Genomic DNA, 144,179 nt, shown 5'->3' on the forward strand with positions numbered 1-144,179 from the left:
GGGCGGGCCGGGCCCGACCACTCTGCAAACCGCAGGGGGGAGCCGCCTGGGGCCGAGCTATTTTCGCCCACTTCTTTGTTCCTTCGCACCAGCGTCTCTCTGCATCTGGCTGTCACTGATGGGCAAAAGCCAACTTGGGGATCCGTCGTCTTCTGAAGTTCCGCGTCCGCGTCACACACCTCAGGCCGGTGCTGCGTTGTCCCCCCTCCCTCGGCGAGCAGTTGGTCTCGCCCCAGTGCTAGCGGGCGCCGAGCGGGAGCCGCGCGGGAGCAGCGCAGCGACGGCGGCGGCAGCGGCGGCGGCGGTTGCGATTCGGAGCCGTTGAGACGCCTCTGCGGCAGCTGGTGGCGCAGGTGGCTTGCGTGGACGCGGGCAGAGGCGGCCGGCCCGCCACCGCAGCCTCAGCGCCCGCGGCCCCGGCAGGTGAGCGGGCGGCGGGGACTCGCCCCGCCCCCCCTCAGTGGCCTCGCTCCTGGCTGTAGCGGGGAAGTGGCTGCGGCCCGCCCTGGAGCCCAGGGGCAGCCCCGGGGCTGCGGCCGTCGGGGAGCAGGTCGGGGGGAGAGGTCCTGTGTGCACGAGAGGGGAACGTTCCCCTTCCCTTTGCCATCTTTTTTCCCTCTCCCCAGACCCCCTCCCTCTCGGCGCTTAAGCCCGGAGGAAAAAAGCCAGAGGAAAGATGGGGCGGGAGAAAGGGGAATCGGGGGCTGAGAAGCATCTCTGTCTCAGGTGGTGGCGTCTCTTCGGGCGTCGAGCGGTGGACCTGCCGAAGCCTAGAGGGGTAGCTCCTGGGCTGCGGAGGCCGCGCACTCGCGGGGGAGGAGCGGGAGGCGGCTCTCCCCTCACTCTCCCACCCCCACCCCTCCCCGGGCCTCCCCTCCCCCTCCCCTTCCCCCGGGCCTCCCCGTGCGGCCCCTCCCTTCGGGTTTCTTAGCATTAACCGCCCTCCGTGCTCTTCCTCGCAGGCGCGTCGGGACGCCCGGAGGCATCTTCCCCCCTCCCGCCGCCCCGGGAGCCTGGGCTCCCGTCCGCCCTCCCGCATCCCCTCGCTGTGCGCACCGCCGCGCCTCCTCCCCGGGCTTCAGACCCCCGGCCTCGCCCCCGAAACATGACTCGCGATTTCAAACCTGGAGACCTCATCTTCGCCAAGATGAAAGGTTATCCTCATTGGCCAGCTCGAGTAAGTGATTTTTTAGCCTTCGATTCAGCGGTGCTACCTTCCCCAGGGGCCTACCTTCTACCCTTCCTCTTAATTTTGTTCTCCGGGTCCTTTCTCCCCCTCGCTTTCCTTCGGGCTCATTTGCAACCTTTCGTTTTAGCTTTTTGCCCGGGAATCGCCCATGGAATTGCAAAAATCCAGGTGTTTCTACTTAAGCATTTCCCTATGGTTTGTTTTTGACAGACTTTGGCAGGTTTTCTTGATAGGAAATATTGAAACGGGATGCCAGTTAATGTTCCATTGTAGGGGAAAATAATCACGTGTGGGGTTTGATGTTTACAAATTAATGAAACATGGAGGGTTTTGAAATTTTGAGTGAAATGTAGAGAATCCGTGGAGTTTATGCAGCCTCTTAGATGTCAGAGAGGTGATTAAATTGGATTCACAGGGTTTTTAAAAACGTTTTGTAGTTGATGAGGCCTCTGGATTTGCTTGTTTCATACAGAGATGTAGGACTGGATATTCTTGAAAATTTTACAATAAGATGTAAATGTATTTTCACATTTTTATTGGTGAAGTTTGCCTTATGACCTTGAAAAAGTTGTTTTTCCTCTTTGTTTCCCATAGGCAAAAGAGCAATAGACTCCGATTCCTAGGCTCACATCTAGTGGTACAGAGAGGTAATTAAGGCCTAGGGTTTTTTGGTGACATTTAAGAATTGAGACTGTTTAATATCTAAGCGCCATTTTCGGAAAAAGAGGTCTTTTTGTTAGCTTATGGTAGGACTCAGGTTCTGAGATCATGATAGAACCAAAAGAGTGTTGAGATCCATTAGAATGTTCAAGAACCTTTTTAAATATAAACTTGATATTCTAAAGTTGTAATTTCCACCAACTTGCTCTTCTTTGAGGAGTGTGTTTCTTAAAGACATTTAAATCCTGTAGTTTTAATTATGTCAGCTGGGAGAAAACATACCCATAGAGAATCCTGCAGCGTGTTTGCTGACTGCTGTCCAAGTGTAAGGTGTTCACTGTTCACTGTTTCTTGATTTTTCCCATCCATTTCTTGTTTACAGGTTTCCTTCCTAAACCTGGACAGATTTTTTTCCCCCTAGTCTATCAAGTCTGCTCTTTGGTTGGAGCCTTATCTTGAATGATCCTTAACTCAAAATTCTTACCTATATATTTGACACTCTATTTCCTTTGTGATAACATTTTAACTCTTACGTGCATGCTTTGACTTCCAAATAGATTGAAAACTTCTTGAGGGCAGTAGACATAAATTGAATGTCTTCATGCCCCCGCCCCCCCCCCCCCCCCCCCCGTCCTTAGTATGTAATCATGTATTTATATAAAACACTGTTCCATGTTTGACTAGAGCAGAGGGAAATTGGGCAGGTTTAAGACACCTCCAAGGCACTTTGTTTTCATGGCTTTTACATCCTAATTTATTTTGAGGCGTTCTAAAATCTGAGATTACAGGATATATCTGTAGTCACATTTCGATGCTACGGTGCAGTTAAAAGCCAAGTGAAAATGTTTAAAAAGTTACCTCCTTTGATTGAGTTAGTACTGCTGAAAGCAAAATAAAGTAACCTTAGGAAGGCAAGAGTATTTTTCTTCTTTGTTTAATAAGTTCTGTATTCAACAAGTTCATTTGGATTGGAATGGGAAATTTTTCTTTTTCTTAGAAGCTGCTGATTCTGGTTTGATATTATCTGTGTGCAAAATGTATATTCATTTTTCCATCTTCTCCAATCTTAAATTATGTCTTTGCTTAAGAGAGATTATGTCTCATCTGTGACTGTGACAATTGTTCCTAATTTGATTTTAATATTTTCTGTCTCCACATTCCAAACTTCCTTACTTTTTAAGTTTTGCATGTTCTCGTAATCCTGTATCAATAATAATTGTTTTTACAGTCAACTTAAAGTTGCCAAACCTTTATTACACTCTGTAGGTACTGCACATTTAAAACTGTTTGCTAGCAGAAAGAACATATGAACTGGGTTAACAGAAAAATATCCCTTATCGTAAGGGCTCTAAGCATTTTCACAATTTTGGGGGCCTTGTCACAAAGTTGAAATGACCAGTACAATGATGGTATATGTGAGGAAATTAAAGTCTCTAAGAGTGTTAGGTGATAATGATTCTATGGATTTCTGCAACCTCAGACTGCCAAACAGTCTAATCACCCTCACGGTCTTTTCTTCAACATGATAATGCATAAAGAGTGCAGGGTAGGTCCTGGAGTGGTCTGCTCTCTTCTTAACAAAGCTAACTGATTTTTTTTTAATGTCTTTCAATTTGTGAAGGTTATGACACAAGTGTTATTATGAAGTCTAAATAAGTGATGGAAAAATAGGTTAAATCCTGGCTTGATAGTACTGCCTGATGGCTTTACCTCTCAGGTCTGCTTTCCCTTGTTGATAAGGGAAAGTAACAGGTATTACTGATGTTAGACTTAACAGCACCTAATACTTTTTTCCTTAATTAGAAAGACTGAAAGAGAAATGAAAAAAGGAACAGAACCTCCTGTGATTCAACTATGTGGGTGCAAGATCTTTCCAGAATGTGTGTCTCAAACTTTTAGAAATACTGCTTGGAACTTTCATTAATGTCTTTTACATGACTCCAATATTTGTATAGCCTTCGTGCGGAAGTATCATTTATGATTTTTGAACAGGTTCAGACTCCCTTATCTGAAATGCTTAGGGTCAGATATGTTTAACAATTCAGTGTTGGAGGATTTTAGAAAGGTAACAGTGGTACATGTGGCATGTATTTTGCTCCTGGTTAGGGCCTTCTGGAATGGCACGTGGTAATCTAACAGAGTATCTTCGCAGAGAAGCATCAGAAACACTAGGTGGATAAAAGATACGACGAAACTGCTTCAGTGTCAGTCCGGGTTTTGCCACCAAATGAGTTCTGAGAAATATTTTGGGTTTTTGAGCTTCTTGGGTTTCAGAATTGGGATAGGGATTATGACCTGTAGAACTGGTCTACTTTTATCAGATCCTTTTTGGATGGCTTGTTTTCACTTTATTCTGGTGTGTTGAGGTGTGTATGATTTAAAAGATTTTAATTTTTCTGATCTTTCTTTTAGGTAGATGAAGTTCCTGATGGAGCTGTAAAACCACCCACAAACAAACTACCCATATTCTTTTTTGGAACTCATGAGACGTAAGTCCTTTTAGCTCTAAAGGCAAATCAGAGTTAATTTAGTGGGGTCATTGAGCATAAAATGAAAAACAAGTAGAGATTAGTTCAAAGAGAAAGCAGTAGAGTAATAATAGGAAACTTTAAAATAATCTTTGAACTTTGGAAAAAGTCTTCAAGTCTCCCTTTTAAAACTTATTTTTAGGGCAGAAAAATTAGATACTGCAGGTTTAACTTTTATTGAAGTAGATGTTTACTTAATAAAAGGGGGATGTGTATGGAATCTTTTAGCGACCAGAAGATTGATAGGCAACAGTATGTAAGGAAAGTTTTAACAGAGCATTTGGTATTGGTACAGTTATGGGTACAATAAATGCTTTTCATAAGGACAACCTGACACCCTATTTTAGGCTTTGTGATATTAGCCACGCAAATGGTTTGTTATGGGAAAACCAAGAAGAAATCTGGGAAATTCTCTAGTTATGGGGTCCTGAGAGCCACTGTGACTATATACATGGGCAGAGGACTGATTTGGTAGAGCACATCAAGTTTTCAAAGATTGCAATTGAATATTCTTGAACTGTTACTTTTAGGTGCATAGGGCTACTCCAGGTGCTATTTCATTGATTTTTGATGATTTTGCTCTTGAAGTTTAAAATTTGCAATAATTTTAGTAAAGTAGGCTTGTTTACCTTGGACGGGAGAAACAAAGTTGTTGATTCTAATTAGGATTATACATTTCTGAGTGTCTACAGTGGCAACATTTGGTGTAATGTTGCTTAGCCACTGTATGAACTTTCACATAATTTCTTTTAACAGCTTTACTGAGGTGAAATTTATGTCCTGAAGTGTCACTTGTTGAAAGTATTTAACAGTAGATTTTAGTACATTAATTTTCATACCCGTTAGCAGTTATTCCTCATTCCCTTCTGAGAATTAGAAAACCACTAATTTACTGTTTGTAGATTTATCAGTCCTGGATAGTTCATATTAATGGTATCATACAATGCCACATAATTTTTTTTTTAATAAAGGTTTGAGTCTAGAATTGGTTTGGCCTTCAAAATAACTTTGAGCTGGGTTTAGGGTATATCCCATATATAAAAACTTAGTTTTGTAAGAAATGATGAATTTCTGATTCAGTAGAGTAATCTACCATTTAAAAAGCTTCCATAAATTTAATAGGAGAAGGAAGGTATCTTTTGATGAGAAATTTGTGTACATACTGGAGTGGCAGTCTACTTAGTGTGGTGCTAGGTCAAGCTGTACCAGTATCACATGGGAATTTTAGTATGCAAAAATTCTTGGACCCCCACCTCATAATTACTGTACCAGAAACGGGTGTGGGACCCAGCAATCTGCTTTAACAAGCCTTCCAGGTGATTCTGATGAAGTTTGGAAACACTAGTGAGTAGACATTCCTTAGAATTTTCCAGTTTTGTAGGTTTAGAATTCTAGGGGCACCCCAGGTGCCCCTAGGTGGCTCAGTAAGTCAAGCATCTGGCTTCAGCTTAGATCATGATCTCACAGTTTGTGAGTTCGAGCCCCTCATGGGGCTCTATGCTGACAGCTCAGTGCCTGGAGCCTGCTTCGGATTCTGTGTCTTCCTCTCTCTCTCTCTCTGCACCCCCCCCCCAACCCAGTTCGCACTGTCTCCCTCCCCCTCTCTCCCTCTCAAAAATAAATGTAAATTGAGCTAATATTAAATTTTCTTTTCAAAATGCATTTGTCGGGACGCCCAGGTGACTTGGTTAAGCATCTGACTTTGGCTTAGGTCATGATCTCCCGTTTTGTGGGTTTGAGCCCTGCATCGGGCTCTGTGCTGACAGCTCAGAGCCTGGAGCCTGCTTTGGATTCTGTCTCCCTCTCTCTCTGCCCCTCCCCCGCTTGCGCGTGCTCTCTCTCTGTCAAAAATAAATAAATGTTAAAAAAATCAAAATGCACTTGTGATGTTTTGTGCCTTCGTGCTTTCATAAGTATACCCTTCATCTTTGGAAAGGCGGCATTGCTAGATCTCTTTTGGTCTGGTGACTTTTTTTGTATTTAAGGTTTTCAGAAACTGGGTCTCTGATGATTTGCCTTGCCCCGCCCCCACATTGGGATGTGGTTATTTGAGCCTTTCGGTTTGGATTTTGCATATATGAGAGTTTATTCTAACAGCCTGTAATTAGGGATATGGGAAAGGAAGAACATGGGAGAAGAAACGACAATTTGGAGAACTACTTATTTGTAACTGATTTATAGATAAGATTTTTTAAAAGATATTTTTAAAATGTGAATTAATTTAGTGCAGAATCCTTTTGTAGCTTCATTTTTGCTCTGACCTAGAAACATTGGTTTTTCTTAGCATTTTATGACATTCACAGTAAATTCATCCAGCAATCAAGTTTGAATATTAGACAACAATGAGCCCTTATGTATACCAACTGTGACCATCTGCTAGGTGTCTTAAAACATATTCAAGACAGATTCTTCGTAAACGAGACTGACAAGGACCTAGTGTTTTTCCTGGAGCCAAGTCTTGGTGTTATCTTTGATTAGGTATTAAAGTCTTCCCCTTCCCCTCCACGTTTAGTCAGCTAGCAAGTCCTCTTGTAAAGTGCATGCTGATCTGTCCATTTTTGTCTGTCCCTTCTACAGCTCACTTATAAATAGTGTCCTAGTGATATCTTGGTGTGTTTGTACTTTGCATATCCCAGTCAGATTATGTCATTTCCCTGTTCAGAGATCTTCAGTGGCTTCCTTATTAACATTGCCAACAAACAGAACCCCCAACTTTTATCTGTAAGTGCTGTTGTAAGAACTTATATGAATTAGCCTGTGCTTAACTCTCTAGCCTCATCACATTTTTCCACTGTTACATAAATCTTTCTCTTGTCTCAGATCCTTGCTTGTTTTTTCTTTGATGGGAAGCGCCTTCAGATTTTCAGTCATTTAGATATATTAGCTCAGATCCTCTTATGTTGATATTTTTCCTTGCTATGATGATTGAATTTTTTTTTTTCTTTTTCCTTCACCTACAAGTGAGGAGCTTGGAGAGCAGGGACACCTGGTCTATCTTGTTTATCATCATTTACTTAAGTGCTGGTGCATAGTAGCTATTAAATAAATACTTGGTGATATTGAAAGTTGCTTTAGATGAAATCATATGTTGATTATGAATTTACTGTCCATTAACCAACATTTATATAGTGTTTAAAACAACTAGGTCAGAAGGCTGTGAATTCTGACTTCTTTTACCTGCTACATGACCTTAGGCAGGTTGCCTAGCCTTGTGTCTTCTTTTTCCTCATTTGTAAAATGAGAATAATATACTTTATCTCAGAATTTTGGGTTGCAAACAAGATACTACATGAAAAATGCTTAGAAGAGCGCTTTGCATGTATTAAACAAATGTCAGCTACCAAAGATAATGTTGCATATTATTTTTTGAAGACTTGTGTTAAACTGTTTGAAATGCAGTTTGAGTTTTGCTGACTGCTTGCTATTGTTTACGGAGGAAATACTCTCATAGTTCTATCTCTAAAGTCTAGGAAATTTAAATGAAGATGGTATTTTTGTTGAGTGTATCTCCTTACTGATCTTAATACAAAGAGATTGCTCTTCGTATTAACTGAGATGCTCAATTCTAGGAACTTCAAGAAATACCTATCGTGGGCTGTTCTAAAACCTGCCAGATACCTAGTTTTAGGAGTGAAGGTGAATGGGTTGTGTATAACCCATTCAGTCAGGGTTGTGTATAACCTGTCCACAGGAAAGGAATAAAGGAATGAAATCATAGTGTAGGATTTTATTTTCATCTACACTTGTTCTTATATACAGCTTCTGTACTCTAGCCATAACTGTGTGTGTTGCTATGGAACTTGTGTAGATTGTTATAAGCCTTGTACCAAGTAGTGAGGAGAGGAACTGTTTACTCATCTCTATACCAGCAGGTTTGTGGCACATAATAAATATATATTCAGTTGTCTTTTGAGTCATTTGCTATTATAAAGAATGCGTGCTGTTATAAAACTAGTTATAAAACAGTATATTTCATATTTTGTGATTTAATAATGAGAAATGAAGCAGCAAGTTAGAATCGGTGTTTTAAGAAATAACACTTTCTGTTTATTACTTGGCAACAATTAAATGAGTTTTGAGCTTTGTATTTTCAGCTCTGATAAGCTTTCCCATTTTTTTTTTTTCAACGTTTATTTTTTTTTATTTTTTATTTTTTTTTTATTTTTGGGACAGAGAGAGACAGAGCATGAACGGGGGAGGGGCAGAGAGAGAGGGAGACACAGAATTGGAAACAGGCTCCAGGCTCTGAGCCATCAGCCCAGAGCCTGACACGGGGCTCGAACTCACGGACCGCGAGATCGTGACCTGGCTGAAGTCGGACGCTTAACCAACTGCGCCACCCAGGCACCCCGAGCTTTCCCATTTTTTATGTGCAACTTCTGGTTTGCTTTAAAGGTAGAGTGCTCCAGGTGTGTGATAATTGAGCTTTATAACATACTACCTACAAAATGTGTGTTGACTGACTGACTGTTACTGGTAAGGCTTCCAGTTTAACAGTAGGCTGTTAGCAGTTAAGTTTGGGGGAGTCAAAGTTACTTGCGGATTTCTGAATGTATGGGAAGGTCAGCATCCCCAACCCCCCCCCCCCAATGTTGTTCAAGGGCCAACGGTTAATGATTTCCTGTATTTAGGACGTTTTACATTAATCCTGATTCTTATGGGCTATGACTTTGGTATTTAAAGTCAGGAGTTCATGTATATAGGGGTACAGTATCAGTATTTTAGTAGATGTTTCAAAGACTGTATTACACTGGATAAAAGAAACCCTGGAACCCTGTTAAGGAATTCTGTACAAAGTTGAGGCTCTACTGTTTAATAGCTAGATGGCCTTGCTTGAATGAGTTAATGCTTCTGACCCTCAGTTTTCTAATCCTTAAAATGAAGATTTTGGTGGTACTTAAGTTTCCTTTCACCTCTGGAATTTGGTGTGTAACTTTGAATTAATGTATATCTTTTCATTGTTAAAACTAAAAAAAAAAAAACCAAAAAACCCACAGTTTTCTAAAAAGGAAACAAATTATTTTTACTCCTGTTTTTTAGAAATGACCCTAAAATGTGTTAATGTTTTGATGTATTTGAGATTTGTAGGTCATTTTATTTTATTTTTACATTTTTAGTTTTTATTTTTATTATTATTTTTTGGTACATCATTTTAAAGTGCAATGCTTTGAAGAATGAATCAGGGCCACAGCCACATCAAGTTGTGCCCTTGGGGACTAGCGATGGCTGTCTAAAAACTAATCTGGGGGCACCTGGGTGGCTCAGTCGGGTAAGTGTCCGAATCCAGCTCAGTTCATGATCTTGTGGTTCATGAGTCTGAGCCCCACATCAGGCTGTATGCTGACAGCTCAAAGCATGTAGCCTGCTTTGAATTCTGTATCTCCCTCTCTCACTGCCCCACCCCTATTTGTCCTCTCTTAAAAAATAAACATTAAGAAAAACAAAAAAAATGCTAATCTGGACCCTCTATCAAACCTGTGGGATTGCATCCCACAGAGAAGCGTGTGTGTATGTGTGGTGGAGGGGGTGCTCGTGCTCTTATTTTATTAAAATATAACCGACCTATAATATTGTATAAATTTAAGGTGTACCTTTTGATTTGATACATTTATATATTGCAATACGACAACCACCAGGATTTGATACACCTATATATCTCAGTATGATTGCCACTATAGCGACAGCTAAAACCTCCCGTCATGTTCCATAATTATCATTTCTTATTTATGATGAGAACGTGGGAGGATTTCTTTTCTTCCTCCATGGTTTTTTTTGACTCCCCTTAAGGGGTTCCTTAGTCTTGAGCATATTCCATGACCCAGCAGTACTACTGAGGATATATTATGAAGATAGGTTCAAAGATTGAGCAATGTTATATTCATTGTGGCTGTGTTATTTTATGGTAGAAAATGTGTTACAGAAAATAGTCCCAACAATAGGCCGGTCAATTTTGATATAGTCATTCAGTGCAATAATAGGTAGCTGTTAGTAATTATTGCCACGAAGAGATGTTCATTTTAATTTGAAGAAGTATGCAAGAGTGTGTAGCATATACATCAAATTAATATTTACATGTATATATACAGCTAAAAACCAGGCTGAAACAGTGGCTATTGATGGTAAAATTTTGGATCATTTTTGCTTTCTTTGGTAGGATGTGGTATTCACTGAAGAATATTTCAATAGCTTTGAGATATAATTCATATGTTAATTCATTGAAAGTGTACAGTTCAGAAAAAATAAAGCAAGTTTATCGTAGACAAAGTGTACAGTTCATCTTAGTATATCCAGAGAGAAGTGCAGCTGTTAGCACAATTTTAAAACGTTTTTATCCAGAACGTTTAATGCCAGAAAGAAACTCTGTACCCGTTAGCAGATACTTCCCATGTCTCCCCATTGTGTCTTCCTGTTTTCCCATAGGCAGTCCCTAACCTATTTCCCTGTCCTGAGCGTTTCATATAAGTGGAACTGTACAGTATGTGGTCTTTAATGACTGACCTTTTCCATGTACCATGTTTTCAAGGTTCATGTGTATTGTAGCATGTGGTAGTGTTTCATTACTTTTTATTGCCAATTATTCCATTGTATTAATCTGTCCGATTTTATTTATCCATTCATCAGTGTGTAGATATATGGATTGTTTCACTTTTGACTATTGTGAATAATGCCAGATTTGTGTGTATCAGTTTTTGCATGGACATGTTTTTACTTTTGTGGGAGTGGAATTCCTGGGTCAAATGATAACTTAGGTTTAATCCTTTTAGGAGTTGGCCAGACTGTTGTCAAGTCAGCCATGCATCATTTAAACATTCCTACCAGCAATATATGAGGATTTTAATTTCTCTGTATCTTTGCCAAAATGTGTTCTCTTTTTTATTTGACCTATCCTAGTGGGTGTGAAAGTAGTATCTTGTGGTTTTGATTTACATTTTACTGGTGACTAATGATTTGAGCATCTTTTCATGTGTAAATGTTCTAAGCTTCTGTGCATAACATAAATTATTTAGATTTATAAAGTTTTTCTCATTTAGAAAGGCATAGTTACTTAAATTTGGTATATGGATTAAAGATGCAGATTGAAGTATGACTTCTATAGTTGACTGTTGGACAAGATAGGGGTTAGAGGCACTGACCATGCAGTTGAAAACCTGAAAATAACTTTGGCTCAAAAACTTGACTGCTAATTGCCTACTGTTAACTAGAAGTCTTATGAATAATTTAGTCAATTAGCAAATATTTTGTATGTTATATGTATTATATGCTGTATTCCTACAATAAAGTAAGCTAGAGAAAAGAAAATGTAGTTAAAATTATGAGGAAAAGAAAATACATTTAACAATGCTGTTTAAAAAAAAAAAAAATCCATAAGTGTGCCTGCACAGTTCAAGCCCATTTTGTTCAAGGGTCAGCTATAATGTGAGCATCATGAATAGTAAAATAATAGAAAGTAGAGCTTGAAATCTGAGTCTGGAGGAGGATCAGGGGAGAATTTTTTAAAACCTATTCAGCAAAAGTAAGAATAACAGTTATACAAGGATAATCAAAAGGTATGTATGCAAAGAAGGTGGTGTGAATTAGAACAAATATAAATTATTACATGGTATGAATAGAATTCCATTAAGACTTTCAGATTGGATTAATTAATGATCTTAGCTATGTCTTATTTTGTGAGACAAGGCTTAAACAAGACATGACCAAATAAACAATACAATGTCACAGGGAGCAAGAATGGCAGTGTATATACTGTCTACTATAAGTAGAATTTTAAAGTCAGAGCATGAGGAGGAGAGAAGCATATAAGCCCAGTACACATGAATTTTGGCTACCATGATTTAAATAACACCAGTTCCCCCAGCAACATTGTTCAGACTTCACATACCCTAGAATATTAACTAATTGCATAAACTACAAACTTTGCCGCTAGCTCTTCAGTCCACAAGTCAAAATGTAAATGACAAATGCATAGCATGTCCCTTTTTTCAAAAGACTCTTGGTGATTGGTCACTGTGCATCTGTTTTTCAATTCACGCGTAGATGGCACAGTGTTTAGTGGTGGGGTTGCCTCTGTCTCTCAGTGATATACTTGCCCAGGTTACAGTTAAAGAACCAAATCGGGAATTAGCCAACATAGATGAAAGTGCAGCAGAGAAACAGTAACACTAGAAGTGAAATTTGAACTGAATGTAAATCGAGTTAACAGCAGAAATCGCTAACCTTCGAATGTAGACATGCTGCATTTGGAGAGACTGGATATGCAGCCAGAGGAATTTGTGAAGGCAAGCTTATCAACATAAATGAGGAAAGTGGTTGTAATAAAAGGGATAAAGATGTCTCAGAGGAAATGATGCCAACAAAAAACATTAAAGATATTTCACAACATTGAAAGTGCAAAGGATAAAATGTTGGAAGCTGATCAGGCTTAGAAAGGAGTATGACAGTTCGCCAAGGCATAGAAAATATGCTCACTCTACACATAAGTTATGTGATCAGAAGAAGGCAAGAACCATTCAAATTATTTTAGCTTAGTTTTTTCTTCTAATGTTTTCAATTACAATGTACCCTAAGTACTAGTTTTACTATTTTTTTTTTCTATTTCATGTCTTCTCACTGTCAGAAGTAGTGTTTAATGTTTTGACAATTTTTAAAAGTTATGGAACAATCATAATTTTTCCCATTGCATGGTCATTTTTTAAGTCTTATGTTGTCATGCAAAGTGAGGACTGCCTGTTTTGAGAAAAGAAAAATAATCCAGGTAAATTTAATTGTCAAACCTTTATATGGTAAGTAATATCATGGTAGAATCTGTCTTTTGAATAGCTTTTAGGTTTAGAGTCATCTTAAAATACCCCATGTTTGAAGTTCTAAAACATTTTTCTATAATTTTATTAAGTATTTAAGGTCCCTACCACTTTTGGAAGTTCCTGATGCCAGTTTTGAGCCCGTTGGGCATTTTGAACTGTAACGGATGATGCTGACTCTGTACATTGCTACTTAGTATCCAGCCTTTTCAGTTGTCTTTCCATCTTCTACTCTGATGGTATTATCTTTCTTGTCGCCTTTGGCCTTATGGGTTGTTTTTGTAAGGTTTTAGGAGAGATAATTTGTGTTGCATTGCTTTGGTCTAAATAGAAGTATATTTGTGATGGAGATTTAACTCAAGTTATTTACTTGGAATTTGAAACATGTAGGAAGAATTGTTTTACTATTTTAACTAAATGTGTTCTTCTAATTTGAGAAGATAGGTAGGAATGCATGATTCCTAGTAAAAGGCTGAATTTCTGGATCAAATGAGATAATGATTAAATGTGCTTTAATCAGTGTGTAGTTAAAAATTCATGTATACAGGGATATTCCTAAATTACAGAATTTAAATTATAAAGCTGACTGTTGTATGCACTGGCTTTACTTAAATAGAGCTCCATGTCTCTTTTTAATTAAAATATCATCCTAAAGCCTTTTATTTTTTTATTTTTTTATTTAAAAAATATTTTTTTCAACGTTTATTTATTTTTTGGGACAGAGAGAGACAGAGCATGAACGGGGGAGGGGCAGAGAGAGAGGGAGACACAGAATCGGAAACAGGCTCCAGGCTCTGAGCCATCAGCCCAGAGCCCGACGCGGGGCTCGAACTCACGGACCGCGAGATCGTGACCTGGCTGAAGTCGGACGCTTAACCGACTGTGCCACCCAGGCGCCCCCTAAAGCCTTTTAAAATACTCTAACTGGAGTGATACCTGTAGTCATTAGGTCCCTAATTCTTAAAGAATTTCACCAGGTAAGTAATTTGACATGTACGTAATAATTTATATCTTAAATTGTAGCACATTTTAGAGGAAATGAATAGTATCTGGTTTTCCTCTTCCTTTGGAGAATACATACACATCAAATAGCATAACAAAAAAACTCCCACATACTGGTGCATCTTCCTTTATGGAACTGACAGACTTCTGTGGGACTGACTGAGGGAGATACAAAGGGTCTGTTCTGGAGACCATCTCCAGTGCGTGCACACACAGTTTATTCTCATCATCCACAGACTCCATATTTGTGAATTTGCCTGCTCACTGAAAATATATTTGTAATCCCACATCAGTCAGTACTCATGGTGCCTTCATGTGCAAGCAGAACGGCAAAAAATTTGAGTAGTTTGATGCACACATTCCTAGCTGAGGCTGACCATGGCAGTACTTTGCCGCCTTCTTGTTTTCACTCTCTTACTGTAAACAAGTGTCCTTTTTGCAGTTTTCTGTAGTGCTATAATTTTTGCATTGTTGTGCTTTTTTTGTTGGTCATTATGCAGTTTGGAATAGCCCCCAGATATGGTGCCGGGGTGCTATTTAGCGTTCCTAAGTGCAAGAAGGCTGTTTTGTGCCATATGGAGAAAATCTGTGGTGTAGAAGTTGAAGCTATGAGTTCATTATTAGTGAGTCACTAATACATATTAAGAGATCTTTAAACAGAAACATGTGAAAAACCAGGTTATGTATTGCTTGGTGACAAGGTGACCAGAGGCTGACAGGAACCCTACCCTGTGTTTTCCCTTGGGCAGTGGTGTGCATTATTCATTAATTCAGTGTGTGGTGACTTTGTAGAACACACTACCACAAATAAAAGAGTGACTTTAATGAGTATATGAATGAACAAATTAACCAGCTATAACCTCTGATTTCCTTCACTGAATAAAGTAAAATTCTTACCGTATTTTATTCCAAAAGCCTGCGTGTACACACAACACACACACACACACACACACACACACACACACACACACAAATGTACCTCATTGACAGTATTTTGAATTGTGCCTTGTACCAGATTACATTGAAATTAGTATTTGGGTGATAATGCAATTTTATCACAGTTCTTTTCATTTTGGGGCTTTTTAAAATTATAAATTATACATAAAATTTACCGTTGTAACCATTTTTAAGTGTATCGTTCAGTGGCATTAAGTACATTCACATCGTGCAACTTGAGTGTTTTTTTAATATGGGACTGTGGATCCTAGGAGCTTATGATTGAATTTAACAAAAGTATTTGAACTTAAATCTAATGAATCATTTGTGTCTGCCCTTTAATTTATGTAAGATTTTTACTGCATTTTGGGTTAAGAATTGTCTAGAATTGCATCCTAGGGTAGTACTGTTTAATAACTTACATATTTGAGAATGCTTTGCACTCACATTTTTCTCCCTCTCCTTTTTTAGTGCTTTTTTAGGCCCAAAGGATATATTTCCTTACTCAGAAAATAAGGAAAAGTACGGCAAACCAAATAAACGAAAAGGCTTTAATGAAGGTTTATGGGAGATAGATAATAATCCGAAAGTGAAATTTTCAAGTCAACAGGTGCGTCATATTACATAAAATTTAGTTTAGTATCATTTATTCAGTCTTGGGGGATAATCGCTATTCTAGCTTTAGGAAAATCAATATTAAAAGCCTTGTAAATTTCAGATTAAATTGTGCTTATTTGTGAGGTTGAATCTTGACCTTTCATATCTAGATAAACTGATGAAAATGTTACCTTCATGGGTAAACAGTATACTGGAAAATAGTCAATTATTTAAGTCCTTCTGATTGATTATTTAATGTGTCATCAAATTTAAAGCCATATGTACTGTTCTCTGAAACTTAGGTAGTATAACTTGAAGAGTGTATTTTTTTCTTACTCATTTTTTTTAAAGTTTATTTTTATTTATTTTGAGAGAAGGGGAGAGAGAAGGAGAGACAGAATCCCAAGCAGGCTCTGTGCTCGGAGCACAGAGCACAATGCAGGGTTTGATCTCACGAACCATGAGATCATGACCTGAGCTGAAATCAAGAGTCGGGTACTTAACCAACTGAGCCACCCAGGAGCCCCTTTTTCTTACTCATTTTAATTCCTAAATCCATAAAATTGTATTAGACTACAAACCTCATATGGGTTAAATTAAATATGTGACAGAAGTACTGATAGCACTGTGCAAAGTATACTTCATGTTTTTGGTGTTTAGAAGAGCAGCCTTAAACTTTCTTTTTAATCTGTTTTTCGTGTATCCAGAGGTTTTATTCATTTAAATTAGATTGAGAAAGGGGCATCTGGCTGGTAGTCAGTAGAGCATGCGACTTTTGATCTTGCGGTCACGAGTTTAAACCCCACATTGTATGTAGAGCTTACTTAAAAAAATAAATAATAAGACTGAGGTAGTAAGAACTAAAAGATATAGTAGCAAAAAGTAGCATGTGCCATGCTGCTTCTTACCTTTAGAGAACTTTTCAGGTGCTATTCTGTCTGGAAGGTTTTAAATCTTACAATGGTGCTCCAAGAGTGCGTTAGATGATCCTGAGTACCTTCATTATCACCCAAATTTATTTGTTAATCATACCATACTATGTTTGCTTTTGTACTTAACTGCCACGGGTTATTAGCTCCATGAACAAAGAAGTTGTCCTATGTGCCTGGCGTTGTCATATGCATGGCAAGAATAAGTATTCGCTAAATACTGTTCCATGAATGTAAGACTGGATGGTTTCCCATCATTGTTGCCTCAGCTGTATAATGGGAGTCCAAAGACACTGAATTGATTATTTCCTGAAACTAACGGTTTGTAACTTCACTTGGATCATGTGTCCTGTGATTGTGATTGTACCTTCAAGGACTTTTTCATCCTCCAGATAGCCCAGCATGGTCACCCTATCCTATGTTCCTATGTACCTACTTAATCTCCGGGTGGTTTTCACCATCTATATTTGGGATTTTCCATTTCACAATGAAATTTTTGGTGGTTTGTGTGCATGAAACCTAGCAATGTACTGTCCTTAACAAAAGTATGAATGATTGTGCTGATGTGGTATACTCTGTGTTTCTGGCCCAGATAGGTCCCCAGTGGCACATACCTAGGATATGGAGAAAGCAGTGAACCTCAAACATAACAAAACATAATAGAAAAGTTGGCCATCATGATTTACAAAAATTTGTAGTGCTAGAAGTAATTTGGGGGGATGCTTTTGTATTTCTTGTTGTAACTTTATAATTTTGTGGGTTATCAGCATTGCCTTTTTTATAAAAGAGGCAAAAGTTTAGGCTTGAAAAGGAAACCATTAGAAAGGGGCACAGTTTAGACTGCAGTGCTGTCGTCGTATAGACCTGTGCTTACCCTCACCTCCCAGTGTGTACTGTGTTTATCTCTGTTACTCATCTTTTTAGGCCGCTAGTAGATCTTCTGTGTAAGTATCTTGTCATCTGGGGGTATGTTCTCACCGCTGCCCCGAGCCCAGAGGAATCGCTGGCCTGATTGAATTATGGTTCATGAATTTGAAAAAAAAAAAAAAAAAAAAATGATGATTGGACTCCTATTAAATCAGAATCCCATCTCAAGAGTCTGAATTTTGAATAAACTAAATATGAGATATAGATCAAAGTCTTTCAAGAAAGCTCTTGTATGTCCTTTGCAAAGGCTCTAAGATAAGTTTCTCTTTAGAATATGCCAGTAGTTGAATACAGTATAGGTCTGTGCTATTCTAAATCACGTTACATTGTATCTTGTTGGATATTTATTGGTTAGAACACTAGAATGGTCTTCTTTGTAATGTTGCTTCCATTTCTGCCTCACTGTTTTATCCTTTACACTCAGTTATAGGAATACAGCCCCTTATAATACTTTTCTAAAGGAATAATAGAATTTAAAGCTTTTTAAAAAATTGTATATGTTAAAAGCATTTTGTGGAACAGAAATGAAGATACTTTTATAACTTGTAAATAGGCTTTTGAATTTTTTCATGGGTAGAAAATTTTGAAATGGGGTAAAATCGTACTTTGTGAAGTTAATAGACCTGGTCGTTTATAGGCATCAACTAAGCAATCGAATGCATCATCTGATGTTGAAGTTGAAGAAAAAGAAACAAGTGTTTCAAAGGAAGATACTGACCATGAAGAAAAAGCCAGCAATGAGGTATGTTTAATTTCTCTTACATTCTAAACCCATTTTGTTGCAGGGAAGAAATTGGAAAATGGGTTGATCATTTGATCTCATAATAGAAAGTAATCTTTAAAGTATTTGAGTACTGAATGAGAAAGTGTTTAAAACTTATTTCCTTGTGTGAATATTAAACACTGTATTGTAAAATAATTTTTGCATCTTTATGGTGCATGGCTGGGGCCATGGTTGGGGCACCTGGCTGGCTCAGTCGGTAGAGCATGCAACTCTTGATCTTGAGGTAATGAGTTCAGGAGCAGAGATTACTTCCAAAAAAAAGGGAAAAAAAAAAGATGGCACGGATATATTTATTTGAAGTTGTTTCGCTGTGCAAAATATGAGGTCCACCCATAAGAGAGTGGGTTACTGTTTATTAGGAATCTTTTTCAAGATATTGTGGGATTGGGGGGGGGATACTAGAAAAGGCATTGAACTGAATTTTGTTGAATCTAGGTTTACTTCCATCTCTATTTGATTATCTTTGAGGGGAGATGCTCACCTGAGCCTTTTCAGGTCTCGTGGGTTGTTAGATGATCTCCAGAGTCTCAGCCATTTAAAATTTACAACCCTAAAATGTAGAAAAAAGTCGTTTTGTAAATTTAAAAAGACAAACTTCCATGTGTACTAGCAAGCATGACCTCTATTTTGTTTGACAGAGGAAAGTGTTTTTTTTGTTTTTTGGTTTTTTTTAAAGACACTGGCTATTACTTTCACTTTTATGATCTTGCTTTCAAATTTCAGAGAAACAAAACAAGTTTCCCTAGTGCCTTTAGTGAAATATGCTGTTATTTTTAGTTTAAGAAATTTTCTTTAAGTCTTGATATAATTTATTCAGTTTCATCTGTATATATATTTTTTCAATTTTAGGATGTGACTAAAGCAATTGACATAACCACTCCAAAAGCTGCCAGAAGAGGGAGAAAGAGAAAGGTAATGTTATTGCTTAACCACAGGAATCTTTTTTTTTCCCATCAAATTTATTTATTTTGAGAGAATGCAAGTGAAGGAGGTGCCGAGGGAAAGAGAAAGAATCCCAAGCAGGCTCCACAACACCAGCACAGAGACTGATGTAGGGCTCGAACTGTTGAATCAGCAGATCCTGACCTGAGCTGAAGTTTGGTGTGTAACCTACTGAGCTGCCCAGGTGCCCCTTAACCACAGGGATCTTAAAATAATTTTTATTTTAGTTGAATTGAGGAAGGTAGAGATAATGAAACCTTACTTTTTTTTAAGTTTAGAGTTGGCCCTTTTTTCCAAATCCTTCATTTTATTAAAGGGTAGGTTATACTGTTCAGTTACGAAAACTAGCTGTTTCTTTTTAGTGACAGCACCCTTAAGATGAATAGTAAAGGAAACAAAATGCGTCTGTTTTCATTGCTTTTAATGACACTTCAACTCTTCTTTGTAAAATAGATAATAATGTATACTCGAAGTTTTTGAGAGGATTAAGTGAATTAACATGTTACATATCCATAATAAATCCTGATACACAGTAATATCTGTGTAAGTATTGTTCATTCTAGTATTAGCAACATTGTTGCATAAAATGAGACTGTGTGACACTTGAGTGGGAGGTACAGTCTGTGCTTTTAATTAATGTAGTAAGTGGGGCGCCTGGGTGGCTCAGTAGGTTGGGCGTCCTACTTCAGCTCAGGTCATGATCTCGCGGTTTGTGAGTTCGAGTCCCACGTTGGGATCTGTACTGACAGCTCAGAGCCTGGAGCCAGCTTCTGATTCTGTGTCTCTCTCTCTGCCCCTCCACTGCTCAAGCTCTGTCTCTCTTTCAAAAATCAACATTAAAAAAATAATAAAAAATAAGTTCTTCCCTATATGAAGTTTTGTTCTTCACCTTTTTCTAACGTATTTATTGTCTCAGACTATCATATACCAAAGATTCAAGGAAAACTAAGGCTTCGGTATCTTGTGAGGAAGTAAAATATGAAAACAAATAATTGTGGCTTTTTTATTTCCTGTGGAAGGGGCTATGATAACTTTAACAAGATTTTAAACATAGGCTGAGTCTTGTCAGGCAGATGGAGGCGGGAGGAGGGGAACAATATTTCACATGCATCCTCTTTTAAAGCAGTGTGAATGATGGAGACTGGATTGGGATGGTGAGACAAATTCACGGATTAATTCATTCAGAATTTTAGTACTGACCTCACAGGTGTAGGCAGAGAATGGAGTGTATTGAATAAAGGAGATAAGGTCTTTGTTTTCATTGAACTTACATTTTTGTTGAGACACAATAAATACATAAAGTAAGAGTTAAAATGGGGTGTTACGGTAGTGGCTTGGTAATAACTAAGTCATGAAAGGCTTTTCTAAGGAGTTAGCATGAGGTTGGAAGGAAGAGGGACCTTCTAGCAGGTTGTTTGGTAGTGTAGAATGAGAAACGGGATTTAAGAGCACTTCAGGAGGTAAAGTTGATGGTTGATTGGAAGTGAGTGGGAAGGAGGAATCTAGGAGACTCCACGGTTGGCTTGGTTTTGGGAGCAGAGGCGTGGGGAGGAGGAAATGAAACATCTAGGGGAATTGGACTGAAGATACATTGTTTTGATATCAAAAGGGGAAAAGGTAGAAGTTAAAGATGTAGTCACTGATAGAAAGACAGGAAATAGATGAGGTAGTCAAGGGAGAAAGTTTACTAGGAAGAATGCAGAAACCAGAACCCTGAGGGAACATAATGGAGATGAGAAGTTGCTTTGTAAAGTTAAGGCTGAGAGGGGTGCCTGGGTGGCTCAGTTGGTTAAGCGTCTGACCTCAACTCAACTATGATCTCAAGGTTCATGGGTTCGAGCCCTGCATCAGGCTCTGTGCTGACAGCTCAGAGCCTGGAGCCTGCTTTGGATTCGGTGTCTCCCTCTTTATCTGTGCACTTCCCTGCTTGCACTGTCTCTCAAAAAACAAACATTTAAAAAAATTAAAAAAAAAAAAAAGGCTGAGAATGAACTATCAAAAAAAGGAGGATGTCAAGCTAAGCAAGGGAGGAATTTTTTTTTAATTTTTTAATGTTTGTATTTGTGAGAGAGAGAGGGTGTGGGGGGTGGGCATGGGTGTGCGAGGCAGGGGGGCGGGGGAAGGGCAGAAAGAGACAGAATCTGAAGCTCTGAGCTTTCAGCACAAAGCCCGATGTGGGGCTTGAACTCACATGCTGAGCCTCGAAATCATGACCTGAGCTGAAATCATGACCTGAGCCGAAGTCAGAGGCTTAACCGACTGAGCCACCCCGGTGCCCTGGGAGGAGAGAATTTTTTTAAAAAGGGGAGTGGTCAGTTATGTCTTGGTAATGGAGAGGATACTGGAAGATGTTTGACAGGCTTCCCCAGGATACTTTTTTTGTTTTAAGTTTGCTTATTTTTGAGAGGGCACAAGTGGGGAGGAGCAGAGAGGAGGGGGATGGGGGGAGACACAGAAACCAAAGGCTCCAGGCTTTGAGCTGTCAGCACACAGCCTGATGTGGGGTTCGAACTGACTAATGGTGAGGTCAGGACATGAGCCAAAGTCATAGGCTTAACCCGCTGACTCAGCCAGGCACCCCTGCCCCAGGATACTTAAAGTCAGATGGTAAGGGCAGATGAAGGAGGTTGGAGAGTAAAATATTTAATGGTAGAGTTACGCTGTTTTTGAAATTTTTGAAGGGAAGTAGAGAGAATGCAGCATCAGGGATTTGCATGGTTAAAGTGAAAAGATATGGTGAAAGATTTAACAAGTTGTTTGCAAAGCTAGGAAAGATTAAAGGTATGGAACAAGTATGAATTGTTGTAGTAAAGAGATGTTGGATGAGAGAAGGAAGAGATACATTTGAAGGAAGAAACATAACAGGGAGAAGGAGATGGACATCTCATCCTTTTTAACATTAAAGGGAAATATGGAAAAGGTTATTTAAAAATTCTAGGCAGGGGCGCCTGGGTGGCCTAGGCGGTTAAGCATCTCACTGTTGATTCCAGCTCAGTTCATGATCTCCTGGTTTATGAATTTGAGCCCCAAGTTGTGCTGTGTGCTGTGACAGCGTGAGGCCTGCTTGGCCTCTCTCTCTCTCTCTCTCTCTCTCTCTCTCTCTCTCACTCTCACTCTCACTCTCTGCTTCCCCTACTCGCTCTCAAAAATAAATTTAAAAAAAAATTCTAGGGAGACTAGGGAATTAACGGAATTCCTTCCTGCTGGCCTCAATCTCTTCTACACTGCACAATTCAAGGGAGGACTACATGTATAAGGCAGGAAGGAAGGATAGAAAGTTCATGCTGGTGAGGGGAGAAGAGGGCCTACATAACAGGGTAAAGATATTAATGGATGGCTTGGAGATTTCCAACCGAGAGGCATTAAATGAATGCATGTTTGTATAAGGTTTTTTTTTTTTTTTTTTTTTTTTCCAGCAGATCTCAGCATCAGGGAATAATAGAGCAGAAAAGGTAGAGTTTTACAGTAATTCTCTGCTGGAGATTTGTAGGACAGGTGCAGTAAAACAAGAATGCAGAGGACTTGAGGATGCATATGAATAGTATAATCTCATGGGGTGTTTTGTGGGAGGGAGTGCTTTAGGTAAGATGATGAAGGGAGTAGCTACAGAGTGGGGTGATAAATGAGTGCAGGTGTCAAAGGGTTAGAGGTCTCTGTGAATCAAGTAAAATATAGAAGAAATTAATTTGCAGTGTATTTACATTTAAGATTTGGATATTTGTATATTTGAAATAACTTAGTCTTTTTTTTTTTTTTGAGCTAAACAGTTGATTTTATTTTCATAAGGAAAGCTTTTGAGTTGCCTAATTTTTCTAACAGTGAAGAATACATCTTCATGATAGGGCTGGTTTTTTTTTATTCAGTATTAATGTTAATATCTTTTTATGTATGATACTAATTATTTATGAATTTGTTACCTCTTATTGGTATCTCCTCCAAAAGATCCATTCTACCTTTAATTCTTGTATGATGTCTTGATTTATTTTCAAAAATAGAAAGTGTAAATAAAGAGAGGTGTGTGTTTTTTGGTTTTGTTTTTTTGTTTTTTGCACTGAAAAGCTCGTCAGTTTGAACTGAATTTTAGAAGATTTTGCCCTCTTAACACCTCACTAGGAAGAGTTGTCATACAGTCTTGGGTTCTCAACCTTAGGTACATAGGGAGCTTGGTAATGGTAAACAAAGAAAAAACAGGTGCCTGGTTCCCCACCAGGGGCGCTATTGAATCAAGATGGGGGGGTGGTATTTAAATTATTAAAATTCTAGAAATACAACCTTAGCTAATGTTTAAGGGAGCAATTTTTGTAATGTTCCTTGAGAACAGTTCAGGGGTGAACGTAGCTGAGTTAATTGACTTCTGATAATGCTCTGAATATGCATTGTTGTTTTCAAAGTATAAAAACAAAAATAATGTTTAAAATAAAAAAGATTCTTAGAAGTGGGATTACTGGGGTGCCTGGCTGGCTCAGTCAGAAGAGCCTGACTTTTCATATCTAGGGGTTGTAAATTTAAGCACCACCTGGGGTATAGAGATTACATAGATAATTAAAACTTAAAAAAGTAGGATAAATCAGAAATTTGCCTGTTTATTGCTGATGTAAAGATATTCTTTCAGAAAGCTGTTGCCTGTTTATTGATCATTAGTAATCAGTATATGATTCTTCATTTCCTTACTAATACTGGGCATTATCTCTTAAATGTTTGTGAATCAGATTGTTAATTAAAAGATTTTTAAGTTGTTTTGTCAATAAGATTGGATTGTGCATGTCTTTTCATGCTTTATTGCCTTTTTTTGTTAATTTAGTTAATGCTGAATTTTAAATAATGGGTCATGGGGAAGCAGCTCCTAGGGCCCCTCCCATCCTTGTCTTTTTTTTCTTCACTGTCTCTTTCCTCCCATTTCCATCATGATCAAGTTGTTTGCATTTCCTTTCTAATTGGTGGTTTTAACCTTTGTTCTACTCTACTGCTTGACTCCATTAAACTGACTCATTTTGGGCTCTTGTCTCTTCAGGCATCATAGTTTGCAAAGGGGCACTGCAATTGATTACTGTAGTAAATCACTCTTTACAGAAAATAGTAACTCCTAGAGAAACACAGCAGATCTCAGTCTTAATTCAAAAGTAAAACATGTATATATTAACAAAGTTAAAGAATAAGAAATATCAGCAACTTAATTTCTTCCCTTTACCAATATTAGAATATTAACTTAAGTTCCCTCATAAGTACACAATATAAAGTGTTAGGATTTTAAGATACTCGATGAAAGTACATTTATAAGCATGTGTGGGTTAAGCATATTATACTTAGGTCATCATTTTGCATCGAGTGTTAGCTGTATTTTTACAAATTGGTGTTTTTTAGCCTGAGAACATCTAAAAAGTGATGTTTTTTGTTTTGGTTTTGTTAATGTTTATTTTTGAGAGAGAGACAGCGTGAGCGGGGGAGGGGCAGAGAGAGGGAGACACAGAATCTGACACAGGCTCCAGGCTCCAGGCTCTGAGCTGTCAGCACAGAGCCCAGTGCAGGGCTTGAACTCATGAACCGCGAGATCATGACCTGAGCTGAAGTCAGATGCTTAACTGACTGAGCCACCCAGGTGCCCCTGATGTTTTTTGTTTCTTAGAATTGTTCACTAGAGTCTGCTAGTTGTGGTGTTTGGGGATGTCACTCTGATGAGTTCACTACTGAAAAATAACAATCATGTACAAGTTACAGTTACATGTAAACTTTGTATCGTAAAGTGGGATATCTTTGCTGTTGAATTAAATTTGAAATGCCTACTGTTTGCTAAGTAAGTTAATTAAATCTTTGTGATTCAGGCAGAAAAACAAGTAGAAACTGAGGAGGCAGGAGTAGTGACAACAGCAGCAGCATCTGTTAATCTGAAAGTGAGTCCTAAAAGAGGGCGACCTGCAGGTAGGATTATTAATGTTTAAATCTCTGGCTTGTGATTAATATTTCAAACCATTACAGCGTTGTACCTCAGATACCTTCGAATAGGTGGATAGGTAATTGGTTATGGGTAATATATACATTTCAAAGGAGATAAACATGGTTTCTGCTTTATGATAAAGTATTTAGATTTAAAATAATTGCTTGGGACTGTTTTCATTTTCTGTTTTACCTAAATGTCTCCTAATAGCTGCAAATGAGGCTGTGGTGAGATGAAATTCCATGAATGATGGATCTATTTTACCTCTCACTGTAGAAAGCATAAGCTTCACTGTAGTTTGGAAGGATATGTCTCTAATAGTAAGGCAAAGTAAAACAAAGAAAATTAACAAAATAGAGCCCATTTTTTTCTACTGCATAATAGGATTCTTTGAAAAGGGAAAATCCATAATACCCAGAAAAATCCTGAGATTTGTTTCCATAATTTTTATTTTGGAATTTAATATTTTAATGGATCAAATTAGTGGTGTTAGAAAATTCAGTGAATTATACAGATTTTCAGAGATGTAAATGTACCATATATATACAGTATTGTAATATGTATATGGAGATTGACTATAAGTGGTATTGTTATAAAGTTGAATTTTGTGATATTCTTGTTAAAACAATGCGGGATGTTCTTTGAAGTCCTCTCAGACATACTAAGGACAGATTGAAAATTACTCTGTTGATTGACCCCTTTTAAATATTCTGTTGTTGCTCATTTGAATCATTGGGGGATATTATCTTTAAAACTTAATAAATAAGATAGTATCTGTAATAAACCACTAACCAATATTCTTATAGTACATACCATTTGTAATCTTTATATGTGAGAATTGCATCTTAAAAGGAAAAGTGGGTAGTTACTGACTTTGTTTTTCCTTGTGAATGTTAGCTACAGAAGTCAAGATTCCGAAACCAAGAGGCAGACCCAAAATGGTAAAACAGCCCTGCCCTTCAGAGAGTGACATGTGAGTTTATTTTTAATGTAGGATATTTGCTGTTACTTTTTAGTAATTCTAAAAATTATGGGAAAAAACTATCGAAAAGTTTTTCATTGTGTAAAAAGTAAAAATTGATGGGGAATCCAGAAAAATCTGATGTGATTATCCTTTCATTAAAGACATTTTCTTGGTATATCAAGGTTATAAAGATACTTAGATAATACAGGGTAAATCTATAAAAGAGAAGTTAGGCAATATAGTTTTTTTAAGCAAACTATTTTTTAAAGTTTATTTTGAAAGAGAGACACATGGGGTGGGGGTGGGGGGGCACAGAAAGAATTTCAAGCAGACTGTGCATTGTCAGCAAAGAGCCGAATGTAGGGCTTGAACTCATGAACCGTGAGATCACGACCTGGGCTGAGACCAAGAGCTGGATGCTTAACCAACTGAGCCACCCAGGTGCCCCAAGGAATTTTTAGACAAAGTATTTTTGGAGCAATTTCCACAAATCTTTTCTAGTTCCTTTAGAATAACTTTTAAAAATATTACTAAGGGGCTCCTTAGTAATGGCTGGCTCAGTCAGTAGAGCATGTGACCCTTGATCTCCAGGTCATGAGTTCAGGCTCCACGCTGGGTATAGAGATTACTTTAAAAAAAAAAAAAAAAAAAACCCTACTAAAATTACTTTTGCAATGTGAATTTAAAGTATTTTGATATGCTAACTACTTAGTTATCAACAAAAAAAATTTTTTTTCTTGCCACCTTTCTTTTCTGCATATGGGTATTGTTATATGACTTGTGGGTGGAAACTTCACGAGAGAGAGTATATATTTAGACAAAGGGCAAAAGTCTTTTTTAGCTCTTATGTTTAAAGATTTTTATAGACAAGGCTCAAGCGTGTTGGTCATTTAAGAGGGGCTTTTACAGTGTTTTATATGAAACATTTTTATAGGACATTTTAGTTACAGAACATGGAAGTTTGTACTTTTTGATTAAAATGTGTTTAAGAGTTTTACTGCCAAGCTAGCTATTAAACTATCCTCAAAAATACTGGCACAATATTACAACGTGGTTTTAACTGCTGTAGTGAAGAAATTAGGTACATGCAGATGAGTTTTTCTTTTTAAACATGCCAAATCTTATTCATTCCCTTCCTAATCTAATCGTGGCATTAGGTATAAAGTCTAGGATTTCATAATTGATACAAGGTCTTGATCTGGAGACTTAGGAACTGAAAACACAAGGTATCTGCTCCCCTCTCCCTTTTATCACACACCTAGATCTGGGATAGGGAACCATAATAAATACGCCTGTTTGGAAAGGAGAAGATTAAGAGGCATAGAGTAGTCATTGTTCCCTAGGAAATCTAGAATTCTGGGAAAATAGTGTGAGATCTCCTGATTTTAGGTATAAGGAAGGTTCCCTTGATTAGGCCCCAGTTTTTGCCTGAGAGTCTCTTGCCAGACCATATCTCTCCGTGGCTTTTAGCTAATCCTGTGACAGTTTACTTTTTCAGTATCGTCCTTAGATGTGTCTGAAAAGGTCATTGGAAAATATTACCTTCATCAGCTGGGTAGGATTCCGTCTGCTTTCAGGCTGTAGGGAGTTGGAGGGACCCAAGGTTCCTTTTTAGATCTCCATTAATTTCTCTTGATGCAGGCTGTATTACATTTGCTAATAATACTTTATTGTGAGTGTGTGTGTTTTATTTGAGCCAGCTTCATGCCTAGTGGTCTTTTATTTAAGTTTATTTATTTATTTTAGGGAGAGCGAAGGGGACAGAGGATCTGAAGTGGGCTCCTCTCTGATACCAGAGAGCCCAATGCAGGGCTTGAACTCACGAACTGTGAGATCATGACCTGAGCCAAAGTTGGCCACTTAATCAACTGAGCCATGCAGGTGGTCTTTTTACAGGATTTTCTCAATCCTTTTTCTCAATCTTTTTCTCAGTTTTTTTTGCTTAACAAATTGTATTCCCACTGCCCCCCTGCCCCCACATGCTTATCTTATTATACTTAATTTGCACTCACTTTGAGTTTACAGATTTTCCTGAGAACCCCTTGGTCTCTTTCCTAGAAACTATTTGTTTATCTGAAGGACCACGGTAGCCCAATTTGAATACTTAAGGAGAGGCTGGCAGCTCATACCCTTGATTGGATCTTTGACCCTAGTCGTTTTCTGAATTTGAAATTTTTACAAGATGGAGGTGACTTTAAACACAGAAATGCGTGGAATTTTTAGGTTTTCCTTTTGTCATTTTGTTATTTTTTTAAACTCCTTTCTTGAAGTACCCTATCAAATCTATCCTGGTAACAACCAACTTAAGATGCTAGCATTCGGTCTTGAAAACTTGTCACTCAAAGCCACACATTCACTGAATTTTCTTTCACGTTATCACAAATGACAGTTTTACCTATTGTATAATAATATATTAGGATTTTCAATTTCTCAGCCCCAGAGTCAGTGTCACATTGTGTTACATAAATTTCTGTATCCATGAGCTTTTTGCAAAGGCAATTTATGGACAGCCTCACATAGTAGTAACTTAATGACACTTCACATTATGTGTAGGCTGGGTATCGGTTATAGCTATTCTCAGCTGTGTATCTGAGCACAAACTCGGTGTGGAGTGCAGTTAAACTATGTAAGCTTTTCTTATACTTTTGCTCTCCCATCATGAGAACAGAATGTATGTGTTAGTGGTAGCTTTTTTGCCGTGAGTCCTGAAATGACAGTGGTATAGAACCCAGAAGAGCTGAAACCATCTTATAATTCTCACGTAAAGTAAGAAATATTTGTTATAAGCGACTGAGATAATTGGGGTTGTATTTGCAGTAGTTTTTGCTTACGTTAACATGTTTTTTTAACTATTTACAAATAGTTTCCTACTGTGCCTTGACCTAGTAAAAAGGGAAATTGTTGCTATGGAGAAGTGTTTTTCATGAAAGGCGGTATGGAGGCCCATTCGGAAAATACTTGTTTATAGCAAGCTCTGATGGTTAATTTTGTGGCAATCTGCTTTGATACTGTTCAAAAACCCTTGAAATAATAATCCCATCTCTTATGACCTTATTGTACACTTCTTAATCTGTTTTAAAAAAAAAAGCCAAATGGTATTCCACTGTATGTATCACTCTTAAGATATAAAGTTTATATAAACTTAAAATTTTAAATGATTTTACTCGCATGCCTTTTCTTCCATCGGTTAGAAATTGATGAGGAAACCCATATGACATTTGAAAATAAGCATAGCCAATAATGGTTGTTAATAAGACAAATTTCTAAAGAGGTTAAAAAGTGAATTTTTTCTCTTCCAGTTTAATAATCTCCTAAGAGTTCAAGGAAGCAGTGTCTGATAGGTGGTCAGTAGATTTGGAACTGAGATATTGGACCAATTATATGATCTGAAGTCTCTTCCACCTCTCAGACCCATTGATATAATTGTGTAATTTTTGAAAATCTCACTGAAATTCCTAGAACAGTAAAAAAGATCAATCTTAATTTTATTTTTTTATTTTTAAAAGTTTATTTTGAGAGCAAGTGAGCATGGGCAGGGAAAGGGCAGAGAGAAGGGGAGGGAGAGAATCTCTAGCAGGCTCTGTGCTGACAGCACAGAGTCCGACGTGGGGCTTGATCTCACAAACTGAGAGATCATGACCTGAGCCCAAATCAAGAGTCAGACACTTAATCAATTGAGCCACCCAGGTGCCCCCCCAAAAAGATTTTTTAAACAGCTGTTAAAACTTGTTGTCATTTTTTATGGGGTTGCTTTCATTGAACGTATATACCGTAGAAGTAATTATGTGGTTAGCACTGGCATCATTTTTTTTTTTTTTAATGTTATCTATTTTTGAGAAAAAGAGAGAGACCATGAACAGGGGAGGGGCAGAGAGAGAGAGAGGGAGACACAGAACTCGAAGTGGGCTCCAGGCTCCGTGCTGTCAGTGCAGAGCCCAACACGGGGCTCAAACTCAAACTGGGAAATCATGACCTGAGCTGACGTCAGATGCTCAACCAACTGAGCCACCCAAGGGCCCCTGCACTGGCATCCTTTGATTCTGCTAGAGCCTAACATCGTATCATAAATACTAAATATTCATATTTATTTCTGCTGTATTCATTAGCATAGATGTCATCCAATGATAATGTTACGCTTACTGGACAGTTTTGGTAGTTTTGACTTAGTTTTAATGAGGTCTGTAAATCCACTGGTGATGGGAATGCTTATTGCTAGTGAATTTAGCACCGTTAGACATTATGCTTAGTGGCCATATATTTTACCATTATGTGCGTAATTTGGGAGCCTTTTACCTTGTGGAGTATTTCTTTGAATTCTAAAATGGCCATATTTGATAATAACCAGTTCACTTCTACAATTGTACTTTTCCCAGTCTACTCTTTTTAAAACCTGTCATTCTTATAATGATGTAGAATAGAAGGTCTGGCTCTTTCACCCATCTAATATACTGCTGTGGCCCCACAGTGAAGAGTAGTATCTTGGCACAGAAGGTCCTACTCCGTATTCTTTTTTTCAGTGAATGAGTAACATGACAAAAAACTGGGAAAACAAAGGGAAAATCACTTTATTACCTTAATGCCACTATGATTTTTGTGTCTTCTAATTTATATGAAAAGGATGTTCTTTTCTTTCTATTACTGGATGGTAAAGATACTCATATTTTACTGGAAGATATGTTAAATTTGTCTAAGTAAATTATTGCTCATTTTTAGCCAAAATACTTCTTTGATTGGGAGAGTATGGCTAAAAGACAATGAATAATGATACCTAAAAATTCATTTTCCATTGCTGTATTTTCAAAAATAGGGTAACTGAAGAAGACAAAAGTAAGAAAAAGGGGCAAGAAGAAAAACAACCTAAAAAGCAGCTTAAAAAGGATGAAGAGGGCCAGAAAGAAGAAGATAAGCCAAGAAAAGAGCCAGACAAAAAAGAGGGGAAGAAAGAAGTTGAATCCAAAAGAAAAAATTCAGCTAAAACAGGGGTTACATCAACCTCTGATTCTGAAGAGGAAGGGGATGATCAAGAAAGTGAAAAGGTACTATCAAGTAAAATACTTATTCTATTTTTGGATTCCTGTGTAGTTCTTTTTCTCTCGTAAGCTTTCAGTATCTGTGAAAGTATGAATGTGATTAAAAGTAAAACTGAATTTCCCTGCCTTTCTGAGTAAACTTGAATTAGCTGTGTTAAAAACCATACTTGAAACTTTATTATAATTCTAAGTTTATCTCACCCTTCACAATTATGATACGGAAATCAAATGTTTACTCCAGTAACCCACCTATCTAGAAAAGGTAGAAAAGTAGAAATTAAGCTAGATGAGCTGCGACAAGAGAAGACCTAAAAGCGATGCATTTATACGGGGATTTTTATTATTTCCTACAGTGAAATTCTTAACTACTCTTCAGGCCTATTTAGTGTACGTTTTATCAGTGGTATTTGAATGCCACAGTTGTTTAGGAATAAGTACTGTATGTAGCCTTGGAGATCTACAGACCTGGTTTGTGTGAATCTTTTTTTTCTTTTTCTTTTTTTTTCCTGATTTCCAAATACTTGAGAAGCCAAGCAATGTACCTGTCAGTAAACAGTACTGAAATCAGAACCATAGTGTGGAGCCCAACAGCCTGACATACTTTGAGCCAAAGGCCATCGCTTAGTATATTACAGCAGTGCAGGAAATAGATTTTAATTCCCCGAATCAGCATGGGAAAGTTCAGTTTAGACAGCAACATGTATAATTCTGAGATTTTTAAAAATCAGTCATTTAAGTATTTGTCCCTTAAGAAAACCAGTTGCTTTTTTTTCCTCCCAAGATTATAATTATAGTCACTGACTTGGTAGTTAACTAAATTCATCCTAATCCTCAAAACAGAAGAGAAAAGGTGGAAGAAACTTTCAGACTGCTCATAGAAGGAATATGTTGAAAGGCCAACATGAGAAAGAAGCAGCAGATAGAAAACGCAAGCAAGAGGAACAGATGGAAACGGAGCAGTAAGTATTTTTTTATTCTAAATTTTGATTTTTTAAGCTAGCATGAAATTTTTAAACGATAGAATCTCATTTTTCAGACCTTGATGAAGCCTTTAAGAGAAGTGACTTCTCCCCTGTGTTAGAAAACAGTCTTCAATATATGATGATAATCATGTTTCAGGCTTCATTCTTTGCTGAGTAAGAGGAGGAAATTCAGAGGTAATCACTTGTGAATATTTTTAATTTAAACTGAAAGTGCAGATAGGATTTAACTGTTAGTGGCTTTGCTGAAAATGTCCTCATCCTCTACTGTTTACTTGTTTAGTATTAAATACAGAAAGTGGTGATAATATGTTGGTGGAGGAAGAAGGAAACATCCTTGTCATACCACCAGCAGACCTCTTCCCAAAAGAACAGCAACAATAAGAGGAGCACAGTTGGAAACCCGAGAAGCCAGTAAAAGTAAATCTAGAGGCTGACAGGGTTTGAGTTGGATGTGTGCGATACAAAAGCTCCAAGCTGACTTAAGTTTTGATACTTGGAGACAATACGCACTTACCGTGGGGAATTTCTTTCCCCTTTAATTTTATTCTATAACATAATTTTATTAGGAAAATAGCACTGGTGATGATTACACTCCATGTGCTTATTACATTTGTTTTCCTAGTTATCTTTAGACTGTCACTTCTGAGTTTTCTTTGAAAAGCATTTTGTTGCGAAGCGTCTTGCATTATTCTGACTAAACTTGGTTTCTTGTTAATGGAAGTGATTTTGAAAACATGCTGTAGGTCACTAAGACACATTTAACGATAAGTAATGAATTCTTTAATTAATTTGTACTTTCTCTTTATAAGATAGAGTTGTGAGCCAAAGTCTCTTCACAAGTATAGCGTTTGACTATCTGCTTTCTTAGTTGTTTGGAGGATAATACATAAGCAGTTTCAGCTGCTTGAGTGGAGTGACATCAAAGATCTAAAGCTCAGAAATGTTACTCCCTCTAGTCTGTTAGACTTGACCATTTCTGTAAATATGTTAAAGTTACTTTTTATTGCCTATCCTTTTCTATCCTTTCACTGAAGAGTTGTTGGACTGTTTGTTACTTTTGACTTTATTGTGCTCCCCAAACTAAGATAGAAAATTAGTGGTTGCTTAGTAAATCTAGCCCGGCCCTTCTTCAGTATCTCAAAGTTATCTTTATGTGTTTCAGTTTCTTTTTGAATGTCCTCCGAATGTAACTTTCTCAAATTCTAATATTTGTGTTTTCTTTCCTTCTCCTGTTATTACAAAACTTTGTACTTGGACAGTTTTGCTCTGTAAAGCATTTCAGATGCAGCTTGTGTGAAATGCATTATGCAAAATAAAGTTTATTGTATTGTATTCCCAGCCAAACAACATGTAATCTACAGTAATAAAAAATATATCTCATTTTGGGCTCAAAGCATTAATCCAGTTACTGAAAAGAGAATACAAGTGGAGCAAACAAGAGATGAAGATCTCGAGACAGACTCATTGGACTGAATTCCCCCCTCCCCCCCCTTGATGGAAGAATGTTGCAGATTCTAAATTGAGGACTTCATTAATGGCATTACTGTGTTATGATTGTTAAAAAAAAACAAAAAACAAAAACCTGTAAGGTACACACTACATACTAAGGTCGGCCATCATTCCTGTTAAGTTTTTTTTTTTTGTTGTTTTGTTTTTTTTTTTCCAAGCTTAAGGTGAAGCTTTGTGTTTGAAAGTTAGAAGATGGTGGTTGTACATTATTTCATTTAGAAAATATAAAAATTCATTTTGTTTTGAAGCTAGGTGTTAAACTGGAATAGCTCTTATACCCCAGAGAATGGGGGCAGTTGTGCCCTTCCCTTGACATTCCTTTGTTGTTTAATTCTTTAGAATCTTAATAATTGTTTTTTTAATCCTGAGAGATTAAACAGTAGACTTGTTAAGAAAACAAAAATGAAACTGTAACCAAAATTTTAAAATAAAGTCTTTTTTAAAAAAAACCTGATTTTTAGATACTGTTTTGTTCTTGTCTATTTCAATTGGTTTACAATAGGGCCCGAACTCAAAGCCAAGACACTAGAAATTAGGAGTTGTTTTAAAGGGTTATTTACAGTAAAATGGTACTTTTTCTTTTGTATAATGGTATGTAAAAGTCAGTGAATGTCATTTAAGTTTGATGTATTGGCCAAACCCCCGTTTTAATACTATTGTCTTTGAACAGTCTGTTTAACCTTGAAACTTAACAACTCCTTCAACTGTCTGCCCTCTTGGAGATGTGGGAAAAGTTAGTCTGTTTTGACATACTACTTTTAAAAATAATTATGTAGAATTCATGAAATGTTTATAAGCATTCTTTTCCCACTATGGTATGTTTGTCCACTGACCCTGAAATTGGGTCTTTAAGCAACACACTATTTACTATTGGAAAAAAGTTTCACCATGACTAGCATCAAAATTATTTGTGATGCCACTGAAACACTAGATTTTAGCATGTTTTTACATGTGGTTTTTGTTTATAGTTAATGCTGTGGCATTCTAAAGTTGTATGCATTACAAGTCAATTCCTTGTGATCTAGGCTATTTTCTACCTTAAAAATTTTTTTAGCTTTTACATAAGGGATTGTGGGCATTTGGTAATCAGTCACAAAGTTCCAACGTTTTGAAATATTTGTGTTAACATTTGATAGGCAGAATAAAGATGAAGGAAAGAAGCCAGAAGTTAAGAAAGTGGAGAAGAAGCGAGGTTAGTTATTTCCCTTCCTAAGATGTATAAAAATTATACATAGAAAGGAAGTTATATATTTAATTTTTCATGTGTAGGTTTTTAAGACATTTCGTAAGAGTTCTCAAATCCCCTATAATTGTGCTTTTTCAGATCCCTAACGGATTCTATAGTCCTTGTATTTTAAGCATAATCAGGTGAACTTGCTAATAAGGAGTCATGCTTGCGGTTTTATTGCTCATTTGATGATCATGTTTTTGTAACATTGCCAAAAGTTAGATGTTTTCCCATTTTTGACAGATCTCATTGTTTCAGATTCTCTATTTGGTTAAATGTGTAAGGTGAAACAGCTGTCTAAGGATTGGCATAAAGGGGTTAATTACTGGATGCAGACAGCTTATTTTAGACACCTATGCAGCTAGAAGGTGATTTTTTTTTTCTTTAAATGATGAACGCTGCTTTCCTAAACACTAAAATGTGCCAAATAACTTCTTAGTGATCTGGGCAGATTACTAAGAACATTTTTAAAAATTCACCAGGTCTTGTCACTGTGCTTTGCTTAGTAGATTTATACAGAAATACGGGTTTTGGAAAAACTATTCACTGTGTTTCACATTTCAATTTATAGAAACATCAATGGATTCTCGACTTCAGAGGATACATGCTGAAATTAAAAATTCACTCAAAATTGATAATCTTGTAAGTGTTTCATACCTCACTTAAAAATCTAGTACTGCCTTTATAGCTTCATGTTCTCTCATGATGTTATAAGTATGGATAATTTAAGAAGTGGGACTATTATGGTTATTTTGTATTGCCTTGTTTGAGATTTTTAAAGTATTCTTTAGGAATAGATTATCCAGGCTGTGGTAATTAACAGTTATGACGTTACTGTTTTGTCATGAAGGACGTGAACAGATGTATTGAGGCCTTGGATGAACTTGCGTCACTTCAGGTCACGATGCAACAAGCTCAGAAACACACAGAGATGATCACCACGCTGAAAAAAGTGAGTGATCGTGAATCGTGCAGATTTTAAAAATTTTCTCATTACCACTTGGTTAAGAAATAAGGTTTTAAAAATCAGTGAAGAAAACAATTGTGAGTGTACATTTTGTTTTCTCAGATACGGCGATTCAAAGTTAGTCAGATTATCATGGAAAAGTCCACAATGTTGTATAACAAGTTTAAGAATATGTTTTTGGTTGGTGAAGGAGATTCTGTGATCACACAAGTGCTGAATAAATCTCTTGCCGAACAAAGACAGCATGAGGAAGCAAATAAAACCAAAGATCAAGGGAAGAAAGGGCCAAACAAAAAGCTAGAAAAGGAACAAACAGGTATGTGATAATAAGTTGTTTGCTGCTGGGACTGCTTTTTAAAAATGGCTTTGATATGTAATTTCATTAATATCTTCTCTGCATTAAATGATGAAGAGGTCTCATAAAGCACTTAGAAAAAGAGAAGCTAAGGTTAAACACTTAGGTTTTTCTTTTTCATTCAGTTTAAATCATTTTCATCAAGCTTAATGTAGTAGTAAATACTAGTATTTAGTAATAATACTGTGAACAGTTACTATTCTCTTTTCACTTCAATTAGGAAAAATTTCTGACCGCACAGTAGACAAGAAAAGGAAGTTCCAGGTCCCCATCACCTAGCTTCTGCGATTATTGCTCTGTTTTACTCTCATCAGGCTTCTCTGTGACCTCCCTGAAGATAATTTGGGAGCCAATTCCAGATACGCAATTTCCACCACAGATATTTTAGGGTACCTCTGTGACAGACTCCTAGAACCACAGTATTATTATCATTTCCCCCAATTCCATGTTATTAAATGTCTTAGGAGCTGCTTAATGTAGAAAAAATATTCAAAAGGAGTTGGATTGTTTTTACTCATTTATTAGGGAATGATGATTCAGGTCTCCTTAGAGATTTGTTAGAAAGTGCCCTCATCATTTAATTAGTAATAGGACATAAAATCGTGTCAATTAGTAAATAGTACATTTGACACTTTTTGTTCTAAAATACAAATGAGAGGGGCGCCTGGTTGGCACAGTCGGTTGGGCGACGGACTTCCCTCAGGTCAGGATCTCACAGTTCGTGGGTTCGAGCCCCCCGTCGGGCTCTGTGCTGACAGTTCAGAGCCTGGAGCCTGTTTTCGATTCTGTGTCTCCCTCTCTCTCTGCCCCTCCCAGCCCATGTACTGTCTGTCTCCTTCAAAAATAAACACTAAAAAAATTTTTTTTAATAAAATACCAATAAGAAATACAAAATTTTTGCTGTGATTCACATTTTTTTAAAAATTTTTTTTTTAACGTTTATTTTTGAGACAGAGAGAGACACAGCATGAACGGGGGAGGGACAGAGAGAGAGGGAAACACAGAATCGGAAGCAGGCTCCAGGCTCTGAGCCATCAGCCCAGAGCCCGGCGAGGGGCTCGAACTCGCGTACCGCGAGATCGTGACCTGAGCTGAAGTCAGACGCTTAACCAACTGAGCCACCCAGGTGCCCCTGATTCACATTTTTATAAGAAATAGAATAATCAGATGAAAAATGCTCTTTCTGGGGTGCTTGGGTGGCTCAGTCAGTTAAGCATCCGACTCTTGATTTTAGTTCAGGTCACGATCTCACCATTCCTGAGACTGAACCTCGTGTCAGGCTCTGTGCTGACGGTGCAGAGCCAGCTTGGGATTCTCTCTCTGCCCCTCTCCTGCTTGTGCTTTTGCTCTGGCTCTCTCTCAAAATAAAGAACTTAAAAAAGAAAAAAAAAAATCCCCGTTCTTGTACGGATAGAGGTATGTAGAGTAACCCTGCTTCTTACTGTGCCTCAGTTATACCCAAAAGATTACAGTGTAGTTTCAGATGAGGTACATTAAGTACTAGAGACCTCAGGGCCAGGTTTTATTTTTTATTTTGACTCTTTAGAGGATATCTTAAAAGCATTAGAAGCTCTAACGGTTTTTCCTTTGGAACCCTTCTAAAGGTTCAAAGACTCTGAATGGAGGATCCGATGCTCCAGACAGTAACCAAGCACAGCACAATGGAGACAGCAGTGAAGAAAGCAAAGACAAGCATGAGGCCAGCAGTAAGAAAAAGTGAGGACAGGTTTTAATGGGTCATCATGTAGATTTTTAATTCTTAAGTCACATTGCTGTTCCGAGGTTATTTGTAGAAGAATTCTATTTTGATCACTCAGTTCCTGAATTCAGGAAGCAAGACGGAAATCAAAAAGGCAAAAACAAAAAAATACAATTTACAGTTAATTTGCCTGTATGCAAAGGATTAGAGCTAGATGGTAGGATTCCAGTTTAAATAAGTATTCTTTGGATTTCTTTCACTGATGCAGCTCTAATAGTGACTTACATTTATACTTTCTTGAATTGTGACAGAATAATACAAAAATCAGACTAAAATCACAGGCTGTTCTCTGCTGCACCCACTCTAAATAACTAGTTAACTGAACTGGGGTTCTCCAAGTCTTGGCTTTGTTCTGCTACACATTTGAAGGGCTTGGAATCAGGCATCCCTTCTAATTCTGAAAGTCAGGGAAATCTTGTCATCTGTGTCTGTCACCCCTTCTCTTTATTAACGTTTATAATGTGTTGGTATCACAGATCTAACCTTTTCATGTTTTTCAAAGAGAATTCATTTTAAAGCTGGAAATGATGGAAAGGGCCTGGGCCATGATGCTTACCTGAGTTATTTTGTGTTTGATCCCAGTATTACTTTAGGAAGAAGACACAACATGGTCAAATAAAATTTTGAACAAAAGGAAGTCAAGATTATTATTTCTTTAATCTTTTGGTGGCCTTAAAAACATAATGCACAGATTTAATGTGTTTTTCCCCCTCCCCCTGAAGGAAAAGAGCCCCTAATCCCAGTTGACACACCTTTCTTTCCTTTCTTTAGGCCATCCAATGAAGAGAGAGAGACTGAAATATCTCTGAAGGATTCTACACTAGATAATTAGGTTGACATACCTGGAATATAAAGAACATTTGAGAAGTTTGTAATGGTTTTCATTTGAAATATTTAGAATGCTGAAAATTTTAAATTTTTATAAGCATAGGTTTTGATGTTGAAAACTTGTTTGGAGGGAGAAAAATCCCTTTATATTTGTTTAAAAGTAATTAAACATTATTGCTAATTGTACTTGTGCAGTATTAACAGCTACATTATTCACTAAGTGTGAGGGAAAACTCATTTAGGAAATGTTAAACTGCTTTTCCAGACATTGGTTGTAGCATAATTTCAATTAGTGTGTGTATGTTAACGTGTAATTGATAGTAGAAAAAAAGTTACATTTTTAAAACTGCTACTTGTATAAACCTTTCCTCTTTCCCAAATACTGTGGGTTTTGTGCATAGTTTTTACAAATATTGGATTTACCAGAGTTGTCTTTTCACTGTTTGTGGGTTTTGTAGAAGTTATGCATTTTTATGGTAGATAAAATGTTACTTCTATACAAGTACTCACTTCTTTTATCAAAAGTTAATTTTAATCTCACAGTCTACATTGTGCTACATTATTATCCTGCTGCTTTGTAACAATTTGTGGTCTGTATGCCTTTTTGTATGACAACTAGATACCCAACTGACGTTGAACTGACAATTCTACGAGGTACAAAACTCATGTTAACTTTCGAAGGTAATTTAGGTTTTATGGCTGGGAATTCAGTGAAGTCACATGACTTCCCTGCAGAAAGCAGAATAGGTATATATAGGAATGAATCTGGCTTTAGGGTTCTACCATCTAAGATCCTTTACAGACACTAGTAGCTGAAACTAAAAGTAAATGATAAAAGTTTATTTTTGAGAACTGTCTCAAGTTTCTGAATTTTTAAAAAGTCACACTCATTTAAGGAAGTCACTAAGTATTTTTTTAATTGGAAAAAAAATCCATGATTCTTACGCAGTAAATAGTAAATACTATATAAGAAAACTAACCTATTTGAAAACAAGGCTATATCAGAAGGGGATTATTATTTAGAGATCCTGCATGTGACAGAATTGTAAGGAGTTAGAAATACATGTTGCTCTGAGGCAGTAAGACAAAGTAAAGGAGTATTTCGATGGTCTGTATATTCATATATACGGACTTAAGTCAGGGTAAGCCAACGTTAACAAAACTTAAGGGTAATTTAGCAGATAGAATTTCTAAGATATTTTGAATATTAGGTCAGTTGGTGGTTTTCAGTAGCTAAGACACTTCTCATGTTTCAAAACTATGAATATGGGGAAAAGGCTTAATACTAATACCAGTGTTTGCATGTGACATGCATTGTATGTTTTTGACCTCTCAGGTAATTGCTTTCATCTATAGATGAAAAGTGTGAATTATTTCAACAGTTGGAGTTTTGCTTTTTGAGAGGTCTTACAATGGAACCAGGACCCACTGTTTTGAGGGAACTATTGATATTACACTATATCTGGTCCTTAATACAACTTAAATTTGAACAGATTTATTCTAGTTAAGCCATAAGTGTCAACATTGTAAACTTGTTTTGATTAAAGGATTTTTCTATCAAACTCTACTAGTAAATTCTTTGCTACTTAAAAATGTTTTTGGAATTCTGGATTTGCTTCTAGCGGAGTTAATTTCTTAACTTGGTATATAGGTTGTGTTGCCTGGGGAGATAGGGTAACAACTAAATCTATAGGAAGCTAAAAATGTTATTTTTTGTTCACCCTCCCCTTTTCTTCTGTGACCCAGCAGATTGATAACAGTTTTACTGAGAAACCACAGAATATTCAACTTCAGGAGATCTATATAATAGCTTTCTGATAACTTATATCTGCGTGTTTGGGCTGGCCTTGCTCTAAACCATTGACTTACATAGTGTTAAACGTAACTGGCCTTCTATTTTCGGTTTGTCATAGGCTGATTCACAGGTAACTACCACTGTGAGAACGCCTAAAAAGTCATAAATACCAATAACTTTCAGGAGCATTTTCTCAATTTAAATTGTGTATTTGGTCAAAACTCCAGTGCTGAACAAGTCAAGTCACCAAGATAATTTAAATGAGGTAGCTAACAAAAGTGGGGAAAAATTTTTTCTTTTGGTAGGTATAAACCACCTACTTCATGTCTTTTCAACCACTGGATAACATGTAAAAGAGTGGGTGTCTGGGTGGCTCAGTCGGTTGGGCATCTGACTTAAGCTCGGGTCATCATCTCACAGTTTGTGAGTTTGAGCTCCATGTGGGCTCTGTGCTGATAGCTTGGAGCCTGCTTTGGATTATGTCTCCCTCTCTCTCAAAAATCAATGTTAAAGTTTTCTGGAAAAAGAGAGTACATTGTGGCCCTATAGAACGAATTGTCTAAAGTTTTCTTAGCTGCTTTGGAGAAATTTCACAGGTACCATCTGAATTGGAGAAACAATGTATAAACAACTTGACTATCTCAAGCCTTCTGCTGTTTTATCCTGTAATTTCAAACAGTAGGAAGATATTTTACCCGCTTTTGGCTGATACCCGCTTTTGGCTGATAACACTGATTATAGTGTACCCACACACACTTACCTGGTTGAAGAGGTCGGGTCAAGATGAGGTCTGCCAACTAATCCTACATAAGAGCAAAGGCTTTTACAAGGCTGTGAGGGCTTCACTAACACCTTATTTTGTCCCACTGGTCAGAGAAAGGATGATCTATTGGAAATAGCAAACCCATAATTACAAACCTTAAGAAATGAACCGCTACGTAGGTAGAAATGTTTTTATCTTTAATTTAGTTCTCTAACCTTAGAGATGATAAAGATATTGTGACTGGATTGGGAGAAGGTAAAACTATCCTTACAAGATACCAGGGGTTGAAAGAAATATCCAACAATACGCTGGCAAATTCTGGGAGTAACAAGGTTAGCCTTTCTTCCTCTAGATTTCACAAGGAAATGATAAAAAGATATCAGAGCCTTTGTAATTTTGATGGGAAAGTTTAACCTTAAGAGCCAGCAGGACAATATTAATGATAAAGTAAGAATTTTACTAGCAGTAATATTTTAACTGACAGTCTTCTTCGTCCACTAAAATGAATTGATGGGCACCACATATGGATTAATGCTTCCACTAGGACAATGCACTTTTTGGAATTTTCTGTTTTGAGACTAGGAAAGGAAAATGAATAGAAGTAAACAGACCCTTGCATTAAGAACTATAAGGAATGCAGTTTAAAAATAAAGGACGCAGAAATTCATTTTTACCCCCTGGAACTTCTAGGAATTGGTTAAATCAATAGGTTTGTAGCAGAATTTTCAATCTGTTGAATTTATTAGCATCATTGGAAACATGAAAGTAAACATTTAGGCAGCAACTGAAGCCAGGCAAGGGAGGGAGGGATCTCTTAGTTCTTTATACTGATCCTCTGGTGGTGTATTCACTGAATGACTGAAAGAGACGGTCACTACACATACCAGAAACAGGTGCGTGTCCTCTGTACAGCAGTGGACTTAATTGGGTATGTGGTACTTAAGTCCACAAAACATTTCACTGCCAATCTTTTAAACATACAGGCTTAAAGGATTCATCAGTTTTGACTTGTAAATGTCTGCTCTTAACCATCCAGGGAATGTGGAACTCAATTGACTTTAAATGAATAACCTAGAAGAGAGAGCAGAATTTATGACACATTTAAAAGGAACAATTTTACAGCATTCTTAGAAGTCTTAAACTTTCCACCAAAATTTCCAGGAAACATTTCAATATAGACAACTAGATAACTACAATTTTCTCTAATGACCTAGATCTTGGAATTCATCAAAGGTGTCCTCTGGACCAGAATGAAAGAGAATAAGTAGGATTATCCGAGTGGGGGGGGGGGGGCAGAAAAATGAAAGAGCTGGGCCAGAAAACCCCTGGTCCAACTGATTCTGATAGAATATTGGGTATTCTTGCCCAAGAATGAGTGATCCTAGCAATCCACAGGATCTTGACTTCCCATGCCCCACCCATGTCCCAGTGGTCCTAGTACATAAAATCCGCTATTCTTAAGATTTTATTTTTAAGTAACCTCTATACCCAACGTGGGGCTTGAACTTCTAACCTGAGATCAGGAGTTGCACGCTGTACCGGCTGAGCCAGCCAGGTGCCTCAAAATCTGCTATTTTCTTTTAATAACATTAAACTGAAAAAATTCTTGCCCAAGAAATCAATCTTCAATTTAAAGGTTACTTTTGTGAAGGTAGGAGTATATACTCAGGATCCTTTTACCTTCATTATTCACGCAGTGAGTCTCATTAAAATGTTTAGTGTGCCTACTAGTTTCTAACAAAACAAAACACTATAAACAAACCCACTGTGAGAACAGATTACACAATAGCTATTCTTAATGCTGTTATTTGTTAAATCTACTTTTATTCTTGTTCCTCATTTTTATTACAGATAATTGATGTTTACCTTGGAAGCCTCACGGTACAAGGTGTAGCTCTGTACAAGGTGTAGCTCTTGCACTCTTCAAAGAATTTTCAAAATACTCCCACCACTTGATGTATCATTAACTGAATTTTTCTAATTACAGATTAGCAAAAACCACTCTGGACACAGAATGAATAGACAAGCCACAGACTGGGCAAAAATCAGAACACTTGAATCTGACAAAGGATTTGTATTCAAAATATATAAAGTACTCCTACAACTTAAACACACTTAATGGGCAGAGGCACTAAATAATCACCATATTTTGGAATAAATACTAAACTAATGTATTTCTAAACACAAGTTACTTTGTAAGGAAACCTGTGATCTGAACTTGTGCAGGGGGGTGGGTAACTGGCTGATTGTTTCGGGTGGATCCTGTTCCTCGGTGACATGTTGTGGAAATAAAGTAACCATCCACAGGGTAGTTACTTCACAAGGGTGTACTTTTGTTATTAATTAAAGGTTCCAGGATCAACATAAGGATAAGCAAGGAATTCTCCCAGTTTGTTGCCTTCTGAATCATAGTGGAGCATCCGAAAGCAAACATCACAAAAGAAACATGGGTCCTCTGGTGCAAAACTGTCATTGTTCGTCACCCATCTGTAATTTAAAAAAAAAAAAAAAAAAAAAAAAAGATGTACATCATTACAATGGACTTTCTTTAACATGCTGTAAGTTATAACTCGTGGTAATGTGTAAATATAACATTCCCACTATTGCCTTATCATTCTATCTTAACAATACTTTATAATCCTTTATATTATTTTATGTACGTATGTGTATATGTGTGTGTATATAGATAGATAAATACAGATGTATATTATTACCAATACTCTGCAAGGCAAAAGGGCAACTTAACAGAAACCCTGTAGAATGCTGTTTCTCTGAAAGATTTCTTAAAGGTAAGTAGAGAAAACTACAAATTCGTATGTGAATGTGTCATACACTTCAGCCACGACTCACTTATCCTCCAAGTAACTTAAAATTTACACCATTTTGAAAAACCCACAATATATTAGATGCTACAGACCTGATAAACTTTTGTGTAAACCAGTAAATTAGTACTGGTTAATTTGCAAACTCCAGCTGTTTTACCTAGAATTCAGGTTAAAATGTTACAGTGTGTATACAAATGGGAATATGGGTAATATTCAACTGATACTTTGTTTTTTGGCCTGAAATGTTACTGGTCACAGTGAGATGAAAAGACTTTTTCAGTCTATTTGAATTCTGCATCTCCTGATATGTTTTTACATTCCCTGATTGCCAGTTTGGTAACCGATATATCTCATGTTTTCTTATTGATCATTTAGAAAAGCATATTTCAGTGGGGGCAGGGAGCCCAAAAGAAATCTACGATAAGCAGTTACTCTCTTTTCTTCTGAATGCTTCTTTCCAACTATGATCCAGTTAAAAAGCAAACTCAATGTGAAGTACCACAGAGTAAAAATTTTACGAAACCGTATTTTAACCTCATTATATACATGAGACGCTGTGTTATTTTTTCACGGAGGAGAAGCTGTGGATGAAGCTTCTTTTGTAAATTTCAGACACAAGACACAGCGTGGCTCCCTGATGACACAGAATTGATTCATCCAAAGTCTGACCCACCCCTGGACTTTCATTACATATTATTTGTTTCCTTACTGTTTAAAAATGTTGTAACCTACTTTGCAGCACTTAACCTACCAGATAAAACCATTTCTATTTATACCTCCAAAGTAGAAGTCCCTAGATTCAAATTCAAAATAGGGAAAATTGAAATACTAGAAACGGAAAGTACTTGACTACTGAAAACCAGGAATTCCCAAATAATTATGAACTTACCTGGCTGTGTACATTTTACAAACAAAACATTTTCTGGTCCATAACCAATGCTTCTTGATAAGAAGGGGATAAAGCGTCCTATCCAAGCAGTCATCACGATGCACAAGCCTTGTGTACATGAGAAGTAAATGAAGATATTAAAATGCAAATTGGTGTGATCTGTAAAGAATTAAATGTATCTGTACCTCAACATTAACATAGTAGGTATATTTTTCTTTTTTTTTTTTTCTAAAAGATTTAGGTATAAACTCGTTTCACTAGGTCTGACCAAACCGTTCCACAAAAACATTCTCCGAAAGATCATTTTGGATTAAACAATGTTTTCTTTCCTGTGAAACTTCCCAAAGCTCTTTATGGGGATATGCTTGAACTAAGAGGGAGTATATCTTAAAGATATTCCATCAGAGAGCCCCTGCTTTACTCAATACCTTTTTATGAAACATAGTTTGGGCACCTGTTTTACCCACTTGGTTCTGTGGTACATGGCTCTGTTTACTGTCCTCTTTATTAAAATCTAAATCTGACTCCTGGTATAATGTGAGCTGACAGGACTTCAGTTTTAGGTGTCAGAATCAAGTAAACTGAAAACGGAAGGCACTCTCAACTACACCATTGATCGGATGACTGGGTTTGAATAAGTCCCTGAACCATGCTGGACCTCAGATTCTCCACCCCCAAAATGAAGGGACTGCACAAGAGTATTCTGAATGTCCCTGACAATTCTAAAATGTAATGATTTTCTTTTAGTAAGAAAGGGTAGCAATATATCAACTTTACCATCAGCAAATGGTTAATACACTTGTAACCGTTTACCAAGTCTTAGATTTTAATCCACCTAGAAGGTAAAAATGATTTGTAGCCTAAAACTACACTTAGAAGTTCCGTAAAAGGGGCACCTGGCTGCTCTGTCGGCAGAGCAAATGACTCTTGGCCTCGGGTGTGTGGGTTCAGGCCCCATGTTGGGTGTAGGGATTACTTAAAAATACAACCTTGGGGGACCTGGGGGACTTAGTCTGTCGCGCATCCAAATTTGGTTATCAGCTCAGTTCCTGATCTCGCAGTTATTGAGACTGAGCCCCGCATCGGGCTCCACGTTGGGCACGGAGCCTGCTTGGGATTCTCTCTCCCTCTGCTTCTATCTTTCTCCCCTGCTTGTGCTCACTCGCTCTCAAAATAAATTTAAAGAGAGAAAAGATTCTCCTCCTGCCCCTCTCACCTACTTGTGCACATGTTCTCTCTCTCTAAAATAAAAAATAAAATCTTTTAAAAGACAGTTAAAAAACTTTAAATCTTAAAAAAAATTGTTTTTAGCTCCTTAGAAAAGTCCCATGCTGTAGATGCTTAGTAAGTGTCAACTGTTTCCCCACGTTGCCTCGAGTGTAAGGACTGATAACGCTCGCTGTTCAGTAAGAAATGTAAAATGCGGGGCCTGGGCGGCTCAGTCAGCTGAGCGTCTGATTCCCGATTTCGGCTCAAGTCGCGATCTTGCAGTCAATGGGTTCGAGCCCCGCATCGGCTCCGCGCTGACAGTGTGGGGCCTGCTTGGAGTTCTCTCTCTCCCTCTCTGCCCTTCCCTGCTTGTGCTCTCTCTCAAAATAAATAAACTTAAAAACACCCATAAAACTAAAATCATAAAAAACTGGATTGCCTCCCATCTTATGCTAATTCTCAGGCACATTCCCCTTCATTTGAGTGACAGCTTCTGTAAAATTTAACACATTATCAAAGAAACGTACATCATTTCAAGGCCTATAAAGCTCTCCTGGCTCTGGCTTGAGCAATTCTTTTTCCCTCAGGGCAACTGTTTTTGCATTCTTAACGGTTTCTTTTAAATTTAGGTCCTCGACATTCCTCTAAGGAACCAGACTAATTCTGGTAAAATAATTGCATGCTCACATGCTGCCAAACTAATGCTTACACCTAAACCACACAACTGACCGTAGGCGCCTTTTATGGCGTAACACGTGGCTTTCTAGCTGCTAATCCCCTCGTGTTTGCATTTGCTTAATGAGGTTTCGATGCACCTGTCGCTAATTCAGTTCTGTATTTCCTGACAGAAGGACAGACGTGCTCTCCACGTGTGCTGTGCGTCAGCGGGAGGTCTGGCACTACTAGACGTGCTTCCCGAGCTCTCGGCCGTGCCCCAGTCTTGGGACTAAGCTGCTCGAGAGCTCGGCTACGTGGCCATCGTGCTGGGATTTCCCTTTCCTGGGAGTCCCTGGGAGTCCTCCTCATGTCTCCCCCTATTCCAAGGTTTACTCTTTGTGTCAAGTACTTCCTCTGGGAGCTCCCTGAGAATGAGTGCACGGGAGGTCAGATGTTCGGAGAGACCGGTCCCTAAGACCCAAGAGAAGTGGACACAGGGATTTGTCCGGGCATCGGTTCCTACCACTGGTATAATAAAAAGCACGGGTAGATCTGTGCTTCGCATAAAACATAAAAACAGTCCCTCGGAACCAAAGCAGGGAGAGAGCAGGGCTTATTCCTATATGTTGATCCTTCATACACTGAGATTCCGAAATAAGGAGATGACTGGCCTTATTCATGAGATGCCAGCTACACAAAAGTTAGCTCATTTTAAAATAAAAGGAATCTGATTTTAAACCACTTTGGTCCTTCCCCCTTTATACTTATGAAAGCATTAAGACTTCACATTTGTCAAAGATGAGAATTACTCTTCCCTTCCCCCAGTTGCTTTTAAATCTTAAAATTCTGGCAAAGAGACAAGAAACTTAGACGTAGTTGCAAATCTGGCAATAAGCTAAGGGGCTACGTACAAAGTGGGTGGAGACTGCCTGTCTAATCCTCCAAAGGAGACACTTCTTTACAGATTTTCAACCCTCCGATAACCAGTAAAGTATTTATCACAGATCTTCCCAAAAGAAAGCGTGCAAATGGGTGGTTATTCTATGGAAAGTGGACAGTTTTGCTGCTCCCAAGCCAGGCTGCGGTGACTAATTTTATTCCTCATATTAAAAACAAAAACAGAAAATGCTGCCAAATGCTGCCACTTACCTTATGTCAGTGATGACGACAACATGCTCACAGTCTCCCTGGTGACAATATAAGTAAGGAAAACCCAGTTTAATATACAAGTCATTGAAGGTAAAATCTTCCATTTTAGCGGTCTGAAATTTTCCATAGCCTCTATCATGGGACTCTGACCACTCAATGATAGTTCTGAAGGGGGCAAAAAGGCAACGGTATTTCATTACTCCTCAAAAACCTAGAAATGACAGAAAATGCTCTATGACCGCAACTATTTCTTAAAACCTGGCTCACTCACTCAACGACAGTTGCCGTCTTGAGGCAAAAATCTTAGTGGTTGACACATGTTGAAATTAAGAACTCTGGATTCTTGGGGCGCCTGGGTGGCTCACTCAGTTAAGTGTCCGGCTTGGGTTCAGGTCATGATCTCACGGCTTGTGGGTTCGAGCCCCACATCGGACTCTTAGCGCAGAGCCTGGAGCCTGCCTGGAATTCTGTGTCTCCCTCTCTCTCCGCCCCTCCTCCGATTGCGCTGTCTCTGTCTCTCTTTCAAAAATATTTTTTAAAAATTTTAAAAATAAAAACAGGGGCGCCTGGGTGGCTCAGTCGGTTAAGCGCCGGACTTTAACTCAGGTCATGATCTTACAGTTCGGGGGTTCAAGCCCCACATCAGGCTCTGTGCTGATAGCTCAGAGCCTGGAGCCTGCTTCGGACTCTGTCTCCCTTTCTCTCTGCCCCTTCTCGGCTTGTGCGCTCTAAAATAAATGTTAAAAAAAATTTTTTTTAATAAAAATAAAAAAAGAACTCTGACTCCTTCTGTATCCATTAGAGCAACAGTTCTCAAAGTGTGCTTCCTGAAGTCAAAATTATCTTTATGAAAAAGTGTCATTTTCCCTTTTCAATTCCTATTCACTCTTAAAGGACCGATAGCCCAGAAGCTACTGAATGGGAAATGGAGAATGCCCCTCCTCTCATTTTGTTGTGGAAAAGTTATTCCCCCCCCCCCAAATTATTAATGTTAACATTTAATGGGATCGTTTAAATTAGCGGATATTTAGGGGCGCCTGGGTGGCACAGTCGGTTAAGCGTCCGACTTCGGCCAGGTCACGATCTCGCGGTCCGTGAGTTCGAGCCCCGCGTCGGGCTCTGGGCTGATGGCTCAGAGCCTGGAGCCTGTTTCTGATTCTGTGTCTCCCTCTCTCTCTGCCCCTCCCCCGTTCATGCTCTGTCTCTCTCTGTCCCAAAAATAAATAAACGTTGAAAAAAAAATTTTTTTTTTAAATAAATTAGCGGATATTTAAATTATTTCTTAGTTTCAACCTCGAATACGGTAAACATGGATAGCTATAGCCCACATAATCAAAAGCTCTTTGGAGTCCACAAGTATTTAGAGTAGTGAGGAATGCCGAGAACAAGTCTGAGAACCGCCACATTAGAATACACACACAAGTTGCTCTAATGAAAGAATGCAGATAAACACTCAAGAAAAAATACACATATGTACTCTAGTCACTGGGACACTGACAACATAAGTATGGCCTAATTAACATGGTCATTAGCTACAGATTTTTCATATTATGTACTTAACCATGGACTTACATACTCCCATCGGGCAAAGAACAGTATACACTGGACAAGCAGAAAAAATAGTCAACGATTAATTTACTGCTATCATCTAAATATGAAAGAGACTAATAAATTCTTTAAGTGGGATTTACATTTTTTTTTTTTAGATTTATCTATAACTCAATACAAGATTTGCTGTAAATTGGCTTTTTTTTTTTTTTAAAGTTTATTCATTGTGAGAGAGACAGAGGAGAGCACAAGCAGGGGAGGGGCAGAGAGAGAGAGAGACAGAAGCCCAAGCAGGCTCCTCATTGTCCGCACCGAGCCCGATGTGGGGCCCAAACTCACAAACTGTAAAATCGTGACTTGAGCCAAAATCAAGAGTTGGACGCTTAACTGAGCCACCCAGGCGCCAAGTCTTAAGCAGCCTCCAGGCCCAGCAGGAGCCAGGTGTGGGGCTCGATCCCATGACCCTGGGATCCTGAGTCAAGCTGAAATCAAGAGTTGGACACTCAACCAAATGAACCACCCAGGGGCCACTCTCTGTTTTTAAAATGTAGTCAGTTATTTCATGTGCTTGCCCTAGGTACTGGTAAGTTAAAATTTTTCTTCAGAAAGAAACTTTTCTGACCAAAGGTATGCATAGATCACTTCAAAATCTTTGTGTTATCTACTGTCTTAGAAATTATAGCAAATCATGGGGCACCTGGGTGGCTCAGTCGGTTCAGTGTCCAACTCTTGATTTCGGCTCAGGTCATAATCTCATGGTTTGTGAGCTCGGGCCCCGCGTGGGGCTCAGTGCTGACTGCACGAAGCCTGCTTGGGATTCTCTCCCTCATTCTGCACCTCGACCATGCTCATGCTCTCTCTCCCAAAATAAATAAAAGTTCTTTTTTTAAGTTAAAAAAAAAAAAAAAAAGATTCTCTTTTTCTCTGCCTTTCTCCTGCTTGCGTGCACACTAATTCTCTCCCTCAAAAACAAACAAACAAAAGAAACGGAGATATTTTTGACCCCAAAACAAACAAAACAGTCTAACGAAACAATTCCTTGGCAAAGGTCCCTAACAGACCAGTTTGTGGAGCGCTCACCATTTTGAGAACTAGAAACAAGAAAGACAGAAGCTTTTTGAAGACTGTACCTGCTCAAATCTCTGCACTCAGGGTATCTCTTATCATTATAAAATGTTCCTTCAAAATAAAAGAAGGCTGATTTGTACAGGTCCTATAAGAAACGAGATGGTATTAAAAGAAAGTCCACTATTAACAATTATGAATCGCTACAATTCAAAACGTATGTCATAAAATCACACCTATTAATGTGCTTTACAGTAACTTTAGGCAACTGCATAAAATATGCTTAGCTCATTAGTTTAATATTTAATGAGAATCTCCTATGTGACAAGTATTATGCTACTTACCAGGGATAAAAGTGTAAAGATATCATGAGATTTATGAAAGGAACCCAGTTAGAAATAAACTTCAATATTATCTTATTATATGCATACACAGCAGGGATTTATTTTGGATTCTAGAATTATTAAAAACTGGAAGTCACGTTTTTGGTATTTCCCCAGCTATGATAACAGTGATCAATCAGAGAGTTATGTCTTTCTGTTATTTTTTAATATTTTCAGCATTCTTTTATAAAAATTCTCCCTTCAAATTTTCAGTAATTCTTAGGCAGAATTTGAGTGTCTATTCTTACTCAAGCAATCTTGCCCCAAAGTACCGCTGTAGTCACACAGCTGGTCTGAACCCTGAGGTTTCTTAACCTCCTGTCCAGCAACTTTCCAGACGGGTGTCTCTTGCTGCGTAACAGAGTCACAGAAACACCAGAGCCCAAGTCTCCCCTCAGAGCTGTTAAATCAGACTCACCCGGGCACCACTGTTTTCCCGAGCTCCCCAGGAGATTCTATATGTTAGACTCACTCTTCACAATGTCCTTAGAATACATCAGACCCCTGGGGGAGGGGGGTTCTTTCTTAGTTTACACATACTCTTCAGACCGAAGTTTCCTCACCTATAATGACTACATCTGCCATGCTATCTTCCAGGACTCCAGAACAGTTTATGAACTATAAAAACATGTAAGTTTCGGGTATTAAATCTTACTCTAAAGAAAGCCAAATTTATCTCCTCCTTGGAAACTTCTATTTTTCTTTTCTTTTTCTTGATGTTTGTTTATTTTTGAGAGCGAGCACAAGCGGGGCAGGGGCAGAGACAGAGGGAGACGGAGGATCCGGAGTGGGCTGTGTGCTGACGGCAGAGAGCAGGACGTGGGGCTTGAACCCACGAACCGGGAGATCATGACTTGAGTTAAAGTCAGACCCTTAACCGACTGAGCCACCCGGGCGCCCCTGAAGCTTCTATTTTTCTTTCTTCACTCCCCTATTTATAAATTATCTGGTAACAGCATCAGACACCCTTACAGGACTGGCCGTGCTGTTTCTCCTTGGACCCTCACTAAGTGTCCCTGACCCTCTGTTTCCTCATGTAACATGTGAGTAAAACCAGTACCTCCTTCCCAGGTGCTTGTAGAGACAAAAGGATAATATGGACTAGAGTGCCATATGTAGCTGCTGTTAACATATAAACTGCCACTAAATATACTTCTGAACACTCAAAGAGGTAAGCTAGGGTCCCAAATAAAGGGTCTGAAAGAATACTGCCTTAGTTGGGGAACAAACACAAAAGTTTACTTTTTTTCATTACAAAACGCCTCTACAGAACTTCATTTTAGGGAATTTAGGCAACTCAAGGCTTGTAGTTGGCACCATTATGATCTTTCAGAAGGGCAACTCTACAAGACCAAAAATGTTTTCCATCTGAATTCTAAATTAATTCATCCATTAATAACCTTTCCTTGTCCCAGCATACAAATAGAATAGATGTTAGCAATCTCATTACCAGGTAATTTTCATTTTCGGTGGTAACCAGAGATCCTCACTAAACAGTCTCCCTATTTTGCCAGTTAATTTAGCTGACCAACTTTGGGGAGGGAGGATCACCAACCAACAAGGAAAAGCTAGTGTAAGAAGTTACTTCTGTTATCTTCTAATGTAGCCTAAGAGTCTGCTGTTACCGTTTCCATTTTAGAAACAACGTCACTGTCGACAACTAGTATCATCGGAACAAAGTCATTTATATATCCTTCTAGGCATCCATTAGTCACTTGTTCTCTTGCTAACATTCAAATCAGCTATATTAGAATTTCAGAAATAATCCTAGGATCTGCTGTCAGAGAAATGGTAACGGGAGGAAGGTGCGGAAGAACTATGGGTAAGGAAATTGTTGCGACTTAGATTTGTTACTCTGTGTCCTAGAACAGGGCTTTATTTACAATACATAACAGAGAAACAGGTGTGCAAAGTATTTTCTTAAACTTCCTCTACGCAAGACCTTTAAGAGATTACCAACAAAAAGAAAAAAAAGAACTAATCTGAGCAATGTAAAAAAAAAAAAAAAAAAAAAAAAAAAAATCAATAGACCAGAGATTAAAATGTGAAGGACCATCAAAGAAAAAAAACAAAAGACACTTGGGGCGCCTGGGTGACTCAGTCGGTGAAGCGTCTGACATCGGCTCAGGTCATGATCTTGTGGTTTGTGAATTTGAGTCCCAAATCGCATCAGGCTCTGTGCTGACAGCTCAGAGCGTGGAGCCTGCTTCGGATTCTGTGTGTGTCTCTCTGCCCCTCCCCTGCTTGTGCTCAGTCTCTCTCTCAAAAATAAACACTAAAAAAAAAAACCAAACACTTGAGTAGAAAATACTGGCATTAATCTTATACACACATTTTTAAAATGCACTCCATTCTTTAACTACTATAGTCCAGAAACAAATGTTATAGCAAAACATACTACGTTTTAGACATATGCTTTTAAAAGAGATTTAAATATCCTGGCCCAATTCTCCCAGACTTCTCACATACTAAGCCACCTAAGATAATGTTCAAAATTCTTGCTTATTGGTTGGAATAAAGATTCTCCTTTCCTCAACTACAAGAACTGCCACCCACTGATTTTTTCTTCTACAATCACCAGTGGAATACATGCCAAATAGCTGTCAAAAAGAGGATTATAACTGAAGGACCAATTTTCAATGTTGTCAGGTGGGACAAAGGCATGAGGTGAACAGAGAAAATAATCTGACAAAATGCTGAGAACCGGTGAGGGTGGGTAATGGGTACATTAGGACTCATCGTAACATTTCCTGTGAGCATGTTCAGAATTTTCCAAGGCACCAGACTACTCAAGAAAAAAGAGGACTCGGGGCGCCTTGGGTGGCTCAGTCGGTTGGGCAGCCGACTATAGCTCAGGTCGTGATCTTGTGGTCTGTGAGTTCGAGCTCCACATCGGGCTCTGCACTAACAGTTCGGAGCCTGGAGCCTGCTTTTGATTCTGTGTCTCCCTCTCTCTCTGACTCTTCCCTGCTTGCTGTCTCTCTCTCTCAACAATAATAAACATCAAAAGAAAAAAAAAAAAAGAAAGAAAGAAAAAAGAAAGAAGAAAGAGGACTCACATAAATAGAAAAAAAAAATTCCAAAGCAAAACTTTAAAAAATCCCAAACCATAAAACATAAATGCCAACTGGTGACCTAAAAATCTTTCCATGGGCCAAATGATAGTATCTGCAAAATTTCACTTATTTTTGAGGTCACTTTCCAAAGCATAGCTGGAAAATATTTAAAAGAGGACTATGGGTCAGCAGGCCCCCCCACTTGGAAAGAGCTGGGAAGACATCAGCACTGATGGACAAACACGACAAACGAGCCAAGGCTGGTTAAAAACACTCTCCAGGGTTCCTGGAGCTAAAACGAATTCGCACATTGGACTCGAGCTCTTTTGAGCACTGACGACACGGTTGCAAGGAGAATGAATTCAGATTTTGCTTATTAAAGTAAACTTACAAACTACAGTTCCACCTGTTTTTGGATTTTTTTTGGTTCTGTTTTTTGGGACTTTTTTGATAGGGTTGAGAAAACCCTACAAGAGACTTCTGCTCTGCACACAGCCTGGAACTTCAACCTGTTTCTCTTTAATGTTTATTTCCAAGAGAGCACCAAGATGTCAAATGTGAAGAAACCAATGATCTTAAACCCATTTTCAACGTGACTAAATTTAAGTGACATCTGCGTGTGAATCACGATGCTGGTCTCCTTGCCAATCACTGAAAAGACGGGACACAGCAGCTTTGTGGGGCAGAGAGAAATCAAACAGCATCAGCCTATAATTCTAGGCACTATAACGGCCAAAAGAAATGGTGCCAGAGTGGCAAAGAGAGGGATGGTCAGGAAAAATTTTATGTAGTAGGTGAGTCTGGGGGCACCTGGGTGGATCGGTCGGTTGAACGTCCGACTTCAGCTCCGGTCATGATCTCACCATTCAGAAGTTCAAGCCCTGCAGCTGGCTGTCCCCTGTCAGCGGAGAGCCTACTTCGGATCCTCTGTCCCCCGCTCTTCGCCCCTCCCATGCTTGCGCGCTCTCTCTCATAAACAAATAAATATTAAGAAAGAAAGAAAGAAAGAAAGAAAGAAAGAAAGAAAGAAAGAAAATCAAGTGCATATAATATCCTAAAACCTAAGTAAAGAAAATGTGGCGAGGAAGAAGGACTATTCGGTTGTGTCTTATGTCGATGAGCTGTCAAAAAAGGTGAGAACGACGTCTCCGGTGACATCAGTAAAAGTGATTTTTGAGGACTGGTAGGGAACAAAAGTGAGTGCAAGCCAAAGTGGTGGCAGAAAAAGAGAAAACAATGAATTTAGGTACGATTACTAACTCGTTATTACTACCTGCTATGAGTCAGTGTGCTGAGAAGGAAGTAGAAAGATGAGGTGGTGGCTAGAGGGAGCTGCACGGTCAAGAAAAGGGGTTGGACGGGAGATCCGACGGCACACTTGTAACGATGGGGGAGATGCCAGGATGGCACAACCATGGCGTGAGGGCAAGCAGCAGGAGGACATGGAATCCCAGTGCAGGGAGCGGCAGGCTTAGTCCAGCCACCGTCACAGGTGGGAAGGCAGGGCTCACGGGCAGACGGGTAGAGGGGTAAATGCAGGTGAGGGGTGATGGAAAATGCCTTTCTGGTAACTTTATTTTCTCAGTGAAACAAACAGCAAGGGTTTCAGCTGACGGTCAGTCATGAGGAAAAGATGCCAGCAGTTGCAGAATGAAAGAAACAATTCTCCTAAAAGGCGGTAGAGTGAGTCGCTACAGAAATGCAATACAATGCCAGGCAGCAGTGAGGCTAAGTGGAAATGTCCAGGAATTAAAATAATGGTATGAGAGGAAATCAAATGAAGTGAAATGATAAAATAAAAGAAAAGAAAAAGAAAAAGAAAAGAAATGATTTGGAAATCAGGAGAGAACATGGCTACAAGAGAGAGACACTAACAAAGGTTAGAGTCCACTTAAAACCATGAAAACTGGGAAAGACCAGGAGAATTTAGAAGAACCAAGATGAAACCTGGGTTATAACAACATTTATCTGGCTGGTGGCACAGGAACCAGCAAAAATAGTGATTATGATGGCTCGTGTCCAAACTCCATGTCCATTCTAGTTGACCCAAATATCTTTTTCTGACCTACAGGAGATGCTGCCCCTTTCAAGGGGGCCAGTAAACCTGAGGGCTTCTACCAGAGCTGTACCAAGTAACAGGAGTTCAAGTCTGCCCGCCAATGGAATTCACAAGGACCTACTATTTACTGGGCAAACAATCCCTTGTGAAACTTTGTGGGTGGCTGGTCTACCACTTTGACCCTTTCCATCCTTACCCAATGGGTATGTAGAGTTTCTCTGTCCTTTTGAGACCACCTCCATGGGAAACACCAACAAAGACCAACATCGGTTGGTATCTATATCCCTGCTTGGTGCCAGTGCTTGGACTGACAGAACCTTCTATGGCCGATGGGGCTCTCAGGTGGTGGGGGGCAGTTATGACAGACTGAAACTCAGAGTTTGAAAGAGGAAACAGTGAACAGTGAATTCAACCGGCACAGTGAGGAAAAGTTGTATGAACATGGAGAAGAGGTTAGACAACAGGTGGTCCCTACGGCCTTAAAAGGAAGGGTGTATACTGAATGGTTGAAGGGGAGCTGAAGGGGAGATAAGGAAATCAAAATTGAGCATAGTCTCATTGAAGATAAAGAAGGGAAGAGATAGGCTTGATGGAATGGCAGAGAAGAAGAAAGCATTTACTGGAAGATTTACTAGCAGCCTTGTAATATCACTACTTACTTAGACGATGATGATGATGATGATTTCTTCTTATTTTATGAGGGTTAAAACAACAACAAAAACAACAACAAAAACCATCTTACTTTGCTTATGTGCTCAGGAGCTTGATCAGGAGTGTTGCTGAATTCGCCACCAATCTGGAGGTCACTGACACAACAAATTGAATCCCTCAGTTCCGTGAGCTTTTGACTGCCCAATACCAGCATCGTCTGGTATGGTTTGTGTTCTTTGTGCTAAAAGTCAAATGGTAGATAAGTAAGTGTCCACTTAGAGATAAAGCAATTAAACAATAAATCCTGTCCTGACCAGATCTGAATGAAGTTACTGGTTTTCTTAAAGTTATCCTCATAACTTAGTGTTCTGTGTTCTCTCGGTTTCTGTACTGGCCTATTTGGAACCCATTAATCACAGGTCCCAACTAATGGCCACAATTGTTTACCTCTCCCCTGTGATTCACACCCTGTTCTCTGAAACCACCTCCTTGGTTTAACCCTCACACACCAAGCCAGTATTTCCCATCCTAAATCAATGTAAGGTCAGGGAGCAGACAACTAGGGATAGCCCCTGCACCCCAGAGCCCACCAGAATTATCCAAACTGGCCAATCCCAAACTGTTTGCCCTGCCCTGCCCAGCCTTTCCCATGGAAACCTTAATAAAGGCTGTCGCCTCTGGCTTCTCCTCACTCCTTCTGCCTCCTGAATTCACTGGTGCTTCCCCCTGTGGCCCTGCATCTTGGCATACTTGCTCCTCTCAAGAAATGTAAGTAATAAAAGTCTTCTTTCAATGGCATTGGCCTCCAGTGTGGTCACTCAGTCACGTCCGTAAGTTAAAATTGCAAGGGCACGATTGAGACACCTGGTGAAAGGTCTGAATGTTTCCGCCCCCAATTCAGGCGCTGGAATCCTAACGCCCAAGTGATAGTGTTAGGAGGCTAGGTCTTTGGGGAGTGATCAGGTCATGAAGGTTAAGCCCTCATGAATGGAATTAGTGCTCTTATAAAAGATCCCACAGAGCTCCCGAGCCCCTTCCACCACATGAGAAGTCTGAGACCTGGATGAGGGCTCTCACCTGACCATGCTGGCCCCAGAACTGTGATAGATAAGTTGCTCTTTATAAGCCACTCAGTAAGTAATATTTTGTTAAAGGAGCCAAAAGGGACTAAGACACTTGGCAATGAACTTTTTTAGGTTAAGGTAAAGTTATAATCAAAAGGTTATGAAAATGACATTAGCAAGAAGAACCTCTGGCATATAACTTCATCTAGCAGCACTGTGTTTTAAAATATCCTGGAAGTTACCTCACTGAAGTCAAGCAATCTTTATACTCTCATGTTACAGACCCCAGAGGTTCAGGCTTATTGGTTTGGTTTGATTGGTAACTTCAGAACCTAATCAAACAAGGTAATTAGTACTAACTATATCCCAGATGCTTCATTAGTAACTATTCATTCCAAAGTACAACTCATGTATAGTAATATTGCAAGCAAACCTTATCAGAGTGTATGACACATCTATTTTGGGAACCCAGAATACACACACTCTGAGGGGAGAGGTCAAGGTGGCAGAGCAGCATGGAAGTTCTCTGCTTCTCTCATCCCTCAAATGCAGCTAGATCAGCACCAAACCATTTTGCACACCTAGAAAACTGATCTGAGGATTAACACAACAATCTGCATAACTTGAGCCACAGAACTCGGCAGGTACACGGCATAGAGACGTGAAGTGGGGCAGAGAGAAGCCACAGAGGGCAGGGAGCTATATTTGTGGAGAACAGAGAAAGGGGGAAGAGTCCAGGAAATACACTCTCCCAGAAAGTAGCTGGAGAGAGACAAAGAGTGGCAACACCCACAACTGACTTAACAAGAAAGGGAGAGAGGAGAAAGGAGACGGTTTCAATTCCATCAGGACTCATAAACAAGGGAGGACAGCATCAGAAATCTCGCAGCCCATTACTTGGTGGTGCTCTGGTGGGAAGGGTGAATCCTCAGGAGCAGGCAGAAAAGTCAGAGGGGTCCTTAGGCCACACGGGCAGAAGCGGTTCCCCTGCTAGGAGGGCATTTGGCAGAGGTCTCCGGCCTCCCCACAGGCAAAGGTCCCAGGGGACCCCAGAGAGCATAATTGCTGACACTGGAACAAAGATGCCAGGGTGTGGTGAAACCTGGCGCTGGTGATGTGTTGTGATTTACCATAATCCCTGAAATGCTGCTGCTATACAATCGTGAGAAATTTTTCTGGGGTGGGCTGGCACCTGGCCACAGTCTCTGGGCATCTGCAGCAGCGTGCTTGTGTGAATGTTCCTGAGGGGTGGGCCGGCACCTGGCCATTGCTCCATGAGATCCTCCTCTAGAGGGTCGGAGAGGACTGGAGTACCTGCCGGTCCAAGCCTACCTGCCGGTCCAAGCCGCAGGGCTCTCAGAGGGAGGGGTTTGGAAACGGCCCTATTGGAGATAAAATTTGGGAGGGAGGTGCCACCTGCAAGGCTGACAGCTTGGACACAGATAGTGTAGAAGCAGGGAGTGGCCAGAGGCTGGAGACAAAGGAGGGGTGCTTAACTGCCAGTTGGTGAGAGCACAGAGTTCCTGAGTCAGAAACTGGGAAGCTGGACATTCCATTTCACCTCTCCCGTGCAAGCACATACATTTGTATATGTGCCACAACGATCCACCCCAGCAAGCTAAGCAGCACCACCTAATGGAGAACGGAGCCGTTAACCAAGCCCCGTCCAAATGCACCAACCAAGCCCAAAAGGACAACCACAGGACTCTCCTCCTGCTTAGTGTATGGATTATAAAGTGGTTCATAGTTTGACCTCTAAGGGAAACTAGATGTAATTTCATTCTGTTCATTGGTCCATCTATTTGTGTTTTTTTGTTGTATTGGTTTGGTATTTGTAATTTCTTTTTTTGTCTTCTTATTCTGGGATACAGAAAAAGTTTTTTATTTTCCATTTTTATGTGAAATTAAAATTTTTTTCTACTATATTTATTTTTTAATTTACTTTTCTATTCTACTTTACCTTCAATTCATTTTATTCTATTTATTTTTAATTTTGAAACATTTTCTCACTTTTTCGTTTCTCTTATTTCCCTTTTTTCTCTATTCACTCAAGCTTCTTTCAACAAGCAGATGAAAACATACCTAGGATCTAGCTTCCTTTATTTGATTTTTTGTGTTGTTTTTAATATTTTTATTTTATTAACTTCTTCTTCCTCCGAAATGACAAAATGAAGGAACTCACCCCAAAAGAAAGAACAGGAAGGAAAGACAGCCAGAGACTTACTCAACACAGATATAAGCAAGAGTCTGAACTAGAATTTAGAATCACGATAATGAGAATACCAGCTGAGGTTGAAAAAAACAATTCCCTTCTACAGAGATAAAAGAAGTAAAATCTAGTCAGAGTGAAATTAAAAACGCTATAATTGAGATGTCATCTTGAATGGATACCACAGCGGCAGGGATGAAGGAAGCACAGCAGCAAATCAGCCAATCAGAAGAATTACAGATAATAATGAAGAAGAAAAAAAAAGGAAAACTAAGGTTAAAGAGCACAAGATAAGAATTAGAGAACTCAGTGACTCACTAAAAAGGAGTAACATCGGAATCATAGGAGTCCCAGAAGATGAAGAAAGAGAAAAAGGGATAGGAGGTTTAGGTGAGCAAATCATAGCAGAAAACTTTCCTAACCTGGGAACAGAGAACTTCCATTAGATTCAACAAAAACTGACCATCAACAAGGCATATCATAGTCAAATTCACAAAATACACAGATAAGGAAAGAATTATGAAAGCAGCAAGGGAAAAAAAAGTCCTTCACCTACAAGGAAGGACAGATCAGGTTCGCAGCAGACCTATCCACAGAATCTTGGCAGGTCAGAAAAGAGTGAAAGGATATATTCAATGTGCTGAATCAGAAAAATATGCAGCCAAGAATTCTTTATCCAGCAAGCCAGTCATTCAAGATAGAAGGAGAGATAAAAGAGTTTCCCAGACAAACAAAAAGTTAAGGAGTTCGTGACCACTAACCCAGCCCTGCAAGGAATTCTAAGGGGGACTCTGAGGGGAGAAAAGAAATAACAAAAAAGACCAAAAGCAACAAAGACTAGAAAGGACCAGAGAACACCACCAGAAACTCCAACTCTACAGGCAACACAATGGCAATAAATTCAGATTTTTCAATATTCAATCTAAATGTCAATGGACTAAACACTCCAATTAAACAGCACAGGGTAACAGAATGGATAAGAAAACAAAATCCATCTACGTGCTGTTAACAAGAGACTCACTTTAGACCTAACAACACCTTCAGATTGAAAGTAAGGGGTTGAAGAACCATCTATCATGCTAATGGTCACCAAAAGAAAGTGGGAGTAGCCACACTTATATGAGACAATCTAGATTTTAAAATAAAGAATGTAACAAGAGATGAAGGACACTGTATCATAATTAAGGAGTCTACCCACCAAGAAAAACTAATAATTGTAAACATTTATGCCCCCAATGTGAAACACCCAAATATATAAATCCATTAATCACAAACATAAAGAAACTCACTCAGGGGTGCCTGGGTAGTGCAGTCAGTTAAACATCCAACTTTGGCTCAGGTCATGATCTCATGGTTTGTGAGTTCGAGCCCCACATCAGGCTCTATGATGACAGCTCAAAGCCTGGAACCTGCTTCAGATTCCGTGTCTCTTTCTCTTTCTGCCCCTCCCCCGCTTGAGCTTTGTCTCTCTCTCTCTCTCTCTCAAAAATAAACATTAAAAAAAGGAAAAAAAGAAACTCATCGATAATACCGTAATGGTAGGGGGCTTTAACACCCCACTTACAACAATGGACAAATCATCTAAGCAGAAAATCAACAAGGAAACAATGGCTTTGAATGACACACTGGACCAAATGGACTTAACAGATATATTCAGAATATTTCATCCTAAGCTGCAGAATATACATTCTTCTCCAATGCACATGGAACATTCTGCAGAACAGACCACATACTGGGACACAAATCAACTCTCAACACGTGCAAAATGATCAAGATCATACTGTGCATATGTTCAGACCACAATGCTATGAAACTCGAAATCAACCACGGGAAAAAATTTGGAAAGGCAATGAATACTTGGAGACTAAAGAACATCCTACTAAAGAATGAATGGGCTAACCAAAAAGTTAAAGAGGAAATTAAAAAGTACATGGAAGCCAATGAAAAGAATAACACCATAGCCCAAAACTTGTGGGATGCAGTAAAGCCAGTCATAAAAGGGAAGTATATAGCAATCCAGGACCTCCTAAAGAAGGAAGAAAGGTCTCAGATACACAACCTAACCTTACAACTTAAAAAGCTGGAAAAAGAACAGCAAATAAGACCCCAAACCAGCAGAGGACAGGAAATAATAACGATTAGAACAGAAACCAATTCTACTGAAACCGAAAAAACAGTAGAACAGATCAATGAAACCAGGAGACAGTTCTTTGAAAGAATTAACAAAATTAATAAACCACTAGCCAGTTTGATCAAAAAGAAAAAGGACCCAAATAAATAAAATCAAGAATGAAAGAGGAGAGATCACAGCCAACACAGCAGAAATAAAAACAATAATAAGAGAATGTTATGAACAATTATATGTCAATAAAATGGGCAATCCGGAGGAAATCAACAAATTCTTAGAAACATATACACTACCAAAACTGAAACAGGAAGAAATAGAAAATTTGAACAAACCCATAAACAGTAAAGAAATTGAATTAGTAACCAAAATTCTCCCCAAAAAACAAGAGTCTAGGGCCAAATGGCTTTCCAGGGGAATTCTACAAAACATTTAATGAAGAGTTAACCCTATTCTTTTCAAGCTGTTCCAAAATATAGAAATGGGAGGAAAACTTCCAAACTCATTCTATGAGGCCAGCATTACCTTGATTCCAAAACCAGAAAGACCCCACCAGAAAGGAGAACTACAGACCAATTTCCCCAATGAACATGGATGTAAAAATTCTCAACAAGATACTAGCCAACTGGATCCAACCATACATTAAAAGAATTATTCACCATGATCAAGTGGGATTTACACCTGGGATGCAGGGCTAGTTCAACATCTGCAAATAAATCAATGTGGTACCTCACATTAATAAAAGAAAGGACAAGAGCCACATGATCCTCTCAATAGATGCAGAGAAAGCATTTGACAAAACACGACATCCTTCATAAAAACCCTCAAGAAGGTAGGGGTAGATGGAGCACACCTCAAGATCATAAAGCCATATACGAAAGACCACTGATATCATCCTCAATGGGGAAAAACTGAGAGCTTTCCCCCTAAGGTCAGGAACAAGACAGGGATGTCCACTCTCTCCACTGGTATTCAACATAGTATTGCAAGTCCTAGCCTCAGCAATCAGACAACAAAAAGAAATTAAAGGCATCTAAATTGGCAAGGAGGAAGTCACACTTTCACTTTTCACAGATGACATGATACTCTATATGGAAAACCCAAAAGGTTCCACCAAAAAAACTGCTAGAACTGATCCATGAATTCAGCAAAGTTGCAAGATATTAAATCAATGCACAGAAATCGGTTGCCAATAATGATGTAGCAGAAAGAGAAATAATCAAGGAATCGATCCCATGTACTGTTGCACCAAAAACCATAAAATAACTAGAAATACACCTAACCAGAGAGGTGAAAAATTTATACACTAAAAACTACAGAAAGTGTATGAAAGAAACTGAAGAAGACACAAAAAAATGGAAAATTATTCCATGCTATGGGTTGGAAGAACAAATACTGTCAAAATGTTGATACTAACCAAAGCAATCTACATAGTCAATGCAATCCCTATCAAAATAGCAGCAGCATCCTTCATAGAGCCAGAACAAACAATCCTAAAATCTGTATGGAACCAGAAAAGACCCCAAACAGCCAAAGCCATCCTGAAAATGAAAACCAAAGCTGGAGGCATCACAATTCCGGACTTCAAGATGTATTACAAAGCTGTAATCATCAAGACAGAATGGTACTGGCACAAAAACAGACATATACATCAATGGAACAGAATAGAAAACCCTGAAATGGAGCCACAAACATACGGCCACAATGTTTGACAAAGCAGAACAGAATATCCAAAGGAATAAAGACAGTCTCTTCAGCAAATGGTGCTGGGAAAACTGGACAGTGACACGCAGAAGAATGCACCTGAATCACTTTCTTACAAATGCATGAAAGACCTAAACGTAAGACAAGAAGCCATCAAAATCCTAGAGGAGTAAACAGGCAAAAATCTCTTTGACTTAGAAACTTACTCTTTGAGTAAGAAACTTCTTACTCAACACATCTCTGGAGGCAAGGGAAACAAAAGCAAAAATGAACTAATGGGACCTCATCAAGATAAAAATCTTCTGCACAACAAAGGAAACATTCAGCAAAACTAAAAGGCAACCGATGGAATGAGAGAAGATATTTGCAAACGACTTATCAGACAAAGGGTCAGTATTCAAAATCTATAGAGAACTTCTCAAACTCAACACCCCAAAAACAAATAATCCTGTGAAGATAGGGCAAAAGACATGAACAGACACTTTTCTGAAGAAGACATCCAGATGGCTAACAGACACATGAAAAAATGCTTATCACTCATCATCAGGGAAATACAAATGAAAACCACCATGAGATACAACCTCACACCTGTCAGAAGGGCTAACATTAACAACTCAGACAACAACAGATGTTGGCCAGGATGTGGAGAAAGAGGATCTCTTTTGCATTGTTGGTGGGAATGCAAACTGGTGCAGCCACTCTGGAAAACAGGATGGAGGTTCCTCAAAAAATTAAAAACAGAAGTACCCTACGACCCAGCAATGGCACTACTAGGTATTTATCCGAAGGATACAGGTGTGCTGTTTCAAAAGGGCACATGCACCCCAATGTTTATAGCAGCGCAATTGACAATAGCCAAAGTAAGGAAAGAGCCCAAATGTCCATTGACAAATGAATGGATAAAGAAGATATGATGTGTGTGTGTGTATACACACACACACACACACACACAATGGAGTATTACTCAGAAATCAAAAAGAATGAAATCTCACCATTTGCAACAAGGTGGATGGAATGAGGGTGTATTATGCTAAGCGAAATTAGAGAAAGTCAATTATCATATGACTTCACTCATATATGGAATCTAAGACACAAAACAGATGAATATAAGGGAAGGGAAGCAAAAATAATATAAAAACAAGGAAGGGACAAAACACAAGAGTCTCTTAGAGAACAAACTGAGCGTTGCTGGAGGGGTTGTGGGGGGGGGGTGGGCTAAATGGGCAAGGGGCATTAAGGAACACACTTGTTGGGATGAGCACTGGGTGTTATACACAGGGACTGGAATCTACTGGAATCTACTACTGAAATCATTAAGGCACTATATGCTACCTAACTTGGATGTAATTTTAAAAACCAATAAATAGAGAAAGAAAATTAAAAAGAGGTAACTCAAAACTCCAGAAATCAGAAAGGAGACTCACACCATCGTCCTCAGCCAAGATCCCTGGTCATATTCCACCAGTGTCCTTGGCTCACTTCCCTACTATGGTCACAAAAAAGTCAAAACTTCACAGCTTTCTACCCAAATACATCTCGTGTGCTTACTACTAAAACCTAATAAATGTCTGTATGCTGATACTACAAAAATTAAAAAAAAAAAGAAAACACAAAACTAAAAAAACAACTCCCTCAATAATTCATATAATTAGAATCACTGAAGATCTGCATATACTTTCAGTTGCTCCCAGTGCAGCAATTAGGTATACATTCCCGTGTTATAACTGTAATCCTCTTAAGAGATTATTTGAAATTTGACCTTATTTATGATAATTCTTATTAAAACAAGAAACCAAGGATATAGGCAGGATGTCCGATAAAGCAGCATATGTTTCATTTATCTTGAGCCCTAAGGATTGTGACTCTTCAAATAATGAAACCCTTTGACAAAAGTCAACCATATTATCTGCAAAATTCAAAAGATTTTACTACTGACCTTATGAAATATAACGGGGTACAAGATATTCACAGATAGGATAAGCTCCCCTTCTTCAACCATGTCTGCTGGGTTTTCAGGCTTTTTTCCTATGGCATGTGACTCCTGAAGGAGAAAAACGAGTAAGAGACCTTAAAAATCAGACATTGTGACATAGGTAAGAGGCAGAATGGAACAACAGCCATCAGCAAGAGCTTGAGTCAGATGGCCCTGAGTCTGACTCTTACTTTTACTTTAAGAAAATTGTTAAAAATCTCTCTAGGCTTTAGTTTCCTCTTCTGTAAAAAACCAGAAAATACTCAATTTATAGAAGTATTGCTGGGAGTGTGTACATAAAGCATCTGACAATGTTTGGCACCAAGTGCTTAGCCACTGACGATAAAACAGGAGCTATCAACGAATGCTGGTACAACACTGGCATTTACAGTTGCTAACACTTTTACATACCCCCTCTCTCATATCACTATGAATGCTTATTTGACAGATTATGCACAGAGGTTCAGATTTAATCATGGTAAATCAGCAAGTTAAGATGCAAATACATGCCTATTTAGCTCTAAAACCAACACTGTCTTGCTTTTTACAACATTATCACATCTTTTTTTTTTTTTTTTAATTTTTTTTTTCAACGTTTATTTATTTTTGGGACAGAGAGAGATAGAGCATGAACGGGGGAGGGGCAGAGAGAGAGGGAGACACAGAATCGGAAACAGGCTCCAGGCCCTGAGCCATCAGCCCAGAGCCTGACGTGGGGCTCGAACTCCCGGACCGCGAGATCGTGACCTGGCTGAAGTCGGCCGCTTAACCGACTGCGCCACCCAGGCGCCCCAACATCTTTAATACCTTACACGCTCTATTATGTGTGTGCAGTAACTACAGAATAGAGGCCGCCAGGGTGGACTAGTTAAGAAATACAAAAATAAGTACACGTACAAAAATAAGAGGGAGTGATGTTAAACAAAATGGCATAGTAGGCAGCTCTGGGGGTCAGGCCTTCCACCAAAGCAACCAATAAGATGGAGAGAGACTGGAATTAACTATTTTGGAACTCTGGAAAGTGATAGGTCAGTTACATCCACCAGGGAAGCGTCTGATGAGAAAACAAGCCACTGATCTTTCACAAGTAAGCACAGGGTACAAACCAGCTCCCATCCCCATTCCTTAGCTCCACTGCAGGTGTGGAAATAGTGGCCTGTGTTCCTGGAACAGATGGCTGATGTCATATGACAAGCTGTGGGGACCCTGTTCTCCCAAAACTAGGTGTTTCGGTTGGTCTGGTGATGGCCTGATGCTCACACTAGCCTTGGTGTTGAGCCTCCTGCCAGCAGTGGCTTCCCACAGCAGCGGCTACTAGAACATTTAGAGACAGGGCCTTTCCCCCCGCCATTTGTGGAGGCAGACATTTAAGGAAATCTTCAACAGGTCACCGGCTGCCCACAGAGGTAATGAAACAAATATCCATAAACACACACAACAAGGAATACACACATTGAGAAAAGTTTGGAAAAGTCATAGATAGCTCCCACCCTCAACAAGTAAAAAATTACACTCAGAATGTCCAGGTAACCATAAAAACTTATAAAGCACACACACACAAAAAACAAGAAAATATGTCACATTCAAAGAAAAAAAAAGAATCTGACAAAAACCATCCTTGAGGAAGCCCAGATATTGACATTACTGGTCAAAAATGTTAAATCAACAGTCTTTTAAATGCACTCAATAAGCTAAAAGAAACCCCAAACAACTAAAGGAAATCAGGTTCCTCAGTAAGATTAACAGGTATTTTCTCACAGAAACCATGGAGATAAGGGAGTAGGACAACATATTTTAAAACATGAGAGAGAGAGAGAGAGAGAGAGAGAGAGAGAGAGAGAGAGACAGGAAGGAAAACAAAAACCATTAAGCAAGATTTCTATACCTGGCAAATATCCTTCAATAATGAAAGAAAAATTAAGGACATTTTCAGATTAAAAAAAAAAGAAAGATGAAGGAGTTCATTGCTAGTAGACTTGCCATATAGAAATGCTAAAGAGAGGGGCGCCTGGGTGGCGCAGTCGGTTAAGCGTCCGACTTCAGCCAGGTCACGATCTCTCGGCCTGTGAGTTCGAGCCCCGCGTCAGGCTCTGGGCTGATGGCTCGGAGCCTGGAGCCTGTTTCCGATTCTGTGTCTCCCTCTCTCTCTGCCCCTCCCCCGTTCATGCTCTGTCTCTCTCTGCCCCCAAAATAAATAAATGTTGAAAAAAAAATTTTTTTTTAAATAAAAAAAAAAAAAGAAATGCTAAAGAGAAAGAGAGAGAGAGAGAGAGAGAGAGAGAGAGAAAGAGAAGTAGGGCTCACCCGAAGTGGGACTCGTGTTCACCTGATGCGGGCTCGAGCCCACCCGAAGTGGGGTTCATGCTCACCCGATGTGGGACTCGAACTCACGAACCGCAAGCAAGATCATGACCTGAAATCAGATGCTTAATGACTGAGCCACCCAGGTGCCCACACTTAATCAAATTTTAAAACTTTTGCGTATCAGAGGGCACTATCTAGAGAGTGAAAAGACAACCTGTAGAATGGGAGAAAATATTTTTAAAATCACACATATGGTAAGGGTCTAGTATCCAGAACATGCAAAGAAACTCTTACGACTCAACAACAAAGAAACAACTCAATTAAAAAACTAGTGAAGGACTTGAATAGACATTCTCCAATGAAGATATATAGAGAGCCGACAAGCACATAAAAAGATGCTGAACATCACTTATCACCTGGGAAATGCATAACCATAATGAGATACAACTTTAGGTCCACTAGGATGGCTACTCTCAACAAAACAAAACACCCAGAACATAACAAATGCTAAAGAGGATGTGGAGAAACTAGAATCTTTGTGCATTGCTGGTGGGAATGTAAAACGATGCAGCTCCTTTGGAAAACAGTTTGGTGGTTCCTCAAAATGTTAAGCCTAGAATTACCTTATGACTGAGCAATTCCACTCCCAGGTATGTACTGAAAAGAAATGAAAACGGACTCAAACAGATACCTGTATATTCATGTTCACAGCAGCATTATTACAATAGCTAAGAAGTGGAAATATGCCAAATGTCCATCAAAAGATAAATAGATGGGGGCACCTGCGTGACAGTCGGTTGAGCATCTGACTCTTGATTTCAGCTCAGGTCATGGGCTTGAGGTTCATGATATCAAGCCCTGCTTTGGGCTCTGTGATGATGGCAAGAAGCCTGCTTGGGATTCTCTCTCTCTCTCTCTCTCTCTCTCTCTCTCTCTCTCCCCCTCTCCCTCTTCCTCTCCCTCTCTCCCCCTCCTCTGCTCACGCACACTTGTGCTCTCTCTCAAAAAGAAATAAAAAAACTTAAAAAAGGATGAACAGATTAAAAAAAAGTGGTATATCCATACAATGGAACACTATTCAGTCAAAAAAAAGAAATGAAGTCCTGATACCTATAACACACAGATAAACCTTTGAATCAATATACTAAGTAAAATATGCTGAACACAAAAGGACAAATATTGCATGATCCCACTCATGTGAGGTATCTAGAATAGGCAAATTCACAGACACAGAAAGTAGAATAAAGGTTCAGGGCTGGGGGAAAGGAAAATGGGGAGTTCCTTGCTTAGTATAGAATTTCTGTTTGAGGTGATGAAAAAGTTCTAGAAATAGTAAGAGATACCCAACACAGTGAATGTATTTAATGTCACTTAAATCGAACATTTGAAAATGGTTAAAATAGTAAGGTTTAGGGGCGCCTGGGTGGCTCAAGTCGGGTAAGCAGCCGACTTCGGCTCAGGTCATGATCTCACAGTCCGTGAGTTTAAGCCCCGCGTCGGGCTCTGTGCTGACAGCTTAGAGCCTGGAGCCTGTTTCAGATTCTGTGTCTCCCTCTCTCTGACCCTCCCGTGTTCATGCTCTGTCTCTCTCTGTCTCAAAAATAAATAAATGTTAAAAAAAAAAAATTAAAAAAAAAATAGTAAGGTTTATGTTACTCAAATTTTACAATAAAAATATACATGGGAGAGAAAACAGATGCCCTTATGTACTATAATGTGCCCAACACAGCATTTGACACACAGTAGGTCAAGAATATGTACTGAATAAAACCATCATGTCTACTAACACTTAATTCCTCACTACTCCGCATCTTAAATTTTTCTGACGGTTTACATTAAGAGCTGGTAGATTAAGGAAGAATGTGGTGAAATCAAAATCCGGAGCAGAACAAAAGTATCAGGAATAAGGTGATGAAAAGGCATGAAGTTAGCCTAACACACAGAGCAAGACTAAGCTAAAAGCAAAAATAAAGGCAGAGATCTGAAAGACCCAGGTATGGGTCTGTTTCTCCTACCAGTTCCCAGTCCCAACGAGGTTTCTCCGGTTTGTTTTCAACTAAGCATATCCAATAGAAAGCCACCACGGAGATACCACTAACGCCTAATGACACAGCTCATTGTTTCACGGGAAAAGGTGCAAAAGAGGAGACTCTTACCATCTCGTAAGCAAAGGTTTCTTGCCTGCAAACCCGATCTATCGTTATGGTTTCTTCCCGCTGTTCCAGAAGCCTCTTTCTAACCCTGCCAGAGACACAAGAAAAATCAAACTTCAATATTCTTTACTGAGTCTTCCAAGGTATCTTCAATACTCAACTTTTATGTTGAAGTAATGTTAGACCTAAAGAGAAGCTGTTAAATTAGTACAGAGAGTCCCCTACACTTCTCACTAGGTTTCCCTATGTTAATGCCTTATATGATCAGAGAGTAATTGTCAAGATCAGAAAATTAACATTAATACAGCATTATTAACTGTATGTCTTCTTCGAATTTCACAAATTTTTATTTTATTTTTTAATTTTTTTTCAACGTTTTTATTTATTTTTGGGACAGAGAGAGACAGAGCATGAATGGGGGAGGGGCAGAGAGAGAGGGAGACACAGAATCGGAAGCAGGCTCCAGGCTCTGAGCCATCAGCCCAGAGCCCGACACGGGGCTCGAACTCACGGACCGCGAGATCGTGACCTGGCTGAAGTCGGACGCTTAACCGACTGCGCCACCCAGGCGCCCCAAATTTCACAAATTTTTTAATGTGATGCCTTTTTTCCGCCGCCAGGATCCTCTGTAGGACACTGCGCTGCATTTCTTGCTTCTCCTTTCCCTCCAGGTGGCTGCAGTTCCTCAGTTTTTCTTGCCGTTCATAATCTAGACACTTTTGAAGAGCACCGCTAAGTTACTTTGTAGAATATCCTTGAATTCGCACTGATTACTGTCTACTCACAATTAGAGTAAGGTTGTACATTTGGGGCAAGAATACCACAAGAATGATGTCCTCATGGTATCACACCAAGAAGTTCATGGTGTCGATATTCACATGTCTTGTTACTGGTGAGGCTGCCCTTGGTTAAGTTCCTATCTGCCCGATTCCTACGCTAAAAAGATACTTTATTTTCCTTTGTAGTTGCTGAGTATTTAGGGGGAGATCCTTTGAAACCATGCAAATCTTGTTTTTCCTATAACTTTCACCCAGGAATTCTGGCATTCAAAAGGAGATTTTGTCTGGGGCGCCTGGGTGGCTCAGTTGGTTAGCGACCGACTTCAGCTCAGGTCATGATCTTGCAGTTTGTGAGTTTGAACCCCATGTCGGGCTCTGTGCTGACAGCTCGGAGCCTGGAGCCTGCTTTGGATTCTGTGTCTCCTGCTCTCTCTGCCCCTCCCCTGCTCATGCTCTGTCTCTCTGTCTCTCTCTCTCTCAATAATAAATAAATGTTAAAAAAAAAATTAAAAAATTTTGTCTGCACATATATTACTGTGGAATATGCCTCGTGGTGATTCTCTATTTCCCTCCTTCTACATTTATTCACTGGCATTATTAGAAAGACCGGTCTCTTTTCTCCCATTTATTTGGTCATTTGTATTAACACAAACTCATATTTGTTTCATTCTGTAGGTTAGTACCTAGTTAACTAATATCTAATTAAATTACTCTGCTGATCAAACTGTGGCCATCAGGAACTCCTTCAAGTTGGCTCCCGTTCTTTCAACAAACCCTCATCCTTTTTTTGAGCATTTCCTTACTTTCTAGCACCATAAGATGCTCAAGGCTCACCTGGAATCAACTACTAAGAGCCCCACGCAGACCGTGAGCTGAGCGCTGGGTGTTTTCAATGCCACTGCCATCAGTGCTTCCAAACCTCTCAGCGGAGAGAGGCAGAAAACATGCAGATGTGTATTATCCCACGCATGTACAAACATCTGCATTTCTGTATTTTTCTATCTGGTATATATTTAACCATGAGTTTATACCGACACTCTAATCTCAAACGAAACTCAGAGGGCTCATTTTAGCCCTCAACCTTTCCTTGTAACTTCTTTCTCCACGGGTGAGAAACCCGGCTCCCCTTACCCATTAATTAATTCACTTATTTGTTCAAGCCTAGAAAACGCAGTTTCAAAATCACTAAGTCATGAACAGGACTTTTTGTTTTTAGCCTTGCAACACTGAATCAAGCTACGCTTCTGCAGGACTTAGGTCAGTTCTTTCTTCCTCATTCTCTTCAGTGTTGTTATCTGTGACACAGCGTCATTTGTTAGTTTTTGTGCTCTATTTTGGGTCCCCCCAAATAACTCACATCCTGGCTGGTTTTAATTGATTGCTTTGGAGACAGGTAAAGGATAGGTGAGACCTCACTATGGTCCTAACCGTCAGAGTTATAGGTACATATAATGTGTTTATACACACACACACCCGAAGAAGCACCATTCCCTCCTTATCCCTACTAACTTGCTCCCATTCCTTCCTTACTTCCCACCCCTTTCCCATCCACTCCTTGTAGGCAACCAATCTCTACAGCTGTGGTTTATGCTTTCCATTTGTTTTGTTCAAATAAGCAAATATCTGTGTATTTTCTTAAATTTTGTGGGGCACCTGGGTGGCTTAGTCAGTTAAGCATCCGACTCTTGGTTTCAGCTCAGGTCATGATCTCACAGTTTGTGAGTTTGGCCCCACATCGGGCTCCGAACTGACAGTGCAGAGCCTGCTTGGGATTCTCTCTCTGTCTCCCTCTCTCCCCTCCCCCACTCACCCTCGCTCTTTCAAAAAAAATTTTTTTCTGTCAGAGTTCAATTTAGGAGGAAAAAAACCTACACGGTAATTAGAACAGAGAAAGCTTAACCTAAGGAAGTATTAACTTTAACAGATGATTAGAGTAGTGATTAGTAAGTAAGAAGTAAAGAACTGCAGAATATAGGCATAGCATACATAAGGAGCATCCTGTCCTCTGGGCTGAGACAGAGTGCCCAAGAAGTCTTCCTTTTCTCCCCACAGGACTGAGATCCACAGTTTGTTAAAGAGGCCATGGCTGTGACTCCCTGAAGGGCAGAGAAAGTTGCTATGGTGCTCCAGCAGCAGAACTGCTGGAAATGCAGGGTACGAGGAGGAGCTGCACAGGGGAAACATGAAGGGGGGTGGAGGGGCAGGGAACAGCGCTGGGCAATGGGAGCTACAGACAGCCAGGTGCTGTGCGCCCTGAACAGCGGCCCAGCAAGCAAAACCCTTCCCTCTTGCAAAGTCTCTTCTGCACTTTTACTGACAAAGCTTAACAATGTGCCAGTTGGCCAAGGATAAGGGCCAAGGCCCATTTTTACAGAGAAGGCAAAAAAAAGGGCAAGTTTATAGATGAGAGCCAACAAACTGATACCTGGCAAACTGAGTTTTTACATAAAAGGTGGCATATGCTTTGGGACTTTGTTTTTTTTTTTTTTTTTTTTTATAATAAAGTTTATTTGAGAGAGAGCAAGAGAGAGCACACGTGGGGGGGGGGGGGCAGAGAGAGAGAGAAGAGAGGGAATCCTAAGCAGGATCCTATCAGTGCAGAGCCCCAACTCAGGGCTTAATCTCATGAACTGTGAGATCATGACCTGAGCTTCACCTACTGAGCCACCCAGGCGTCCCATGGGGCTTTGCTTTTTTCATGTAACAGTATCTCCTAGAAACTATGCTATCAGTTCATCCTTCCTCAGCCTTTAGTATAGCTGCACAACACTTAACTGTATGGATGTCCTATGGTTTGTTCAACACTCTCCTATGTATATATTTAGGGCATTTCTAATATTTTGCAATTATAAACAATGCAACAATATAAACAAACAATAAATAACCCTGTACATATTGTATTTTCATACTGTTGGAGGTGTAGCTCCAGTAGAGACTGCTTAAAAGTAGGATCGCTTGGGTCACAAGGTAAGCACCTATGTCCTTTGTGTTACGCATTCCCAAATTGCCCTAGAGAAGGCTTGTAGCAGTCTGCATTTCCATCAGCAATGTACAAAAATGCCCATTTCTCCACGGCCTCATCAAAAGAATACATATTTTTAAATGTGTGCCAGTCTGATAGGTGAGAAAAAATACTGTCATTTTAATTTGCATTTCTCTAATTACGAATATAAATATTTTTCAGGGCGCCTGGGTGGCTCAGTCGGTTAAGTGTCAGACTTCAGCTCAGGTCATAACCTTACGGTTCGTGGGTTCAAGCCCCACATCGGGCTCTGTGCTGACAGCTCAGAGCCTGGAGCCTACTTTGGATTCTGTGTCTCCCTCGGTCTCTGTCCTCCCTCTGCTGCTCACACTCTGTCTCTCAAAAATGAATAGACATTAAAAAAATTTTGAAAGCACTGCGTTTACCAAATTATTTAATTTTTTGTCTTGTTGCTAAATTCAGCTTTATAGGTGAAACCTGTAGTTTCAAATTAAAATCTTTACTGCCATTGCAGAGGTCAAAGCATTTAAAAAATAAATAACTGTTACCATGATGTTTAGTATTCCTATCCAAAAGAGGACATCTTTCAATGTTTAAGTCTTTTTCCAAATCTTCCCAGAATGTTTTAAAAATTTCCTTACCTAACTTTTACACATTTCTTGTAAATTTATTCCTACAGTCTTCCTTTTGACTATTGTAAATGGGATTTTCTCCATCATTGTGTCCCCTAATTGTTTGTATATATGAAAGCTACTTTTTTATAATTATCAATTTTGTATCCTGCTCTTATACTAAATTCTTGTTTTTCTTGTTTCTTTGTTTTAGCATTGATTTCTTTCCAATTTTTCAGGTATACTATTGTATCACTGGCAGATACAGTTAGTGTTTCTTCTTTATCTACTCTTATCCCTCTACTATTTCAAACTTTTTCATTATTATAATATTTGTTATGGTGATCTGTCATCAGTGATTACAACTTGCTGAAAGCTCAAATTTTAGCATTTTTTTACCAATAGGTATTTACTTGAAATAGGTACTTTTTTAGACATTAAACTACTGCACATTTAATAGGCCATAGTGTAAGTATAACTTTGATATGCACTGGGAAACCAAAAACATTCATTTGGCTCGCTTTATTGCAATGTTTGCTTTATTGTGGTGGTCTGGAATTGCCCCACAAGATCTCCAAGGCATGCGTGTATTTAATGAAAGTTTTAAAATTTCCAGGTAGGGGGTCTGACTCTTGATTTCGTCTCAGGTCATGATCTCACAATTCATGAGTTCAAGCACTGCATCAGGCTTGGATCCTCTGTCTCTCTTCTCTGTCTCTCAAAAATAAACAAACACAAAAACAATTTGGTGGGGCAGCACATGGGTGGCTCAGTCAGTTGAGCATCCAACTTCAGCTCAGGTCATGATCTCATAGTCCAACAGTTCAAGCCCCACATCAGGCTTGCTGCTGTCAGCCTGTCAGTGCTGAGCCCGCTTCAGATCCTCTAGTCCCCTTCCAATGCCCCTTCCCCACTTGTGCTCTCCCATAACTAACTAACTAAATTTTAATTTCCAGGTAGGTTGGCCTGATTTTTGTTTTTGTAAGTAAGCTCTAGTTTTGTTATGTTGCTATAAAAGTGTTGTTTACAGTAAAATTTCTACTTTATGGATGTTACTGATGTTTTCTTTGTGATCTAATATACAAACAACTTTTTTGAGTACGCCACGTTGTCTTTTCCATCAGGTTATAAATTTTAAGTACAGATCTCCATAAAATACAGCCTATTATGTTGTTGAGAGCTTTTCTCCTTTTTTTTTTTTTTTTACCATTTGTTATTAAAGTGTCCTATTGTTAGTGTTTAACTATGCATTTTGCATCTCCTATAGTTTTGTTCTATAAAGTTGATTGCTGTATTATTTTTTTCTTAGTATGTTTAAAGTTTAAATTTATTTTCAGAGAGACAGAGACAGCATGAACGCGGGAGGGGCAGAGAGAGGGAGAAAGACAGAGAATCCAAAGCAGGCTCCGTGCTGCCAGCACATAGCCTGATGCGGGGCTCAAACTCACGAACCATGATCTCATGACCTGAGCCAAACTCAAAAGGCAAACACTTAACCAACTGAGCCACCCAGATGCCCCTGATTGCTGTATTATTTAATATGTGTGTATACATACATATATTTGTGAATATATATTTCGTAAGTATCCTATCTTAATTGGAGTTTGTGGCTTACAGCATTAAGAAGTGTCCTTTGTTGGAGCGCCTGGGTGGCTCAGTCAGTTAAGCCCCTGACTTCAGCTCAGGTCATGATCTCATGGTTTGTGGGTTCAAGCCCCACGTCCTCGGGCTCTGTGCTGATAGCAGACTAGAGCCTGCTTCAGATTCTGTGTCCCTCTCTCTCTGCCCCTCCCCGGCTCACGTGCTCTCTCTCAAAAATAAACATTAAAGAAAAAAAAAGAAGTGTCCTTTGTCACATTTAATGTGTTAGGGCTTGAATTCAATTTGCCTTGTATCAGAACAGCTACACCTGTTCAATTTCTCTTTTCATTTATCTGTAATATTTTTGTCCAATCCTTTATTTTTCTCTGAATCACTTTATTTTACATATGCCTGTTGTCTCCACAAGGTTTTTGTTTTGTGAGCCAAGTCTAAACCCCTTTTAACAGGTCGTAGAGAACTGATGCTTTTGGTTTCAATTATATCACATTTTCTAATTATATGTATTTTATGATATTAGCTGTTGTGCTCATTGGGAGATGTGTATTTTTGCTTGTCTGTGTTTTAAAAATTGAGGAGGGTTTGGCAGTTATTTTTGTTCCAGTGGTTACCTCTGTACTTAATATATATTTTAACACCCTTCATTACCCATTGGCTTATTTAATATTTTACTAAATTTGCCAAGTTTTTCATCAGTATTTTTTAAAATCCACTTACTGCCTACACATTATCTTCTTCCTCTTTTCTTATCCCATTGTTTTAGCTACAATCTTCTAATCTGTTACAACATACAACACTTGTACATTAGCCTTCTGCCTGTATCCTTCCTCTATTAGTCCTCTGGTGAAAATTTCCCACTCATCATTCGGTTGGACGAAGTTCATCCTTTAGTATATTCCTCAGAAATGGCTGATGGGTGAGTAATTATCCAAGATTTTGTACATTACAATTCTTTTTCTATAGCCTCAATATGGAAGGACATTTCAACTGGATAGAAAATCCTTTCACTGAGCTTTTAAAAAAATCCTGCTCAGCTGCTGTCTTCTTTGTAAAATTCATGTCATTCTAATTCTTTCGCCTTTGTGCGTTATGTGTTCTTTCTGCCTAGACGCCTTAATGGTTTTACCTTTATCTCTGAAATCTAATAGTTTTATTAGGATATGCCTCAGAATTGATAATTCTGGGTTAATTTTCCCAGATACCCAGTGAACCCTTTTAATTTGTAGATTCAGATTTTTTTCCAATTCTGGAAATTCCTTTTGGGTTATATTAAGTATTAATTTTGTTCAATTGTTTTGTTTTTTCTCTTGAGGCACTCATATATTATGAATGTATTTTGTCTTCCTTGTCTGTTTTCCATTCCCACTACTTCTCTCACTCATTTCTTTCTTTACATCACTTCATTCTAACTGTATTCATGTCTTTCTTCGTCGCCACTTAGTAAATTTTCATTAGCATCTATTGTGTTTTAGTTATTTCATAATTCATTTAAGATAATTTTGTCTTTCTCTTCCATTTTCCAAATTCCATCAATTTTTTTCCCCATTCCTCTTTTTCTCATCATTTCTGTTCTTAGTTTTGAAATTTTAGGGCCATCTGAGAGGCTCAGTCAGTTGAATGTCCAACCCTTGATTTCAGCTCAGGTCGTGATCCCAGGGTTGTGGGATAGAGTGCCGCATCAGGCTCTGTGCTGAGCATGGAGACTGCTTAAGATTCTCTCTCTCCCCCTCGCCACCCCCCACCCCCTCCCTGCTTATGTGCATGTTCTCTCTCTAAAATTAAACAAAATAAAATAAAATAAAATTTCAGATTCAAAGTGCTTTCACACCCTCAAATGCTTGTTTTAGCATATTCAATTTTGTCTGGAATGTAGACTCATAGTTTCTTAGTTATTTTCTGGGAGAAGGGGAGAGATTTCCTCAGTGGATTTGTAAAAACAGATGTTTCCTGATTTTCTGCAATAAATTCCCTATGGATTTTATTTCTTCTTATTCATTCTGTGTTAGTTGTGGGGAAGGGGTTTATAAGATTCCTAGTTTCATGGTACTCTTTTCTGTCATTCCAACAAAGTCCAGGTAAATGAAGAGTGTTTTTTTGTTTGTTTCTATTTTGGTGACAGGCTTGAGTCCTTCAATTCTGTGGTTTTCTTTTTCTTGCAGGACGCTGAAGTTTCCCCTTTCAATCCTTTATGGTGCACTGAGCAGTGCTTTGTTGCCTAGCAAAGTGACAGGGATGGGCAGACTAAATGAAACTGCTATTTTCTTAAAAGTAGTATTGTTGAAGCTTTTGGGGTGACAGACTAAGATTCACTAGTACCCATGTAGCAATTACCTCTACTATTTCTAGGAATTAAAATCTTTAAGCAGTTAAATAATGTGAAAAATGCTGATGACAAGTTATTTAGCTTAGTATAAACACGGTAGCATGTATCAAAGGAGAATCCATCTCTTCCAAGGGACTTTTGTTCTCCTTACAGGCATAAAATGAACCCAGTAACTCCTTTATTAGGGCAAAGAAGGTGCAAGAATTTGATTCATTTTATGCCATAATAAAATGTATTTATTTTATGCCATGTAATCAGGTTTTGATTTTATTTTTGTTTTGAAGTTACTGGTGGAGAGAAGAAAGGACAGTTTAGAGAAAAAGAAAGCATAAAGATACAGATTTTAACTTTTGGCACAAGTCTAATTTACTTGTACTACTGTTAAGGTTAATATTACTTATATTTTATTTATTTTTAATTTATTTTTTTAAAGTTTGTTTTTGAGAGAGAGAGAGAGAGAGCAAGCGAAGGAGGGGCAGAGAGAGAGACAGAGAGAGAGAGAGAGAGAGAGAGAGAGAGAGAGAGAGAATCCCAAGCAGGCTCTGCACTGTCAGCACAGAGCCCAACATGGGGCTTGAACTGACAAACCGTGAGACCATGACCTGAGCCGAAACCAACAGTCGGGTGCCCAACTGACTGGGCCACCCAGGCGCCCCAATATTATATTTTAAGCACAATAGTTTCGGGGCGGCTGCATGGCTCAGTTGTTAAGCATCTGACTTCGGCTTAGGACCTGATGTCACAGTTCATGAGTCCAAGTCCCATATTGGGTGAGCTCAAGCCCCACCTCAGGTGAGCATAAGCTCTGCTTCTCTCTCTCTCTCCCTCTCTCGCTGTGTCTCTGCCCCTTCTGGGATTCTCTCTCTCTCTCTCTGCCCCTCACTCACTTGCCCACGTGCTCGTTCTCGCTCTCTCAAAAAATAAATAAATAAAATATTTAATAAATAAGTAAATAAAAGTTTCATTCAAAGTACACATAAATAGGGGCGCCTGGGTGGCTCAGTCAGCTAAGCGTCCGACTTCAGCTCAGGTCACGATCTCGCAGTTCATGGGTTCGAGCCCCATGCCAGCTGTGCTGACAGCTCAGAGCCTGGAGCCTGTTTCAGATTCTGTGTCTCCCTCTCTCTCTGACCCACCCCATTCATGCTCTATCTCTCTCTGTCTCAAAAATAAATAAACGTTAAAAAAAAAAAAAGTACACATAAATAATCCCAGCAGAGTAATGCTGTACTAACTCCTTTTACATTAGATTATACATAAAATTCTCCTACATTTCCTATGGAAGGGACTAGAAGACAACCGATGAGATTCAGTTGATTTAGTAATACAAAACAGCTAGGTGAAGCAACGTGTAAAATAATCTGAAAATTACTATTCAACATGGCTTAATAAAATCATTATAAGCCAACTGGTACAATAAACAGTATGGAGGTTCCTCAAAAGATTAAAAACAGAACTACCCTACGAGGCATTTATCCACGGGATACAGGTGTGCTGTTTTGAAGGGACACATGCACCCCCATGTTTATAGCAGCACTATCAACAATAGCCAAAGTATGGAAAGAGCCCAAATGTCTATCGATGGATGAATGGATAAAGAAGATGTGGTATATATATATACAATGGAGTATTACTCGGCAATCAAAAAGAATGAAATCTTGCCATTTGCAACTGTGTGGATGAAACTGGAGGTATTATGCTAAGTGAAATTAGTCAGAGAAAGACACAAATCATATGACTTCACTCATATGAGGACTTTAAGAGACAAAACAGATGAACATAAGGGAATGGAAACAAAAATAATATAAAAACAGGGAGGGGGACAAAACAGAAGAGACTCATAAATATAGAGAACAAACAGAGGGTTACTGGAGGGGTTGTGGGAGGGGGGATGGGCTAAATGGGTAAGGGGCACTAAGGAATCTACTCCTGAAATCATTGTTGCACTGTATGCTAATTTGGATGTAAATTTTAAAAAATTTAAAATAAAATTTTTTAAAAAGTTAAAAAAAAAATAAGCCAACTGGTATGTTATTAAATATAGCATGGGGCACCAGGGTGGCTCAGTCGGTTAAGTGTCTGACTTTGGTTCAGGTCATGATATCATGTTTTGTGGGTTCGAGCCCTGCGTGGGGCTCTGTGCTGACAGCTCAGAACCTGGAGCCTGCATCGAGTTCTGTGTCTCCCTCTCTCTCTGCTCCTCCCCGTTCATGCTCTATCTATGTCCCCAAAATAAATCAATGTTAAAAATTTTTTTTTAATATGTTAAAGAAGTTTGCTTTGCAGTAATCTTTTTTCAGCTATTTGCCTAAAACTACTTTCACAGCTATGAACGTTTCATTCATTCTACTCACTCTACAAATATCTACTGACTCCCTATTATGTGCCAAAGTTCTAGGAACTGGGGATACGGCAGTGTGTGCAACAGACACAGTTTATGGAAATTTTAAGTAAGTCTAGCTAGGAAGACAGAAAATTAAACAAGTGTATCATAAGTTTGATGAGTATTTCAATAGGGAAGAAGCGACACCTGGGTGGCTTTGTCAGTCGGGCGTCCAACTTCGGCTCAGGTCGTGATCTCATGTTTGTGAATTGGAGCTCTGCATCAGGCTCTGTGTTGTCAGCGAAAATGCCACTCCAGATCCTCTGTCTCCCTGTCTCTCTGCCCCCTCACCTCACACTGTCTCTCAAAAATAAACACTTTTAAAAAAATACAGAAGTACAGGGGGCTACATGAACATCAAAGGGGACCTAAATGGGAGTCCATAGTCCTTTGGTTAAGACTTGAAGGATGAGTAGAAGTCAGCAAGACCAGAACTATAAGAAGGGAATGTTCTAGGCAAAGGCCTGGAGCGAGAGCACATTCCAGGAACTGAACCACAAACTGGAGTGTAGCTGAAGCATTGCAGAGATACAGCCGAAAACATTAGCAAGATAGACGCCCTGTGAGCCAATGAATAATTCAAGACTTTTGCCTAAGAGAAACTGAAAGGTTTTAAGAGAGGCACAACCAGATGTGCACCTCAGAAAACTCCAACGCATCAACCAACAATAGAGAGCACCAACCGAAGCAAAACAACACGACAGGCTTAAGGGCAATACATAGATGAAAGAGTCTGGACTCTAGAAGACCCTTCAAAAACTTTAGGAATGTTACAAGAAGAGCTCCGGATATTAGAAGTACATCTATTTCCCAAGGAAGAGAGAGAAGTTGTAGTCATGCGGAAAGGCATCTTAGGGCCAAAATAAATGGAGTTTTAGATGGGAGAGGGGCCAAGTGCGTCCTGAGCCATTTGAAAGAGACAGTGGTTGAAAGGCAGATTTGGACTATAGGTGGAAGGCTTCATATGTCTAAGGAATCTGAAATATGTCGCAGAGAAGAGGGACAGCCATTGAAAAGTCCATAGCAGATGAGCATGCTCGGGTGGGAGCATGATGAATAAATCAAAAGGAGAAAAACTGGGCCCAGGAGAGGTGGGAGGCTTTCATAGCGCTCCAAGCATCGCTAATGTAAACACTAGCCATGGCGATTAGGCAAACAGATTTGGCTGATATTATAAAAGAAACCAGGGTGGAGTTGAAACGCCTGACTAAATGGTCGAGGGGGACAACAGGAAGGGTAGGATCAAGGTTACAGAAAGATGATGTGGTGTGAAGGAAGTGGGCTACAAACTGGAAAATTATAAACGTCACTAGTACACACACATTTCCTCTAGTGTTATCACAGCGCAGTATAAAGTGTGACTGACAGACCAGCACTGATCTGACAGCTATCTGTAATCCAATCAGTACAGACAACGAGTAAGCATTTTTTTCGAGAGTAAGCATTTAGCAACACTGGAAGTAATAAATGAATTTAATAAAGTTGCAGGATACAAAATTATTATATAGTAATCAGCTGCATTTCTATACAGTAATAATAAAGTAGCAGAAAGAAAAACTTTTTAAATAATTCCATTTACAATTGCATCAAAAAGAATAAAATAGTAAGGAACAGACTTAACCAAGGAGGTGAAAGACCTGTACTCTGAAAACTACAAAACACTGATGAAAGAAACTGAAGATAACACACAGAAATGGAAAGGTACTGCATGCTCACGGACTGGAAGAATTAATATAGGTAAAATATCCCTACTACTCAAAACAACCTACAGATTCAATGCAATCTCTACCAAGATACCAACAGCATTTTTCATAGAACTAGAACAAATAACATAAAAATTTGTATGGAACCAAAAAAACCCAAACAGCACATCAATCTTGAGAAAGAACAATTCTGGAGGCATCACAATCCCAGATTTCAAGATATACTACAAAGCTGTAGTAATCAATGAGTATGATACCGGTACAAAAACAGACACATAGACCAATGGAACAGAATAGAGAGCCCAGAAATAAACCCACACTTATAGGGTCAATTAATCGATGAAGAAGGAAGCAAGAATATATAATGTGGAAAAACAGTCTTCTTCAACAAACGGTGTTGGGAAAAACTGGACAGCTACGTGCAAAGGAATGAAACCAAATCACTCTCTTACACCACATACAAAAATAAGCTCAAAATGGATTAAAGACCTTAATGTGAGACATGAAACCATGAAACTCCTAAAAGAAAACACACATTAATCTCTAAAGATTTTTCTAGATGTCTCCTCAGGCAAGGGAAACAAAAGCCAAAATAAACTATTGGGACTATACCAAGGCAAAAAGTTTTCACATAGCAACAAAAACCATCAATAAACGAAAAGGTAAACTACTGAATGGGAGAAGATATAAATGATATATCCAATAAAGCATTAATATCCAAAATAAAGAACTTACACGACTCAACAGCAAAAAAGCCAAATAACCCAATTAAAAATGGCAGAGGGCCTGAACAGATGTTTTCCAAAAGAAGACATACAAATGGCCAACAATGCTCAACATCACTCATCAGGGAAATACAAATCAAAACCACCATGAGCGTGCCTAGGTGGCTCAGTCGGTTAAGGGTCCAACTTTGGCTCAGGCTTGAGCCCTGCATCGGGTTCTGTGCTGACAGCTTAGGAGCCTGGAGCCTGTGTCTCGTCTAGGTCTGCCCCTCCCCTGCTCACACTATGTCTGTCTGTCTGTCTGTCTCTCTCTCTCAAAAAGTAAACAAACATTGGGATGCCTGGGTGGCTCAGTCAGTTAAGAGTCCAATTTCAGCTCAGGTCATGATCTCACAGTTTGTGGGTTCGAGCCCCACATTGGCCTCTGTGCTGACAGCTCAGAACCTGAAGTCTGCTTCAGATTCTGTGTCTCCTTCTCTCTCTGCCCCTCCCCTGCTCACGTTCTCTTTTTCTCTCTCTCTCAAAAAAATAAACATTAAAAAAAATTTTTAAATAAATAAACATTAAAAAAAATCCCAAACCACCATGATATACCATCTCACACCAGTCAGAATGGCTAGAATCAAAAAGACAAGAAATAACAAGTGTTGGCAAGGATGTAGAGAAAAAGGAACCTTTGTGCACTGTTCGTGGCAATTAACTGGTGCAGCCATTGTGGAAAACAGTATGAAGGTTCTAGAAGGGGAGAGGAGGAGAGGGGAGGGAAGGGGAGGGGAGGGGAGGGGAGGGGAAGAGAAGGGGAGGGGAAGGAAGGGGAGGGGAAGGAAGGGGAGGGGAGGGGAAGAGAAGGGGAGGGGAGGGAAGGAAAGGAAAGGAAAGGAAAGGAAAGGAAAGGAAAGAAAAGAAAAGAAAAGAAAAGAAAAGAAAAGAAAAGAAAAGAAAAGAAAAATACTATATGATCCAGTAACTCCACTATTGGGTATTCACCCAAAGAAAACAAAAACACTAATTTGAAAAGATATACACATCCCTAGATTTACTACAGCATTATTTACAAGTCAAGATATGGAGGCAATCCAAGTGCCCATGGACAGATGAATGGATAAAGATGTGATATACTTACACAACGGAATATGACTCAGCCATGGAAAAGAATGAGATCTTGCCACTTGCAACAACATGGACAGACCTAGAGTATTACGCTAAATGAAATAATTCAGACAGAGAAAGACAAATACTATACAACTTCACTTATATGTGGAATTTAATAAACAAAACAAGCAAACAAAAAGCAGAAAACAGCCCCATAAATACAGAGAACAGATGGCTGCCAGGAAAGGTTGGGGGGGGTGGGGTACAAATGGGTGAAGGGGAGTGACAGGTACAAATTTTCAGTTGTGGAATAAGTAATCATGGGGATAAAGGGACAGCAGAGAGAATACAGTCAATAATATTGTAATAAATAGCCTTGTGTGATGACAGACGGTAGCCACACTTGTAAGCATAGAACATATATAGCTGTCAAACCACTAAGCTTTATACCTGAAACCAATGAAGCATTGTGTATCAATTATACTTCAATAAAAACAAATTCAAGGCAATGACATATTTAAAAAAAATGAAAACAAAACAAAACAAAAAGCATAATGACCTGGAAGTTTTCTGGGAAAAGTTGTCTTTGACAGCCTTTTTTAAAAATCTTCAAAAAATAATAGTAATAATAAACTTTGGTCTAAAAAAAAAACAACCACAAACTCTCATTGTGTTTGTGGTTGTTGTCCCCCTGCCCCCCCCCCCACCCCCGTAGGCTTCACACAGAGCAAGAAGCCCAACGCAGGGATTGAACTCAAGACCCTGAGATCAAGACCTGAGCTGAGATCAAAAGCCAGACAAGAATGTTTGTCTTGTCATTCCACTTTCCTAGTAATTCACTGGTATCCTATTTTACAAAAGTATGAATTTGTCAAAAATTAAACATTGAAAACAAAAGATAACTGGTTCTTTACAACAGCTTGAAAAACACTATCAGCATATTTCACTTACACTGAAATCTAAGTAGGTTAACTGCATTCTTTGTAAACACACATTTTATTTATTTATTTATTTATTAATGTTTCTTATTTTTGAGAGAGAGAGACAGAGCACAAGCAGGGGAGGGGCAGAGACAGAAGGAGACAGAATAGGAAGCAGGCTCCAGGCTCAACTATGTGGGGCTCAAACTCACAGACCACGAGGTCATGACCTGAGCTGACTGACTGAGCCACCCAGGTGGCCCTACACACATTTAAAAATAAACATAAATCTGGGGTGCCTGGTTGGCTCAAGTCGGTTGAGCATCCGACTTCGGCTCAGGTCATGATCCCATGGTTCGTGGGTTCCAGCCCCATGATGGGCTCTGCCCTGACAGTGAGGAGCCTACTTTGGATTCTCTGTCTCCTCTCTCTCTTCCCCTCCCCTTCCCTCTCTCCCACTCTCTCAAAAATAACCATTAAAAAAATTTTTAAGGGGCATCTGGGTAGCTCAGTCGGTTAAGCAGCTGACTTCGGCTCAGGTCATGATTAGTGAGTTCGAGCCCTGCGTCGGGGCTCTGTGCTACAGCTCAGAGCCCGGAACCTGCTTTGGATTCTGTGTCTCCCTCTCTCTGCCCCTCCCCTTCTCATGCTGTCTCTCTTTCTCTTCCAAAAATAAACAAACATTAAAAAAAATTTTTTTTAATTTTTTTAAATAAACACAACTCTGAATATGGACTGGACATTAGTTGTTATTTACTGCTAATTTTCTTAGGGTAATAATACCACTCATTACGTAGAAGAATGATACTTTTGGGAGATATACACTGATATATTTAGGTATAAATTACTGTCTGATAACTTACTGAATAGTTCGGCAATAGATAAAGCCTTGCAGCAGGTATCTCAAACACACACAGCTAAAGCAAATACAGCCAAATGTTAACAATGGTTGAATTGGGGTGATAACTATAGGTACTTTCAACCTCTGAATAACATAATGTTGAAAAAATAGTTAAATAAGTACCACATAATAAAAGTAAAGCCTTCCATACCCCAAAGTCACTAGGTCGGTGTCCTCTGGGATGACTTCTGGGTCCTCACCCTCCTCAAGGCACTTTAATTTATCACGGCTAAAACAGAAACAAAAAGGAAAAGCAATCACCCATCTTGTCCACAGAGAGTCAGGTTTGTGTCCTAAAAATATCATTAAATAACTAAGTCAGATCAAATCCGGCAGGCGGCTCAGAGGAAGTCAGAATTCAAGACAATGATTTCTGTGCCGATATTCTACAAAGAAAGGATACGTGGCCGATTGACATATGGCGGCTAATGCTATTACATGGAGAAAGAGATCGTTTATATTTTCACCCCATTGAAGCCACTTTTGGGGGGGAAATTTTCGTAATAGCATACCCGGAAGGTCCCCAAAAGGGACCACAGTGAATCAAGGTCTTAACGCTCCTCTGGTTAACGCTCCTTTCCTTCCAGCCCCATCATTGCTTAAAGCTCCTCCATTGTCAAAGTGTCTTGTCAATGGCAGGTACACATCCCGTTACTCTGACCGCTTTCCTATATTAACAAGGACTTAAAAAAAATCACGGGGGGAGGGGAGGGGGAATTAATCTTTCGTGCAGCTCTCCCGTCCCTTCACTCCAACTCGCAGAAATTGTGCATTCCGATCACGGGACATCTCCCAGGGTTCCAGGAAAGCTCTAGCAGGTTTAAAGCTTTCAAAGGGCAGCCCTTCTACCCCGGGGAGTAAATCACAGGCCCTCCCAAGGTGGGTCCCAGGGAAGCGCAGTAGCAAGGCTGCAATCAGGTTGGCCCCAAGCAACAAGAGCCCCTCGGCCGCGCACTCACCCGCACACGGTCCGCAGCTCTGCTGCCGCCTCCAAGCTGCAGCCCAGATCCCGGGCCACCGCAGCATCCTCCTGGCCCCACTCGGCGACCCCTTGGCTCCCTGGCAGCGCGGATGCTTGCGGCTCCTTCAGCGACAAGTCCCCTTCTCCGCGCAACCGGCCACGCCACAGCTCCCCGAAAGCGCCCACATAGAATGCACGCGTATTTAGCTCGGGAAGCTCGTACTCTGGAAAGTTGCAGCTCCCACTGCTGGAGACGGGGTCCTGCCTGCTACCCATCCCGTGGCACGTTGGGGCGATCCGGGTGCCTTCAGCCATGTTCACCCACTCCTTTCCCTGCAAAAGCCGGGCGATCAAGACTTCGCGGAGCGTAATGGGACTTGTAGTTGCACGGGGCTCGGTCCGAGGGGCGGCGGGGCTGCGTGGGCTCAGCTTCAGACACTACATTTCCCAGCAGGCCCCGGGCCAGGCACGCCCCCGGGCGCGGCATCGCGAGCTTCCGCGCTCAGGGCTGAGCGCATTGTTCTCCGCTGGCGGATTCACGAGCAGCTGTTGGTTGGGTTCTCAGTGCGGGGTCACCTGTGTTGTTGCATTCCCGTCCCCCACGGTTACGTGGCGTTGCTCTCTGCTAGGTAGGGCGGCCTCTGTACGCCCTTCGATCCCCGATCATTGCAGTATTTGGCCCCGGGATGCGAGACTTTTCCTTGACTCCGGGGTTCGTGCGCTGCGCTGTTGCCTCACTGTCCCAGAGCTTGAGAGACTGGGGGGCGAGGGATGAGACCACTGACTCTACCGGACCTCCAGATTCTGGTCGTTGAAAATCTCCCCAGCGTCCCCATGTTCTTGAGTATAAACGTATGCATCGCTCTACGCACGCACGATAGTGTTTATTGAGCGTCAACTATGTATCAGATACTGTATACATTATTAACTCTAATGTATATTTTTGAAAATCACAACCCTCTCAGGAAGGGATTATCGGCCCCATCGTAACTGTTGAGGAAGGAGTTAACTGTTAGGAAATAGAAGCAGGAATGGAACTGTCTAGCTTCAGATGGAACTTTTCTCCCTCGCTCAGAAGCCCCAAAGGACTCAGCAGGACATATAGAAGGAGCTCTGGATGGTTATTTATTGGTATATATCATATACCAGTATGATATACCATATATTCACACATCATATAATTAACCCATTTTGAATGTTCATCCAGTGGTTTTTAGGCTATTTACAGAGTTGTGCAACCATCACCATAATCAATTTGAGGATAAACTAACCCCCTCCGGAAAGAAACCCTGCACCTTTTGAGCTATCACCCACAATCCTCTTAACTCCTCCAGCCCTACCCAGTCACCAATCTTTGTCTCTATAGACTTATAGATTCTGGGCATTTAGTATAAATGGCACGTTTATGTGGTCTTTTGTGATTAGCTTTTTTCACTCAGCATAATATTTTCTGGGCTTAGCCATCCATATTGTAGCATGTATCTATTTCTTTTTATGGCTGAATAATATTGCATTGCATGGTAAAGCACATTCTGTTTATCCCAACAAAAAATTGTTTCTGGGCACCTGGGTGGCTCAGTTGGTTAAGCAACCGACTTTGGCTCAGGTCATGATCTCACTGCTCATGAGTTCAAGCTCCACATGGGGCTCTCTTCAGCACAGGGCCTGCTTAGGATCCTGCCTCCCTCTCTCTCTGTCCCTCCCTCACTCTCTCAAAAATAAACATTAAATAAATATATATATTTATATATTTATATTTATATATAAATATACATATTTATATATAAATATATATATATATTTATATATATAAATTTTTACATTTTGGTTATTATGAACAATGCTGCTATGAACATTCATGTACAAGTTTTTTGTGATGTATATTTTCATTTATTTCATAGGTATTTTTTCTTTTCTCTTTTTCTCTCTCTCTCTCTCTCTATATATAGTCACTATGTGACTATATAGCCATGTGAAGAATTGCCCATTTTCCATAGTGGCTGCCCCATTTTATATTCCCACCAATATTGTATGAGGATTCAGATTTTTCCACATCTTTGTCAACACTTGTTATTATCTTATTTTTTTATTGTAGCCATCCTAATGGACGTGAAGTAGTATCTCGTGGTTTTGATTTGCATATCATACCTAGTGATATTGAGCATCTTTTCAGTACTTACCGACCAATTGTATATCTTCTTTGCAGGAATGTCTATTTAAGTCTTTTGCCAATTTTTAGTTAGGTTATATGTCTTTTTACAGGAGATCTGGTATTTCTCTACATATTGTTGTAGGAAACATCTGTTGTTTTTGCTTAGTATACTGTTCTTTTTTTTTTTTAAGTTACCATTTATTATTTCTGGGAGAGAAAGAGAGAAAGAGACAGAGAGCAGATGTGTGCAGCAGCAGGGGAGGGGCAGAGAGAGAGAGAGGGAGAGAGAGGAAGACACAGAATCCAAAGCAGGCTCCAGGCTCTGAACCATCAGCACAGAGCCCGATGCAGGGCTTGAACCGAACTCACAAACCATGAGATCATGACCTGAGCCAAATTGGACGCTTACCCGACTGAGCCACCAGGCACCCATTAGACTTGACCTTCCTGCTCCTTTTGGTGCTCCTAGGGCTGCCTAACATAGAATCCTTCCAACTCTGCCACAGTGATTCGTTCAAGGATGAGTAGATTATTCAATTAGCACCAAGCAGAATCCTCCTCTGGGGTTTTATCTATAAACTGAGAAATTTTTCTTCCATTCTGAGTACCTAAGGATGTGACCCAGACAGCCTGCCTAAGAGAATAAAGAAAGCCAAGAGTTTAAATAAGCAAAGTCAGAAGGTGGAGAGAAGTCATGTGTCATTGTAACTAAAGCCATCTTCCCCTCATGATGGAAGCCAGTGGTTGTTTTAACTTAAACTAGTTTGAGTTGGATTCTTGCACAATCCTTCCAGTGCCTGTAAGACTTCACCCAAACCTCTCAACAGGGGGAGCTCTCACTCCAGACAATGAGGTCACACTTCAGGCAGAATTCTAAAACACATCTGGGATTTAGTTAACAATGACTTCCGGAGTGGAGGCCACAATGGTCCCTGAGCAGCAGTGGGTAGGGGCAGGACCAGAATAATCATATCAGGGAAAGGTGGTTCTCATCACTTTAAGGTGTGGTGCTGGGAGCTGCAGTTTGAGAGGTGTGGATTGCAAGCATTCGTGGGGAAAGGATTTGTGATGAGCACCAGCAGCCGGCCATTGCAGTATGGCACTCAGGTGAGTCTTTTTATCAGCAGCCTCCCCTTGGAATCAGGCTGAAGAGGTCCATAATATCCACTGCAGAATAAAAAGTATTTTGAACTGAAGGTGTTTGAGAATACACATTTCCCCCTGAACTCCATCGTCTGCCTAAATGCAGAGCCGCCCCAAGGAACACAATTGTCATAAATCCCCTCCCTGCAGCCAAAGAAGATTGACTTAGAAGCGGGCACACGCTCAAACGGACATCGTCATAAAACTATCATATCTCCCATCTATTCTCCTCAAGGCCAGTTTATCTTTCCTAAAAGCCACTTATTTTCCGGTAAGTGCCCTTACCCTCCCCCTATGAAGTCATTTGTTTTCCTAAATGCCCTTCTCCCCTTCTGCCTCTATTAAGATGGTGTATAAGCCAAAATTAGAACCATCTCCTTGAGTCACATTTTTCTGTGAACTCTCCCATACGTCATACATATGTGAATAAAAATCTATTTTTTCTCTTTACAAAATTAAAAAAATATATATGTATGAATTCTTGAGAGACAGAGACAGAGTACAAGCAGAGGAGGGTCAGAGAGAAAGGGAGAGCCAGAGTCTGAAACAGGCTACAGGCTCCAAGCTGTCAGCACAGACCCTGACACGGAGCTCAAACTCACGAGCCATGAGATCATGACCTGACCCAAAGTCAGATGCTTAACCAACTGAGCCACCCAGGCACCCCTATCTTTCCTCTTTAATCAGTCATTTAATGTCAGTTTAATTCACAGACTGCCAATGGCTGAATCCCAGAGAGTAGAGGAAAAGTTTTTCCTCCCCAACAAGGCCGTGGCAAAGGCAGCTTCCCATCCTTTGGTGAATTTGGCAGAAGACAGGAATATTGCTGGACCTGGCCCTAGAACTAGACAATAGCAGAAAGGAGGCAGAAAGGCGGGTATATACACACACCCAGGATAGGTATAGTCCCTCTAATTCTGGTGAGCTCTGTATGATTCCTGACAGAGAAAAACAAAAACAAAACAAAACTCTAAGCCTTCCCAATTGTGGATATTGGAACCATTAGGTTGAGGTGGTGGCCTATGATTAAGAGTTGGGATTCTGGTGGGGTGCCTGGGTGGCTCAGTTGGTGAAGTATCCAACTTCTGCTCAGGTCATGATCTCACGGTTTGTGAGTTTGAGCCCCGCATCGGGCTTTGTGCTGACAGCTCAGGGCCTGGAGCCTGCTTTGGATTCTGTGTCTCCCTCCCTCTCTCTCTCTCTCTGTCCCTCCCTGGCTTGCACTCTCTCTCTCTCTTTCTCTCTCTCTCAAAAATAAACATTAAAAAAATTTTTTTTAAAAAAGAGTTGGGATTCTGGGTAATGGCACAAACCAAGATTATGAAGTATCTGGCTCTTGGTTGAGTAGTAGGAATTAGGGAGACATGAGCTCTCAAAGTTTGCCTTGGAGCTTCTAGTTTCCTCGCCTGAGATGCTTATATGGGCTTATCAGGTGATGAAAACTGGCTTGCTTGTGGGCACTGTGGCAAACTGAGGAGGAGCAGTAAACCAGAGGTGTGAGACACAGGAGGATATGAGGTGTGGTGAGAGGCCAAGTGCACAGGAACGGGTTCCTCTAAACACACAGACACCTTGAGCTACAATGGCCAACGTGCAGGAATGCAGGCCTCATCTACCGGAGCCTCCAAAAGTCCTAAAGAAGTCAGATATTCAGCTTTCAAAAAAGAAGTGACAAATTTAAGTTTGTTAAATAAAGAAGCCATTAGACCCAGATGGCTCTAATGCCATGGTGGCCAAAGTAAGCGAACCCAATGTAAGTCCACCAACGTATCCAAGTTATGAAATCAAAATGCTAAGGACGACCAATCACAAACAGCCAACCAGGCTTAAGCTCCAGTCGGTCAATTTCCTTGCTTTCCTGCTGCCTTCTCTCCATAATCACCTCTCTCCAAGCTCCTCCCAGGGGATGCTCCTAATCACTTCAATGTGGCACTGCCTGCCTGATTTGAGTCCACTTTTGGTCAGATAGACTTGTAAAAAAAAAATTTCTTCATACACCTCAGTTTACCTTTTAACAGCTCATATAACATTTTAAAATTATATTCAGAGGTGCCTGGGTAGAAGTCAGTTAAGTGTCCGACTTCAGCTCAGATCATGATCTCACACCTCAGTTTACCTTTTAACAGCTCATATAACATTTTTTTTTAATTTTTTTTAACGTTTTTATTTATTTTTGGGACAGAGAGAGACAGAGCATGAACGGGGGAGGGGCAGAGAGAGAGGGAGACACAGAATCGGAAACAGGCTCCAGGCTCTGAGCCATCAGCCCAGAGCCTGATGCGGGGCTCGAACTCACGGACCGCGAGATCGTGACCTGGCTGAAGTCGGACGCTTAACCGACTGCGCCACCCAGGCGCCCCAAACATTTTAAAATAATATTCAGGGGCACCTGGGTGGAAGCCAGTTAAGCGTCCGACTTCAGCTCAGGTCATGATCTCACAGTTCATGAGTTCGAGCCCCCCGTCGGGCTCTGTGCTGACAGCCCAGAGCCTGGAGCCTGCCTCGGATTCCGTGTCTCCCCCTTTCTCTGCTCCTCCCCGCCCCCTCAAAAACAAATATAAAAAAAAAATTAAAAAATAATATTCAGACCAAATACAACACACAGAGGCATCTGGCCTGAGGCCCACAGTTTGTGATCTCTGATGTATTATATCTCTACAATCCACCCCATTCCCAATTAATGTGATTCCATATGTGAACTTCCAGTTTGCTTTCCAGAATAATTCTACCCCAAGTTCTCCTTATCAGAATTCAACTATAGGCACTTGAGAGCCTCACCTGAGACAAAAATCATGTTTCCATCATTTCAGTGTTGACTGTCCAAGCTGTATTTCCATCTAGTTCTCTCTGATGTCTACATTTTCCTATGTCATCTATTTTATTCTTCTTCTCTGGCCTTAGCTTCTTTTCCTCTGAGATGTACAACTGATCTAGATTTTTAAAAACAATTTTTAAATAGGAACCTAGGGGTGCCTGGGTGGCTCAGTCAGTTAAGCATCCAACTCTTGATTTTGGCTCAGGTCATGATCTCGTGGTCGGTGGGATCAAGCCCTGCGTTGGGCTCCATGCTGACAGCGTGGAGCCTGCTTGGAATTCTCTCTCTACCTCTCTCTCTGCCCCTCCCCTCTCAAAATAAATAAACTTTAAAATAATAATAATAACAGTAATTTTTAAGTAGGCAATGGCTCACGTGGCACAAAATTTAAAAGATACAAATATACAGGGAAAGTCTTTCTCCCTTCTCCCCAAGCCATGCAAGAGCCCCTTCCTAGATTCCTGGAGGCAACCATACCTCTAGTTAGCAGTTTCCTGGGTATCTTCCCAAAAAATCACACACACACCCACACACACACACATACATTTGCACAAGTGATAGTATACTATATACGCCGTTCTATATTCTATACCTCATGTCGTTCATGTAAGGTTATATCTTGGACATCCTTTTATGATAATATATATAGGGCACCCTAATTTGAAGTCCAGTGGAGATGCCCAGTAGAGAGAAAAATCTGAACCTAAATGAAAGTGAAGAGTGCTAAGGACATAGATCTGCAGGGTTGTTTAGGAAGATGGTAGATAAAGTAATAATAAAAAACGAGATTGTCGAGAGACGGAAGAGAGCACAAACGTGGTAGAAAGACAGCATGGAAGATGCAACACCCAGAGGAGACCCTCGTGGAGCAAAGCCCTAGGGTTTAAGCCAGCACAACACATAAGGATACATCTTACAAAGAGAAGAGTTTGCTAGGGCAGGGGCAAGAATCATGTGTGATGATAATAAAAATGCATGAAGATTTGTATGCTTGAACAGCACTATTTCCAAGAATGATTGATTCAGAACACTAAATGCCATTGCACCCATTAAAGTCACCTTTCAGCTGTGAGCTTTGTCAGAATGGGCTTTTCATATCCAGTGGCCTCTTCATTCCTCAGATCATTTTTGACTCTGTTGGTCCTGTTACAGCAAATACTCAGTGTCCAGGGAGAGACAAACAACAAGCACTTGGGGAATCAGAAAAGACTGTTTATTTCGCACCAGTGCTGGCCCAACAGTGGCACCTCCAAAGGCTGAGCATCCAGTTCGGGTTTTACTGATCTTTTATACATATATGCTTCCGGGTTGTGCAGGACTAGTACCGTCAAGCTTCTGGTTCCTGACTGCTGGCTGATGCAAGAGGCAAGAAAGACTGCAGAAGCCAAAAGCATGTAAGGGGAGTATCAGGCCTGGGACACCTGGCCGGTCCTTTTTATTTGCGTTTACCAGCTTTCCTCCTCAGTCCCATCTTGTTGGCTAGCGTCTCCAAATGTGGGACACCTGGCCTGTGGTGTTGCCTGCCATGTTGTTTGGGAAAAATCTGGACAATCAAAGGGAGACAAGGGAGCGAAGGCCCACTTACCTTCTTCTTTGCTCTTTCCTTTGCTTTCACCTTTGTGAAATACACACACACACACACACACACACACACGGATTCTTTTGGTTGAGAGTTGGCTGCGTTTCAAAGCACTGATGAGTTTGAACTGAAAAATAGAAATTGTGTCTCTAAAAAAATACTTCTTTGCCGTCTATTACCTCAATTGAACTTAACCCCTACTGATGAATTACCATAGCTACACTGTTTCTGATCTTATTCTAAGCCAACTGATTTTCCAGTTACATAGATTATTTGGAATTCTGTAAGAGAGACTTGACTCTTCTCCATTGAGTTAAGTATTTAATCTTTTATTTATATCATGGATTCATTTTTTATGCTTTGGGTTATCATCCCAAACTGCTGTCTTAACCGTGTGTTTATGACGCTTAGATATCTTGCAAACACTGAAGAGATCTCCCCTCCCAGAGATAGCCAATTCCAAGGAATAATAAAGGACTCTTCTTTAAGTCCTCCTTTCAAATGCAAACCAACCACTTCACAATTAGCAGGAGAGCAGACCTCAATTCTAAAATGTAAATGACAGTCACAAAGTGCCTTTCGTGACCCTTCTTCCCTTCAGGTTCTCTGGGGCAGACATTCCCACCAGATTCCAAGGCCCTGCCTCCACAGCCCACCCTCTGGCATTTCTAGCGAGCAGGGGTAGAGGCAAAGGCCTAGGCCTCCCCCAATGCCCTTTAAGACATTGTGAGGCTTCAGGAAAAGAGGAACTAGCCAGCTCTTCTCCACAAGAAGGGTTGGGGATTCCTCCTTGAAAACACAAACAAGAGAAAATCTTTTTCCTTGGTACTGTTCCTGGATTCTCTGCTTCAACAGATTGTGTGTTCAGGTGGAGAGAGATTTTCCTGAAGCCAGGGGACCACCTGGGGCTTCCTCTCTGCCAAAGAAAGGAGGAGGAGTAGCAGGACAGAAATGGAATGGTGTGGCTGGGAAAGACAGCTGGAGTGCTCTTAGTCATAAAGGCAGTTGGTAGAATAATAACCATTTAGTGAGGAATAAGAGAACTATTCAGAGGCCTGACATTGAATGCAAGGAATGTTAACAGCCAGGTGGAAAACATGAATCTAGCATCCCCTTTCATTGTAAGCAATGATGCTTTTCAAGGTTGAATAACAGTTAATACATATTTGCATAACGACCTTCTTTTTATTCTCTGAATTGCCCCCAATGAATTGCTTTAGAATACCTGTACTGTTCCGTGTTAGTGAGCAAAGAGAGTAAGAATGGCCACTAGTGGAAAATATAGACCTGGAGAAAACGATCACAAAATGTTCAGCCCCCTTTGGTTATAGGGACTATGGATGTGAAGAACACACTTGGAGAGGCTGCGATTTTTGATGGAGGGAACTTGGGACATTGTCTAATTTCCATGATCCTGGAAGATCATCTTAAGATTCTGCAACCAAATATTCCTTTTTGTTTTTAAATGTTTATTTATTTTTGGGAGAGAGAGCACATGTGTGCATGGTGGGGAGGAGCAGAGAGAGAGGAAGACAGAGAATCTCAAGCAGGCTCTGTGCGCCCTCAGCACAGAACTCATGAACCATGAGACCATAACCTGGGCCAAAATCCAGAATCTGATGCTTAACCGACCGAGCCACCCAGGTGCCCCTCCAACCAAATATTGTTTTATCTGCTTAAGTTACCCTGCAAGGGTTAAATTGTAGTGTAGGGCTAACCTGTAGCCTTAAGAAATAACAGCTTTGTTTTAACACTGTAGATTAAGAGATAACAGCCTTGTCCTATCAATCAAGGGAACAAAAGTTTAAGGGAAATCAACTGGTTTATGTTTGATTGGATTGGGGCAAGGGCAATGTCTGAACTGTTTCCACCCCCATCTGGAAACTATTTCTTTGTTCTGTCCCCAGATGATGATAAGAGGATGTGGTCGGCTATAAAAACTCTGTACCCCGGCTGTTCGAGACCGTACTCTGGTCAAGAGTGTCGGTCCCGATCGGTTGGCCTTGCCTCTCATTGCAATAAATTTTGTTGTGACTGTCACTGGTGCCCGTAGCATTCTGTTTCGGGAGTCATGTGGATGCAACAACCCTACTTCCTCTATGAGACACATTCACTCATGTAAGGACGATAGATCCTGGAAATGGTATAAAATGACTGAAGGCTAGAAGTGCGGGAGCAGATAATGAAATATTCTCTGATAGAAGATTCTGCCCTGCTCTTGGACAAAAACATCTTTTCCCTCTCTTCTCTCTCTCTCTTCTCTCTCTCTCTCTCTCTTAAAAATGAACATTAAAAAAAATATATGTAGAGGTTTTATGGAAATCCAAAACATAGGATCTGATACCAGGAATCAACGCTACATTTTCTCTTGTGGCATTTTAATGGTTATTTTTGAGACAGAGAGAGACACAGCATGAGCAGGGAAGGGGCAGAGAGGGAGGGAGACCCAGAATGTGAAGCAGGCTCCAGGCTCTGAGCTGTCAGCACAGAGCCCGACGCGGGGCTCGAACTCACGAACTGTGAGATCATGACCTGAGCCGAAGTCGGACGCTTAACCGACTGAGCCACCCAGGCTCCCCTCTTGTGGCATTTTGACTGTCACTGTGCATCTCCCCTCCATTCCTCTCCTCTCTGTCACGTAGTTCTCACCTCCTCCCTCTGTAGACTGCTAAATGGTTGGGAAAACTTTCACCTTCTAGCTAGTCTAGGAGGAGGAGGTGTATAATAAAGAAGGATCTAAGCAGAGCTGGCACCACCCCTGAGGATGGGAAAGAGAGCCATCTACACCTCTGGTCATGTGAGCTAGATCTAAGGGACAGAAGCTATTGTTTCTCAACACAATTACTCTTTTGCACCTTGTCAAATATGTACCATTTCCAGGAAGAATAATCCTTCCCTTGTATGTGATTGTAGTTGAGAAAAAACTGCTCACCTTGTAATAGGTCAACTCATAAGATATCAGAAAGCTGATTGTATGTAAGTTCGGCTTAAACTCACCTTTCATGAAGAATGAGATAAAAGCTTATGTAGTTCCCTATTAGGGTTATCGAATATTACTAACCACCCTATCTCGCTTCTGTAACTTCGCCTGTTTGCTAAATGGATAATTTAGGTGGCAAAACGCTCCCCCACCCCTTCCACCCAGATCTGGCCTAGGCAAGACCAACATGTAAAAAGTCACGAACTCACTGCCCCATGGTATCTTAGGTGTCTATGACTGGTCACTTTAAACCCTCTTAGGACAAAGAACTTTAAATTGATAGGTTCCCGCCCAAGCTAACGCCTGTGTGTCACAGTATAATTGGCTACCATGAAATGTTGTAAATTGTAATTGGTTAACTAAATAATGACGTATTCTGACTTGCTAAAATCCATATAAGCTCACTGCTACCTTTGTTCCGGGCCATTCTCGGCACTTTTCTCCTTAAGATTGGGATATCAGGTTTGGCCAGGCCGTGGATAAAATCTTGCCTTGCTTCTGTTGGGCATCTGGTGGGTTTTTTTGACAGCACCCTGTTTCACACCTTAGAGAGGTGTGCATTGCTTTTTAGGGACATTTCTAAGGATGCCAAAGACATCAAACACTGGGGATGATCCTCGCTCTCCCAGGGTCAGCTGCGACTAAGCAAAGCACAGCCTCTCGGGTGCTCAAGTTTGCAAGTCCCTACCAAAGTCCGAGGGGAGGAACGTCCTCCTATGGGGAGGGCAGGGTTTTCCTGAGGGATGGGTGGGCATGGGGGCACCCAACTGGGGGCTTCAAAGACAGACTACATTAGCTAGAGAGAGGTTGAAGAAGGACAGAGAGGGGGGGCATTTATATCAGACTCCCTCCTTTTGAAGGCCTAGTCTGGGAGGCCTTCCCTGGGGCGTAGGAGGATAAAGTCCGGCGCAGTTACAGCCTGACTCCATGGAGATGAAACCCTATGGCTCACTTATAGTACATCGGGTGTCCGGTCAGGGAAGACTGGGCAGCTGGGATTCCCAGGCAGGAACAGTAAGTGTTCTCCATGACTTAGCGGGGCTCCAGCAGGGAGAGGACAAGACACACACCAGCCGCATCGAGGCAGAGTCTCCTTAGGGCAGAAAGAGAGATCCGCACTGGTTTGCTCCTGTTAAAAAGAAAACCGCGAGCATCAAATGGCTAAGGCCCCAAGTCAGTGAACCCGGGGCCGAATGCCTAATCTAATGGTAGTTTTAACCTCCCCCAGAAAGGTAGACTTAACTGGTCCGTCAGGAATTTTCTGATCAGTAGCAATGAGGTAATCTGTCACAGGCGTCTTCTTCATCAAGACCCCTCTGCCCATCCCAGTAAGGGAAGGTTATCTTGCCTGAAACAATCCTTTCTTTTCTTTTGCTAATCACTTTTTTTTTATGTTTATCTTATTATTTTTGAGAGAGAGGGCTCCCACGCTTGAGCAGGGGAGGGGCAGAGAGCGAGGGAGACACAGAATCAGAAACCGGCCTCCGGGCTCTGAGCTGTCAGCACAGAGCCCACACGGGGCTCAAACTCACGAACTGTGAGATCATGACCAGACTCTTAACCGACTGAGCCACTCAGGCGCTCCCACTTTTGCTAAATAACTTCCTTGCTTCACCCTGCTTCCTACTAAAGCCTTCCGTTCTGTACAACTCTTTGGATCGCCCTTCTGCCCTATTCATACGTTGTCTAATAAAAGCCAAATAGATCTTTAAATTTACTTAGTTGAATTTTGGTTTTTAACACTCCATAGACTCCACACTCACATGCTGCTAAAGGATACCTGACAGGATTGCCAGATTTAGCAAGTGAAAAAGCTAGAACATGTAACTAGAAATGTTACAAAGCTAGAAATGTAGCTAGGTCAGTTACATCGGACCTCCGGCTATAAATAAATAATGAACAAATGGTGTTTTAGTGTAAGTATGTCTCGTGCACTACCTCGCACATACTCATAGTAAAAAAAAAAAAAATGGTTGTTGTTATTGTTGATCTGAAATTCAAAGTTAACTCTTATTTTTTTTCTGGAGAACTGTGCCTGGCCTACAGCCTACTTCATAATCTTTCACATCAGCCCCTGGAGCTGTAAGGAACTTTTCTCTGGCTCTCCAGAGAGAGAGAAAGCAAATGCCAGAGGCAGAAAGAAAGAGGAGAGGATTGGCCCAATTCTCCCTGTGTGGGAAAAACCCTGAGCACCAGGCCACGCTAGGCCATTGGTGGGCATTCAGATGGCCCTGTCCTACCTCCATTTCTGTTCTAACCAGCTGAGGCCATGGTGATGGGCTGCTGGGGGGAGGTGGGGTGTAGGGGCATACACGGAGTTTGTTTCCATAGACACAAGGCAGTTAGGAATGTAATTATGTCTAGTGCACGTGAGTCCGGGGTAGGCACCTCACACCAGGCCTGCTCCTGCCGCCTCCTCTACTCCTCAGGCTGGAGGGGGCTGTTATGTACTCCCCCTTACCTCAACTCCCGGCTGGCCCTGCTCCTCCCTTAGTCTTGAAACTCTCACATACGACTCATGTTTTCTGGCCCACTGCATTTCTACTGACACCCACTCCTTCCTCTTGTCAGGTCAGTCTTCTTACTAGCTGTTTTCTGCACAAAATGTGGTCGCCATTTTCCTCTGTTCATCCATTTAAGGTACAACTAAAATTCTTTATTTCTATGAAGGCTTTCCCACTCCAATCTGTAACAAATTCTCTAAGTTGTCCTGTATACTTAACTACCTCAAATGTTTAATCGGCCTGTTTGTTATCTTGTGTGTGTGTGTGTGTGTGTGTGTGTGTGTGTGTGTGTTTAATTGAAGTAAAATTGACATCAATATCCTATTGGTTTCAGGTGTACATCATAGTAGTTTGATATTTTTATACATCCCCATGAAGCTTTTTTCTTTTTTTAAATTGAAAAACAAAATCATAGCACTAAAAATTTAAAAAAATAACTTGTTTTAAGTTTATGTACTTTGAGAGAGAAAGAGAGTACACACAAGTGGGGGAGGGTCAGAGAGAAGGGGAGATAGAATCCCAAGCAGGCTCCATGCCATCAGCACAGAGCCTGATTTGGGGCTCGAACTCACAAACCGGGAGATCATGATCTGAGCCTAGATCAAGAGTTGGACCCTTAACTGACTGTGCCACCCAAGCACCCCAGCACTAAAAATTTTTTAATCATAATGGTAACAACCCAAATGACTTTAAAAATGCATCGAGTAGCTTTCCAAATTTTACAATATTCACAGGGCTCCTGGTGGCCCAGTGGGTGAAGCATCTGACTTTAGCTCAGGTCACGATCTCGCGGCTTGTGGGTTCGAGCCCGGCATGGGGCTCTCGGCTGTTAGTGCAGAGCCTGCTTTGGATCCTCTGTCTCCCACTCTCCTTGCCCCTCCCCTGCTCACACTTTCTCTCTCAAATAAATAAATAAATAAACAAACAAACATTTATAATATTCACATATAGTTTATATGGCTGCTGTCTGCCATATTTATATCTTTCCAGCTTTTGTGATCTGAGAGGCAAGGTTCCCTCTGACCTACCTCCAAAACAACCACCCAGGAGGATGATTCATCCAGCTTGGAATACATGCCCACCAACCACAGTGTCCCCGTTCCTTTGAAACAATAACTGGGGCTAGAGGAGTGACCTGTTATGTTTGGCCAGATGTATGCTACCCTGTGGCCACATATTAGATACTGTAGTTGACAGTTCCAGCAGAATCCAAATCTGAGTTGGCAAGTGGACTGGAGAAGAATACTTTCCGAAAGAAAGGGAGGCAATAATGGGCAGACAAAAACAACAGCTGTCTACGACAACCAAGATTCTCTTGAGTTTTGGTAGAATGACCCAATCCCCCCAAATCTGGTCATCCTTAATGAACTGAAAGCAAAATTTTTGAAACCAGGACTGAACTCTCTCTAAACTTAGGACTGAACTCTCAGGTAACGCTAAATGTTAGGGGACACTCTAATTTGAAAGACACTGAGTTTACATAATTTCATCTTCTTTCAGTTGAGCGTCTGAATGAATTTTATAATAATCAGATGGCATGAAATGGCTAAGAGGGGATTATTGTTCTCTTTTTGAAGAGGAGGGCACTGAGGCTTGAAAGGATGGAAAAAACATATAAAAACCCCATCTGATGACATTCACTGGCCCATTGCCTGAAGTAAATCGAGACTTTTCCACCTTGTATCCTACACTCTCCATGAAAGAGGTGTCTAAAGCTCAAAATTTCAGTAGATTGGGGCGCCTGGGTGGCTCAGTCGGTTAAGCGTCCGACTTCGGCTCAGGTCATGATCTCACAGTTCGTGAGTTCGAGCCCCGCGTCGGGCTCTGTGCTGACAGCTCAGAGCCTGGATCCTGCTTCACATTCTGTGTCTCCTTCTCTCTCTGCCCCTCCCTTCCCTCACTCTGTCTCTCTGTCTCTCTCTCTCAAAAATAAACATTAAAAAAACCCTAAAATTTCAGTGGATTATTTTTTAATTGGAAGATGACTTTAGGATACACTATAATATTTGTTTTTATTTTCCCAGGGTTTTAAATGAAAAGCCTTCACATCCTTTCAGGAATAAGGCAGAAGAAATGTTGTGTACATTGAATGAATACACCCACATAAGAAGGAATCGAAATTCTGCTTCCAAACGTAGATGGAAGGCTTCTCTGCCAACAATGTTTTGCTCTCTCATCAGCCATAAGTCTCCACTCATGTTTGTGTTTTTGCACACACCTATTCTCATATTATGTCATTGCTCTTAGAGTATCACTACCCACATAAGAGGGAGGTGAAACAAAATATTCTCTTCTGATTTTCTTTTGCTAGAAAGTTTCTGACTCATGGAGCAGTTAAGAAAAAAGTCTTCTGAGCTCTGTATCCAACTTCAGTGTTTCCCTGCAACATATTCTTTGCAAAATTACTCACGTTTTTAATAGGTATCTGTCAAAAAAAACCTGAAAAACTTAAGTGTCTAACGAAAAGTGTCACTCTCTCCCCTTCTACTGTCCCCGTACTCAATAGTAACCATTTTTATCCGATGTCTATTATGTGTATAGCCTTTTCATATAAATGTGAATACAAGTGTATATTCTCATTTTATCCCAGTTAAAAAAAAAAAAAAAGACAGACAGTATTGTTCTAAATGTTGCTATTCTTTTTTTTTTTTTTACTGAGCACTATATCTTTTTTTTTTTTTTTTCAACGTTTATTTATTTTTGGGACAGAGAGAGACAGAGCATGAACGGGGGAGGGGCAGAGAGAGAGGGAGACACAGAATCGGAAACAGGCTCCAGGCTCTGAGCCATCAGCCCAGAGCCCGACGTGGGGCTCGAACTCACGGACCGTGAGATCATGACCTGAGCCGAAGTCGGAGGCTTAACCGACTGAGCCACCCAGGCGCCCCATTGTTATCTTTATTTTTGAGAGAGAGAGAGAGCACACGTGTGCACACACACAGCTACAAGCAGGGGAGAGGCAGGGAGAGAGGGGGACAGAAGATCTGAAGCGGGATCTGCGCTGACAGCAGAGAGCCCAATGTGGGGCTTGAACTCACAAACCATGAGGCCATGACCTGGGCCGAAGTTGGACACTTACACTGAGCCACCCAGGGGCCCCTACACGTGGATTGTTTATGATCTCAAATTCTTACAAACAATGCTGCAATTGTTAATCTCATGCATAAGTCATTTGTTGCATGTACGTATATTTCTGTAGGATAAATCCCAGAAGTGGGATTGCAGGGTTAAATGGTTAACAAATATGTCATTTTTACAGTGTTTTCTTAAAGCAGTACTACCCTTTTTCTCTTGGTGAACTCATTCTTTCTCCAATACTCATTTTATTTTTAAATGTTTATTTATTCGCCTTTGGTGGGGGGTGCACACAAGCGGGAGAGTGGCAGAGAGAGAGAGACACACACACACAGAATCCACAGTAGGCTGCAGGCTCTGAGCTGTCAGGACAGAGCCTGATGCAGGGCCCGAGCCTATGAACTGTGAGATCATGACCTGAGCCAAAGTCAGGTGCTCAACCGCCTGAGCCACCCAGGCGCCCCTCTCCAATCCTCATTTTAAACATTAGCTGCTCTGTGAAGATTTCCTGACCCCTTTTGTGAAGACAGCCATTTGCTCCTAACTCAGTGCTTTCATTGCCCATATTTGTACATCCATAAGAGTTCTTAGGCCTTTGTACCGACCTTATTTATTGGTATGGCAGTTACCTTCACTGGTCTATGATGCTGAAAACCGGAAATGCTATCTGCTGTGTTTTCATAACCCTGGACCCACTGACAGTGCCTTGTGTGCAGACGTTGCATGCAGGGCTGAATGGATGGATGGGTAGATGAATAAGTGAATACGACTGAAGAAATTGCTATTACTAGAGTCAGTTCCCAAAACTATGATCCTCTGGAGAAGCTGGGGCAAATCTCAATGTGAAATACCAGTGTGTATTTAAAAAAAAATTTTTTTTAAACGTTTATTTATTATTGAGAGAGAGAGAGAGACAGAGCATGAGTGGGGTGGGGGCAGAGAAGGGGGAGACACAGAATCTGAAACAGGCTCCAGGTTCTGAGCCATCAGCACAGAGCCCGACGCAGGGCTTGAACTCATAACCTGTGAGATCATGACCTGAGCCAAAGTTAGACGCTCAACCGGCTGAGCCACCCAGGCGCCCCAATACCAGTGTGTATTTTTATGCTTTAAGACTTGGCCTGGGTGGGCACGTCGACCGAAAGAGAGGTCCTGGACTCACAGCAGGACACGCTGAGTTCAGGTAAATAGTCAACAGTTGAGACGTATACTGGATAAGGCTCATGTGGAGGCGAGCACCAACATGGATCTTCTATCACTTAAGCAAAGACTCGATGAATTCTAGAAGCTCTCAAGAGAAGGCAGAGCTAAAGAGCCAAGTCTCAGGAAAGGTAGCAACAGGGTGGGTCCTTCAGAATCAGGAAGAGCTTATGGGCTTTTCTCCTGAACATCCCCAGGGGTGACTCAGCTCTTACCAGTTTCTGTCTCTAAGTTCTCAGAGTTCGCAGGCAAGAACCTGTTCCATCACCACTCCCTTTCCTTGGATCATTTTTTAAAAATTTATTTTAATGTTTGTTTTTGAGAGAGAGAGAGAGAGAGAGAGAGAGAGAGAGAGAGAGAGAGACTGTGTGCATGTGCACACACAAGTGGGGGAGGGGCAGAGAGGGGGAGACAGAATCGAAAGCGGGCTCCAGGCTCTGAGCTGTCAGCACAGAGTCCAATGTGCGGCTTGAACTCATGAGTGGTGAGATCATGACCTGAGCTGAAGTCGGATGCTTAACTGACTGAGCCACCCAGGCGCCCCTTTCCTTGGATCATTTAGGCATAGCTTAAGGACAAGACGATGGCATGGCAACAACCTCATGGCTTCTGGGAAACCATTATCTGCCAGGAAACCATGGTAACTTTTGGCTTGCAAGAGCAGCCAACGTGACAAGGTCAGGGCTTTCCTATCAGGTGTGTACAGCAGAACGATAATGAGGTCAGGGAAAAGTAGAAATCAGGTCAGTGGGACAGGGACTCAAATAGGAAAGCACCAAGAAATCCAGCCATCAAGACTTACTGACAGCCAGATATAGAGGTGGAGTCATCTGAGCACATCTGGCCCCGGATCAAGATTGGTCCTGGGAACTGGAGGAAGACTGCGCCTGCCCTTGGGATGTGAGTGGGGAGCCAGCAGGAGGGATGTGCAGGCTGGAAACCAGGCGGGGTCTGGCACGTAGCATTCCTCTGTGCTGCAGCCTGCCTTCGTCCCAACAAAGTGCACCAACAAAAATGCTTACGAATTTCATTGTCTCTCAACTATTGGTGCTTGTTATTATTATTTTTTTTTAGTTGAGGTTATTTGGCCTTGAATCCAACTTGCATGCCAGTGTGACTAAGAAAAAGGACGATACTAGCCTTCATTTTGTGCCAACTGTGTTGCAGACGTGGTGTTGGAGATCGCATACGCATTATTACATTTAAAAATATCCTCAACATGGCCACTTGAGTGAGGCCTCTTTTTACAGATGAATTAACTTGGCCGAGGAAGATAAGCTGCCTCAGTCTGTCACAGACCGGGTGGCTTATACACCAGAAGCATTTACTTCTCACAGCTCTGGAGGCTGGGAAGTCCAAGATCAGGGCACCAGCAGATCGTGTCTAGTGACAGCTCACATCCTAGATTCCCAACTTTTCACTTGTAACTTCGCATGGCAGAAGGGTAAAAACCTTTCTCTCTCTAGTCCCATTCATAAGGGCTTTGCTCTCAGGACCCAGTCACTTCCCAGGGTACCCCCTCCTAATACCATCACTCGGTGGGGGGGATAGGTGCTAACATATGGATTTGCACAGACACCTGGGTACACAAACGTTCAGACCATAGCAGAGGGCGTAGGAACTTGAACAAAGTGTTCTCAGACCAAACACTCATTTTTCCCTCTTCACAGCGACTTCTAGATTCTCTTAGGTCTTATCACACCCGGGGGCCTGTACGGATATTGAGTCTATGGCAGCAGCCATGATGTCAGGGACAATGGAATGCACTTGGGGTCGGGAAATCTCAACCTTGAGCTCAGCTGCGTTATTAATTAGGTGGTGGCTTAGTTTACTCACATGTAAAGTGAAGAGATTGAATTAGTGTATAATGGAGGCTCTTGCATTGCTCTAAACATGCCATGCTTCTGATTTCACGGCCTTTGAGTCCGTTAAGGATCCCTTCTGCTTTAGAGAACTGTAATTTGCTCTGTAGATATGTGCCATACTGGTGTGACATTTTGTTAGCCTCTGCAAAGGTTATGGTGTATTCTTGACATTCTTCATTATTTCTTTGCTAATTTTTAGAAAAAAAATTATTTTTAACGTTGATTTATTTTTGAGACAGAGAGAGACAGAGCATGAGCAGGGGAGGGGCAGAGAGAGAGGGAGACACAGAATCTGAAATGGGCTCCAGGCTCTGAGCTGTCAGCTCAGAGCCCGACGTGGGGCTCGAACTCACAGACCATGAGATCAGGACCTGAACTGAAGTCGGACGCTTAACCGACCGAGCCACCCAGGCGCACCTAGAAAATTTTTTAATGTACCAGATCAGTGTGGTCTGTCATTCTCAGGAAACTTTGAACTTACCTATACAGTTGTTCCATGAAAGGAAGGTACATGCAAAATGACCTCCAAAGGCCAAAGGAGTCATAAGATTGAAGAAAAAGGCCCACAAAAAATGGTTTATTAAGGGACTTACAGACAGAAGCATGTCTCCGGCACTTGCAAGATGAATACATTTCCCAAACCTCACCTCCCGTAAGAACTGTTATCTCCAGGGGCACCTGGGTGGCGCTCAGACTGTTGAGAGCCCCGCTCTTAATTTCTGCTCAGGTCATGATCTCTCAGTTCCTGGGTTCGAGCCCTGCATCAGGCTCTGCTCTGACAATGCAGAAGTTGGCTGCCTAGGATTCTCTCTCTCTCATTCTCTCTCTGCCCCTCCTGCAACTCTCTCTCTCTCTCAAAATAAATGAATACACTTAAAAAAAAAAAAAAAGGAGTGCCTGGGTGTCTCAGTAGGTTAGGCAGTTAAGCACAGACTCTTGATTTCAGTTCAGGTCATGATCTTATGGTTCGTTGAGTTGAGCCTCGAGTTGGGCTCTGCACAGAGCCTGATTGGAATTCTCTCTCCCTCTCTCTCTGCCCCTACCCCAGTCATGCTCACTCTCTCTCTCTCTCAAAATAAATGAATAAACTTTAAAAAATTAAAAAATAAAATAAAATGAAAAAAACAACACCTGCTATCTCCAGGGCAGATCAAGGATGCTATGCCCCAAGGGTGGACTTAAGGGTGTGTGGTTAAACAAAAGAAAGAATGTGGAGGGAAGGGCTTATGCTCCAGAAGGCCTCAAGTCACAGAGCAGCCATCATGGCCAATTTGTCTAAGATGGCGTTAGTCTGGTTCACACAACATTATTTCAGGCATGAGGTACATTGCCTTCTTTACTTTTTTGGATTGGTGCATAAAAGTTTAAAACTTTCTTCCCATTTTTGGTAGTGAATATTTTTCAAATGAAATTCTTATGTAGAACTCCAAAATGTAAACCAAATGTAATGGGGTGTGGGAAAAAGTTACTATATAAACAGCAGGATTAAAAAATCCCGTTGGGAGAAAAGTGGTTTTTATATTGGGAAAGACGTTTATGGATAGAAAGTGTGGTTTACACTTCTGCGCAAGCTATGCTTTCTACTCTTCTTTATCTTCCTCCTCCTGAATTTGTTTTAGTTTTGCTATTAAAAGATTTTATATTTAATAAGTAAAAAAACCTAAATGTACACATAACATTAACTTCTGTTGGTAATAATATACAGCATGTATGTGTTATTACATAACTTATAGACTGAAGGAGTAACCAGTTCTGTTCTTTCCCTCCTACCATAAACGATTCTAAAGCTGAAAAAAAGTTATGAAACAGCTGTTTTTAGGCACAGATAACAGATAGGTGGGGCTATAATCCTTGAAACGAGGAAAATAAGTGATGTGTGCTCCACGTTTGTTTTGCTCTGATTTATGCCTGTGGGCATTCTCCAGACTGCGGAACACAGAGCTCAAGTCAAGAACACCGGGCTTCTGGAGCAGCTGAGAAGGTTGGAGTTTGTGGGACAAGGAACCAACGAGGAGGCACTGTCCTAGGGGACAGGAGAGGAGAGAGTAGCCAGAAATGGTCACGTGGTAGCTCCCTTGGCTCACTGGCTGAGGTGGGGACGCATGCACACTTACGAGGCTCACTGAAACCTAGCAAAGCAAAAACTGAAAGAAAGAAGTAGATGAGTCTACAATTCTACTTGGAGAGTTTAACTCTCCTCTCTGAAATTTGTTGTATCATAGAACAAAAAGACACACAAAAATCATGGATATAGAGACAGACAGAAAGATGGTGGAGTAGGAGGATTCTAGGCTCACATTGTCCCTCAAATACAACTATGTAACTATCAGATCATCCTAAACACTCAATAGTCCCACAAATACAACTATGTAACTATCAGATCATCCTAAACACTCAATAAATCAATCTGAAGGCTGACAGGACAAACTCCACAACTAAAGGGAGAAAAGAGGCCACGTCGAAGAAAGTAGGGAGTGCAAGAGATGTGTTTAGGGGAGAAATGGATCCTGGCTGCTGTGGAACGGAGGGAGATGTGGTCTCAGAGAAGGGTGAGAGAGAGAGGCATACGGTGAAATGCACAAGAACATTTCCCTATAGTCATTGGCTTAGCAAACGAGAGGGGCTGAATTTTGTGAGTTCTTGTAACCAGAGAGGCTTAAAGTTTGGAGTTTTAAAAGCCAATGAGCTTCACAGGGAAAGCCTGACTTCGGCTCAGGTCATGATCTCGCCATTCGTGGGTTTGAGCCCCACGTCAGGCTGCTTCGGATTCTGTGTCTCCCTCTCTCCCTGCCCCTCCCCCACTCACACTCTGTCTCTCTCTTTCTCAAAAATAAATAAACATTCAAAAATAAAAAGGAAAGAGCACACAGAACACCAGATCAGCAACGTGGACACAGCACATACTGGAGATACTCCCCGAAGAGCCAGATCCTGGACACTACATAACTTTTTCTTCGTAAGTCCGTTAGTTTCAGAAGCAGGAGACATAACTGGCTTTTCTAATACAGAGAAGCAGGCAGAGACTTAGACAAAATGAGAAGACAGAGGAATTCATCCCAAATAAAAGAACGAGACAAAGCCATGGCCAGAGATCCAAGTGAAACTGGTGTAAGTAACATGCCTGATGGAGAATTTAAGGAAACAATTATAAGGATACTTGCTGGACTTGAGAAAAGAATGGAAGACAGTGAAACCCTTTACCACAGAGATAAAAGAGTTAAAAAAGAATCAGATCAACAGAGTGCAATAAATAGGTTAGAAACACACTTGATGCCATGAACAGCTGCCTGGAAGAAGCAGAGGGATGAATTAATGACCTAGAAGACAAACTCATGGAAAGTAATCAAGCTGAACAAAAGAGAGAAAAAAGAATTATGCAAAACGAGAACAGACTTAGGGAACTCTGTGACTCCCTCAAACATAGTACCATTTGTATTACAGGAGTCCCAGGAGAATAAGAGAGGAAAAAAGGGTGCAGAAAATTTATGTGAAGAAATAAAACTGAAAACGCCCCTACTCTGGGGAAGGAATCAGACATCCAGATCCAAAAGGCACAGAGAACTCCCAACAGAATCAACAAAAGCAGGTCCAAAACAAGACATATTGTAATTAAATCTGCAAAATGTAATGATAAAGAAAAAAAATCTTAAAAGCAGCAAGACAGGGGCACCTGGATGGTTCAGTTGGTTGAGCTTCTGACTTTGGCTCAGGTCACTATCTCCCAGTCTGTGGGTTCAAGCCCCACGTCGGGCTCTATGCTGACAGTTCGGAGCCTGGAGCCTGCCTTGGATTCTGTGTCTCCCTCTCTCTCTGCCCCTCTCTTGCTCCTCTTCTGTCTTTCTCGGTCTCTCATAAATGAATAAAGTTTATTTATTTGTTAAAAAAATGTTTTTTTAATGTTGGGGCACCTGGGTGGCTCAGTCAGCTGAGCGTCTGACTTTGGCCCAGGTCATAATCTTGCAGTTCATGAGTTCGAGCCCTGTGTTGGGCTCTGTGTTGACAGCTCAGAGCCTAGAGCCTGATTCGGATTCTGTGTCTCCCTCTCTCTCTGCCCCTCCCCAGCTAGTGCTCTGTCCTTCTATCTCTGAAAAGTAAATAAAAACATTTTAAAAATAAATTAAAGAAATTTTTAATGTTTATTTATTTTTGAGAGAGAGAGAGAGAGAGTGGGGGGGGGGGAGGTGCACAGAGAGAGAGGGAGACACAGAATTCGAAGCAGGGTCCAGGCTCCGAGCTGTTAACACAGAGCCCAACGTGGTGCTCGAATTCATGAGTGGTGAGATCATGACCTGAGCTAAAGTTGGATGCTTAACCAACTGAGCCACCCAGGCACCCCTATTTTTATTTTTTAAAAAGTATGTATGTATGTATGTATGTATGTATGTATGTATGTATGTATTTTGAGAAAGAGAGTGAGCAAGCAAAGGAGGGGCAGAGAGAGAGGGAAACAGAGAATGCCAAGAAGGCTCCACATCTGTCAGTGTGGAGCCTGACATGGGGTTCGAATTCACAAACTGTGAGATCATGACCTGAGCTGAAACCAAGAGTCAGACGTGTAACCAACTGAGCCACCCAGGTGCCCCTGGACCAGCTGGACACAACACATATATTCAGAACGTTTCATCTCAAAACAGCAGAATACACTTTCTTTTCAAGTGCACATGGGACATTCTTCAGAATAGATCATGGATTAGGCCACAAAACAGGCCTCAACAAATTAAGGAATACTGCAGGCAGACTATGCACCTTTCCTGACCACAGTGCTATGAAAGTGGAAGTCACCACAAGAAAAAATCTGGAAAGACCACAAATCATGGAGGTTAATAACATACTACTAAACAACAGGTGAACCAGGAAATCAAAGAAGAAGTAAAAAGAAACATGTAAACAAATGAAATGAAAACACAGTGGTCCAAAACCTTTGGGATGGCAGCAAAAGTGGTTCTAAGAGGGAAGTATATAGCAATATAGGTCAACTCAAAAGCAAGAAAAATCTCAAAAAAAACCCGCCTAATCTTACACTGAAAGGAATTTTATTTTATTTTATTTTATTATTTAAAAAAAAATTTTTTTTTCAATGTTTATTTTTGGGACAGAGAGAGACAGAGCATGAACGGGGGAGGGGCAGAGAGAGAGGGAGACACAGAATCGGAAACAGGCTCCAGGCTCTGAGCCACCAGCCCAGAGCCCGACGCGGGGCTCAAACTCCCGGACCGCGAGATCGTGACCTGGCTGAAGTCGGCCGCTTAACCGACTGCGCCACCCAGGCGCCCCAAAGGAATTTTAAAAAGAACAACAAACAAGGCCTAAAGCCAGCAGAAGGAAGAAAATAATTAGGATTAGAGCAGAAATAAATGATTATAGAAACTAAAAAAAAACCCAATAGAACAGATCAATAAAACCAGGACCTGGTTCTCTGAAAAAAATTCATAAAATTGATAAACCTCTAGCCAGACTTCTCAAAAAGAAAAGAGAGCACCCAAATAAATAAAATCACAAATGAGAGAGGAGAAATAACAACTAACATTGCAGAAATACAAACAATTATAAGAAAATATTATGTAAAACTATATACCATCAAATTGGATAATCTAGAAGAAATGAATAAATTCCTGGAAACATATAAATGACCAAAACTGAAACACAAAGAAATAGAAAATTTGAGCAGACTGATGACCAGCAAAGAAGTTGAATCAGTAATCAAAAAACTCCCAAGAAACAGAAGTCCAGGACCAGATGGCTTCATAGGCGAATTCTATCAAACATTTAAAGAATTCAAACTTATTATTATCAAATTATTCCAAAAAATAGGAAAGGAAGGAAAACTTCCAAATTCATTTTGAGACCAACATTACCCTGATACCCAAACTAGATAAAGAACCACAAAAAAAAAGAAAAAAAAAAAAAAAAAGAGAACTACAGGCCAATATCTCTGATGAACATAGATGTAAAAATCCTCAACAAAATACTAGCAAACCATATCCAATCCAATGATACATTTAAAAAATCATTCACCACAATCAAGGGGGATTTATTCCTCGATTACAAGGGTGGTTCAATATTCACAAATCAATCAACATGATACATCACATTATTAAAAGAAAGGATAAGAACCATATGATCATTTTAATAGAAGAACAAAAAGCATTTGATAAAGTGCAACATCCATTCATGATAAAAACCCTCAGCAAAGTAGGTTTAGACGGAACATACCTCAACATAATAAAGGCCATCTATGAGAAACCTAGAGCTAGTATCATTCTAAATAGGGGAAAACTGAGAGCTTTTCCTCTATAGTCAAGAACAAGATAGGGATATCTACTCTCACTGCTTTTATTCAACATGGTACCGGAAGTTCTAGCCACATTATCGGACAACAAAAAGAAATAAAAGGCATCTAAATTGGCAAGGAAGAAATCAAACCTTCACTATTTGCAGATGACATGATATTCTACGTAGAAAACCTGAAAAACCACCAAAAAACGGCTAGAATTTGATACACTAATTCAGTAAAGTCCCAGGATACAAAATCAACATTCATAAATCTGCTGCATTTCTATACATCACTAATGATGCAACAGAAAGAGAAATTAAGAAAACAATCCAGGAGGGAGCCAAGATAGTGGAACAGCATGGAAGTTTTTTGTGTATCTCTCATCCATGAAATACAGCCAGACCAACACTAAACCATCCTGCACACCTAGAAAACTGATCTGAGGATTAACACAACAATCTGCACAACCTGAACCACAGAATTCAGCAGGTAAGCGGCACAGAGAGGTGAATTTGGGGAGCGAGAAGCTGCGAAGGGCAGGGAGGTCCTTTTGCGTGCAGAGAGAGGATGGAGATGTGGGGAGAATATGGGAAAAGCACCCGTCCCCAAAAGCAGCTGGAGAGAAAATGGAAAATTGGAAACAGCCGCAGGGAGTGAACTAAAAAGCGAGAAAGGAGAAAGGAGAGGGTTTAAATTCCATTAAGACTGTAAACAGCGGGAACAGCGGGAGTCTGCAACTCCACAGCTCGATACCTGGCGGTGCTCCGCTAGGAAGGGCAAATCCCCAGGAGCAGAGTGGGGTCTGGGAGGTTCTCGGGCCACATAGGGAGAAGCGGTTCCAGTGCTGAAAGGACATTTGGTAGAGACTGTGAAGCCACCTGGTCCTAGCAGACCCCAGAGAATGGCCACATTCACTGGTGCTGGGACAAGGTCAGTAAGGGTGAAGCCTGGTGCCAGATGTGTGTTGTGATTTTCCATAATCCCTGACACGCTGCTGCTACATGATCTCGTGAACTTTTTCTGGGGCAGCTGGCACCTGGCCACAGTCTCTGGGAATCGGCAGCAGCATGGTCCCGCGAACATTCCTGGGTGCGGCTGGCACTCAGCCATTGCTCGGTGAGACCCTCCACAGAGGGATGGAATGGGTGAAAGCTGCAGTCCCTCAGAAGTAAGGGGCTGGGGAAAACAGCCGCATCTGAGACAAAACTTGGGAGAGAGGTACTACCTGGGGCTTGGTCACAGACAGTGTAAAACTGGGGAGTGGATGAAAGCTGAAGACAAAGAATGGGTGCACGATTGCTGATTAGGGAGAACAGAGTTCCGAAACCAGAGACTGGGTAGCTGGGTGACGCCATTTTTACTGCTTCGTTGCATGTGCATGCACACCTACAAGCGCCACAACAATCCACCCCATTAGGCTAAGAGCGCCATCTAGTGGAGAACGGAGCCGATTCACTAAGCCCCATGCAACTGGGCCAACCTGGCTCTTCAAGAACAGAAGTCTCACCACTTGCTTAGTTTATGGACTATAAAGCGCTTCATAGTCTGACTTCTAGGAGAAAACAATGTAATTTTAGTTGTATTTCAGTCTGTTAGCAGGTCCATCTATTCAATTTTTTCCTTCTTTGTTTCTTTTTTCTTCCTTCTTCCTTTCCTTCTTTCTTTCTTTTTCTTTTTTTCTATTTTTCATTTCCTTTCTTTTTCTTGAACACAGAAAGAGAAAAAAATCATTTTTATTTTCAATTTTTATTAAAATTTTTTTCTTTAATTTTTTTCCATATTTTTTACTTTTGTGTAAACTTTTTCAAATTCTATTTTACTTCCATCATTTTATTTGTCTACTTCAGTGTATTCATTTTTTCACATTTTCAAACGATTTCCTTTTTTTCTTTTTTCTCTTTTTCATTTTTTCTTTTTCTTGAATACAGAAAGAAAAAAATTCATTTTTACTTTTAATTTTTATTAAAAATATTTTTCTTTAATTTTTTTCTACTATATTTTTTACTTTGGTATACATTTTTTCAAATTCTAGTTTACTTCCATCATTTCATTTTAGTCTTCTTCAGTGTATTGTTTTTCAAATTTTCAAACAATTTCCTTTTTTTTTCTTCTTTCCCCTTTTTTTCTCTAATCTGTCAAGCCACTTTCAACACCCAGAACAAAACACATGTAGGATCTAGCATCATTTATTCGATTTGTGTGTGTGTGTGTGTGTGTGTGTGTGTGTGTGTGTTAAAGTTAAAAAAATTAAAATTAAAAAAATTAAGTTTTTTTAATTTTAACTTTTTCTACCTCATTAATTCCTTTTCTCCCTTCAAAATGATGAAATGAAGGAATTCACCCCAAAAGAAAGAGCAGGAAGAAATGACAGTCAGGGACTTAACCAACACAGATACAAGCAAGATGTCTGAACCAGAATTTAGAACCATGATAATAAGAATACTAGCTGGAGTCAAAAATAAATTAGAATCCCTTTCTTCGGAGATAAAAGAAGTAAAAACTAGTCCAGATGAAATTAAAAAATGTTATAACTGAGCTGCAATCACTAATGGATGCGGCGGTGGCAAGGAGGGACAAGGCAGAACAGAGAATCAGCGATATAGAGGACAAACTTATAGAGAATAACGAAGCAGAAAAAAAAAAAAGAGGGAGATTAAGGCAAAAGAGCATGATTAAAAAGGAACAACATCAGAATCATAGAGATCCCAGAAGAGAAAGAGAGAGAAATTGGGGTAGAAGGGTTATGTGAGCAAATCATAGCAGAAAACTTTCCTAACCTGGGGAAAGACACAGACATCAAAATCCAGGAATCACATGGGGCACCTGGGTGGCTCAGTCGGTTGAGCATCCGACTTTGGCTCAGGTCATGATCTTAACGTTCGTGGGTTTGAGCCCTGTGTTGGGCTCTGTGCTGACAGCTCAGAGCCTGGAGCCTGCTTTGGATTCTGTCTGTCTGTCTGTCTGTCTCTCTCTGTCCTTCAACCACTGGTGGTCTGTCTCTCTCTGTCTCTCAAAAATGAATAAAGTTTAAACAACAACAACAACAATAGCCCCCCCCCCCCCCCCCCCCCCCACTGCCTAGTTGCAGACAGGCTCTCCTTCGCTGTTCTGCCCACTGCTCCTTTGTGGTATATCCAATAAACTTGTATCTCCTTTGTTTTGCCTCAGGTGAATTCTTTCACCCTCTGTGTGTGGGCTTCCACCCAATCGTCAACCCACATTTGGGGGTCCCCATCTGATTGAGAGAGACACCACATTTAGACACGACACCAATGTTACATTAGTTTCAGCTGTACAACACAGTGATTCAACTTTTCTGTACTTATGCTCACTGAGGACTTCCAGAGCACAGCCCCTACCCCACCCACATTCTTTCTTTTAGTGTAACCACACCCTTCAGTACACCCTGAGGCATAACATCTTTGATCAGCTCTGGAGATAGCAGGTCTTACAGGATGTGGGGTTCTTGTCTTGGGGCTGCCTAAGACATGCTTCTGTCCTTCTGTCCATAGCTCCCCTTAATAAACCATTTCTTATCCTGCTGGCCTCATTGGCCTATTTCTTCAGTCTTAAGACTCTTTGGCCTGGGGCACCTGGATGGTTCAGTTGGTTGAGGATCTGACTCTTGATTTTGGCTGAGGTCATGATCCCAGCATCGTGGGATTGAGCCCCATGTCTGGCTCTGTGCTGGGTGGGAAGCCTGCTTAAGATTCTCTCTCTCCCTCTGCCCTTCTCCCCTACTTATGAGCTGCTCTCTCTCTCTCTCAAATAAATTAAAAAACAAAAAACAAAAAAAGACTCCTTGGGCCTTAGGAGGTCATTTTGCGGATACATAGAACCGATCATTAAAACAGTTGATTTTCGGAAAAGATTAATAAAATTGAGAAGAACTGATTAAAGTAAAAAATAGAAGAGGCAAATTACAAATATCAAGAATAAAAAAGGAGATATGACTACAAATCATTGAGAAAGAATAATAAGGTAATATTATGATGGGCTTTATGCCAATAAATTTGACAACCTAGATGAAACATACAATTTCTTGGAAAAACCTAACTTAAAACTGATACAAGGAGAAACAGAACATCGTTACAGCCACATAACACTGCTAAAGAAATTGCATTTGTAATTTTAAAAACCTTCACTTGTGAATTCTATCAAAAATTTAAAGAAGAAATAACACCAATCTTAGACATACTCTTTCAGAGAAAAAGAGAAAGGTGACACTTCCAGATTGTTTCCTGAGGCCAACAAAACCCTGGCAACAGAGCCTGACAAGACTATTATAAGCACAAACTATAGACCATTATCTCTTTTTTTTTTTAATTTTTTTTTAACGTTTATTTATTTTTGAGACAGAGAGAGACAGAGCATGAATGGGGGAGGGACAGAGAGAGAGGGAGACACAGAATTGGAAGCAGGCTCCAGGCTCTGAGCCATCAGCCCAGAGCCGGACATGGGGCTCAAACTCACGGACCGCGAGATCGTGACCTGAGTTGAAGTTCGGACGCTTAACCGACTGAGCCACCCAGGCGTCCCTAGACCAATATCTCTTAAAGAGACACAAAAACCTCAATTAAATACTGGGAAATTGAATCAAGAAACATATACAAAAGGATAATACACCATTACAGTATGAAGTTTATCTAGAAATGGAAGGCTGGTTGGTTTAACATTCAAGACTTAGTATCATTCGTTGCATTGACAGAGTGAAAGAAAAAAAGTTATAGCATCTCAATAGATACAGAAACAGCATTTCACAAAATTAAACATCCATTTATGACAAGTTTCAGCAAGCTACAAAAAGAAGGGAATTCCCTTAACCTGATAAAGAACATCTACAAAACATTTTAGCTAACGTTAACTTAATGATGAAAGACTGAATGCTTTCTCCAGGAGGCTGTGAACAAGGCAAGATACTGTTATGGATTGAATGTTTAAACTGAAACTCTACTCTCCAACGTGATGGTATTTAGAGGTGATGTCTTTGGGAGGTAATTAGGAACAGATGAGGCCCTGAGGGTGGAGCTCTCATGCATGGGACTAATGTCCTTATAAGAGTCATGAGATCTTGCTTCCTCTTTTTTTTTTCCACCACATGAGGATACAAGAAGTCAGCTATCTGCAACCCAAAAGCAAGTTCTCACCGGAACTCAACCATGCTGAAACCATGAACCCAGACTTTCAGCCTCCAGAACTGTGAGAAAGTAAATTTCTGGTGTTGATAAGCAATTCAGTTTATGGTATTTTGGTACTGCAGCTCAAATGGACTAAGACAGATGTCCACTCCTGCTACTTTCATTCAGTATTATACTGGATGTCCTACTTAGTTTAATAAACCAAGAAAAAAGGAATACAACGTATAAACGTTGGCAAATAAGTGGTAAAAATGCCACAAACAACATGACTTTCTATATAGGAAATTCTAAGGAATCTATGAAAAAGCTACTGGAACTAATAAGTGAACCGGCAAGATTTTAGGACACAAGATGAATAATAAAAAATAAACTATATTTCCACATTTTAGCAAAGAAAATTGGAAGTTAAAATTAAATCAATGATTTAAAGTATCATCAAAAATATGAAATGCTTATGAATGAATTTAATAGAATAAGACCCATCCACTGAAAACTATAAAACAATTAAAGAAGACCTACTTAGGGGGCACTTGGGTGGCTCAGTCGGTTGAGTGCTCGACTCTTGATTTTGGCTCAGGTCATGATCTCATGGTTCATGAGTTCAAGTCCTGCATTGGGCTCTGCGCTGATGGTGTAGAGCCTGCTTGGGGTTCTCTCTTGTTCTCTATGCCTCTCTCTCATTCACGTGTGTGAGCTCTCTCTCTCTCAAAATAAATAAACTTAAAGAAAAATAGAAGACCTACTTAGGAGATGTACACCTATTCAGGGATTGGCAGATTCGATATTCTTAAAATGTTAAATTGCACTATCCCTCAAATTATCTGTAGATTGAATGGAATCCTGATCAAAATCCCAGCAACTTTTTTGTAGAAAATAATCAGATGATTCTCAAATTTATGTGCAAATGTAAAGGACTGACAATAGCCAACATAAACTTGAAAAAGAACAAAGTTGGAGGACAGGCACTTCTTGATTTTAAGGAATATATACACCTATATATTATAATACACCTGCAGTAATACACCTATAATACACCTGTAGTAATCAATACAGTCTAATATTTGTATAATGATAACAGTTGAATAGATGATCAAGTGCAGAAATAGACCTACATAGGGGCGACTGGGTGGCTCAGTAGGTTGAGCATCTGACTTCAGCTCAGGTCATGATCTCACAGTTTGTGAGTTCGAGCCCTGTGTCAGGCTCTGTGCTGACAGCTCAGAGCCTGGAGCCTGCTTCGGATTCTGTGTCTCCCTCTCTCTCTGCCCCTCCCCTGCTCATGCTCTGTTTCTCTCTGTCTCAAAAATAAATAAAAAAAAAACATTAAAAAAAAAAAAAGAAATAGACCTACACATATATGGTCGTTGATCTTCAACACAAGTGCCAAGGTTCAATGCAAGAAAGGATAGTCTTAAAGGGTGCTGGATGAACTTGAAAATATATACTTATAAAAAAAGAACTTAAAAAAAAAAAAAGAACTTGACCTTTACCTCACGCCATTTATAAAAATTAACCTGAAATGCATCATAGATATAAACATAAAAATGTTTTAAAATTATAAAATTGCTAGGTGAAAACAAGGGAGGAAATCTTTGCAGTGTTCGGTTAGGCAATGTTTTCTTAGGCAGGACACAAAAGCATTAACCATAGAAAGAAAAATTAATAAACTGAATTTCATCAAAATGAAAAGCTTTTGCTCTTCCAAGGACACTTAAGAAAATCAACAAGTCACACATAGGGAAAATATTTGCCAAATTCATCTTATAAAAAAAAAACTTGTATTTAAAATGCATATTTTACAATTCAATAGTAAATTAAGCAGTGCAATTAAAAGCGGGAGAAAGGTTAGAACAGACATTTTGCCATGAAAAAAGTGGCAAATAAGCACTTGGGAAGATGCTCAACATAATTATTCACTAGGGAAACACAAATTAAAACCACTACAGACCACTAGAATGATAAAATTCAATGAAGGACAATACTAATTTTGGCAACGATGTGAAACACTTGCTACTCTGAAAAACAGCTGGACTTTTTAAAAGATAAAGTTAGGGGCCCCAGGACGGCTCACTTGGCTGAGCGTCTGACTTCGGCTCAGGTCATGATCTCACAGTTCGTGAATTTGAGCCCCACGGCAGGCCCCATGCTGAGTGCCAAGCCTGCTTCGGATTCTCTGTGCCCCTCTCTCTCAAAAGTAAAAATAAACATGAAAAAATAAATAAAAATTAAAAAATAAAAAAATAAAGTTAAAATACACTTACCATACATCCCAATGATCTCAATGCTAGATATTTACCCAAGAGATGTGATGAAAATATCTGTCCACTCAAAGATTTATACTCAGATGTCCATGGTAGCCTTATTCACAATAGCCCCAAACTGGAAATAATCCAAATGTCCACCACCTGATGAATGGGCAAACAAATTGTGATATTAAAAAAAAAAAATCACAAAACCCCGGTCCATTCCATGTAATGGAATACTACTCACCAGTAAGGAGGAGCAGACCGCCAATACAGGCAAAGACACTGATGAATCTTGACGAAATTTGCTGTTAAGTGAAAAAAGAAATTCTACTTCTAAAGCCTCTGTTGAAAAAAACAGGTCAGTGGTTGCCTGGGTTTGGGGTCGGGGTGGAGAGTGACTGCAAACTGGCACCAGGGGATGAATGTTCTCTGTCTCATTTGGGGTCCTGATTACAGAACTGTCTACGTTTGTCAAAACTCATCAAACTATACACTTAAAATGGGTGAATTCTATTGCGTGAAGATTACATCTTAGTAAAACTAATTTGTAGGAAAAAATACCGCCTTTACAGAAGGAAGTAATTCTATTTCCTTTTTTTTTTTTTTTTTCCTAAGTAGGCTCCATGCCCAAAATGGGGCTTGAAGTCACAACCTTGAGATCAAGAGTCTCATGTTGAGCCAGCCAGGTGCCCTATTTACTTATTAAATCAAATAAAGCACTACAGATTTTCTAAAAACAAAAGAAAGAAAGAAAAGGAAAGAAAGAAAGAGAGAGAAAGAGAGGAAGGAAGGAAGGAAGGAAGGAAGGAAGGAAAGAAGGAAGGAAGGAAGGGAGGGAGGAAGGAAGAAAAGGTTTAATTTGTGTTTAATAATGTTCAGAGCGAAACTGTAAGGCTTATTAAAGGGACTTTCGATAGAGGGTCCTAGGAGCCAATTAGCTGATTTAACCACTACAATAGGCCTGTTACTTATTCATACCTGGCAATCCAGGTAAGGCTGCTTTGCTCCTTCAGAGCATGTCTTGGTGAAATTAAGACATTGGAAGAGGGTTGCCAGTGAAGATTCATTCCACACTGGGAATAGCCCAGGGGAGCATTATTCTAAGTGGAATACAGGCTGTGTTCAGTCTGGGCTGGTCTCTGAGTGTTCCCCTAGCTGAATGAATAGGGCCCACGTTCAGCTCCCCTAACGATCTGATCAAGTAAGAGGATGGTTGGTGATGAAAACCAATCTCTTTGGAAAGCTGAATTTTCCATATGTGAATACCATATGTTGTTCACACCCCTTGGGAGATGCCCTTTAAAAAAATCATGTCTTAATACACGAAAGAACCCTTACTCAGGGGAGAAGGACAGTTGTTCTTCTTAAAGAACTCCAAATAAAACATCCAATGAGCTAAAGCATGAGCCAGCTAATTAAGGAGGGCACATGGGATTTGGTTTCTTTAACCAGCTTGACGCAAAGCAATCCCCAGGGGGAATCTCAGCGCTCAGAGCCAAGGTCAGCTGTTTGCAATGTCCAAGTAAATATACTGATGCCAACTTCAAGGACAAGGCAGAGGGATAAAGAGCAAAAACAAATGATAATAAAGACGTGTTCTTTTTGCTGTTTCTAGAGAACACTTGGTAGAGAAAGACAGCTTTGGGGCTCGAGTGAGTCACTTGACCACTCTGGGTCCACCTCTCTCTCTCTCCTCTCAATCACTCTTTCTGGTTAAACACCATCTGCTTCCATGGGCTATTATGAGGTTTAAAGAGAATGCACGCAGGGCATCTTAGCACAATGCCTCGTTCCAAGTAGCTCAGTGAATAGTAAATGTTATATGTAACAGGATGTGTGAATATTTTCTGTAGTTCTCTACATAGCAGAGGGATAGCATTGCAGGAGTAATTCCTAGAGGGTTAGGAAAGAGTCAGCAACTTGTCATAACAGGGATGCACTTGCCTTCATCAGGGGACGTGGAGGTGAGACGTCCCTCGTGATGGGGGTTTACTGGTTTTTCTGCTTGTTCACCTAGATCCTTCATCCTTCCCAGGAGGCTATCCTCTTGAGAGCTCTGTGACTTGAGCTCTATTGCTGGCTCACTACCAGTTGGGTTTGGCCAGGCTGACATACTAGCAGCAAATCAGAGAGGACGTTCTAGGCATTTCTCCCCTGCTGCCTCCCTGTACTGGCATTGTGCCATTGGCAGTGCTTGCACCCTTCCAGGACTACACTACGTCCAAGCGGTTCCTTTTTTATAACCTCAGCTCTCTCTGGGTTCTCGTGCTACTCTTTCCTTGTCCTCTCACGTCCGGAGTGGAAACGGCTTTCCAGTGTGACATCATCTCTTCTGGACATCTCTTCCATTAGCGCTCCGCACACCTCTATCATCAGGCCCTTTCTTGGCGTCTGCTTGAACCATCTAGGGCAAATGCTCTTTTCCGTAGGACCTTGACTGATCAGAGGTCTCACAGAACTCGTAAAAGCGCCCGCTAGAGGAGGGTAAAGTTTTCACTGTCTGGCAGTTCCAAAGAGTGCTAGTTAAGCACAATAACGCAAGTAATAATTTCCCTGCTCCCTAAAAATTTTTCTGGAAACATTAGAAACACAGGTAGTGAGTTAGGGGTGGACTAGTCAAGCCCAAAGTGGGAGAAAAAGAGAAGCTGCTGCTGTCTGGCCATGAGCCAGAGCTCGAGCGATGGGAGGAGACGCTCCAGCTCAACGTGAAGTTCAAAGCCTGAACTGCGACGTGAAATTGATAGGTTCCAAACGGGCCAGGGGACCTTGCATTATCTGAGAATAATTAGAAAAGCCATAGAGCCTGCTTCCACGGGGGAGAGGAGGAACAGCCCCAAGAAATCTATTTCAAAGGGGAGTGGAAGATGGATTTACTTTATTCTGGGATACCGGGGCATGCTATTCGATACAATGCGCCCTTAGTTTCAGCCGTAGGAGCGATAGTTACAGCTCTAGAAAGGCTTGTTTGCACAGCATAGGTCACGGGGTGGAGCCCAACTGAGAGTTCAGCTGCACGCAGGCCTACCTAGCTCTGGCCTGGTTACCAAATCATTAACCTTGCCCTACTGGGATGGCAACGAACCTGTTCATTTCCTTATCATTTTAGGACCCGAGAGGTCTTTTCCTTCCCGTTTCTTTGCCCTGTATCCTGTGCGAGTGCCACACCGACTTGCAGATGTATTTATACATTTATATGCCGCCACAGAACCAATCAGCCCAACTTCCTTAGTTTAACTTTGGTCTGTACTCTCTGGTTAGAGAGAAAGAGAAGCCGAGTGTTTTTTCTGTTTAGGTGGCATGCAGAAATCCGGGATGGATTTACAGGAGAGGCATGGAACCAGAGAAGCGTTACCCAGAGGAGGACTGTTTTCACCCCAATCTGACTTCACGTGGTGCAGGTGTTTTATGCCACTTTCCAGGGGATGATACTTAGCTTTTTAGGCTCTAAACTTCTATTGTTAGGGCATCCCTAGGTGTTTGGGTCTGGGAGCCTGACTCTCTTTGACCAAAACCATATATATAAACCTAAAATGCCTGTTTGTTAATTAATGAATTAATTGTTCATATATTAAGTAGATCTGTAATTACCATGACCAAATAGTTGTGTCCCTAACCGATATATATATTTTTTAATGTTGATTTATTTTTGAGAGAAAGAGAGCACAAGACGGGGAGGAGCTGTCAGCACAGAGCCTGACACGGGGCTCAAACTCACCAACCGTGAGAGCGTGACCTGAGCCGAAGTCAGATGTTTAACCGACTGAGCCACCCAGGTGCCCCAATATATTTTTGTCCTATTTGCAAAATCTATGTGGGAAGCCAGATTCCAGTAGGATTACTTGGTGAGCACAGAAGTGGCACAAAGGGAATCAGTTGGATGACTTGAATGGCTGATGTCACGTAGGTATGATCTATAGCAGGAGTCTGGCTGTGTCAGGTTATCTTGGTCCGTGGGCCAGGTGCCCCCTGGCCTGGCTCTGTGCTAGAGTTACCAAATCAGAGTCGGTGTCTCTGATTCTTGGTCATGCTTCAATTCCCAACCCAACTACAACCTGACAGATCCTCTTTCTTGAGGAGTGTTAACAAAGATGCTTCAAGGTACGGTTCCCTTTTACTGGCCTGGGAATCTCTCATTGCCTACTGAAAGGGTGGGCCTATGCCGGCTGACTCCATCTTGTTCTGTGTCCTTCACCTTGACCACACCTCCTCCCCTGGAGTACCCCCCCCCCCCCTCACCTGCCTAACAGGACTCGGACCCTTCCCCAGCCAATTGGCTGAGGCCATAGCCATTACCTCACCAACTGCCCCTAGGCCCCAATAAAACCTTTGTCCTTTTGAAACTCGCTTTCTCTCCCTGGTATCTCACCGCTGTGTCGGTGCAGGTAGGGGATTGAGCTCGAGCTAGCTTGAATAAAGGCTCTTTTGCTTTTGCATCGGACTCGGCTCCCTGGTGGTCTTTGGGGATCACGAATTCTGGGCATAACACCTACCTCTGATATAACTCTTTCTTCATTTATATGATTATCCTCTGAGAGGGCAGATTTTCCTTTTGTCTCCATCGCCTTCGAGAATCCTGATTGTGGGTCATGTCTACCACCTGTGGGTAACAGATGGGAGTGTGATGATCTCTAAGACTAGTTCTTGCTGAGTGCAATACTTTTCCTTTAATTTAATCTTTTTTTTTTTTTTTAAGTAAATTCTATGCCCATTGTGGGGCTCGAACTCACAACCTCGAGATCAAGAACCACATACTGACTGAACAAGCCAAGGTACCCCGAATGCTAGTTTGGCTCCTTGGGAGTGCAGGGCAGGTACAAAATGGTACGGGAGCCTGAAGCCGCCTGGTGAGAGAGTCGTTAAGGTGATAGTCCATCAGGCCACAGATTAGATAAGAAAGTAAACAAGGCCAGGACCGGTAGGTATTTCAGAAACTCCGGCTTCTGAGCCATTTCTCTGAATGGTTTTTGTCCTCTGCACCTCATATCAAAGGTTATTGTTTTTTAATGGTCACGTCTTGGATGGACCTAACTCTACCTCAAAAATCTAAAACTCTGAAAGCCCACACTGAGACCACAAACTCTCATCCTTCTAGGTCTTGTTCTTTTACTTCCTTTTTTTTTAAAGTTTATTTATTTATTTTGAGAGAGAGCGAGAGAGCGCGCACACGGGAGGGGCCGGGAAAGGGGGAGAGAGAGAATCCCAAGCAGGCTTCACACTGATGCAAGGCTCTAACCCACGAACAGGGAGATCATGACCGGAGCGGAAAAATCAAGAGTCGGATGCTCAAGCAACCGAGCCACCCAGGCACCCTTGCTCTTCTACTTCCACGACCTTTAACCCTCAACCTCGGAGGAACTCTGAAATATCTTAATCCCTCTATCTCCCCGTGCGGGCCACATTTCCTTTCTTATCTGATCTGTGGCCTGCTGCACTATCACTCTGACGACGCTCTCCCCTGCCAGCTCCAGGCTCGCGTCTGCTATTGTCTGTACCTGCCCCGCACACCCAAGGAGCCACACCTGCTTTTGCCTGTTTGCTTCCGCACCTGGGCAGCAGCAGGAGAAACAATCAGCCGATCAGAACCACTTTGGATGTAAACTCTTCAATCATGACGGCACCCATCTTGTAATATATGTGTATTTTTTCTTAACCTGGTGGTGGTCAGCTCCTCTTCCGTTTAGCAGGTAGAGAATTACACCCTCTCGTCAAGGCCTCTCTCTCATTGACCCCGAAGAAAATTAATAAAAGGAAAGCTGGTTTAAAACAGAGTCGGGAGCCAGCAGGGGGCGGGGACCTCTCACGGCCCGGCCACCCTTGGTTAATTGCAGACCCAATGGGAAGAGGGGTAGCTTGCGAGCTGGTAACACCTTAGCTTCTACTTTACTATCCCAGCACGAGGAAGAAGGTTTTTCTTTCCGCTCCCGCAACAGCCCAGCCAATGGGATCCTGTCACAGCTCAGCCAAGGAAAGGCCCCTATACGTGGAACTCCCAGTTTATTCCAATAGACTTTTTGCCTAGAACAGCCCTCCCTGCTCCCCCCTTTTCCTCCGTAAAAGAGCATTCCGTTCCTTACCTTTGTCCTCTGGATTTGTCTGCGGTTTTGCCACAGCTTGCTTGTCCCAGATTGCAGTTATCTGCAATTCCAAATAAACCTGTTTTTGCTGGTAACATAACTGGCAGTTTTATTTTTAGGCTTAGCACCCAAGCTCTGCTTCCTTCAGTTTTTCTTGCATATCCACTTCATAGATAAAATAAAAGCCGTCCAATAGACACCACCTGGACTTCCCAACATAAACATTTACATGCAGCCACGTATATATATATATAGTTTTCCTCCTCTCTCAGAGAAGCCGTACCTCTGCTTACAGCATTTTAAGGTTAAACTTTCCACCTGGGCTCTGATTAGGTTATGGCTTTTTAAAATCATCTGTTTACTTTCTAACCATGGCAACCCTTTTCTGCTAGCTCCTCCTTAGCCTAAAATGTGCTCAATTGGCTTTTATCTTCAAACATAAAACATAGCCCTTCCATTCACAGTTAAGCTCCTTAATAGTCTACACTGATTATGTCTTCATCTTCCTACCATCTGTCTCTTGCCTCTAGTGTTCCAGTGAAACGATTCTGGAAAATGTTACCAGTGGCTTTCAAGTTGAAAAACTCAAGGGACTCTGATTTGATCCCAGTGCAGAAGTTACCAGTGTTGGCCATGCTTTCATTAGTAAGCTTTTGTCATCCTTTTGAATGCCCATCATAGGACCCTCTTCTTCTTCTTCTTCTTTTTTTTAATGTTTATTTATTTTTGAGAGAGTCAGAGTGTGAGTGGGTGAGGTATAGAGAATGAGGGAGACACAGAATCCGAAGCAGGCTCCAGGCTCCGAGCTGTCAGCACAGACAGGGGCTCAAACTCACAAGCTGTGAAATCACGACCCGAGCCAAACTCGGACGCCCAACTGACTGAGCCACGCCGGCGCCCCAGGACCCTTTTCTTCTGCTGAATGATCCCTCTCATTTCTATGAGTCTTGGGGGAGGCAGATACTACATCTCACTTGGGGAGCTAAACACAGTCATTGCCAGTGTCCTCTGCAGATAGGGCACTGCCCATGACTCAGGCTTGGTCATTCTGGTGCATCTGACCCAGACAGTGAATCCATAGCTGAATCCATTCTTTGGCAAAGAATCTGGGTGAGCAAACTTCCCTCTGCTATTGGAGAAACATGTTGACAGCTTTCAGTTTCTCCTTGTTCAGGCAATACAAACAGTCTGGTCCTCAGAGACCGCAACTGTTGAAGCCTCCCCCAACCAATTCTGTGGTGTAATTTGTGGTTACGATTCTTATTGCATAGACTCTGGGTCCTCCAGGTGATTCAGTGAGCTACCCAATCAGTAGCCTTACATTTTTTTTTTTTTTCGTTTTATGTTTAAATCAACCAGAGTTGGTTTCTGCTGTTTGCAATGAAGAACTCTGACCAATACAACTTCATTTTTGAAATGCCATCGTTGCTACCTTTGATAGATTAATTCTCCACTCCCATTTCCTTCTTTAACCAGCAATCATTCCAATGTATTAACATGCCTCTTCGAACTTGAATGTATTCTCATATAATATGTGGTGTTTTGTGTGTCGCTTTTCTATTTTTATTTTTTTAATGTTTATTTTTTTGAGACACACACACACACACACACACACACACAGAGTGTGAGTGAGTGGAGGAGGGGCAGAGGGAGGGAGACACAGAATCTGAAGCAGCCTCCAGGCTCTGAGCCATCAGTGCAGAACCCAGCGTGGGACCCGAACTCAGATGGTGAGATCATGACCTCAGCCGAAGCTGGACACTTCACTGACTGAGCCACCCAGGCATCCCTGGGTGCATGTTTTTAAATTCACATAAATGGTCTTTTGTCAGAAACCTTTCTCTTTTCTAACTTTTTTTTTTTTAATGAATTCTTGTTCATTTTTGAGAGAAAGAGAGAGCACTCGAGTGGGGGAAGAGCAGGGGGGTCGGGCAGGACAGAGGATCTGAAGCAGGCTCTATACTGACAGCAGGGAGCCCGGGCTCTAACTCAGAAACTGTGAGATCATGACCTGAGCTGAAGTCGGACACTCAACCGACTAGAGTCACCCAGGTGCCCCTCTTTTCTAACTTTTTAAAAAATCAGCACTAAGTTTTAAAAATCTGCGTTGTTGGGGCACCACTCCCAGAATGGTCAGAAGAGTTGCCAGCGAAGGGGAGGAAAAAGTTTTCCTTCACCCTCGCAGGACCCCTGAAAAAAAAAAAACTGACATTAACAGGAGGAAAGCATACACATTTGACTGGAGTTTTACATGTATGTGGGAGTCTTCACAGGAGAACAAAGACCCAAAGTGGTGACTAGAGCAGGAAGCTTTTCTACCTTTTATTTTTATTTAAAAAAAAAATTTTTTTTTTAACATTTATTTATTTTTGAGACAGAGAGAGACAGAGCATGAACAGGGGAGGGGCAGAGAGAGAGGGAGACACAGAATCTGAAACAGGCTCCAGGCTCTGAGCTGTCAGCACAGAGCCCGACGCGGGGCTCGAACTCACGGACCGTGAGATCATGACTTGAGCCGAAGTCGGACGCTTAACCGACCAAGCCACCCAGGCGCCCCTTTTCTACCTTTTAGACTAATAAACAATTAATTTGTGAAGAATGGAGGAGACAAAGGGGTTGGGGGGCGCCTGGGTGGCTCAGTGCGGTAAGTATCCCCCTCTTGATTTCAGCTCAGGTCATGATCTCACAGGTTGTGAGTTCCAGTCCCTCATAGGGCTCTGCTGACAGCAGTGGAGCCCTGCTTGGGATTCTCCTCCCTCTCTCTGCCTCTCTTTTGTGCTCTCTCTCTCAAAATAAATAAACATTAAAAAAAAAAAAGACAAAGGTGTGGGGGCCAAAAGGAGTAAGTCATGAAGAAATAACTGGAAGATAAGGATTAATTTAAAAAGATTTGTTTGGGGGCCCCTGGGTGGCTCAGTTGGTTAAGCATCTGACTTCGGCTCAGGTCATGATCTCACGGTCCGTGGGTTCCAGCCCCGAGTCTGGCTCTGTGCTGACAGCTCAGAGCCTGGAGCCTGCTTCGGATTCTGTACCTCCCTCTCTCTCTGCCCCTGCCCTGCTCACACTCTGTCTCTGTTTCTCAAAAACTGAATAAACGTTTAAAAAAGTACTTAAAGCGGTTTGTTTGTACATATTTCTCAGCCCCAGATTCCCTGTGTGTGGTGATAAGAACGTCTTCCTTCTCCTAGTACAGAGAAGGCAGCTTTCACGTGGGAATTTCATTGACCTGTTTCAAGGGACAGGGTATGTGGGTGACACCTTTCTGCATTTGCTATTTTCTCAAATTCCTTTTGCTTAAGATATTCAATATGCCATATGCCATATTTTGGGGTAGCATGTCCTAAACCCCATCACTACTAACAATGTACTCATTCCTCACATTTTTGCCAATATAATATATAATATATATTACATATAATATATAATATGCAATATGTAATATATAATATGTAATATGGTAATATATAATATGTAATATATATTATTATATATTATATATGTATGTATTATATAATATAATATATTATATTAGTATTTTTAACCTAAGTATATCTATATCTATATTTATGTCTATGTCTATATCTGTATCTATATCTGTCTACATATTTTTTTAACCTAAGTATACATTTGTGAAACCACCATTTGGAGCATAGAGTTTGGAGGTGTTTTCCCTCAGCGGGATGGTGGGGGAGCAGTGGAAGTGCCCTGAGGCAGATTTCTCTGACAGCAGAGGCTTCAACAGCAGATGTATTTGAAGGGAGCCAGAGCAGAATGGAGGTAATGACTGATGCTAGTAGGGTTCCTGAAATAACTGGGACACTTTGCCGGGAGATGGTTGACACTGTGAACATGACCTCCATTTGATTCAATTCTGGGTGGGCTGGTGGGCTGGGGAACATGTAATCCCTTTCTGCCTACCCCCAGACTATATAGCCTAAGACCTAGATCTTACACATGGAACATTTCCACGTAGAATATTTCCTGGCCAAGAGTAAGCACTCACTAAATATTTGTTGAATAAAGAGCTACATTCTCTTGACTTCTTCTCTTCTAGCTTCAAAATGAAGAGGTTTGCCTTGTGCTGAAATAATATTTGTTGTGCTTTTTACCTCAAAGTCTCAGCCAGCCCTTCATTCTAAAGTTCACCACCAGGGCGCCTGGCTAGCTCAGTCAGTGAAGCACCTGACTCTTGATTTCGGCTCACGTCATGACCTCATGGTTCGTGAGTGTCAGCCCTGCATCAGGCTTTGCGCTGACAACGCGGAGCCTGTTTGGGATTCTCTCTCCCTCTCTCTCTCTGCCCCTTTCTCTCTCCCTCTCTCTTTCTCTCTCTCAAAATAAATAAATACATTGTCATTTAAAAAATTTTTTAATTAATTATTTATTTTTTAATGTTTATTTATTTTTGAGACAGAGATAGACAGAGCATGAGCAGGGAAGGGGCAGAGAGAGAGGGAGACACAGAATCTGAAGCAGACTCCAGGCTCTGAGCTGTCAGCACAGAGCCCGACGCGGGGCTCAAACTCACGCACTGTGAGATCATGACCTGAGCCGAAGTCGGACGCTTAACCGACTGAGCCACCCAGGTGCCCCAATAAATACATTTTTAAAAAGACTTTAAAAAATAATAATAATAAAAAAACTTCACCAACCTTGGCTAAGTAGTGTTCAACTTTTGATATCTCAGTTTCTTTAAAAAAAAAATTTTTTTTAATGTTTATTTATTTTTGAGAGAGAGACAGAGCATGAACAGGGGAGGGGCAGAGAGAGAGGGAGACACAGAATTGGAAGCAGGCTCCAGGCTCCAAGCCATTAGCCCAGAGCCTGACGTGGAGCTCGAACTCACGGACTGCGAGATCATGACCCGAGCCGAAGTCGGATGCCCAACCGACTGAGCCACCCAGGTGCCCCAGTTAGCTCAGTTTCAATAAAACCTCCACAACTTGGTCCCAGTCTTCTCCATCCCGGTCTCATAGTACTTTATAATGTGCATCTGTGTGTACCTGCAATGTTTGAGCACAATGTTGATGTCACAGGCCCCTGGGCTTTGTGAGTGGTTCCTATAATACCTTTCCCTGAATAACACCTCTTCTACACCTCTATGCCCTCGGGATGCCTTCTCACCCTTTGAGCTCCAGATCAGATATCACCTCTATAGCACAACTTCTTCGATTACGCCAAGGCAAAATGAGTCATCTCCTTTTTGAGTTCCACAGCAATTTATTCTCATGCGAATAGCCCTTACCTTAAGATGTCATAATTTTTCTCTTACCGTGTTTCTTCTGCAGTGAAGGGAGACTGTCTCATCAATAGGTGTATCTGGATCCTCATTAATTAGCACAGCGCCTGGTGCACAATACGGCTTGTGTTAGGGTTCTCCAGAGAAACAGACCAACAAGATAGCTAAATAGATAGCTAAATTGATAGCGGGTGGATTTATTTTAAGGAATCATCGGCTCAGATGATTGTGAAGGCTGGCAGGTCTGAAATTTGTAGGCTGGAAATTCAGGTAACAGGGATATTGCAGTCCTGAGTCTGAAATCCACAGGGCTGGCCAGCAGGCTGGAAACTCAGGCAGTGTTCCTATGTTGCAGTCTCGAGGCCGAATTGCTTCAGTCTTTGCTCTTAAGGCTCTCAAACTAATTGGATGAGACTTTCTCAAGGTAATCTGCTTTCCATAAAGCCAACTGATTATAAATGTTATTCCTATCCCAAATACCTTCCAGCAACATCTAGGTAAGCCTCTGACCATTGGTCACCATAGTCTTGCCAAGTTGAAACATGAAGTTAACCATCACAGTGCTCAATAAATTTCGCAGCAATGAGTAGATGTCTAATGAATGTTCCAGAAGTTCAGAGAAGAGAACAATGGATTTCCAAACGTACAGTCATCTTGACAAATAGTAGAATAATTACATTTTGTTCATCCAGCCGCTAACCATGAGAACCTTAGAGAGAGAGAGAGAGAGAGAGAGAGAGAATATATTTGTGAATCGGACAAATCTAGATACATGAACACATGCTATATATCCATACCAAATTACTTTTAATCTAGGTGGGGGTAGTATGGCATTAGTAAACTTTGATCAAAGGTCTTTTTTTTTAGGGGCACCTGGGGGGCTCAGTGGGTTAAGCGTCCAACTTCAGCTCAGGTTTGTGGGTTTCTCACGGTTTGTGGGTTCGAGCCCCGCGTCGGGCTCTGTGCTGACAGCTCAGAGCCTGGAGCCTGCTTTGGAATCTGTGTCTCCCTCTCTCTGCCCCTCTCCCGCTTGTTCCCTGTCTCTTTCTGTCTCAAAAAGAAATAAAACATTAAAAATTTTTTTCAATTATTATTATTTTTTTACCTTTAATTGTTGTGGCACTAGCAAAAACACCTAAAGAGGCAAACAAGAATGCTTTGAAGTAGTTGTTTGTTCAGACAGAGAATGGCTAATTCAGCGGTGTTATTTCCAGGGTTTGACTCAGCTGTGAGGCCAGCAGGGTACAGGGGGAGCAGGACCACGGGACAGTGGTTTGGGGGTAAAGGGGTGGGAACGGGCACTCCTGTACAGAGCCTCCCTTTATAAAATGTTTCCCAGACTGGACCGTTTCCTTCAAGTGGCTCAGGAGGCGAGAGCGGAAAGATTCAGGGCTTTTTCAGGGGGAAAAGTTTCTTCATTTATAAAATAGACGTACACATAATGACAAATATAAGATTGCGCTGTATGAGATTACCGCTTTACAACCGCTTTTGGTTTGCAGAAATGGCAACGTCTTTCCAATGATTCAGCCAACGCACTTAGATATGAAGTTAGAAGTAAACGGGATGTAGGTAGTTGTAGGTTAATCAATCATTTAACTGCTGGCTACCGTCAGGTTGAGGCTTGGGCTAGAGGCCGAAGCTACCCTGACGCGGAGGGGCCAAATGGAGCCCTGAGGTTTTTAACTCAGCTTCCCCCCTCCCCCCTCCCCCCCCTCCCCCCTCCCCCCCCCCCCCCCCCCCAATATCCTGGTTCGGTACACTGAATAAAAAGAATCTCAGCGACTTGAAAAAAACTGGGAGATCAGGGACAAGTGAAACTGGGAGCTCACGGATGAAAGTCCTCATTTGTTCAGTAATCCTCCCTAATCTGCTATTGCCAAAGTGGAAGCAAAATTGACCGATTTTCCTACTCTCGTCCCCCTATCTGCACACATAGATGGAGAAGTTAAAGGGATTGAAGTTCTCAGGGCTGACAGTAGGAGGAAAATACGAGAAGCAAAAGGGTGGGGAGATGCCCTATTTAATCAGCTCCCCAGCACTCACATCGAAATGAAATTATTACCAGTTAAATGCATGGATTGAATATTTCATTCCATTCTTCTAAAACCTCTCTTGGTGTTACTGTCCCTGCTTTACAGAGGAGGAAGCGGAAGGCAGGAGCGCTAGACATTTCTTTAAAAGGATCCCAAATAAAGTTAAGAGCGATTTCCCACCAGTGGTTAGGAATGCCCACTAGTGTGGAGATTGCTAGCTTTCAGCACATTTCTTCTCTTGAATTAAAAAATTCTCTTGTAGGGGCGCCTGGCTGGCTCAGTTAGTGGAGTGTGAGGCTCTTGATCTTGGGGGTTGTGAGGTCCAGCCCCACGTTGAGTGTAGAGATTACTTGAAAATAACATCTTTGGGGTACCTGACTGGCTCTGTTGGAAGAGTACGTGATTCTTGACCTCGGTGGGGTTACAGGTTCGAGCCCCACATTAGGTGTCGCGATTACTTAAAAAAATAAAATCTAAAAAAAAAAATCTCTTGTAATAAAAAATGCCTGCTGGGGCAGTCTTGCAAAAGTACATTCTGTTTCACGTTGACGTATGTTTAGTTTCCCCAGGATACTGTGTAAGAGCTGCTTCTCAGACTGACTTACCTTCTTACTGCCAGCTGCTTCTTCTGGTCTTAGACTTTTATTTATTATTTTAGAGACCGTGTGTGTGTGAGAGGACGAGAGGGGCAGAGGGCGCGAGAGAGAATCTCAAGCAGGCTCCGTGCTCAGCGTGGAGCCCCTTGTGGGGCTTGATTCCATGACCTTGGGATCACGATCTGAGCCACAATCAAGAATTGGATGCTCAACTGACTGAGCCACTGAGGTGCCCCTGGACTTTTTTTTTTTTTGAGAGAGAGACAGAGACAGCACAAGTAGGGGAGGGGCAGAGACAGAGGGAGAGAGAGAACCCACAAAGCCGTAAAATCATGACCTGGGCTGAAACCAAGAGTCAGACGTTTAATTGACTGAGCCACCCAGGCGCCCCTAAACTTTTTGTTTTTAATTGTCTGACTTAGATTATTTAGATTATGTTCGCAATGTCTAAAACTTTCCATTTACCAAGGGCACAAAATGGAGGAAAGCAACTCTTTGGCACTGAGGAGTTTAGGATCGAATCATCATGTTAGTGGTGTTGATAAATGCAAGCTGCTGGCATATCCATTTTTCCACCCAGAAAGGAAATAACAGAAATGTCTAATAGCTTGAATTGGGTTTTTATAAATGTGAAAGGAAACCAGAGTTTCCTCTCTTGTTATTTATTTATTTTGAGAAAGACAGCACGTGTGCAAGCAGAGGAGGGGCAGAGAGAGGGAGAGAGGATCCCAAGCAGACTCCATGCTGTCAATGCAGAGCCTGAACCCACAAACCATGAGATCATGACCCGAGCCAAAATCAAGAGTTGGATGCTTAATTTGAGCCACCCAGTCTCCCTTCCTCTCTTTTTAAAAAACAGCATCTTTTGGGGCACCCGGGTAGCTCAGTTGGTTAAGCATCTGACTTCGGCTCAGGTCATGATCTCACGGGTTCGTGGATTCAAGCCCCACGTCGGGCTGTGTGCTGACAGCTCAGAGCCTGGAGCCTGCTTTGAATTCTGTGTCTCCCTCTCTCTCTGCCCTTCCTCTGCTCGTGCTCTGTCTGTCTGTCTCTCTCTCAAAAATAAATAAACATTAAAAAAATTAAAAAACAAAACAGCATGCAGTCTCACTATGGAAACTTTGGAAGTTATGGGAAAGTCTAAGGAAGAAATAATGATTCATAATCTTTTTTTTTTTTTCAAAATTTTTTTTTCAACGTTTATTTATTTTTGGGACAGAGAGAGACAGAGCATGAACGGGCGAGGGGCAGAGAGAGAGGGAGACACAGAATCGGAAACAGGCTCCAGGCTCTGAGCCATCAGCCCAGAGCCTGACGCGGGGCTTGAACTCATGGACCGCGAGATCGTGACCTGGCTGAAGTCGGACGCTTAACTGACTGCGCCACCCAGGCGCCCCAATGATTCATAATCTTTCCTCCATGAGAGAGCCACTGTGAACCTTAGTGTATGTTTCCCTTTAGCCTGGAAAAGGGATTTTTTTTCAGATGTAAAAAATCCTGATGCAAAATAATTCGATTGTGAAGTGATTGCCCAAAACTCGAGGGAGAAAGGAAACAGGCTGGGAAATTTTTTAATGCTTTCTGCCCTCGCTCTGATATAATCATTCCTCAGTAACAGAGGACAGTGTGGACTTTGAGATTGCTCCAAAATGCTTTCGGGCTCTCGCAGACCTAACCTTTCCACTAGGGTTACTACATTAACCAGCAATACTGGTCCAGTGTCAACTTCATCTGATCTTTTCACAACTGGGCATCCTCCTCAATCCTTGCAGTTCAGGTCCCAGAATTTGGAATTTCACAGGGGTTTTTGGATAATTTTGATTTATTAATTTTTTTAAATTTTTTTTAACGTTTATTTATTTTTGAGACAGAGAGAGACAGAGCATGAATGGGGGAGGGGCAGAGAGAGAGCGAGACACAGAATTGGAAGCAGGCTCCAGGCTCTGAGCCATCAGCCCAGAGCCCGACGAGGGGCTCGAACTCACGGACCGCGAGATCGTGACCTGAGCTGAAGTCGGACGCTTAACCGACTGAGCCACCCAGGCGTCCCTGGATAATTTTGATTTAAGTGCAACTGACTTCCATAAATGCTTCTCCTGGTGCAAACATTTGGGGACAGAGAAAATCAACTGAAAGATGACTTTACTTAGTAATCGAAGAGAGGCATTTTGAAGTGATTGAAGAGAGGGACCTAAGACGTGGCTGGCTCCCCTCAGTGGGTTAAGCTGGAGGCTGGAGGAGCTAATTCCTTAGAGACGCCAAGGTCACGAGGCCCCGGTGCTTCAGGACCTGATGGTAGAGGATGGCACAGAGTGGGGGGCGGAGGTCCCCAGGGTTAGATCTGGGAGATAGTACATTGGGGTTGGCTTTGGAGGGCTCCCAAGATGCCATTTGCAGTGGCAGTGGCAGTTGGGGGGGTCCTCTGGGTGACCTAACATAAGGTGGCTGTCCACAGGGGAAGACAGACAAGAGGAAGAACCCGGAGTCAGTTGCTGCATGCATTCAGCATGTTGCATGCATGCTCACAAGCTTCCTTGTGAGGAGTCCCAGAAGATCAGAGAAGAGTTGGCTGGGGGATTTTGCAAAGAAGGGTAGAGATCCTGGCTGAGGAAAAAGCACACAGCTGGTCACCAGGCGTACTCTTTAGGAGCTGCATTTGGCTGCTGATACAAAGGTCTTCAACGACAGAGCCTTAAGCGACGTAGGCTGGAGAACTGCATGGTGCCATTCCGGCTGCGGTCTAACTCTCCGCTGCACAATCTTACAAGAGCACAAGGGCTTTGCTGGTTTCAGGATGGCTTTTGCAGCTGAGTCCATCACATCTACTTGAAGGTGGGAAGGATAGGCGTATTCCTTTGCTGGGGCTACCATAACAAAGTACCACAGACTTGGTGGTTTCAACAATAGTAATTTAGGGGCACCAGCGTGGCTCAGTCGGTTAAGCGTCCGACTTTGGCTCAGGTCATGGTCTCATGGTTCATGGGTTCGAGCCCCGTGTTGGGCTCTGTGCTGACAGCTCAGAGCCTGGAGCCTGCTTCGGATTCTGTGTCTCCCTCTCTCCCTGCCCCTCCCCCACTCGTGCTCTGCCTGTCTCTATCAAAAATAAAGAAACATTAAAAAAATTTAAAACAAAATAAAAGAAATTATTTTACACAGTTCTGGGGGCCAGAAGTCAGAGAGCAGGGTGTGGGCAGGGTTAAGTTTCTTCTGAGGCTTCTTTTTTGTTTGTTTATGTTTTTATTTTATTTTTGAGAGAGAGAGAGACAGTGCATGAGAGCGAGGAAGGGGCAGAGAGAGAGAGGGAGACACAGAATCTGAAGCAGGCTCCAGGCTCTGAGCTCTCGGCACAGAGCCTGATCTGGGGCTCGAACTCACAGATGGTGAGATCGTGACCTGAGCCGAAGTCGGATGCTTAACTGACTGACCACACCCCCCCCCCCCCCCCCCCCCGCCCCAGGTACCCTTCTGAGGCTTCCTTCCTTGGGTTCTAGTTGACCGGCTTCTTCCTGTGTCCTCACGGGGTCCTTCCCTCTTCATCCCTCTTTGTGTCCTAATCTCCTCTTCTTCTAAAAACACCAGCCATACTGGATCAGGGGCCACCCTGACAATCCTCATTTTAACTCAATTACCATTTTAAGGCCCTATGCCCCAATACAGTCAATTTTAGGAATTAGGACTTCAACATATGAAGGGGGCACAATTCAACCCATAGTAAAGGGGAAAAGGCAAAAGGATATGTCACGTCTTAGCTGATCAGCCCGCTTTAATGGGCTTTTCCTGAAGCCTCAACCCACAATCATCACATCTCACCGCTCTTCCTTGGCGAAGAGGTAGGACATGTAGTTGTCTGTACCTTGACACATCGCTGCGCTTACTAAACCCGGGTATGGTTGGTGAAGAAGAAAGGGAAATGGGTCTGTGAAGGACCTAGCCGGACAGGAGTATTGAAGTTAACGTGTCTTCATTAGTAGCCACAGACAAGGATGGCTCTACGCCCCACGACTTATGTCGGCCAAGAAGGCACGTCTCTTCACTACGGACATCTATTCACCAGGCATTCATCTCGCGGCCTGCGCTAGAAGGTATGGAGCTTGGCGGCTGGCCATCCACCCCAGGCCTGAGCGTCTCCCTTGGGGTGAAAGGTGCACGTCTGCGTTTGTGAGGGCACCGAGGCTCAGGCTGGGGAGAAGGGCAGCGAAGGGGAAGAGAAAGAAAAATGAACAGAAGCCTGGGAGAAGGGGAGGGAATGAAGACAAGAGGCAATGATAGGCCGTGGTGAGGAAAGAGCGGGTCCGTCTCCAGAGACCACAGCGCCCCCCCCCCCCCCCCCCCCCCCCCCCCCCCCCCCGCCCAGCACCAACCGGGAACAGTCCTGAAAGCCCGGCAAGCTTGCTGCGGGAGCCCCAGCCCTGTGACTTCTTTGGAGAAGTACCCGGTTGGTCCTAACCCCTGCTTATCCACAAGCTTCCTGATTTCTGAGTCATCGATTTCCCGTGCTCCTAAAAGGTGTCGCGATGCGAAAAAATGGACGCGATCAACACTGGGCTAAGTCTGCTCATTTCCCATCAAGGCCACTGCCCGTGCTCCCCGTGGCTCTAGTGCTTCTGCATGAGTCAGTCACTGGGGTGTTGGCTGGCAAGTGTTGTTTGATTTCCGATGCAGATGTAGCCGTGCCCGCAGCTGAGGCGGGCACAGCTCCCTGGAGGGAAGGAGGGACAGCATCACCACGGTAATGAGATGACTGGCTGGGCACTGAGCTAAGCGCCTTCCTCCAGAAGGGCAGGAAGACGTTGTTCCTCCCTCTGTTCCCCGGTGAGTCATGGCTGACTTGCACAACCCCCTCCTTCCCCAGGAACAGCTGGCATGTCCTATTTCGCAGGAAAGTAAGAACGAAGGTCAAGGTGGGAAGCGATTGTTCTTCTACCAACACCGTGTAGGTTCTCTGGTTTTATCCTTTCTAATTAGGATATAGGTCTCTGCTGAGGGCGTGTGTAATCTGGTTGAACTTTTTTTTTTAAGAAGCTCTGGCTGGTTTTATTACAGAATTTTTTGGGCACGATTTACTTTTCACTAGTCTGCTCTGGGATGCTTCTTTTTCTCCTCCTTCTTCTTCAAATAGGTTTTTTAATCAATCAATTGATTTTTGAGAGATAGAACACGCGCGGGCACACGAGGGGTTGAGGGGCATAGAGAGAGGGAGAGAGAGAATCCCAGGGCTGCACAGCACAGTCAACCTTTTAAACTTGTGTGAGAATATATGTACTTCCTAGGGGCACCTGGGTGGCTCGGTCCGTTAAGTGTCCGACTTTGGCTCAGGTCATGATCTCACCGCTGTGGGTTCGAGCTCAGTGCTGATGCCTCAGAGCCTGGAGACTGCTTCAGATTCTGTGTCTCCCTCTCTCTCTGCTCCTCCCAGCTCACACTCTGTCTGTCTGTCTCTCTCTCTCTCAAAAATGAATAGACATAAAAAAATTAGAAAAAAAAAAGAATATATGTACTTCTTTCAGAGGTTGATAATTAGAGGAGGAAAATATTCCTTTGGATGTTTACAAATTCCTGAAGGTAGATTTGATTTATTTTCTTTGCATCCCCAGGGCTTGTGGCAAATAGTACGTATGTAATACATATTGAATAAATGAAGGTTTTTAAAAATCACTCACACGAACACTCATGAATTGCTGGTGGGAATTGAAAAGGGTGCAGCCACTTTGGAAAACAGTTTGGTAGTTAAACATACACTTACCATATGTGATAATTAATCTCACAGTCACCTTGGCTAGGTTATGGTGCCCAGTTGTTTGGTCAAACACCAGTCTAGATATTATTGCAAATATATATATTTTTAGATGTGATTTTAATGTTTATTTATTTTTGAGACGGAGGGAGGAAAAGAGAGAGGGGGACAGAGGATCTAAAGCAAGCTTTGAGCTGACAGCAGCCAGCCTGATGCAGAGCCTGAACTCACAAACTGTGAGATTATAGCCTGAGCCGAAGTTGGATGCCCAACAAACTGAGCCACCCAGGTGGTGCTTTAAAATCAGATTTTGAGTGTGGTGGGCCTTGTCTGATCAGTTGAAGGTCTCAAGAATAAAGGCTGAGTTTCCTGAAGAAGGAATTCTACCCTAAGACTGAATCACAGAGACCCTCCCTGTGTCTCCTGCCTACCAGCATGCCCTGAAGATCTTGGACTGCAACATCAGCCCTTATCTCTTTTTCTTTTTAGAGCAAAAGAAGCCAGTTTCAAAAGGCTACATGCGTCTATTTAATTGAAATTCTGGAAAAGGCAAAACTGTGAGAATGGAGAACAGGTCAGTGGTTGCCAGGGCGTGGAGTTGGGGGTGGGATTCACAATAAAGAAGCAACAGCAAATTTGTTGGGCTGATGGAACAGCTCTATACCTTGATTGTGGTTAGATGACTGTATGCATTTGTCAAAACTCATCAATCGGTACATTCAATAGACTACTTTCCTATACACAAATTATTCCTTGATGAATCTGCCTTTATTTATTTAAAAAAAATTTTTTAATGTTTTATTTATTTGTGAGACAGAGACAGATCATGAGCGGAAGAGAGGCAGAAAGAGAGGGAGCCGCAGAATCTTTAGCAGGCTCCAGGCTCTGAGCTGTCAGCACAGAGCCCGATGCAGGGCTCAAACTCATGGACCGTGAGATCATGACCTGAGCCAAAGTCAGACACTTAACCAACTGAGCCACCCAGGTGCCCCAATGAATCTGACTTTAAAAACACTTAGTCTGGGGCACCTGGGTGGCTTAGTCGATTAAACGTCTGATTCTTGATTTTGGCTCAGGCCACGGTCTCAAGGTCGTGAAATGGAGCCCCACATTGGGCTCTGCACTGACAGCATGGAGACCGCTTGCGATTCTCTCTCTCCCTCTTTCTCTGTCCCTCCCCCATTCATGCTTTCTCTCTCTCTCTCTCAAAATTAATAAATAAACTTAAGAAAAAACAGTCTTTTTGTGGTCGCTCTTATAATCTCTTATTCTGTTGAAAGACATGGTAAAGAAATTAATTCTAACATATCACTGCTTTTTCTAGGAAGGCCGAAGTGTTAGATGAACTATACCACAAAACAAAAATTTGGGGGGGCATGGACAAAAACTTTCTGTGAACTAGAGATTCTCACTTATTTGAGATTTGTTTATACATTATTTTAGAGTAGGAACATTTTATAACTATTTAATGTAGTAGAAAAAAATCAATATATGGATGTTAGGTTATAGTCAAGCTTAATTGAAGTTATGCTTAATAAACAGTGATTTGCTTTTAAAATAGCTTTACCCTAGTGATACCTAGTGATTTTATACTTAATATATTTTAAGAAAATAACTAGATTGGGATGTTTGGGTGGCTCAGTTAAGCACCAGACGTTGGCTCAGGTCATGATCTCGCGGTTTGTGGGTTCCAGCCCCGAGCCGGGCTCTGTGCTGACAGCTCAGAGCCTGGAGCCTCTTGCTTCCGTTTCTGTGTCTCCCTCTCTCTCTGCCGCTACCCCACTCACTCTCTCGCTCTCAAAAATAAATAAACATTACAAAAAAATTTAAAAAGAAAATAACTAGAATGGCTATTTTCTTTTTTTTTTTAATTTTTTTTTCAATGTTTATTTATTTTTGGGACAGAGAGAGACAGAGCATGAACGGGGGAGGGGTAGAGAGAGAGGGAGACACAGAATCGGAAACAGGCTCCAGGCTCTGAGCCATCAGCCCAGAGCCTGACGCGGGGCTCGAACTCACGGACCACGAGATCGTGACCTGGCTGAAGTCGGACGCTTAACCGACTGCGCCACCCAGGCACCCCTAGAATGGCTATTTTCAAAAAGGACAAAAAATAACAAGTGTTGGCAAGGATGCAGAAAAAAGGGAACCCTCATGCACTGTTGGTGGGAATGTATACAGTTGCCATGGAAAAAAGTATGGAAGTTTCTGAAAAAACTAAAAATAGAAATACCAAATAATTCAGCAATTCCACTTCTGGGTATTTATCCAAAGAAAACAAAAACAAACACAATTTGAAGAGATATATGCCCCGCTATGTTCATTGCAGCATGATTTACAATAGCCAAGATATGGAAGCAGTCTCAGTGCCATCAACAGATGAATGAATAGAGAAGACGTGAAGAGAGAGGAAAATGGGTGATGGGCATTGAGGAGGGCACTTGTTGGGATGAGCACTGGGTGTTGTATGTAAGCAATGAACCACGGGAATCTACCCCCAAAACCAAGAGCACACTTTCCACGCTGTATGTTAGCCAATTCGGCAATAAATCATATAAAAAAATATGTGTGAAATATTACAAGGGAATATTACTCAGCCATAAAAAGAATGAAATCTTGCCCTTCGCCACAACATAGATGGACCTCGGGGGTATTATGCTAAGTGAACAAGTCAGACAAAGACTCGTACCATGCGATTTCACTTATATGTGGAATGTAAAAAATAAAACAAATGAATAAACAAACAAAAAACCCCAAATAGATTCATAGATACAGGAAACAAACTGTTGATTACCAGCAGGAAGAGAGTTAGGGGTGAAATAGATGAAGGGGATTAAAAGATACAAACTTCCAGTTATAACGTAAAGAAGTCACAGGGATGGAGTCATGGGGGGCAGCACAGGGAATATTAATAGTCAGTACTAGTGTAATCACTTTGTACGGTGATAGATGGTGAGCAGTCTTATTGTGGGGGTCATTTTACAATGTATAAGAAGATCAAGTATCTATGCTGTACACGTGAAACCCTGAAGCTAACAGGATATTGTATGTCAAATATACGTCAAGAAAAACAAGAGGAAGCCACAAGACAAGAGCAAGAAACATTCGTGGAAATATTTTTTACAGTCGTGAAAAACGGGAGATCGCCTAAGTCAATAGAAGATTGGTAATATCAATGATGTTGTATCCCCCGAAAAGCTATAGGTCTATATTTATTAACCTAGAAAAAAGACTGTGACAAAAGATTACAAAACAGAATACATGCTAGGATTTCTTTAAAAAAAAAAAATGCATGTGAGCGTGTATACTTTGTGAGTATATTTAGAAAAAAGCTTGAAAGCCTAGAACAACAAGATGTGAAGAGTCATAAATTATTTATAGTAGAATTACAGAGCCAAGTTTCCGTATTGTCTCATTTTAAAAATTAAAGTATTTAACTTTATAATTAGAGACAAAATTTATTTCCACTTCGTAAAAGAAAACAAGACTTGTCTACTATTCCCCCACCCATCATCAAATCATTAAAAACCTGATAATAATTATATGGGTGTCCTGGTAATGCAAAAAAAAAAAAAAAAAAAAGGGAAAAGAAAATGGCTTCATTCATGTTAACATAGCGAATCCAGGTAGTTCAGCCTTTATAAATATGAAATGTGTAGCAGCGAAAGAAAAAATTGGAGAGAGGTGCAAGTTTTCATGCCATGCAACAAACATATGTGGAAAATAATGCAATGGCTCAGTGGTAGCTCATCTCAGAAAGTGCTAGCACAACCTACTTTCTGAAAGCAATTACTGCAAATTGCTGGGCCAGGGAAACTCAACTTGTTCCATACTGAGTGACAAAAACAGCAGCAAAACTGACCAGATGCGATAACAACAAAAAATAATGACGAAAATAGTCACCAAACATTTTGCGATAAATTTTTTTTTAAATATAAGACGAGGCGCCTGGGTGGCGCAGTCGGTTAAGCGTCCGACTTCAGCCAGGTCACGATCTCGCGGTCCGTGAGTTCGAGCCCCGCGTCAGGCTCTGGGCTGATGGCTCGGAGCCTGGAGCCTGTTTCTGATTCTGTGTCTCCCTCTGTCTCTGCCCCTCCCCCGTTCATGCTCTGTCTCTCTCTG

At 41.0% G+C, this 144,179-nt stretch overlaps 2 protein-coding genes and 1 long non-coding RNA gene across 10 annotated transcripts; 1 reads left to right on the forward strand and 2 right to left on the reverse strand.

Annotated features, from left to right (window-relative positions):
* Positions 1–252: 252 nt before the first annotated feature.
* PSIP1 (PC4 and SRSF1 interacting protein 1) lies at positions 253–40,409 on the forward strand. 5 transcript variants are annotated; one of them, XM_047829504.1, is made up of 16 exons: positions 256–423; positions 963–1,177; positions 4,262–4,338; positions 15,585–15,723; positions 18,204–18,308; positions 19,200–19,262; positions 25,112–25,208; positions 26,122–26,197; positions 30,996–31,224; positions 32,059–32,177; positions 34,847–34,902; positions 35,510–35,580; positions 35,789–35,890; positions 36,008–36,221; positions 37,865–37,976; positions 38,791–40,409. In XM_047829504.1, the coding sequence occupies exons 2-16, from the start codon at positions 1,106–1,108 to the stop codon at positions 38,849–38,851; spliced, it is 1,593 nt and encodes a 530-aa protein (XP_047685460.1). In that variant the 5' UTR covers positions 256–423; positions 963–1,105; the 3' UTR covers positions 38,852–40,409. The 5 variants fall into 5 exon arrangements, with proteins under 5 accessions (XP_047685462.1, XP_047685464.1, XP_047685463.1 ...); XM_047829506.1 differs by lacking the exons at positions 34,847–34,902; positions 35,510–35,580; positions 35,789–35,890; ... (1 more) ...; positions 37,865–37,976; positions 38,791–40,409 and adding an exon at positions 33,596–33,970 and having other exon boundaries at positions 253–423; XM_047829508.1 differs by lacking the exons at positions 34,847–34,902; positions 35,510–35,580; positions 35,789–35,890; ... (1 more) ...; positions 37,865–37,976; positions 38,791–40,409 and adding an exon at positions 33,461–33,970 and having other exon boundaries at positions 255–423.
* A 2,800-nt stretch (positions 40,410–43,209) lies between these two features.
* SNAPC3 (small nuclear RNA activating complex polypeptide 3) lies at positions 43,210–87,737 on the reverse strand. Of its 3 annotated transcripts, none has more exons than XM_047829510.1 (9): positions 87,406–87,737; positions 86,598–86,675; positions 70,431–70,515; positions 65,935–66,039; positions 56,988–57,137; positions 50,813–50,895; positions 48,135–48,299; positions 45,120–45,227; positions 43,210–43,892 (listed from the first exon to the last, which is right to left on the reverse strand). In XM_047829510.1, the coding sequence occupies exons 1-9, from the start codon at positions 87,720–87,722 to the stop codon at positions 43,745–43,747; spliced, it is 1,239 nt and encodes a 412-aa protein (XP_047685466.1). In that variant the 5' UTR covers positions 87,723–87,737; the 3' UTR covers positions 43,210–43,744. The 3 variants fall into 3 exon arrangements, with proteins under 3 accessions (XP_047685466.1, XP_047685468.1, XP_047685467.1); XM_047829512.1 differs by having other exon boundaries at positions 87,631–87,735; XM_047829511.1 differs by lacking the exon at positions 50,813–50,895 and having other exon boundaries at positions 48,135–48,172.
* A 32,656-nt stretch (positions 87,738–120,393) lies between these two features.
* On the reverse strand, positions 120,394–126,816 carry LOC125150922 (uncharacterized). Of its 2 annotated transcripts, none has more exons than XR_007146545.1 (4): positions 126,453–126,816; positions 124,869–124,975; positions 120,623–120,683; positions 120,394–120,537 (listed from the first exon to the last, which is right to left on the reverse strand). It is a non-coding gene; the product is annotated as an uncharacterized LOC125150922 (long non-coding RNA). The 2 variants fall into 2 exon arrangements; XR_007146544.1 differs by lacking the exon at positions 126,453–126,816 and adding an exon at positions 125,924–126,087.
* Positions 126,817–144,179: the final 17,363 nt, after the last annotated feature.

The sequence above is a fragment of the Prionailurus viverrinus genome, chromosome D4, assembly GCF_022837055.1.
Source record: "Prionailurus viverrinus isolate Anna chromosome D4, UM_Priviv_1.0, whole genome shotgun sequence".
Classification (NCBI taxonomy): Eukaryota; Metazoa; Chordata; class Mammalia; order Carnivora; family Felidae; genus Prionailurus; species Prionailurus viverrinus.

What these genes read in the sequence shown, in the direction of transcription:
- PSIP1 (XM_047829504.1), top strand. Translation starts at nt 1,106, where the DNA reads ATGACTCGCGATTTCAAACCTGGAGACCTCATCTTCGCCAAGATGAAA. An exon ending in TTTTTTGGAACTCATGAGAC is followed by an intron (nt 4,339 to 15,584) that starts GTAAGTCCTTTT and finishes CTCCTTTTTTAG; the next exon opens with TGCTTTTTTAGGCCCAAAGG. An exon ending in TGAAATTTTCAAGTCAACAG is followed by an intron (nt 15,724 to 18,203) that starts GTGCGTCATATT and finishes GGTCGTTTATAG; the next exon opens with GCATCAACTAAGCAATCGAA.
- SNAPC3 (XM_047829510.1), bottom strand. Translation starts at nt 87,722, where the DNA reads ATGGCTGAAGGCACCCGGATCGCCCCAACGTGCCACGGGATGGGTAGC. An exon ending in ACCCCGTTATATTTCATAAG is followed by an intron (nt 57,138 to 65,934) that starts GTCAGTAGTAAA and finishes TTTGACTTTTAG; the next exon opens with CACAAAGAACACAAACCATA. An exon ending in GTCGTCATCACTGACATAAG is followed by an intron (nt 45,228 to 48,134) that starts GTAAGTGGCAGC and finishes CATGTACACAAG; the next exon opens with GCTTGTGCATCGTGATGACT.